This window comes from Thamnophis elegans, chromosome 4, assembly GCF_009769535.1.
Source record: "Thamnophis elegans isolate rThaEle1 chromosome 4, rThaEle1.pri, whole genome shotgun sequence".
In the NCBI taxonomy this organism is placed as follows: domain Eukaryota; kingdom Metazoa; phylum Chordata; class Lepidosauria; order Squamata; family Colubridae; genus Thamnophis; species Thamnophis elegans.
In genome coordinates, this window is record NC_045544.1 from 92,837,613 (window position 1) to 92,981,791 (window position 144,179).

The 144,179-nt window shown below is 38.9% G+C and overlaps 2 protein-coding genes across 6 annotated transcripts in view; both read right to left on the bottom strand.

Annotated features, from left to right (window-relative positions):
• Positions 1-542: 542 nt before the first annotated feature.
• On the bottom strand, positions 543-87,510 carry SYT14 (synaptotagmin 14). 4 transcript variants are annotated; one of them, XM_032216673.1, is made up of 9 exons: positions 87,338-87,510; positions 72,365-72,412; positions 55,609-55,773; positions 51,651-51,869; positions 18,388-18,656; positions 14,965-15,414; positions 6,465-6,654; positions 2,568-2,624; positions 543-1,271 (listed from the first exon to the last, which is right to left on the bottom strand). In XM_032216673.1, the coding sequence occupies exons 1-9, from the start codon at positions 87,348-87,350 to the stop codon at positions 958-960; spliced, it is 1,725 nt and encodes a 574-aa protein (XP_032072564.1). In that variant the 5' UTR covers positions 87,351-87,510; the 3' UTR covers positions 543-957. The 4 variants fall into 4 exon arrangements, with proteins under 4 accessions (XP_032072564.1, XP_032072562.1, XP_032072561.1 ...); XM_032216671.1 differs by lacking the exon at positions 2,568-2,624 and having other exon boundaries at positions 18,388-18,653; XM_032216670.1 differs by lacking the exon at positions 2,568-2,624.
• Positions 87,511-134,568: 47,058 nt separating this feature from the next.
• UTP25 (UTP25 small subunit processor component) overlaps positions 134,569-144,179 on the bottom strand; it is a 14,277-nt gene continuing 4,666 nt past the window's right edge. For both annotated transcript variants that reach the window (XM_032216715.1, XM_032216717.1), the window contains exons 4-12: positions 143,935-144,132; positions 142,665-142,753; positions 141,753-142,166; positions 141,251-141,470; positions 140,309-140,511; positions 139,351-139,533; positions 137,692-137,804; positions 136,725-136,970; positions 134,569-134,829 (exon numbers count right to left, since the gene is read on the bottom strand). In XM_032216715.1, the coding sequence (XP_032072606.1) occupies positions 134,583-134,829; positions 136,725-136,970; positions 137,692-137,804; positions 139,351-139,533; positions 140,309-140,511; positions 141,251-141,470; positions 141,753-142,166; positions 142,665-142,753; positions 143,935-144,132 (1,913 nt within the window). In that variant the 3' untranslated portion in view covers positions 134,569-134,582. The remainder of the gene's footprint in view (positions 134,830-136,724; positions 136,971-137,691; positions 137,805-139,350; positions 139,534-140,308; positions 140,512-141,250; positions 141,471-141,752; positions 142,167-142,664; positions 142,754-143,934; positions 144,133-144,179) is intronic.

The following is a 144,179-nucleotide window of genomic DNA, read 5'->3' on the forward strand; positions in this document are numbered from 1 at the left end:
GTTTCAAAGAAAAGAATTTTGCTTTTCAAAATCACATATCCAAAGCTCCCTTGTGCAAATCTTTGGATCCTGTGCTTTCAAGCTGGCAAATGAGGAATCAGAAAATTGAAAAGTGCTCAGTGCTTACACTGGGTCCTATTTCATTAAGATCCAAAGAAGGCACACAATGAATAATCCTGCATCATACATATGTTAAACTGAAGACACCATCCCAATAATTTTTAAGAGGTGAGATTTACAATCTGGTCAAATACGTTTTACAGCTTTTGAAATAATACAAAAGCCTATTTATCAAGAATGAAAGTTATGCATCTTTGCACCATAAATGCTAATTCTCTTTCAAAACAGTTTCAGCTCTCTGAGGGGGAAAATCATGTTTAAAACAGACGCCACAGAGAATCTCATAAGTAGTCAGCATCTAGCTTCTCTTGCATAGCAACTCTTCAGACGTACACTGTCAGAAATGTTAAATCACTAAGAATGGGGGGGGAAAACAACACTTCTAGTATAGCAAACCTACAATATTTCTCTCCTATTGTTGAGCTTTCTTCTCTGCCATTTAACCATTCTTCTCCCCCCATTCTGCTTCTTGATAGATCATCTACAACATGAAGCGTAACACTAGTAAAAGGAAGGGAGGGACAATAAGAGAATTTCATACAATAAAGGATTTACATAAAAGTTGCATGTTAACCAAAATAAGAATAGTTGAGAGAATCCTAAATGTTCCATGATAAAGACTTGTAGTTGCTGTCTTCTGTATCTGGCGCTTTAAAAAAATCAGTAATATTAAATGAAAATGTGAATGTTTATACTTCTTCACAGCATTTTGTGCATTTTTAAAAGAGGAATGTTAATTTGAAATACAAAAACTTGTAATTTCTGTAAGAGTCTTTTAGCTGTATGAAAACAACAATCTCATTGTACGGTGACATTCAGTGGAGCTTCAATTCTATATTAAGATTCTAATAAAGAGTGCCACCTACATATTTGTTGTCCTTTTGATTCTTTCATCTCAGTCCAGTGGTTCAGCTCCTCTTCACCAGAACTGTTCAAACCTAAAGAAATCCAGCCTATCATTTCCTTTCTCTTCATGCTGCGTTTGTTATACACAGATAATATAAGTGTAACTTCGGAAAGCTGAAAGAGTGCCACTTGAAAAATAAAGGTCTCCTTGTAGACTGGATTTGGCTGTCCTCTTCGGATGGATGTCTTGCATTTGGACATCTCTTGACCCATGGAATTCAGCAATGTCAGCTTAACAAATGTATCTACAAAATAGACAATTTGATACATGAGTTGTATTGGACAAAATATTTCACCTATCAAAATATATCAGACTATATTTAAGATTATGGTGTATACCTTATTGGAATTGAACAATTGACTAAACTTGATAATGTGACAGAGAAAAATATTTCATTCTGACTTTTACTTAATTGTACCTATTCTCTCATAATAAATTGATTTAGAGGTATACCTCATAATCCTACTATTATCCCTTGCTCATTTGCACCAAGCAGATACATATAGCATTAACACTTAGCAAGCTACAACTGGCACAGCACTGTAAAGCATATAAGAGTTTTTAGATCATATAAATAGGTGTATAATGACATGAAAAAAGAAATTACAGATAAAAGAATGGGATTGGAGTGCAGTGATAACATCACAGTGTTCATGATGAAATGTTTGCTTAAAAATCTCTCTGCATGGATGTGGTTTCTTGTCAAGATTTTTTATTGGACTTTGTACAATTAAAGTGCCAAAATATAAAATTATCCACATAAAAGTTTATATTTACTCATGTGAATAAAGCCATGCATGATTTTTGCATGCAGATATGTGGTGCAATACGTAATTAGTACATAATTCTTTTGTACTAATTCTAATGAATAGCATGTCATACCATACTATTCAAGTACAAAATCTTTGCAATGTTTTTGTACAGGGAGCAGTATAAAATAGATTTAATAAATATAATAGTTAAAATATTCAGAGTACAATAAAAAATCCTAGATGCACAGAGGATACATTCCATACCCGTAGAGGAAAAGGAAGAAACCCCCCTCTGTCTGAAGCTCCATATGCGCACTGGGGTTACTAGACTATGAATATGAATTCAGTGAAATAGCATTGATACTCAAAATTTTCATTGTTACTGTTGTGTGGAAACACTTTGCCTGAAAAAATACAGTCATAATTATTGAATTGTGTATGTACATTAGTATTTGTTTTTATTTAAAAAACAGAAAGATTTTCTGTTTTTGTTTATTTTGGTATAAGTATGAATTCGATTTTTTTAAAGAAGAAATTTGGATTGTTAAAAAAAAAGAAATGCAATAATGAAATTGAATGTCCAGACATTTATTCACATGTTTATTTTATAAATCTTTGAAATACCACCATCCATAGTCAGAGATCAGCTCTGCCTCCAATATAACAGTGAAATAACTACTGTACATCATCAGAAACCAACATGGTAGAAAGTGGTGGAGAGCTTTGAAGCTGGCAGATTTCTTTTGCATGAAAAAGACAACATCTAATTAGTCTCCACAGGAACTCACCTCGTATTATATAAACCTGTCCACCTATCAAGTGTTTTAGACAACAGAACAGTCCATCTGACAACAGGGGTGGGGTGGAAAGCAGTAAAAGAAATAATGACCAGATGTCAATAGTTGGGTGACACAGGATCAAAGGTTAAAGTTTAAGAGGAAACACTATTCACCAGAGTGAAAGAAAACAGCACCTTAACAAATCAATTTTAGAGAAAAGAATTGAGCAAAAGAATGGGTAGGTAGATTAATGAATGAATTTAGTTATGTTCACTGTGTAATCTTTAACAAAAAAAATTACACTGTTTCAAATAATGTAGTATCTTAATAGTAATTTCTGTTGGGTTTAAAACACAAGTGCATGGAGATTCATGCAAAAAATCAGGCTACCAACTAGAAATCAAATATGTTCTTTAGCAGACCTTCCTCTTTTTCATGCAAACTCCAGCTTTCTAAGTAAAGATCAATTAAACAAACTCAGACTAGAGAAGGTCAATAGAATTACAACAAAATAAATGATTGCTGAATGGCATTCTGTGTGTACTCTAAATAAAATAATGAAATCTGGTTAAATTAATTTTGCTGGCTACTTTACTCATTTAATGCTACTCTGCTGCATCTTTCATCTGAGAAAATCATTTAGGCTAGAATGCAAGTTTATTAGATCAAAGTTTTTTTTTAAAAAAATTCAAAGCTACATGGTTTCTTCAGTGCACATAAAAGCTTCCCATAAGTTCAAATTTCCAATTCAAATTGCAATATTGGGATAGCACTAAATAAACAATGATAATTAATAAACAGACAATGCCCTATGTGCCCAAGGTTCCCTAAACTATAGTGTGAGTCCACATGAAATGGAAAATAAACAAAATAAACATTTTTTCTTAGATCTATCAAGAATATCAAAATAGATTTTTATTGGTTTTGCAATAAAGGTCATTTACTTCTTTCATCTAAAAATGGTGTGGATATTCCCCAGCAATCTCTTTTCTCCGCCATGACAATTGCTTTCATCTTGTCTTCAACTCACATATGTGACAGCTTAAAGTCATCCTTTGCTAGTTTTGGCATTACACTAGTATTTTAAACAGCCAATTTTAGTACAGTCACAGTTTGATATACTTTACTAATCATTTTGTCAGTTGTGCTGTCAGATGACTTCAAGGAGTTCTATCAGCTCAGGAACTATTGGCCACTTAAGATGGGTACATGTACACTTTTGTAGGCCCTGGGCATTGTACTCCAGGGCCATACAGCTTTGAGTAGCAACAGGTGCTGTGTTGTTTTTTTAATGCCACTATGTTTTCCCTCTGTACATGCTCTACATATCTCTTTGATTCAGGGAAGTTGGAATGGCCTGAATAATAGTTGACCAGGAATGCCTCTATGATGAAGCATACAAAGAGATAATTAATTTTAATTTTAACTTCTGCTACAATTCCTCTCTCACTAAGACTGTCTATTGCTGTTTAGACTGCTTCTAAACACAGATTTTCAACATTTCCAGAAAGCAATAAATCTGTGATTGAAACAATCTGAGAAATATCTGACCAAAGGCGATTATGAACTTGTGAAGGGAAGTGCATGTGCGCGCGTGCACACACACACTCTGAACTGATTCAAATCTGGAACAGAGGCAAATGGCATGGGCAATAAGGCTACAGACTTATATCAGTTGAATTTTTTTGCTGGCTCAAGAAGAGAACGCTTTAAGTGAGCTGGGAAAATAGCTTTATAAATTGATTTGGTGTAATGAAGAACTGTGAAATGTAAGATCTTCCTATCCCCCCCCCCCCCCCGCCGGGCCCAGTAATTCGTAAATAGGTAGGCAGCCAGACAGGCATCACACCAACTAAGTAGCTGGTCTATATATAGACTAGTCTATTGGCTTTTATTATGTTCTTGAGTTGTTTTCTCATCTAAAATACATATTCTGAAAGTTTGCATCCAAAAAATGTGTCACACTTTGTATGTCTTCTAGACACCTATCTGCAATCTAACATGTAAGAGACATTTAGAAATTCTAAGGAAGTTTTGATTAGAAATAAGGAGTGTAAGAAACAGCAAGCATTTTCTATACATTTTGTACTTGGCAGACTCAACAAGATTTTTAAAAATGTACTACGTAACAACTATGGAGGAAATGAGATTTTCATTATGACCATAATGCTTCCATTAATATCCTGAATGGAAATTGATCTCTACTCTGCAATAATTTCTAAGTGGGGGAGCAGTAAACCATGAGTGCATATGAGGACTTCCTTATGCATGATAAGATTTGTGTTTTGATCATGGCTGGGAAATGAGATATTAATTGTGGTTGAGATGAAAATTGGAAACTTCTCCACATTTAACATTAAATGTAATGATGCAGCTAACCATATAATTTAAACAGTGATCAAAAATCAGAAATGATTAACAAATAACTAAAAATGTTGTTTTTAGGACAATAAAAGCATAACATCAGAAAGCTGGAAGTGGCACTTTTATACACTATTTAGCTGCTCTTCATACCAACCTGTGTGAGCATTATGGCAACCTTAAAGTACAACCATATCTTTTTTTTTTAATAAATAGCAGCTTGATGTCATGTTCGTATCATTTCATGCATATTTATTAGTATAATTTTCTCGGTCCTATAGCATAGATTAAAAATAAATTATTTAAATATTTGCTGTCAAAATGGATAAGCAATAGGTTTCAATATTATAAGGGCACATTTCTGCTCTTATAATATTTTGAAAATAGCATCATGTCAAGTCTTCCCTTTGGTCTCATTGTTTTACTGAGAAGGGATCTAGTCACCTGAAATATGCCTATCTGCAGGCATGATAAGAAGTGTGGTGTGCCTTTTCTCTGGCTGCCCACAGAAAACTTAACAGGGCTTCCAATCTATTAGTCTTCCTAAGGGCTATGAAGCTCTTCAACCAGGCTTTTGACTAGGGGAAGACAGGAGCCCAGCACATCTAAGACTATGAAGAGTTTATGTGATGTTGCAGTACCACAATTAGACTAATCATGTATATTATGGGATTTTGTTATTTATTTATATTTTTATTTACTATTATTGTAAGCACCTAGGATTATATTAAAAAAGATAGGAAGTCATATGTTTCCTAAATAAATAAATAAATATTGGTCTTGTTTAATTGTACTTTTTCAAATAGACTTTTGTAGATATACAGTAGCTAGACTTTTTTGTAGTTTTATAGACTTTTATAGGAACAGGATTTGGATCCAGATGTCAGACATATTTCTGATTCCTTTTTGCAGAATCTGGTCATTATAAATGTACAAAAAGTTAAATCAATTATGTCAATTGTAAATATATTTATATTTAGCTGTGGTCATTTTATCACATTCTTTAATTTTTTTCCTTGAAAATTATACACCACACAAATATACATGACAATTCATGCATATTTACTTGGAATGAAGAATAAATACTACTTTTAATCACCACAGAGAATATCAAGTGCATATTACCACATGCTGATATCAAATTCTCATAGATTTATAACATCTTATTTTAGTATTATTAACCACAGAGACGGCAACACATTTACATAAACATTTACCAACAGACAACTTTTAAAATACATTATAATTTTCTACAATGTCTTTGTTATATGATACATTAATAGTTTAGTAGTTAATCATTAAGATAAAGGCAATTTATCATCCAGTCAATCATAAAAAATTAAAAGGATCTTGTTGAATCGCAACCAATATTTAGAATTTTAGATTACCGCCATTTCCCCAATGAAAACATGAAACAGATTAGCTGATGATTATACTATTTCAGTTTGACTGGGTAAGGCTAAATGATAGGACTGAAGTCCCTACCAGTGAAATCCCCCCAAGTGCAGAAGTATTAAGATGAAATAATATATATATTCTACTCACTGGGTGGTCTGTTTGCTGCCAAGTTTTTGAAGTGGCTGCCTTTTATCACTTCTGCTGCTAGTCTTCCAGTTGTGGCATTATAAAGCAATCCGATGAGGATTTCGGGAGCTGAGCCATGTGCCAAAGATTGACAAGAGGAAATACTTTCGCTGCAGGATGCCTCTGACATGCTCATTTGGGACTCACAGCCCTAGAAGCAAAAGCAGCATTTGCAATCATTTTAAGTCATCACAATAGTGAGAAATCTGCTCCTAGTATTAATTTCAAGAATTTTTCATTCCTAATGGTGCATAACATAATGGAAATACATAAATAAATGAATGAATAGGGGGAATGCTATAAGCCATATTTATACCACTAAATGCAAACTAAATCTCCACTGCCTATCACACCTTATATGCCAAAGAAAGGTGTATCACAAAGACTTACAGAATTATTGGCAAATGCTAAGCACAGCTCTTTGAGTAGAAATGAGCTTATCTGCTTGTTTGTCTGTTTACTGGTGTTAAAGATATATAATCATAATAGATTCTGAGTGGTGGCATACAAATCCAGTATAGTAATCATATTAAAAATAAATAAAATATGTAAAATACATAAATGAAAATTTATATTCAGGTATCATCAACAGACTTTTCCTATAAGCATTTCCCTTTAGGGGAACCAAGATAACATCTTAAGTCACAAAGACACTTTATAAGAAAAAATAGGTCAGAAAGCAGGAATCCACAGCATCATGACATCGGATATCTGCTAATTTGTACACATACAACATACAGCATATGAAATTAAATAGTATAGTTTGTTAGGCATTTTTTTAACAAACAAGAGAAGCCCTGATTTTTGTTTGCTTGGTTTTTGTTTAATTAACAGCAATCAGACAAATATGCAAAATTCTAGCATTTTCTTTATCTTTCTGCTTATGCAAAAAAATAATAACAACAACCCATGTGTCTGCTACTGATGCTAAATAGCTGGCAAAGTCAAGTTGAGCTGAGTCAAATCTTTTTCAATCTTAATTCAGCTTCTAGTAACTAGGTTTTTAAACTCTCCCATATATACGCTGCAGTCACATGATCTTCATTTTCAATGTCTGTGACAGTTTCCCAATCACTCTCACAATCCTTGCTGCCCTGTTAGGAAGGGAAGGAGGAAGAGGAGAGGAGAGGAGGGGAGGGGAGGGAAGTGAAGGAGAAGGGAGGAAGGGACAGATAGAGAGAAAGGAATTCCCCTGGAACCCCTTGAACTATGTTACACCGCAAGCACTTTTCCGGACCCATGTGACACCTCTTGCACATCCCCATGCACCTTTGCTGACCTATGCCACTTCTGTGTGCCCTCCCCAATCTATGTGACACATCTCTAACATCTCTGGGGTCCTCTTGCACCCTTCTCAACCTGCACTGCACCTGCATGCCTTGCCCAATCCGCACATCATCTCTTGTGCGCACCCACACCTTCTTCTTTCACAGCAACTCTCTCTCACACACACGCATATCCTTTGCTCCTGCCCTATCTAATAGCAGCCACTTACCTGCCTGCTGGCCTTAGCCTTCCCCACTGGTTTTTTTCCTTAAAAACTTCTGGCAAGCAAAGTAAATAGGGAAGCTGGCAGGATTTCTAGGAAGGGAGGGAAGAAAAATAATGACAGAATATCAAGAAGGAAGGGAGGATGGAAGGGAGGGAGGGAGGATGAAAGGGAGGGTGGGAGGAAGGGAAGGAAGGAAGAAGGAAGGGAAAGGAAAGGAGGAAAATAAGCAAAGAAATCAGAGGAGAAAGAAAGGAGGGAGGGAAGGAGAAAGGAACTCGAGGAAGGAAGAAATGGAGAGAAGATAAAAAGGAGATAAGGATAGAAAGGAAGGAGGGAGATTTTTGAAGCTCCCTGCCAACTTCCCACAAGGATAGTCAATGGGAAAGCCAGCAGGAATTTGGAATTTGCCCCCACTCCCACTGCTTTTCCTCCCCTTCCTGCAGTCATTCTGTTTCTCTGTTTAGGTAAAGAAATGGCTTTGAAAAATATCCTAATGGGACAAAAGTTACCTAATCTAATTTACAACCCAGGGTTTTCCTGGTAGTCTCCAAAGCAAGTTCTAACCAGATCCAACACCATTTTGCTACCCTACCCTGCCACCCTCCCCCAAGATCAGTCATGTTTGCCAACGTGATGCCTCTGGTTATGAGACACAGTGCTTCTAGCTGTTGTTAAATTCATAAAAGAAATCTGACAGGACCATTAATGGGATGTCCCTCTGTACAGCTCCTTTATATCAACATCTGCCTGCCTTCTTGAAGTTCTGTTCCAAGTGATTTTAGCGGTGTTTGACTCAACAGTAAAGGCCCTTAAGACCATGCTATCTGTTTTTCTCAGCCTTCAAACCACAAGATTAAAGTGCACATGGCATAGGCATCTCTTTAGATATTCCCTTGACTATCAAGAAACAATGAAATTCTTATATACAAATCTCCCATACAAGACTACTTAAGGTAAAATCAATTTTTTAAAAGAAACCCATTCTTTAACTGAGTATAACCAGGAGACTGAAACATTTCAATATTATTATGTACAGACTTAATTTATTATTCCAGAGTTTATAAAGCTATATCAAATTTTCTTTCTGAAATCATAAGTGATATTGAAAATACATACATAGACAAATTATTCTACAGACAAAAGCATCACACAGTTCATAGATTGGTTTTATTCCCAAACTTAAACTATTAATGTATGTTGAAAATGAAATGACAAGCAGACTTGATATACTGTAGTAAATTAGTGTTCCAACTTTCTTAATAAACATTTGATGAGGTAGCAATAGGACCCTTGTGTTTCTTTTCTCATTTGATACTTGATCTACAATACCTTTATAAGATTTACAATAAAACTTACATAGTATATCATAGTGAGATAAACATTAAGAAGATAAATTATTTAATCTCTCTGGAATGTGATGTGACAAGGCAGTGAATTACTGCTTAACTATTTTTTATATATTGATGCCTGACAGGCAGATATATACCTATCATATGTTGCAATTTTCACTTTTAAGTCACAGATAACTTTCCAAATCAATGCCTTCCCTCCCATGAGACACAACTATCTGTATAGCACTATCTACATCAGGGCTGTCTAACTCAGGGCCCGCGGGCCAGATGCGTCCCGCGCTGGCCATGCCCACACCCACGTTAGCAAAGGGGGAAAAAGCCCCAATCCATCATGTGACGCTGCCTTGACAACATGAGTTTGACACCCCTGATCTACATCTATCTGCTGCATAGTGTTCTCATAAGCAGAAAAGCCTAATATGTCAACTAGGAGGAAAGTTCTCATAGAAGAAAATGGGTAGATCTCTAGATCAGTGTTTCTCATCCTTGGCAACTTTAAGATATTTAAGTATATTGACTGGGGAATTCTGGGAGTTGAAATCCACATATGTTGCCAAGGCTGAGAAACTTGATCTAAACAGCTCCCATGCTCTCTTCATATATAAAATGCTGAAGTTAGAAAATAGCCAGTGTGTCTCTCTAGGCTGGTCAGTGAGGAAGAAAGCAGGTCTACTGTTCCAAATACCTAACAGATGTGTTGTTTTGAGGGATCTTTCCTCAAAAGGAATACTGTGGGCAAGAAGGCTGGCACACTGTCTATTGCCAGTGGTTCTCAACCTCTGGCCCATGGAACCCTGGGAGGCTGCAATGTCATCACAGGGGGTCCACGAAGCCTTGAAGAAATGTTATGATTTAAATCTTAAGTCTTCGTAGTCCATGGCCACAAAAGGTATTTAAAGGGTGGAAAATGTTGAGAACCACTGATCTATGCTACAGCAGCACAAATGGTCTGACAATGCTTTGTTTTAAGGAAGGGTCCCTACATGCAGACTACTGAGAGATGGGATTATATGCAATGTGTCTAAGGAAGGAGGAAGTATATATTTCAGGGGGAAGTGTTTCATGTTCTGGCATTGCAGTTGCCTATTGTTTAAAGGAACACTGGAGCTTTTTCTAGGCTCTTTCTACTGCAATCCAAGATTTTAGGTGGCCTCAACGCACAGCTAGGTTATAGACTCTGAATATTCACATCAAAGTGATGGATAACTTAATTATCGTAATTCAACCTATGAAACAGAGTTCAGATCAGTTCAGCTAAGGACTTGAGATAGCTCTGTATTCCCAATTTAGAAGGGCAATGGAGGTACTAGAAATCCATTGTCCATTAGTCCTTGATAGAGCCAGTTTGGTGTAGTGATTAATACATCAGGCTAGAATGTGAAGTTAGTCCTGCCTTAGGCACAAGATCAACTAGGTAACCTTGGGCCAATCACTTTCTCTAAGCCTCAGGAAGCAGGCAATGGTAAATCATTTCTGAAAAAAACTTGACAAGAAAACTGCAGGAAATAATTCAGGCAGTCATCAAGAGTCAAAAACGGACTCAAAGGCACACACACACACACACACTCACTAAACAGGAGCAAAATCACTCTATCTGAACATATCAGGTGGAGACAAGCAGTCCTGAGATACTCAGGTTCTATGCCATGAAGAGCTCTATAGGTGACAACCAACACTTTAAATTGCACTTAGAAGCTGACTGGCAACCAATGTCATTTGTCAATGAGTTATGACATACAGATATAACAAGATGTGACTATTATGGATCATACTGCTATGTTTTGAACCAGCTACAACTTCTGGCTGGTCTTTAAGGGCCACCCCACACAGAACATTTTGTAATAGTCAAATTGCAAAGTGACCAGGTTGTAAGTGACAAATTATTTGAAGATTCAGTCATTCTTCTCAAATCCTCCTAATATAAGGTGACCAGACGTCCTGATTTCAGCGGGATGGTCACGCTTTATAACAATTGTCCCGGGCCATTTTAAAAAAGTCCCGATTTTCTGGCTTCATGTTGAAAGCCCAGTGGATTTGGTTAAGAAATCCTAACCGGGGCAAGACAAAAGACACCCTGTCTAATACCTCTCTCTGTCTCAGTACTTTCATTGAAGATATTAAAACATTAAAGCAACAAAACGGACCCCCCGCCCCTTTTACTCACGTTTATAAGAAAAAATGACCAAGTACCATAGTGCTCCAGGAAATGGCTAGAGAGGTTGCGAGTGTTACTTCCTGGATTTTCCAGAGGGGAGGGGCATGGAGGTTGGAGGTCTGCTCCAAAATGGTGGCAAAGTTTCTTTGAAAAATATTTCCCTGACTAATTTCACCATTTCAATTTGCTCAGTTCTTTGTATTAACATCTACATCATTCTGGGTTGACTTGTAGTGCAAGCCTGCTGGTAAGTGAGCTGGGTTTTTTTCTTTTATTTTTTAATGTATTTTAAAATAATATTTTATTTATTGTGCATAGGATTTTTTAAAATTCTGTGTGGATTCTTTTTTTAAATTGTCTTAGACTATTTAAAAAAAGATTCTATCCAAAATAAATTGAAGTGAAACCATGTTTAAAAATTCTATGCACAATACTTTGAAATATATTGTCCATAAAAAAATAGTTTGAAATGTTTTACTTCGATTTATTCTGTGTGGATTCTTTTTTTAAATTGTCTTAGGCTATTTAAAAAAAGATTCCATCCAAAATACAAAATACCAGCTGCAGTTATTCACTTAAGAACTGTGGCAAGAAAGGTGGTATAATGGGCTTAGTGACCAAAGTTACAATGGCATTGAAAAAAGTGACTGATGACAATTTTTTACACTTAGCAACCATTTTCACACTTGGCGACCATTGCAGCATCCTCATGGTCATGTGATCAAAATTTTGATGTTTGGCAACAGTTACAATTTATATTTGTAAATTGTAGTTATGTTGAAATAAAAAATACTATTTTTGCGTATGAACATTTTTGTTGCTCAGTATAAAATTTTTAATCAACCCCCCCCTCCCCCCCCGGTCAAAGGTATCCCTCTTTACCAATCTGAAAATCTGGTCACCTTATCCTAATATGTATGCCCAATGGCATGTATATTTTGTGCTAACACCCGCCCTGCATTTTGAACTTCTTAGCTGGGCTAATTCTACATGGTTTAGCATTTGTATAATTAATCTGGATTTACTTTAGGACCATTGAAAGTAAACTTCCTCATGGAGTTCTATGGGAACTGTGCAAGTGTATATAAGGATCTTTTTTTATGTCAGTTCAGCACTGTGAAAAAGAGTTCAAGAACCAGGTAATTCAGAGTGTGCCATATGCTTTCTATTCTAAATGTTAATAGCAAGAACATTAAGCTCACATATCTATTGATACGGGGAATTTAACACATAGTAGAAAACTAGGCTTCACTATTTCCATGCTAATGAAAAGCAGCAATATGTTTAGAAACAGCAGTTCCCAGTTTCATTTGATTCAACGGATGTATTTTTGCGACATAACATTTCATGACTAAAAATATTTGAATAGTCCATATGAAGTATTTAATGTTAGGCCTCAAAAGCAAGTCAGAGAGAAGTGAGCTCTAACAGAAATATTTAGTCTATTGCATGTTTTCAGATATTCATAAATAGATAGGTGGCCACAGATAGATCAATTTCTTTTTCCTTTGAGTAATAGTTCAGAAAATGAACTATTCACACTCAACTGCTGAGCACTCCACAATTAGGGTTATTTGGACCTATAGCCCTCTGGACAGATTCACTCATTGTTCTGCTCAAAAGTGCTGTCTAAATGAATATTGTAATCTTGTGTGCGGTCTTTAGGGGGAAATGGGTACCACCTCAGAGCAAGGGTTAGGGAACAAAGAGGGAGAAAGGAAAAATATCACTGTCTCCTTTAAAGGCTGCTAACGCCATTCCCCTCTACTATGAGATCAAACTCCTCTTCCTTGTCATTGCTCAATTGTTTCCTTATATCTCAATTCTTTGTCCATGGATGCCTTTGGGATCAAATGAAGCTGAGAAGAAAGATGGCAGACCTAAGACTGAATTGTAACAGGCTATCTCCATAGAATGTAGAAGACTTAGCCCTGCGGAAACTGGAACTTAATTAGAAAATAAATCACTAGAAGAGCTGAACTTAACCCTTTCCTATCAGCTCCATCTTTAATTATTGAGAATAACCTCCAGCCATCTTGTCGATAGATGCATGCATAGCCTTATGCATAGGCTTATAGAGTGCTGCTGGAGGCTGGGGGTGGGGGGCAAAAAAGGCCCATTTTTGCTCATTTCTGCCCTCCCCAGGAGCTCTCTGAAAACCTTCATAAGGGTACATACGGCCATTTTGGTGAAGGGGCCGGGCTTTGGGAGGCAAAAAATGCTGTATTCGATGTATAAGACGCAACAAGTTTTTCAGCCTCTTTTTTGAAGAAAAAAGGTTTGTCTTATACTGCGAAAAATATGGTATGTAGAAATAATAATTTCAAAATAATTCTAGGAATTATTTTTAGGAAGTTTAAAATTTAACCAAGTTCCTCTTTAAAAAAATATTTTCCTACTTTTTATGCCTTTCCCACTATTCCGACTATTTCCCATTATTAGTAACAATTTCTTTTCCTGCTGTCTCCAAATTATTAGTAGCCTTTGATTTCAGTGATAGTTTTTCACTTATTCAAATAAGCCATATACAATTACTTCTGGTAGCTTAAACATTCTGCCTAGTAATACATGTACTATTGTATGTTGTACATCTTTTGTTACATTTACAATAGTGGCCAATAAATATGTTGGATTTCAGCTAACACTTGCTTCTGCTTGAGATAGTAACCCTTGAATGAATTTTTCCTGAAAATATTCTCAATGATAGAAAGGAATAGAAGGCAATTTCTGTTCCCCAGCCTCACATTATTGTATTAAGTCATTCAATTTTTTAAAGTAGATTGCAGAGGCATGTGGGGATAAAGGAGAAGAAGCTGTCCTCATTTCCATTCTCTCAGTTAGAATCAACATCTGAATCAGAAATAGATTGTTATATATTATTATATTGTTATCAATATATTGTACAATATAATGAAAAAGAACTAAAACCAATCAACAGAAAGAACCAATCAGCAGAAACAAATGATTTAATCATAGCCATTACAGAAGCATCAAATTGCTTTAAAATGTCTGGGTAAATACCTATGTTTTAGCCAGGCACAAAAACAGCCATACGATTAGCATAAGGCATACTTCTAGCAAACAAATTTAGCATTTCTTGAGAGCAAGCATTACTCATAACTAGAACACAACTACTGTGCTTTGCACAGTAGTTGGATGAGGCAAGCTAGATGGGAAAAAAGAGACATCTTGTCTTATACTTGGGTCTCAAATCTTTTAAGGGCTTCCAAATCAAAATCTTGACACTGACTTGAAATGAATCTATGGCCTTTCAAAGATCACTGAATTCTCATGGCATCCAACCAGCATGATCAGTGTAACAGATAATAAAAGGTGGTTTTTAAGATACCTTTCCTTGTTCTTACAACTACCCTACGGCAACAGTTAGCTTCAAATTTCTAGCACTTTTCTTCAGAATCAATTGAATGACTGAACATTTATTCAATTTGATTTAATACTTACAGAAATGTTGTATGCTGGTTCTAGAGTCACCGGTACTGACATCTTTCCTTGAAGATTTAATTTGGTTAAGTAAAATATCTTTTCTCCTAAAATTCTTTCTCTTTTTACACGACGTATACTGTATAGTCTAAAGCGTACTGCATAATTCCCAATCATCTCAGACTCAATATGATTAAATTTAAATGTCTCGGTAAAAACAGGACAGGGACCACGCTGGATGCTGGTTTTTGCCCTCTGTTTCTTGATTGGAAGGAGAACTAGGTGTACTTGCCACAGACTTCCACTTGTCTTGCTATAATTTGGAATGTCTGTGACAGCTGTGACTGTTATCAAAAGCCTCTGTTCCTGTGAGTCATAGTCAAAAGTCACATCCAAGGTACCATATTTAGCTTCTGGTTCTGGATCAAAAGATTTAGGGAGCTGTGATGATGATCCTTGAACAGACAGATTCTAAGTGAGTGAGACAGAAAAAAGTAAGTTTACAGTCATGCACATGTGTTCAAATATTTATATTACTACTGATACATATGAATAAAAGTAATTTTATTCATATCTATATCTTCTGTATCTATATCTATATCTTTATTTATCAGCACAAATACAACACAAAATGTAACAAAGGCAACAGTAAAAATATTGGGTTTCTGTCTGGATGGTCTCTTGTGACGAGCCGATGGACAGAGAATGGAAGTGGTGAACTTCCATATTTGGGCATACCGGGGGTTGTAACTCTAAATAGATATCTATATCTATATCTATATCTATATCTATATCTATATCTATATCTATCTATCTATCTATACATACATACATACATATATATAATCTCATATATATATGAGATAAAAAATATCTTTCCTTGCATTATGGGAAGTTTTTGTTTATTTCACGTATAGAGTAATAAAACAATCTATTAAGGACAATATATGCACAGCAATAAAAATATACTTTTATAGATTGCAGGAAAAGTTAAATGGGACATTGGAAAAAGAATATCCAAAATTTTATTACATCTTAGAACAGAGATGTGTTTAAACCAAAGAGATGTATAAATAGATCATTTATTCATTTCTACTAGAAATGTGAAAAAACATTTTGAGATTGAAATGTTCCACTCCCCAAATATCCAAACTGTCCCATTATAGGAATGGCTCATTCTGACCATATTAGAACAGGTCTGATTCAAAATGAATCACTCTTACATCAATATAGAGCATTTCAAGAATTTTGATAGAATCAAAATGTACTTCCCTCCAACCTCAAAATTGGAATGATCTTTCCAAGGACAGAATAGAACAATTTGGGTTGTAACTCAATAACAACAAAAAATGTGCACATCTCTACTAATATATCTACATATTCAATTTATTTCACTGCCAATTGTTCACATGGGTTTTGATTTGTGGTGTGCATTCTAAGTTGTTTAACTGTTGCAAGATCAAAACTCCATATCATTTGTTTGATCCTAATAAAGATATGTACTAGGAGATGCAATTCTCTAAATTTCTAAATGCAATATAGCATTTTTATTTTGTATTTTAAAGTTAGAATGAGGGCTTCTTGATCTTTGGTTAACTTCTAGAATTTGGATTATCATTATTTATGAAATTAATAAATATTGCAATTTTTGTGTTGACATAAAGCCTTATCTAACAGTTCTAGTTGCTGGAAGACAGGAAGACTAGTTAAGAGCTGCTAGATGACATATTCACACAGCTATTCCACTGTTAGAAACATTCATGTTGATTCGCAAAGCAGTTTCAAAACATTTTTTCCTATGAAAATTCATTGATGCAAAATATCTCCTCAAAACTCTGTGCAGCCCTGATGATTACTGTGTTTTATAATCCATGGTTAGAGCAATCAATGTATTCTGATTCTGAATGACAATATTCTCCTACTATGGATGATTTTTTTCTCTCATGGAGCCACACAGTTATCAAAATTTCACATAACTGCAGCATTTGTGCAGAATTGTAGCTTTTCATTAAAATGCAATAAGAAATAACAAAACACACAGCTTTCAACAAAATTATACTGATTGCAATAACAACAAAATAAATATAAATATAAAACAGAAAATTGCATGACAAATTTTGGTCACACTGATTATTACATAGAAGCAAGGACCAAAAAAATAGAGAATTAAAAGAAAAATTAGATAAGATGATATTCACAATATAACTTTTATGTGAATAGCTTTTAAAAGCTAACGGTGTTGTAATCTGAATTATGTGTGTATGCAGCAGGCAGGCAGGTTTAAATCATGATTTTGCATGCATAAACAAAAGTGACAGATTTTGTATAATGTAAGGCCATTTTGATACAAATGTTGAGTCCTACAAATGCCTCTGGATAGTTGTATGAATGACAACTTGTCTAACTTTCCTTAATTCCTTGAGTCTCTTTACAAAATACACATTTTAAGGAAGGAAAGGAAAATAGGCCTAATTTTAAATGAAATATTGTGAAGTTCAGGAGTATGTATGTATGTATGTATGTATGTATGTATGTATGTATGTATGTATTATAATTTTGTCTGTTTCTCTTAAGGCTGAATTCCAAATCTCAGCCTGTGATGTAAAAGTAAAAGGTAATGTTTTATCTACTTCAACTTCAGTACTGGTGATTTTGTGGACATACCTACATAGATTTTGAAGCAACAACAAGGAAGTAGTTTGCTGCTGCCTTCTCACAGGATATTTTATAATTCCAGTTAAGTCTATAACCCTGGATTTTCAGGTCTCTTCTATCCAAGTCTTAACCAAGTCAGACCCTGCTTAGCTTTTTGAGAATAGCTCAAGTCGGCTGGTTTGGCATCCTACTGGGTCAAATATTATGCAAGAGGACAGAAATAAGCAACATTTCTGTAGTCAGGGGCAACAGTTAACACTTGTAAAGAAGACAAGAGTTAACACTTGTTTTAACAGGTATTAAGAAGACAGGGGTCCAAATACCATATAGTCAACAAGGCTTTGTTATATTATTTTTGTTGCAAATTGTGATAAATATAAAATTTGGTATAAAATTAAGAGCTTTTATGTGTTTCCTATTCCAAAATGGCAAGAAAATGCACCAGGAAAAGAGGTAGAATAGTTAGGGAGCATAAACTAGGGAAATGTAACTCTTAGCTCAGCAGTTCTACTTATCCTACTGTATAGCCTTCCAGGGCCTATACATTAATACTGTAATATGAAGACTCTAAGCATTGCTCTTACACTGGCCTTCCTTTTGTAAACAGAAAAGACCTTTGACATCAATGTTAACCTGAGAAAAAGTGTTTAATGAGAGTTTTTAAAATTGTGTCTCAGAAAGCACATACATAGGTCAATCAATGGATACCTGTCAATACATAATAGAAAAGAGCTTTAAAAATTCATGCTTCATTTTATGCTAAACAGTTTTGGGAACTTTTTTTTTTACCTCTGGGCTAAGGACAGCAGTACTATCACTAGGCACATCTTCTTCATATCCTTTGTTATGGAAACTTTCTATTTCATGCCCGTTACTTCCTTCACTTGGGCATTTATAAGAACATCTTGGACTGTTGCTGCACTGAGAGAATTCACATTTGCTCTCACCAAATTCAGAAGGTGTACAGGAAAGATGCGGAGAGCCACTATCATCCATATATGGTGGAGGCTGCAATTCATCAAGAGGAGGTGTTTGTCTCATTCTTTGAATACAGTCTGCTGTGAAGAAATGATAGCATAGACTTTCATTTTGTAAGTAATATGACTAGAGGGTAGGCATAGGATTTGTTCAGCTAGACCACATTCAAAGTGGGGTTCTGATTTAAAAAGAAACACATTGCACTTACTCCATGTAACCTGCTAAGGCCTGACAGATCCAGATAAGGGTTTGTTTCCCCAATCTTCCAAAATGGTCCCCCTTTGCTAATTTTCACTGCTGCTAATAGTTTTGTTCAACTATATTTTGACCTTGTACATGAAATAGAAACCATTATTACATTGTGATATATTTTAACTCTGCTTTGAATAACAAGTTTGCACCTATCAATATGCATAATGCTTCTTTGACTATTATCATTTAACCCATGTCCTGATCCTACATTCAGTCACAGTTTTGATTTTGCAAAATATACTAAGGATTTTTTTCTTTGTGTTACACTTGCCAAAACCCATAACCAAATTATCATAAATGATTTTATTTATGCTATTAATTAATTACTGAAATGTATGAACTGAAACATTTTTATCCAATTAAAACATAATTCTGCATAATAAAATACTTTAAAATTTATACTCATTGAATTGGTATTCCACCTTCTATCTCTATTTCAATAAAAGGGATGTATCTTTTAAAATAAACTGCATGATATATTACACACAAACATGCATATCTAAAAACAAGCATGTAATTTCTTTCAAAATCAATTTTTCTTCATATGCACATTAACAAAGATATAGTTAATTCTTCAATTTAACATTAAAGAAAACTCAAATAATCTTCCAGTAATTTATAGTTTGCAAATCAGTATGGGGTATCATAATATAGTTTAAAGCAGGAGAGACAGAAGATACTCTAAGAAGAAATAATCAAGAAGATCTATATGGAGAAAACTATTTAAGAATGCAGAACATTTATCATTTTCCTACCCATTTACAAGCAAACAAAAAATAAAAAAAATCATTAGCTAGGATTTTATTGGAGCAGGTGCCACAAAGCAAGTGTGCAAGTTTGCAATTTTGCAGCATACTTATACAGTTTTAGGCAAAGAAGATACACAGTTCTGATTATTATTAGGTTAATGCAAATACGCCAGTCCCTGCTTAACATCAGTTGGCAGGTAATACAAGTATCTTTTCATTATGTAAGTTCTTTACCTCTGGGTGTGATCTTTACTGTTCATTTATTAATGATGAACTTTCATGACCTTGGCACTTTCAGCTCTTTCTGTCTATTTGATTCAAGTTCTTGCAGTTTTAACTGTCATTCTAAAAGAGGGCTAAGCTTTTCAAAATGGCTTTAAGCTACTCCATCATTGGCACTTTACAAATATTAGACCTTTCTAAAATTTGCCTGTGATAATACTCCAGAAATCCATTCTCTGGAGGAAAAAAGAGTTGGAGAAACTATTAATGCTACTAGCAAATTTTGGTGGGTTGTGAACAAGTGTTTATTTATTTTATGAATCAGCTTATGTACAGCTGCCCATCTCACCAAAAAGTGATTCTGGGTGAGCACAACAATCAGATAAAAATATACATATAAAAACAACAGATACACAGTAAAAATGTACAAAATTAGATTAAAAATAAATGTATAGAAAATATTTTTCCTGCAGGAGAAAAATAATGATGTATAACTATTAGCATTAATGTTTAAACTGTAATCTCCATCCTCTCTTGAGTAAGTTAAAAATGTTCAGTTGTTCAATGTTTCTTTAATTTTGTTTTCCATATTAACTCCTTCCAAAAACAGAAGATTAATGTCAGTTATATTGTACGTCTCAGTGTCCCAAAGGTCTCTATCATCTCTTCCTATTTTTGTTCTAATATTCAATTTTTGCCAACTATTTGTTTTGTTTCATTAACATCTTTAAACTGTTTCCTCATGTTTTTAAGTCAAAACTTTTAGCTAAAGAATAGCTACACCAATCCTATTTTGCACATTAACTGGGAGGTGTTTTTTTTCTTATTCTTTAAATTAGTACATGAAGACATACATGTTATTTATTATCATCCTGATTCTATCAAGTTTCTTTAGCACTGTACAGATTGCAAGTAAATGCTTTGTAATCAGGCCTATTTTCATTCTCAGTGGTATATACTCTGATACCCCTGGTCTCCCTTTTTCTGCTAATCTTTTTATGCAGCATTCTTCATGTCTATTTTTAATCTAACCTAAGTTTCAAAAGTTTAAATCCTTCAGTGGCTTCTAGCAAATGTTAAAACAATTTAAATAAAACATAAAATGAAATACATGTTTAAAAATTAAACAAAATCCTTTATTCTGAAATATTAAATGCCCACAGAGGTTTCTACTATGCTACACCAGTGTACTAAGTGTAAATGGAATTTTAATTTTTTAATATTTTTGGAGTTCATCTCACCAAATAACCCTGCTCTGTATCATGCATACAGGATATCAATAATAAATATTTAATGAAAGACAACTTATAAAGTAAGAAAATCAATGTGTTGTGAGAAGTGAAAGCAGATAATATTGTGGTAGCTGTAACTTAATAAGAGTTACCAAAAATAATTTAAGAACTATCCAGCAATAAGTTCCACTGAGGGTCAACGTTGGCAAGCTATAGTACTACAAGCCATATTCCACCTCAAACCTGATTTTTTAAAATCTCTAAAGTTGTCTCAGCTGTGCGTGCTGAAATTTAATAAGGAAACACCAAACATGGATAATGTGGTTTTATGCAATTTTAATTATTTAGCTGTTAAAAAAAATAAGATAAATTTTAATATTCAACAAAATCCTTATAAGTGGTTAGGAAAAAAAATCAAGAAAATCCTGGCTACTGTACATAGTTGTGAGTAGTTTCACTTTTTTCCTGGAGAAACTCCAGACATGGATAGCATATCTTTAGTGAATCAATAAAATATATGCAAAGGCCTACTTAGAGGAATAAAAGTCAAAATGGGGATGAGTTTAGCTATTTTTTGTTTGGAAAAATCTGCTAAAATATAAAAAGAATAACAAATACCATGACAAATTCTTATTTGTTTAATCAAGGAAATTAAAATTCAGTTCTTTAAAAAGAACTTTACCCAAAGCTAGAAAATTAGTTATAAAAGGCCTGATATGAGTCCTTCGGGAGTGGGCGGCATACAAGACAAATAAATAAATAAATAAATAAATAAATAAATAAATAAGTTTTTACATCACTTATCAATTCTAAACTAGGAAGAAGAAGGAAAAGAGAAGTTGGCAGAATGAATGAAAAAGGAAGAGAGAATTAAGGAATGAGGGGTGCTTGGAGCTTTCTGAGCTTGGTGGTTTTCTTGCAGATGCATCATTACCAAATTAGGTAACATTATCAGTACTACATATTATCATATTTGCATTGAGTTTGGTAATGAAACATCTGCAAGAAAATTACCCAGACCAGAGATCACCAAGGTTCCACAGTTCAATCATGAGCTACAAATAGTCTATCAAAAGGAGCAAGGACAGTCATTACATTCACAGTAGTTTTGTTCAAACAGCAAAATAAATATTAAGTATTCTTCTTTTAATTTACTATGTAAACAGCATTCTTTAGCCTGACTATTTTTGCTTAAAATTCTCATAAATTAAAATCAGTATAGTCTATTTCCCATTCTTCAGTATTAAAAAATAGAATAAGTTAATAGACTTGTCTGCATTATGTATTTCAGTGCAATTCATACAAAAACTACCTCATTAGTGAAAATATTGAACTTGATAAGTGTGCATTATGTTTGATATGAACTAAAACAGTTTAATTTCCAGTTCATTTTCTTATCCCTAAACTTTCTGCATTAAATGTGAAAATATTAATTCTGCATCTAGATTTTAGCACACTCTTCCCCTACTTCACTCACAGATATTTACAAGCAGAATCAATTGGATCTTCATCACCAATGCAATTAATTAATATTGGTTAATTAGCAGCAAAGAAAATCAACAACACGGGGAAGAATGTAGCCTTAGCATATTAATCTACACTAAGGGTGTTATCAAAAACTTGCTCTTGTAAAATTTATTTTTTGTAAAATAATATATGGTATGTTGGTTTGTCCCTCAATACTCAATTAAACTTGCAAGAAACAATTTCATTGATAGAAAATATGTTTTGATGCCTAAATTGAAATTACTTTTTTACACAGCTTGTAAAACAAGCCATTTGAAGGTAGTTGATGAGTAGCTTAAGTGCTAAGAAATCTGATAGTTACAGCTGCAAAATGTGGGAATAATGATTCTGAAACAAACAAACAAAAATATTTTATTCCAGATCCATTTATAAGCTAAGTGATTTTATATTTTATTAAAATGTTCCAATGATCTCTTATGACCACTTTGATTTCTTCCATTATAATATATTGTTATATTTTGGAACTAATCTGGCAACAAAAAGACAAAAACAAATGGATTTTCTTTCCCTTAGTGCAAGCAAAGTAGTATATTAATCTGCTCTAACAAGTTTTAAAATATTTCCATTGCCAATTCTATGCAAATATCAAGAAAGACGCAAAAAAATTTAACCAAAAAGTATGAAACAATATTAGATAAGTATTTTATGGAGTGTCTCAAAGGCATAATGACTACTCACAATATTTTCTACTGAGTATTAAGGGGAACATTAAACTCCTCCTCTTTTCTTTATATAAATTATTCAAAACTTAGGAAGGAAAAAATGCTGTTGTGAAAGAACATGGTAGTATGAATGAAATGAATAAGAAAACTGCTAAAGGTATTATTGAATGCTGTCCTTAACAGATATATTAGATATAAGGAAGTATAAGAAGCTGGAAAGATACCAAGGCCTGAAAAAGAAACTAGAAAGGATGTGGAAAATAAAACAAAAACAAAAGCGGTCCCAGAAATCCTAACTTTCATGCTCACCAAAATAGCAGGACAATCTGTCTACTTTTTCATGCAGACAATGTTACCATTACATCACAGACCCCTATAAAACTTAAAAGAGCTGTAAGCAAAAAAAACCCAAAACCATCTGGTACCTAATTTCAAAAAAAATTCTAATTTTTGCCATGAGAACAAAATCTGGATAATAGAGAAGAATAGGTTCAACCAAGTCAGTATCTTCAAATGTCTTGGGGTAGTTTTCTACTTCAAATTATCAGTACACATGATTAAGCACATCTAGTACCAATGGCTATTAATAATGCATTTGTTTGTTTGTTTAAATTTATATAGTCTCTTGTTGCTAACACCAACTTCATTAAAGCAAAATATTTGGATCAAAACTGAGAAGGGGTTCAAATAGGAATTTATTCCAAGAAGAACAAACTGGAGCCAGTGCAAATGAAATGTTTAAGAACTATCTCTGTTGACCCTAACAGGAAAGCCAACATCCAGATTTGATTGGAGATAAGAATGCCTGTAATTCAAAAATGAGCTTGAAGTCTGATAAATTCAGTTCTTGCCAACAGGCCTGCCACTTATAAACTGGAAATTGGTGGAAGAACAGAATACCATGCTAAATTAAATACATTGTCCCAGAATAACAGAATTTGGTTTGTTATGGGTGTATGGGAGAACTATTTACATACTGTTACCTTCCCCCAAGTTGAGAAAAGCATTCTTTATACAGTAGTTAGATGCATCCTTTCCCCTGCATTGCTGCAAGGCAGGTATGCTAAAATTCCATTAACTGAGCATTTCTGCCCAAGTAGTGCTCTTGAGATAAAGTTATAATACAGAATAATAGACTTGGAAGGGGCCAAATCTTCTGATCCAATCCACTTCTCAGGCAGGAGACCTGATACCATTCCAGACAAATGGCTTCCAATCTTTCTTTAAAAACTTCCAGTAGAGAAGCAACCACAACTTCTGGAAGCAAGCTGTTCCACTGATTAATTGTTCTCACTGTCAATTTCCCCCCCCCCTTAATTCTAGGTTTGAATTTCTTCTTGATCAGTTTAATCTGTTACTTCTTGTCCTGCCCGCAGATGTTTTGGAGAATAGGTTGATTCCCTCTTCATTCAAAGTGTGTTCATCCCAAATTGGATAGCTAAAAGTCTGTAGAAATTCTCAATCATCCAGCTCAAGAGGCAACTGAACTTTCTTGTTTGTCTGTTTGTTTGTTTGTTTGTCTTTGAAGATGTTTCAATAACAAGAAAAAAAACAAGAAAGTCCAGTTGCCTCCTGAAAAAGTACTTTTGGGACAATCATGACCTGGATTACTGAGAATTTCTACAGACATATGGTTCAGTGATTCCCAGGTCACATCTGCCACATCCTTCAGATCTCTGGGATATAATCCACCTAGCTCTGGTGATTTGAACTCATCTAGAGTGGATAGATGTTATCTTACAGTCAGTTTGCTTAGTTCACCCCTGTTATGCAGGCAGGCTGGAAGACTGGACTAGCAACTTGTGAAATTCATTTTAGAAGATTTGATACCCTATATCAGTCACTCAATAGCTACATTTTATACCGCCTCCTTGAAATACTAAGCTGGTTACAATGATAAACTTTCCTTGCTTCCTATTTCATTATGCTGCACTTTATAGATTATAGTTACATATTTCAAAAAACATTATTTTTGGATTTTGGTCTATTTCATATTGGTCTTAGGTTCATTGTGCTTTAGAAGACTAAAGCTTTAACATAGCTTTAATATTATTCTTAATAACTCTGGAAAAAATATGCTGTAATATGCTATCACAATATTCTCTGTTGCTATGTGAGGTGTTTTTCAGATTAGGGTGGTAGCTTTGTATTTTCTATTTGTTGGTCTCTTATTTTGCTCTAGTCAAAAATAAGATTATTATGTCTATGGTTTCTATCAGTTCTACACATTTCACTTGTTTTAAAAATACAATTTACCTACAAACTTGCAAAACATGTAGAAAAGCATAGTTCTGGAAACATTCAAAAATAATTACATTTAAACTTTATGCACTCAAATTTATTTGAAACATAAAGGCCATGGTTTAACTACATAGAATACAGCACTTTGCTTGACTTATACTGAGAAATACATATTGTAACATCACTTTAGTTAATGTTACAATATTAAGAGGTGATCACAGCTGCAACAGAATTAGTTTCTATAGCAACCAAGAAGAAATAATGTGATGAAGTGCATTGTAATGTACAAAGATGGGTTCTTTACAAACAGGATTATTTTGATAAATTTTAGCTAGGATTTTTTTTCATTAAAATATTTCCTCTAAATGACTCTTCTATCTTTTAGATGTCCCAAAGATGCTTTTCCAAAAGGAAACTGGACTTTCTTGGTTTTTTCCCTTGGAAACCTTTCGCTTCTCATTCAAGAAGCTCCTTCAGTTCTTTTAGACCTTAAAATTTGGTTCAGCTTCCACACATAGTAACTTGCATTTTATTTTCTTTCAATTAAATTCAAGACATCATCATCTTCCCTAGTGAGGCACTATCTTGATGAGATTATGGGTTTGTGTTTTCTGAAGAAGATGAGAGCAAAGCCAGAGGTTCATACTGCACATGCCTCATCAGAGGAGCCAGACAAAGAATGTCTCTCCTGTAAAAAAATATATGGTGAGACACAATTTACAGAAACCTGCGACAGATCAGTCATTACTCTGGTCAACAAGGATCATGGTATGTGTTCAAGTTTCCAGTATGTCATATTTGGTGACAAAAAAGCTACAGGATTCAGGACTGTTGGTTGAGCAACATGGGACAGCAGCTGCAGAACTACTGGAAGAAAAGGCATTTACGTATCACAAATATATGAGACCAAAAACAAAGAAATAATTATCTGTTATAATAAATAAAGTCCAATAAGAGAATATTTGAAATGAGCGCACCAGTTCTGGAAAGAACAACATCTACAATTAAAAAACACACAGAAAAGAGACTAGTAGACTAGCTGATTTATAAGAAATAAAGAATTCACCAAAACAGAACAGAACAGAAAGAATCGAAAAGATCTACCCAGGGCAAAAAAGAAAAAAAATTAAAATGCCCTCTAACTAAAGAAGTAGAAGAATTGAAAGAGAATACCTTAGTATCTGGAACAGTGCAAAAACAATTGAATAAGGTTGATTACATTGAAGCTTGTTCCAAAAATCTCAGCTAGCACAAGCATTAAAATATGCCAATACGACCAATTCACCACAAGACGGAAACCAACTAATGCATAGCACAGCTGCAATTATAATTAAACACTTAGTTGAAAGAAGAAGAAGAAAAAAGAACAAAGAAGAAAAAAGGCAACTAGTACATCACCAAAGTGGAAGTTCAGTCTGAAAAATAAATTCATCAAGCTACGACTAGATCCAAGAAAACTAGAATAAATGAAAGAAAAGAAGCTGAAGAATCAAAGAATACCTGTTTTTAGGTGATATTTCTTTTTAGGTGAAAGAACGTAATAAGAGCAAAAATGGTGGAAAAAAGAGCAAGGGAAATCAAAACTTGGTACACCAGGTGAAGATAAATTATGTAGTCTTTGGTTGAAACACCAACTCATTACTAAGCTTAACAAATTTATTGCAAGAAAGTGAAATTGAAGATAGGTTAATATGTGGCAAAACCTACCTGATAATGAAACAAAAGAGGCAATATCAGGCAACTATAGACCAATTATCTACTTAGCAACAACTTTCAAATTACTAACTAGTGTGGTAGTCAATGCAGTTGAACATCACCTAGTTGAAAACAAACACTTCCCACCAGAGCAGAAAGAAAACTGTCCAATGAGGAGCAAAAGATCAGCTCCTAACTGACAACATGACTTTCGAAAATTACAAGAGAGGGAAGACCAATTTGAATGTAGCTCAGATTGATAGAGGCATTAACTCCCATAATATAATTGTATAATCAAGTGATTAGAAATAACAGGAGTTAGTAGAAACATTAGTATTACATCAGAAACATTGATATAAAGATAAATGTGTCAGTAGAAGACACAGTTGTTGGTCAATGGTGACAACATAGGAGAGGATAATATCAAGAGAAGAATCTTTTAATTACCACTACTGTTTGTCATTGCACTAATCCCTCTGTCATCAATACTGAAAAAGTCAGGCCATATATATAAAACATCAAAAACATCTGCCAACTATCTCACCTCCTTTACATGGACTATCTATCGTTGTATAGAAAAAGAACATCTGAAATAGAATTGCTCCTCAACACTGTTGAGATATATATATATCTATATAACCAAGATATTGCAAGGGAATTTGGATTGAACAAACATCAGGGGGAAAATAGTGAAAACAGAAGAAATCAAGATGCCCTGGAAATAACATCAAGAGACTGGATGAAGACAATCACTACAAATACCTCAGAATTCTTCAACTGACAATACACATTGAAATCTAACATTGAAAGAAAATGTTAGAAGTGAGTATACATCATGAGAATAAATATGCTAAATTCCAAAGTCAGTGGAGGAAATAACACCAAGACAAGTAACACCTGGTCAATTCCAGTAATTAGATATACACCTGGAATAGTGAACTGGATTGAGGCAGAACTAAAGTCCATGATAAGAGCAGAAAAATAATGACAATAAATCATATCTTTTATCCACATAGCAATGTTGATAGTCTCTACTTACTGAGGAAAATAAGTGGGTGTTCACCAATAATTAAAGAAGAAAAAAGGGCATTAGATGAATATGTGAAAGACAGTGAAGAAGATAAGCTGAAGCTAGTATACCCTGAGACATGGCAAGGTAAAATATTACCTGGCCAGAACATTTTTTAAAAGATAGCAGGCAAAATATGATGGCTAAAAGCAGGAAAATTGAAGAGACAGAGTGGCTAATTCTAGCTGCACAAGATCAAGCCTTAAGAACAAATGCATACAAAGCCAGAATTGAGAAGAGAGCAACAGACAGCAAATGCATCTCTGCAAAAGGCTGAAGGAACAGTGGACCACCAAGTTAGCTGCTGCAAGATTACATAGATGGCATGACAAAGTAGCAACAAGTTACATTGGAAGATCTGCAAGAAATATTGTTTGCCTATAATCAGAATAGAGCTGGAAGGGACCTTGGAGGTCTTCTAGTCCAGTGGTCCCCAACCCCCGGTCCGCGCAGCGGCCGGGGGCCATGATCGCTGCAGCGGCCGGGGGCCATATTTGCAACTTTGTAGTCCTCATGAACGCGCCCTTTCTCTGCCCCCCCCCCGCCGCCCCAGATGTGCGGGGCTGGGGGGGGCGAGGGGAGGCCCGATCTCCCCCCCGCCCTCTTGCTCTGCTCGCCCCGGGAGGGAGGGGGCGGCGGCGGCGGCCTCGGCCCGAACTTGGGATGCTGCTGGCGGAGGCTGCCTGGGAGACGAAACTTTGTCCGCGGACTCACCCGGCCCGCCTGCCCCGTGGAATGACGAGGGGGGGGCAGGAGGGGGCGGCGGCGCTGCATTTTCCTCCCAAGGAGAAACTAAGGTTGCGGGGGGGAGGGGCGTAGCGCGGCCGTTTCGGGGGAACTTGGGGAGCTTCGCCGTTCCGAGAGGCACTTCGCGCGCAGCCCCACCCAGGTGGGAGATGTTTTCCTCCGCCGAGGCGGGGAGGGGGGGCTTTACGTAAGACTCGCGGCGCAGCTCTGCCCCCCCTCCTGGAGTGTCACCTGCCTCCCGCCCCTCCCCCCCGCCGCTCCGCCGAAGCGCTTTTTGTGTCAGGCCGGCGGGGCTCTCGGGGGCCCTTCGGCCGCAGCCCGCCTTCTCCCCCTCTTCCCTTCATGGAGTGCGGCGCGGAGGCCCACCCCCTCGGAAGCAGCCGGCCTCCGCCGCACCAGCCGCCCGCCCGCCCGAAGTAGAACACAGGGCCATCTTTTTCCCCCGCCGAACTGCAGCGAGGAAAAAGGGCTGCCCGAGCGAGCGGATCGCGGGGTCGGTTCCCCCTCCCTTCCCCCGGCGGCCGAGGAGGAGGAGGCGGGGCGGCCTCGCGGGCTGTCGGCCTTGGCGTGAAGGAAGCCCCCCGCCCCGCCCTGCGGAACGCGCGCCCAGGATGGCCGCCTTCCCACCCGCCGGTCCGGAAGGCCGAGGGAGGCTCGTCTGACTGGTCCGCGGCGATAAAAAGGTTGGGGACCACTGTTCTAGTCCAACTCCCTGCTCAAGCATGAGTCCCTATATCATTTCAGATAGGTGGCTGTCCAGTCTTTTCTTAAAAACCTCCAGTGATGAAGCACCTACAATTTTTGACACAAACTGTTTAATTGTCCTCACTGTTAGGGGAGATTTCTCCTTAATTCCCAAGTTGCTTCTCTCCTTGGTTAGTTTCTATCCATTGTTTCTTGTTTTGCCTTCTGGTGCTTTGCAAAATAAATTGACCCCCTCTTCTTTGCAACAACCCCTCATATACTGAAACGCTGCTGTCATGTTATCCCTTGTCCTTTTTTCCATACTGCCCATACCAAATTTCTGCAACAGTTTTTCAAATATTTTTATCACCAGGCCCTTAATCATCTTAGTTGCTCTTCTTTGCACTTTTTCCAAAGTCTCGGCATCTTTTTGTAATGTATTACAAGGATTGTATTAGTTTTTTTGGCTGCCACCATAGACTGCTAACTCACATTTAAACAATTGTGCACTAAGTCTCCAGGGTCTCTCTTAGTTACTGTTTTTTGAGTCAGGTTTCACCTAATCTGTTCTTGTACGAAAACCTTTACCTTTCTGCATATTAAATTTCATGCTGTTGGATAGCCCCCCCCCCATGCAACCCTCCATATGTGCCACACCTGCTGCATATGCCCACAGGACCCATGTGCTACCCCCCTGCGCATGCATGGCAGAGACCCGAAAACCAGCTGGCCGCCGGGAGGTGCACACGCATGCATGGTGGAGCTGAGCTAGGGAGACGGCTTGCGTGCCTGCAGAGAGGGCTCTGCCTGCCACCTCTGGCACACCTGCCATAAATTCACCATCAGTTATATACTAATAAATTGGTTTGCTTCTAATATATACAGTATATTTTACTAGCAAGATTTTAAATTTATTTATGAATCTATTTATTTTTAAAACCAGTATATCTTTAGGCTCTTAAATGCCATTTAAACTGATACATCTTCTTGTTACCACAATTAATTACAAGCATATCTCTAAGCCTTTTATGAATTTTGCCCTTATAATGTGACCCATTACTGTGGCTCACTTTATCCCCTTGAGTTCTGAAGTATCTTTGGAGTTGCCATGGATACCAGTGACATGCTTTCTCCCAAACTGCTTTGTGTGTCTTATCAAACACTAGAAACTCACACAGGAGGAATCTGAGCCATCTATGGTTTTCTGCTCTCTTGATACCACTCCTTAAGTTTACTACCCCCTCTCAGAAACAAGCTGCATAATTCCTACTTATGTTCTAGATAAAATATGTCAGTAACTGTTTTTGTTTTAAAAAACAGAATAGGTTGCAGAGATAAAATTGATAACATCCCTCCCTAATGTGCCAATTCAATGAGAGATTGAGTTTTTACTTTCTGCTGTTTCTTTTGGTAGTAATTTGTGAATTTCAGAAATAACAATGAAGTCCTCAGGTAAAATATAAGCAGCGTTCAGGTTTAAGACTCAGTTTAGAGCATGGGTAATCCATCAGTCCTACTTATAAATATAACAGCATAGAACATTTTACATATTATTCAGTGGAACAAGCATAGCAATTATTCCATTTACAACTCTTATTTTCTTCAGGTGAAATGTAAGAGAACATAGATTGGGTTCTGGGGCATTGTGAAATATAGATATTGAACAGATTCAGATTCATCTTCAGCAAAGCCTGCACTTTCAGGCTATATTCTGGAAGCAAAAATCTTTTTCATCATTCTTTGTCTTCCAAACTTTCTTTTAAAAGCAGAGGTTTTACCCAATGTTATATTCATACCCTTTTAGAAATGTTGTTCTCTTTCTCTTAAGATACTTCTCAGTGGTATCTGAGTGGGACAATACAATTAAGGTAGTAGCCGAACCATGCAATTGAATTCCAATCACGCACTTGAACTCCTGATCTTCCTATACTGATTTGTAAATTGATCCTGAAACTACTTATTACATGCATCTTCTATAAAATATGGATAAGAAGAGGCAACTTTTATGTATTTATTTATACTTTATGTCACCTTTCAAAAGCAGATTATAAGTACATAAGATGATCTGAATTTATTGTAAATAAACAAAACAGGAATAGTTAACCTTCTAGATTAAATTGCAACAGAAGGTTTATTTTATGTAGCCATAGCATTTGTGAAGAAAGCACACACTTTGTCTCTTTCAGGGTTACATAAGTGGCAATCATATAATTTCAGATTCAACAGTTGATATATCTAAACAGAAGCATAAGATTGCACTATAACTAGCAATCCTCATTGTATAAGATTAATTCCCCAATACAAAAATGTGCGATATTTTAAGGCCTAAGGGATACACTTGGCATCTGAATCACAATGAAGAACAAAACAAAATCTATATTTAGTTTGATTGTATTTACATTTCATTAAAATTGAATTATATTGATGGTATTGGTTACCCCAGGGTATTTCATGAATCCAGAATTGTAAATATAATGGCCACTTTTTGATGAGTTTGGGAAATCATATTAAAGGGTCTATGAAGACCAAGGCAGGAACATCTACAAGAAGTTGATTTTATCAAAATACACAATATGCAACTGGCTAGCACAATAAAAATTCTATCTCTTACACATGTACATTATGATGCAACTACAAAAGGAGCAGAGTTTGCATTACCACATGTTCATATACATTTTTTTTTTCATTTGCACTATGGATATCCATACCCCAAGGCCTCAGAATGTGTAACTGTACAAATACAACTGTACTTGTATTAAATAACCAGATTAATCCATAAGTGGATACTGGCAGCCAGGTGCACAATGATTTGTCCACCATAATGAGGCATTGTGCTCACTACTGAAATCAAAGAGTTAATGGACTTTTCAGAGAATAAAGATGATGTCAAGACCATTTCAATTTCTGTTTGTTTTTATCTTAATCAGTTTTAGAGCATATCTAAATGCAATCAGCTTTTTGGAAGTTGTCATTGGCATCATCTGCATCCAGCTAATGAGTAAATGTATTTCCTGGATTCATAATGAATATATTGAATAATTATTATACTAGTGATTGGTAAAATGAAAATGTATTAGGACTATATGAAATTTGAATGCCACTGACATTACACTTAACACTGTATTAAAGTTGCTTAATATACAATTGCACCCTGTCAGCATTAGAACATGTACCTAAGATTCTTCTGCCAGCTCTGACTGGGGAAGTGAAAGATCAATTAAAGGTGAATTAAAGATAGAAAATCTCCAAAGCCAGGTGGTCTTGAAACCCAGAGCCACTCAATCTTGAAAAGGTTGAGCTGAAGATTGTTTTCTTCCATTCAGACACCCACAGCCTCTGGGCCAGTGGTGGGTTCCTACCGGTTCATATGAACAGGTAGTAGTTTGGTGGTGTGGGTCACTGGAACTGGCAGCAACCCAGGCCTGCCGCGCCCCCGAACCAGTTCTCCGGGTGGCGCCATAGACCCCGCCATTTTGCTTCTGCACAGCATTTTATTGCGCCCACGAGTGAACTGGCAGTAGTGAGTGCCGGAACCCACCCCTGCTCTGGGCACCAAGAAAGGATCTTGGTAACCCAAGACAATGATATATATAGTAGGATATCATCAGCATACTTATGACAATGCACTGCCAACAGATAACTTTCTTCAGAGGCTTCAGGTAGATGCAACTACTATAAGATTGTACCTCTCAATTCCCTGAGCCAGCTCAGAAGGATGATATGAGCAATGATATTAAATGCTGCTAACAGGTTGTTCATGCCATCTCAGTACTAGGGCCAGGCCGGAATCTTGACTGAAAGGAATCTAGATAATCCGCCTGTTCCAGGCCCTACTATAGATGTAAGATAACCTTCTCAACAACTTTTCATCCAGGAAAGAAGGGGTATAAAAATTAAGTCAGGGCTGAATTGACAGCTCTAGGGACCCTGTCCACTTTATCAGGGCCAACATTTTCAAATTCCTCTCAAATAGCAGGCAATTCACAGGACCTGTATAATCTGAGTCCAACTGCAAGCAAACCTGAGCAATTTCATCTGACAATGCTTAGAATCCTCGTGGTGACCCTGCAGTTGTTCTCATCACCCCTCCTTATCTTAATCTCTAGTTTTATTGGTTTGGGAAAACAGATCCAACTTCTCTTGTGTCCAGAGGCAAGAGACGATTATCCCTTCATCCTATTAGAACTACCAGACAGCAGATAATAGTCACTGGATACTCCGTATTCAAAATATTGGTAGTGTTCAGCTTTCTATTCTTTCAGATTTACATCTAACTAAATATATACTGTTATTAGCTCTATTTTTATCTGCCACTCATACAGTGTACTTAAAATTCTGAACATGTTTACATTATCCAAATAGCAGGCTAATGGATCTCCAAAGTAGGCAATCATGCATAATTCAAATCAGTATCCTAAGGCTTACAACTTCAAGCAAAAATTGCTTCTAAATTAGGTAGGGTGTGACTTTAACATTAAAAAGTGTAACTAATTTCATTCTTTATCTGACAAATTGATGCATTTTGTAAAGAGCTGATATTAATGTGCAGTATCCATATAATGGTGCGTTTGTAACTTTCCGTTAAAGTGATGAACTGCTACAAAATAAAGTAAACATGATGGCTGTAAAATGAATCAACAAACTTTAACTATTCAAAGTTTAAAATAACTTAGCAGGTAAAACAAAAAAGGAGATTTTAAGAAAACACTGTACAAATTCCTAGATTTCTGGATAGCCATAGAAAAAGCAGTACATTCAAAAGTGCTGCACAACAATATGTCATTCAAATAATTTGCAAAAGCCAGACTGATTTTTTTTAATTAACAGAGGAAGTGTTTGTATGTGTGTGTGCGTGTGTGCGTGGGGGGGGGGGAATCCAGATTGGAAGGCGTTACCATTGTCTTCCCTGTAGCAGACCTTATTTGGATGAAAAACTCCACTGATTAGAAAGGGGTAAAAGGGATAAGGCTCCATGCAAAATTGGATCTTCACTTGATTTAGTTTGAAATTTACCTAATATAGTAGATCTGTGAAGAAGCAGAATATGGTCAAATAGCAATGGGTAAATGGAATGATTTCTTCATGCATTATTATTATTATTATTATTATTGTTGTTGTTGTTGTACAATTGTATCACAGCGGCCAGTTGTTTCGCCGGATTTGGCATTGGTTACTAGTCGGGCCCCACCCAGGGGCCTAGGACGTCGTAACGTATTTTCGTAATATGCGTGCAGATCCAAGCAGTGCGGCTTTTTGCATTTGACTGATGGTGATTTTGTCAATTTTTAACTGTTTTAAATGTAATTCCAGTGCTTTTGGAATAGCACCCAGTGTGCCAATTACCACTGGAATTACCACTGCTGGTTTGTGCCATAGTCGTTGAATTTCGATTTTTAAGTCCTGGTATCTTGCGATTTTTTCATGTTCCTTCTCGGCGACCCTGCTATCACCTGGTATTGCGATGTCTATGATTGTGACCTTATTTTTCTCAACCAGTGTGATGTCTGGTGTATTATGCGCCAGTATTTTGTCGGTTTGTATACGGAAATCCCACAAGATCTTGACCATCTGATTTTCGGTGACTTTTTCAGGCTGATGTTCCCACCAGTTTGTTGCTGTTTTATATTATAATTTTTGCACAAATTCCAATGGATCATTTGTGCTACTGAATTGTGCCGCAATTTATAATCAGTCTGCGCAATTTTTTTACAGCAGCTGAGTATGTGATCAACAGTTTCATCAGCTTCTTTGCAAAGTCTGCATTTGGCATCATCAGAGGATTTTTCGATTTTGGCCTTAATGGCATTTGTGCGGATAGCTTGTTCTTGCGCAGCCAGGATTAGTGACTCTGTTTCTTTCTTTAATGTACCTGTTTTTAACCATAACCAAGTTTGTTCCCTGTCCACTTTATCTTTTATTTTTTTCAGAAATTGACCATGCAGTGCTTTGTTCTGCCAACTCTCCATTCTTGATTTTATCACATCTTTTCTGTATTCTTGTTTTGTCTGTTGGGCCTTCAGTAGATTTTTGTTCTTTACTTCGATTAATAGATGTTCTTGAGTGTCTTTTAAATAATCAGCCAGTGCATGTTTTTCTTCTTCAACTGTTTGCTTCACTTGTAATAATCCTCTGCCACCTGATTTTCGGGGCAGATATAGTCTATCAGTATCACCACGTGGGTGTAAACTGTAGTGCATTGTCATTAGTTTCCTGGTTTTTCGGTCCAAAAGGTCCAAATCAGCTTGTGTCCAGTTAACTATGCCAGCTGTGTATCTTATAACTGGTATTGCCCAGGTATTTATGGCCTTGATTGTATTTCCACCATTCAATTTAGATTTCAAAATTTTCCTAACTCTGTTGGTGTACTCTCGCCTGACAATAGTTTTTACTTCTCCATGCTTGATGTTATCCAACTGCAGAATGCCTAAGTATTTGTAGGCTTCATTTTCTTTGCATTTAATTAGTTGGCCATTGGGCATTTCAATTCCCTCAGATGCAGTGATTTTGCCCCTTTTTATGGATACAGTGGCGCATTTTTCCATGCCAAACTGCATTGAAATATCGGTGCTGAATACTCGGACTGTATTTGTCAATGATTGGATTTCTATTTCTGACTTTCCATAGAGTTTCAAATCATCCATATATAGTAAATGCGAAATTTTTTCAGCTTTTTTGGCTGTTTGGTAGCCTAATTTCATTTTTTTTAAGATTACTGATAGTGGGATCATTGCGATGATGAAGAGAAGAGGTGAAAGTGAATCACCCTGGAAAATTCCTCGCTTGATATTAACCATTCCGTAGCTCTCATTCCCTACTGCCAACTCAGTTCTCCATTGTTTCATTGCCTTTTCAGTAAAGGATGTAATATTTTTGCTAATTCCAGTTGTTTCTAAGCATTTTATGATCCAACTATGTGGCAGTGAGTCAAATGCCTTTTTGTAATCAATCCAGACCATATTCAAGTTCGTTTTTCTGTTCTTACAATTTTCTAATATCATTTTATCAATTAGAAGCTGATCTTTTGTGCCCCTGCTCCTTCTTTTGTTGCCTTTTTGCTCTACTGGCAAGATGTTGTTTGTTTCCAAATAATCCATCATGTTATCTGCAATAATGCCTGTGAGTAATTTGAAGTTATTATTATTATTATTATTATTATTATTATTATTATTATTATTATTATTTATCATATGGCACATACCTTCACATAGAACTTGATGAATACCAGATATAATGACTACCAATTTAATTACTTTAAAAAGAATTTTATAAATGATATTTAATACTGAAGGTAATCAGTATTATTTTTAGTTGCAGTGGAAATAAAATTTTTGAGTAAGTAATTTAATAGATTTAGTAGGACTTTGATTTGATTTAGCATACTTACCTATCATACTAATGGTCTAGGTATTAACAGATTCAAGCACTGGAGACTATATTAAGAACATAAACTAAAAAATCTAATAGTGAAAAGAACTATTATAAAGAAAATAATTACTTAATTACCTTGATACAAACGCAGAAAAGTCACATAGTAAATGCAAAACAGTAGATGGCTGCCTGAAAAATGAAAATAGAAAAGCAACAAAAGGAGAATACTTTTTATTAGGGCAAAGTATTGACCTTTTTGCTGTTTTCTAGCAAAAAATGACAAGGAAAGGTTATTGTATAAGCTGGATTCAGACTTACAAACATGTGATTCATTTGCTTAATGCAGTGTTTTTCAACCACTGTGCCGCGGCACACTAGTGTGCCGTGACATAGTGTAAGGTGTGCCGTGGGAAAAACACCCGCCTATAGTCAATATAGGCACAGAGTTAAAATTTTTTAACATTTTCTAATGGTGGTGTGCCTCGTGATTTTTTTCATGAAAAAAGTGTGCCTTTGCACAAAAAAGGTTGAAAAACACTGGCTTAATGACTATCTTGACCTTAATGATTGTCGTAAAAACTGTCATAAAATTGAGTTGGATCACATGGCGATTCAGCTTATAACCGCAACAACTTACAACCAAAATTCCAGGCTCAGTTGTGATTATAAGTTTGAGACTACCTGTATCTAAATCCTGTTGCTGTTTAAACAATACTTTTTGTGCACAGCAAGATGTTAGAAATGAATATAATTGTTTCAAACAGGATAAAAATTGTCAACTTTACGGATGTCACAAATAGACAATGTCTAGAGTACTTATTGGAAAATACAGAACCTGAAATAGACTATTATTTGAATGTTTTCAAAGTACCTGTACAGAAACTATTCAAAATGGAATACAAAGGAATGAGGTAAAAATTCAAGTATCTGCCTGAACAAAAAATATACATTTGTGGTAAATAATGAATGACAACAATTCTATTTACAGATCATGTAGATTTTTTCATACGCTGATCACCACTTCACTATACTGGGATTCTTTTAAAATTTCAGAAAACCCCAAACAATAATTAAGATACTGAAAAAGAAAAAAACATAGGAAAAAAAACCAGAGAGGAGCTGTACAGAAATTTAGATGAAATCCCCAATATAGTGCATAGGTGAAGGGGAGAAAATCTTTTTGGCTTCTTTTGACCCACATAATTTCTCACAAATTATGAGTTAGATCTGTAAAAAGCTAATTCACCATAATACAGTTGTATAGTGCTTGAAATTCCAAATGATTTTGTGAGTCTTCAAAATCATATGGACATTATAGTCCTCTTCTGTTTAAAACATATTTCATAACCTCAAACAGAGATGAATAGAAGTATTAACGTCAAACAAGTTGCTCACTTAATAGTAAAAAGAGAAGTGAAGAAAGAAAGATTGCAGACATAATACTTAATCTTTTACCACAGAATTCATGGAAGCTGACAGAAACTTTAATCTCCCCATAAAGGCATATATTATGATAAACTGCTTGACTGGAACACAATTCAACTTTAAACAATCTTCAAAATCTTCAGATCAATTACAATAAATAAGAGCTGTGCAAGTTACTCCGATGGAAAGTGACCTAGTGTAGTAGGAACATTCTAATGTTCTTAACTATAAATACATTACAAATACTGTGCCAGTCTTCTCCAAAAGCCTACAATCTATTGTTGCTTTTAATTAAGACAGCTTGTAGCTAGAAGACTTCAATGCTAAATTATTTGAAGGAAGGGGGGGCAGTTGGAAAGGAAAAAGACACTGGGTTATGATAAATGGTTATATTTGTTTTTTTTCTTTGCAAGTCTTTCTATTTTAAAATGTGAACTGTCATGAAAAATGTCTTAAAAGCATTTCAGATATCCCTTTGTTGTCTGCTCTTTCATTTCATTGTTATTCTCATCAATTCTTTTTAATCAGGCCTGCTTCTGCTCCATGTAATAATAATGACTGGCAAATCTGCGTTGAAAGACTGTTCCTAAAAATGAAAAGTAGTTATTTTATTAATGTACTTATTAATTATTATACATGTTTCTATATAGATTTTGTGTGAAAGTAAGGACATACAAATTATATACAAATTTATAATGCAGCCTGTCAAGAGTGATTTCATTTAAGGATTTGAATGCAAACTGAGCAAAACAAAGCAGAATACTATTTTAAACTCATTCATTTGAATTATATGCCAATAGACAAATTAGATGTAAAAATATACTTTTGTTAGTTGAATTTTTGGCTATATGTTCAAGAGCAAATCTAATCAAGATACAAACAATTATCTCAGAATACCGAAATGAGAGAGCTACCATGAGACTCAGCAATGCTGCAAACCCATTCTTCCTACATTTCCAGTTAAAAGACTGATCTGCTACCAAATCTTGCAGCTAAATTAGGAAAGGGTAGTGGAGTGGCCAATGTTCAGAGTATATGATAGCAAAGGCAGGCTACCCCATTCAGTCAAAACCTATAATACCCGTAAGCATGAGCTTACGATACTTAAGCATGAGTTTAAGACAAACACAGTATCTGGGTAAAATGCAAAGATCCAATAATATCAACCACTATTATCCAAATTTAGGCTTCAAGCACTGATGCAGAAGAGTGTATTGGTGAGTTTTATGGTCAAGTTCAATCTGAAATTTTACAACATGCAAACAAAATGTGCTATTTGTGATTGGAATTGGAATGCAAAATTGAAAATAGTTAAGGATAAAAATGTATGGCCTATAAAACAGAAACAAAACAAAACAATTTATCAGTTTCTGCGAATCCAATTATTTTTTCATCACTAACACAGTCTTTAAAAAACCAAAACAACACCTACAGTATATGCACAAATATCGCCAGATGGAATGCAGCTAGTCCTCGATTTGTGACTATTGAAAGTTATGCTGGACCTCCACAGTACTACTTATGACCCAGATTTGAAGTTCCAACAGCTACCCTCCCCCCTGTGGTCACATGATCATGTTTTGGGTGCTTGGCAACCAGTCCATATTTATGGCCATTTGCAGCATCTCACAGTCCCATGACTATAAGTTACAATGCTTTTTTGCCAGAATCCAGCATTGACTTCCAGTTTTTAGCAAAAAAATACCCAACGAGGATTTACCTAATGGCCTTGGTGTTCACCTATGGGTGTTAGTTTAAGATGCCACAAAAGTAGCCATAAAATCAAGCATGGTCAGTCACTTAACTGGCATAACTTACAACTTAATTCTGGGCAGTTATGGTTGAGGACTACCTTACACAGAAGTTAAATTGACTATGTTGTTGATAGAAGAAGAAGAAAAGCTGAGTCATAACAGCAAACTCATGGCCAGGGGATGACTATGGAATAAATTGTGAACTATTCATATAGAAGCTCTGAATCAAGCTAATGCAGAAAAATAAAGTCAACCAATTTCAGCTATGATCTTGAGCATTTTCAAGGAGAACATCATGAATTGTTTTCTGTCCTGAACCTCATTAATAATGTACCAGAAGAACTATGGAATGAAATCAAAGAAGTTGTTAAAGATGAATGTGAAACAAGACTGCCAAAGAACAAGAAACAGAAAAAAGCAAAGCTATGTCAAAACAATCAAAACTGCCAAGACAAGAAGCCAAAACCAAGAATTTCAGAGAACTGTTAGAAGAGAGAAGAAACAGTACTACAATGACATTTGTAAAAAACATTGAAGATGGAGACCGGCATGGATATAAGGAAAGTCTTTCAAAAGAACTCTGAACTCATAAGGAGATTTCACTCTCAAACAACTATGCTAGAAAAATCAATAGTCAAATGACTGATTCAATGAAAATCAAGCAGATGGAAGGTGCATACTGACATTCTGTACAGTAGATATCAATATCTAAGATACCTAGAAATATTTCTTAATTTTAAGAATCTCTTTGATTAGAAGATGAAACACTTTGGTCAAAAGACTTGGTAACCAAGTCAAAAGGCTACAGTTATTGAGAGAATGGAGGTGTGGTGGCTCAGCGGTTAAAGATGCTGAGCTTGTCATTTGGAAATCTGACAGCCTGGGTTCAAGACCCGAGCACTGCACGACTGAGTCAGCTGCCATTACTTTCCCCAGCTCCTGCCCATGTAGCAGTTTGAAAGCATATAAATGTGTGTAAATAGGTACTACTTCGGTGGGAAGGTAACAATATTCTGTGTACCTTGGCATATAGTCATGCTGGCCACATGACCATGGAAAAGGCTTTCAGACAATGCTGGCTCCTTCAGCTAAGTAATAGAGATGAGCACCAACCCCTAAAGTTGGTCACAACTGAATAGGAAAAACCTTTACCTTCATCAAAGGAATATTTATAGAAATATGGCTAGCAACAGATTAATGTAAAAGTTCTAACTGAACTATATCAGCAAATCTAGAAAAATGAAACAGTGGCTAGCATACCAATACCAAAGAAAGGAGACCTGACAGAGTGTACAAACTGTCATACAACTTCCTTAATTTCATATATCAGCAAAATAACATTCAACATCGTTTAATACAGTTTAGAGTCCTACGTGAAAAGGGACATTCCAAATGTTCAAGTGGACTTTAAATAAGACTGGGGAACAAGAGACAAAATTGCTATCACATGTTGGATCATTTAAATCAAACCCCTAAAGGAATCAATATACTTCATTGTTTATAGAAAAACCTTTTATTGTCTCTATCATGTCAAGCTATGGACTGTACTTAGAAAAATAGGCATCTCAAAGCAATTCAAAGGACAGATGAACTAGACTCATTATATTCTAGATACATGATGAAAATCTCTGGGAACTCTATAATGCTGGGAAAGGTGGAAGTAAAAGTAAAAAGAGAATGATTAGCAGCAAGGTGGATGTACCTATTTATCATTGGTAGATGAGAAGGCCAAAGTATATTTTGTGGTCACTGAGTTAACTTTGTCTGATAACATTTAAATGAAAGCGTGATATGTCATTAATTTTCTGTGTCTTCCATTAGCTTTCACACAAGTTCATAGATGAAGACCAATAATGGCAATATTTATATTTGCTGTTTATAATTATTTAGATCTAAGACATATACTCTATCTTCTGCATACAATTATAATACAAAGTTGTATCAGGGTAAAACCTCAACAGACTAGAGTAGCAGATTTTGAATACAATGCACAGTATTCTTATCAGGATATCATGCCAAAATAATGGACTTGTCCATTATTTGGAGAAGCACTTTCAACAATAGACTTTGTTTTCCCTCCAAAACGGATATGCTTCAGTCTATGTTTGATTTCCAAGTAGATGATACAGCAACAACAGCAATGTTTTTCCTCCAACTGGTTCCTATTCTGAACAATGCTTTGTTGCTGATAGACATTTGGGGAAACTTGTTCTTAAAGTCAATCTTGAGAATGAGTTCTATTGGAAGGCTACCTCTGTGACTGGAAAGAGGAAAGAAAAATGGGAAAAATTGGATTGAAGATGTACTGGAGTTTAAGCCACCTGTTTCCTAAGCAGTCCATTAAACCAAGGTTTGGCTCTATTTAAATACCAATTTAATTATCATACAAGGTCACATCTGGACTGCAAAATTCAAAATAGCTAAGTAAGAAACAAGTAGGTCCAAACTCTCTAACAGTCCATATTGTTGAAACTTATATGTGATTGCTCATCTGTCATGTTTTTTGTACAAACTGCTGTCCATTATACTGGGACAGAGATTCTGAAATGTCTTTCCAAACTACAATTCTCAGGGTTCTTTTTAACTGATTTTTTTTTGGGGGGGGGGGGTTACAATTGCTTGATCAGGCCTAATTTTTTAGGACAGGATTATTGAGTAAAATTCTGCATACAAATGAATATGATCCAGCCAACTTTCAGTGTGTAATGAGGGAACAATTGTGGAAGGGTACTTACAAGTCCATAATATCCATCTAACGTTATTAAAAACAAGGTGTTTTAACAATCTGAGTCAGAACCACTTAAAGTATTATAGATGGTGTAAGATTCTGGGTTTTTTGGTGCAACAAATAAGCTGGCAACTGCAGGCCTATGTGGGAAACTGGAGCAGCTCTGGATGTAGGCGTTAATTCCGTCAACTCCTTTTACAGAAAAGCCCATCTGAGACCTTTTCATTTGTTAGAATTCCTTGTAGCAGCATTCTATCTTCCAAGGCATAGCAAAGGCCCCTAAAATCAACTTCACCGAGTTAGAATTGTGCCCTTACTTTGCAGAAAATCGCTGAAGCTACTTTTAAAATGTCTTATTTTACACCCACATATATACAAATATCATTTATGCCTTGAAAAATATGTGAAGTTGAAATACAGCATTTTTATCTTGCATTGTAATGTGTATTTTTAGTATATACCGTATTTTTTGGAGTATAAGACGCACCAGAGTATAAGACACACCAAGGTTTTGAAGAGGCAATTTTTTTTTTAAGTAGGTATGTAGAGGGAGAGAGAGAGAAATACAGTAAGTAGGTAGGTAGGTAGGTAGGTAGGTAGGGAGGGAGGGAGGGAGAGGGAGAGGGAGAGGGAGAGGGGGAGAGAGGGAGAGAGGGAGAGAGAGAGAGAGAGAGAGAGAGAGAGAGAGAGAGAGAGAGAGAAGGTAGGTAGGTTGATGTTTCCAAGTTTATTTATCCATGTGCTGGAAAAGGAAATCTGATAACTTGCAGCATCTAAGACTTGTTTCTCCTGGCACAGCACTTGATCAATGTAATTCTCATCAATCACTCTAACTAAAGAGCTTTCCGAAAGAAAAAAAGTTTTTGCACTCTGCAAACCTCCCCAAAATGGCTCGTTTTTCGTGAAAACGGGCCTTTTCTTCATCTAAAAGGCATGAATAGCTTGGGGGGGGGGCTTGCAGAGTACTCCGGGGGGGGCAAAAAAGAGCAAAAATGACCCATTTTTCACGAAAATGGGCGTTTTTTGGCAAAAAAAATGGAGGCTAATAGAGTGCTGCTGGGAGCCGGGGGGGGCAAAAAACGGTCCGGTTTTTGCTCATTTCTGCCCTCCTCAGCACCCAGGAGCTCTCTGAAAACCTTCATAAGGCTATGCACTGCCATTTTGATGAAGGGGTGGGGCTTCAGGAGGCAAAAAAAATGCTGTATTCAATGTATAAGATGCACCCAGATTTTCAGCCTCTTTTTTGAGGAAAAAAGGTGCATCTTATACTCCGAAAAAGTCGGTAAGTGTTCCTAATGAAATTATACTAAGTGTGGTAACTTTGTTTTCATCAAAGAAAACTTTTTTCTTCATTTGTATGTGCCAATTGTTAAGGACTGTATAGTTATATAAAATCAGTTGCAGATGGAAGGTCCTCCATGCAAATTAATTTCTTAAAATTCAAACCAAGCAGATATCCTTACAAGAAGGCTGCAGTTTAGTGGTTGTGGTTTTTTGTTTTTAAAAGCAAATGCCAAGAGTGTCTGAATGAGGAATTCAGTCAGGTGAAGCCACTGTAGTTTAGAGAAAAATCTCATAAACTTTCTATAGTAATAATGTGATTAGATTACTCAGATTGCAAATATATGTATGTATGTATGTACGTATGTAATACATACATGTATTCAGTTATATATAGACATCCATTTTGTAGCAGAGAGACCTTACCTTTTCTCTTATCTGTTGGCTTCTTGACTGAACCAACAATATGGTCAAAGATTGATAGACATGGAATATGTTCTATAAGAAAGCCTGACAATATAATTCACAGATTACATTAAACAGAGAAATCTTCACGTCATATTGTGCTACAACTAAAAAACTGCACTGAAGCCTGTTATTATAGCAACTTTAAAAATATTTTATTAGCTATTGAGTGCCTTATGGTATAAAACATAGATATTAACTTTTCATTAATTGTTGCTGCATTGTATTGTATTGCATTGCATTGGATGTGTTGGAGAGCTGAAAGCATCGGTCAGAAGGGTCAGGATACAAAATGGACAATGGTATGCTATTCATACAGGCATCTTTCTAATTCTGGATTTTTTCTTCTTGTCTTTTGGGCAGTTTTGGGGAACTTGTTTTTTATCCTAAGTGTGGTAAGTCTCTCTTAGGCCTACTATTAAAGCCTTACGTAACTTTTTAAAGTTAGTCTTTAAACATTACCTCAACAACCAAGGTTAATCTGAAAATCCACCATTTTAATACTTTCAAACATTTCTCAATAACTTTTATTTGGAATTTTCCTTGAAGTGATATAAACTTCCTTTAATAAGAGTAACAGTACTTTTTAATCAGTATACTGATCATCATTTTGGAAAAGGATCCTTGAAATACATAGTGGATATACTTCCTAAAATATAAATATCCAAGATCCTTCATGATACAGTATATACATACAATAAAAACTAATGTAGTTTCTGTAAAATCCTAAACAATTTAAGAAACAAATTTGTTTTTCATGAAACACTATTCTTAAGAATAGGTAAATAAAAAAGTAGTTCACTATTTTATATCTATAGTTATAAAAGTTAGAAAGGACTCTGTTGTTAAACATTCATTTTATATCAATCTTTATTTTATTCAGTATATATGTCAACATAATACATATATATGGCCTAAAAGTTGTTTTATAGTCTTCATTTCTAATGTGAGAAAAGAATTTTTGAAGTTCAGCTCTGATCGTTCATGAGCAGGCTAGTGGTATTTTCATCTTGTTAATGATGTGCTGGTTACTGCTCTCTCTACCATTATGTCCTAGGATGGCCAGATATTTCTCCATTGCAAATCAGATGGATAACTGAATATTCTTCATTAATGTTTTCCTGCATTCAAAGTAAATTCATTTGAATATGTCATATTTTAACATGTACTTTCCCTGAAATAGTTAGAAATAAGACTAAATAGACTTTGAACATTTTAAGATAATGTATACTGATGCTTTTGATAACAAAATCAGTACTTATGAAATACCAACAGCCATATTGTGCTAAACATCTATTTCTATTATAAGATTTACTCACTTGAATTGTTAAACATTAAAACTGCAAATTCTTGGAAAACTATGGTTCCATTTTTATTTTCATAGGGGAAAAAAATCTAATTTTTGTTTCCATGAAAGAGGAATTGTGAACATACGGGATTTAACTTTCTGATGTTATATTGTGCATTTGCAAGGTGACCAAAGGTGTTTATATTCTAATTCAACACAAAAAAATAATAATAGATGCCTGCATACTTATACCATAAACTAAATAATTCCACATTCCAAAATAATCAATCACTTTGCTGGAAAATTATTACTATCTTCCCCTGTTTAAAAAACATCAAATATTGATGAACAGTGCATGTCCTGTAGGTCACAGGTCTCCAACCCTCAGGCTGTGGACCAGCACCACACTGTGGACTGCCAGGAATCAGGCCAAGCGAATGGAGTTCCATCCATATTTGCGTGGGATCCAGGCAACACACGGAACCAGTCCCTGGTGCCCAAGACGTTGAGGGGCCACTGCTGCAGATACTTTATCAAAACTAAGCTGAATCATGCAATCAGATATCAAAAAACATACAATATGGAAGTTAGTATTTCACATTGTTAAAATGTCGCTTTTGGTCTGCCACTTGAATGGCTGATAAAAGCAAATTGAATGTACAGTATTTTTGCTGTTTATAAACAAGAAAAAATAGAAACATGAAATATGCAGACAGTCTCTTAGGACTTTAGCACTATGGCTTGGCCTGTAAATGAAAAGCTGAAAATCTCAAATATTCTCTCCCTTAAACTCTATAGTATACACAATGGATGGCAATCTTTTAGCTTGCCTGGCCATATTGCATGAAGAAGAACTGTCTTGGGCAGCATATAAAACAGTGTTGGCAAACCTTTTTAGTATCAAGTGCCGAAACAGGAGCATATATGTGTGTGCCAGAAATCAGAAGAGCAGCTGCTCGGTATGCATGTGTGCGCTGGGAGATGATTTTCCAGTTTATGGCACACGCATGCACACCAGGCGGCTGCTCTTCCAGTTTCTGGAGCTCCCACATTTGTGAAGACCAGTTGGAACCCGGAAGAGCAACTGATGATTGCTTGTGTGCCTAGAGAGATGGCTCTGTGTGCCACTTTCGGCACAGGTGCCATAGGTTCGCCATATACATTCTGGCTCTCTTTTCCTATCTGCATGTAGCAGCTTGGTAGACATCTCCCTAACCTTCTTTTTACAATTGGCACTGTTATTCTGATGAGGGGAAAAATGAGATAATTTCTACAGAACCACTTCCTAACATTTTACTATAGATTCAAAGCTCCAGCCATTTCTTTTAGGGAGACACACTAATTCATAAAAGTGATAGAAAGAAAAAGAGATAACATTAAAAAAATCAAATTTTAGCTTCAAATTCTAACACAGAACAACATATTCTGATGGGGAGAAGGATATAGTAAAGGTAGATCAAGGGTTTTGATGAAATAGCTATTTTCAATTGAGGAAAACAAAGATGCAGCATTCCAGTTCGACCACAAGATGGTACTGGTCAGCTACAAACTGCTAATTTACTACACAGTTCAGGATATTATCTCCTCTCTCTTATCAAGAAAAACATTATTATGAGACACTAAAACTGAATTCATCCCAAGTACTATATACATTAATTTCTCCACAAGTTATACAGAGACATAAATACAAGAAACTAAAAGTTTTATCTAACATTTATAAAACAGCACAAATCAAAATAAATCAAACATTTACCTATTTCTATGTACAGAAAAAAATTAGGGCAAACTCCTCTGCTTGTTTTTACTGGTTACCTTAACCTAGTTTCTTAGGATAATTCTAGCTATATTCTCAGAGTTGTTCAGGAGATATTGTTTTCCCAACTCAGGAGCAGGAGCTCCTTGATCCAAACAAACAGAGGTTCCCAATTTATTCAAAAGATTTAAATCTCATATATTCAATAAAAAGGAAGGGATGAGGAAATCTGACTTTTGTGTACAGTGGTACTTTAAAGTTTGGGTACCTACTGTATTTCTAGCCACCTTGCTAGTTCTGCTAAAAAATTTGATTAGGAAATTGAGTAAATGCAGAACAAAAGTTTGATGTTATTGCTTTTAATATATGCTTTTTATTTTTAAAATAAAAGCTATTTATTTAATCATGTCACATCCATGAAGCTTCTACAGTTAACTGTGTGATATTAAGTTTCTGGAGATATGAGGTTCATTGCTGGGCATGGTACTATGTGTGACAGATATTGGTATGAGTAATAATTATGCAATTATATATTTTACTTCAAATCTATCATTTTGACCAGGTCAATAATGAAGAAGGATAACAATATATTAAAAATACAGAATACATAAAAGAAACATTTTTAAGAATAAAATATACAACAGTATTCACATGATAAAACTAATAAGCAGAAGCCAAATACAGCTCCTAAAATACCACATTCCACTGCTTAGGAATGACACATCGTAGTGTCTTAGATAACAAACAACAGATCTGATCCATCAACTTTCCAGATTCCCAAAATATAGTTTCACTGTGGAAACTATGATGGAAAAAAATAAAAAGAAAATAGCAGTTGAATTTTTGCACAGCCCAAGCAAAGTAACTGATCTAGAAAGAATATTAAGCTATTTGTCTCTTCCTCTCTTCCATACAGCTACAGTAGGATTTCCCTTACCAGCATTGTTAGTGATTCCTTACAGTTCACTTTTACCAACTTTCCAATTCATGCCTTCCAAAAATCACTCCTAGAAAAAGTACTGAGTTTCCATATTTCAGATTAAACTAGTTTTAGTAAAATAAACATATTTTGATTGTTTATATTAATAACATTTTTATTTTATTATGTGCACTACCTTCTGAAGAAGTCTACAACAATGAACAAAATAATACAATCGTTAATTTAAAAAACATGACAATGACTAAATCCTGTAAAAGACAGTAAGAATGCAAAAAATAATAATCAAGTTTATTTAAAAAAATCTGTCTAAAAGGCAATTTCCTCCTGGAGCAGCTATTATCTTACAAATATCTGACTGCTCCTTAAAAAAACTATAGGCTTGGTATCCTGCAACTGATTACTATATCCTAATAATGCAAAAGTAAAAATTTGTTCTGGCCTTCAGACTCTTAGCATGCTTGCCCAACACTATTCATACTTTCTATTTCATACCATACCATAAACAAGTAGCGCTTCACTCATAGCCTGAAGCTATGACATAATTTATTGCTAGGGAATAACCTAAGGGAATAGCCTAGGGAATAGGTTTCCTATTTCCTAATTTCCTAAGGGAAAAACATAGGGAATAACCCAAGGAATAAACAAAAACAAAAATAAAGGGAGCTACAATCTCTCACAAGAAGGTTCTGAGTCCAGGTTGATGCCCAAGAACTGGAGCTCAGCAAAAGACGTCCTATAGGGCGACTGAGTTTTTTAAAACTGAGCCTCTGAGGCAACCAAGAGGCGGAGCTACAATCAAATTTAAACTCAGTTCCTTGGGTAGCAAGCTGAAGTTAACCCATGCTTGGACACTCCAGGCAGCGCCTAAGAGAAACACTATATTCTAAGAAAAAATAATATTCTAGGTTTTCTAAGTATAGATCCAGATAACCCACTTCCTCCCGAACCTTTTGAAGTTCTACCACTTCTCAATAAAATTGTAGCCCCTCTCCCCCCTTAGGATGTAAACTGGAGTTTCTTCCAATCATAAATAATCCAGAAGTATATTAGGTCAGTGGTAATGAAAGCCACTGGGTGATATAAGAGGCTAGGATAGTTGCATCACCAGTTCCAGCTCCATTAGAGATCACTGATAAGCATGAGTAGTTTTGTCCCAGTATTATGCTCTAGACTAAAATTTAACTGATAATACAGTTAATTCATTTCCTCCAAAAGAGGAACAAAAGAAGGATGAAGATTGGCAAAACACTGTTCAGTACTACTGGGTCCAGGACAGAGGTGGGTTGCTCCCGGTTCGGGTGAACCGGTAGTAGCAGTGGCGGGAGGCTCCACCTACCTGGACGAATGCATGAACGAATCAGTAGTAAAAAAATTGGGAACCCACCACTGGTCCAGGCATGGCCTTTTAAGAAGGGGCAGACTATCACCTCCTTTGAAATAGATGAAAATACCATTCCAATAAGGAAGCATTTATTATTACTTGAATCCAACTGTGTTCTCAGGAGGCCTTGATCAGCCAGGAAGGAGATTGGTCTAATACACTGGTACCCAAAAGGTACACTGGTACCCAAAGATGCTGATCCATCTTTTCAAAAGCCACATAATCAAATTGAGCCCAGATAACCAGACAAGACTAAGGCCTGTTCATCTCCCTAGGATCAGAACTGCTGGAAGTCAGTTTTGAGTGGATTCTTAAAAAAATGTTTTCAATAGGTGCTTGGCATAGTTTTCACAGTGACCCCAGAAAGGTTTATCTAACCACTTTCTTATCCAGAAAGGACCAGATCACCTAAAAAAATGTCACCAGGCGACTTATCTGCAGGTTCAATGTCAAAGAAATAGGCATGTTTCACCACCCTTGTTACCACAAGTTAATCCTTAATAAAGGCTCTTACTTTATCTGGTCAGAATCATTCTTCATCTTCCACCAGAGGTAATATAGGCATCTCTTATGCTACTTCATCTCCCACAGTTCCTCTGAGAACCAGGAGTACATCTGGGCTTCAACCACATGGAGACTTTATTAGATCCAATCTAAGGCTGCTGTCCCTTGTTCATGCTAAGCAGTGATTAAGGCCTCAATTGAAGCATAAATCAGAGCTTCAGAAACTACCCCAAGTTTCCTTTGGAATTCTATCAGGTCTTTCAGGTAATTAGGATGGGCTAACTGAAGAGCTTGCCCCTTCCCTTGCAGGAGGGGCAGCTTGATAAGCTCCAAAGTTAGCAGGAATTGATTCATCGGTAATTTTAATTTTTATTTTACAATGAAGTTTGTATGCAACTTTCTATAGCACTTTATGTCATTTGCAATAACATCATTACACAAATTTGTCATTTCTATAATGAAAATTTGAATAAAAAATTGTCATTTGTGTAAATTATGAAACTGGCAAAAATTGGCATAATGTAAATTGAATCAATGCTCATACTGTTGTTCTCATGCAATTAACAGAAAAATTGTTATGATGAATGAACAGTCAGAATAACAGACATCCTTCCTTATCAACTGGTCTTTTAAATCAAGATTTTACATTTGTTGCTTGCTTTAAAGTTGACTTTACATACACTAAGAACTTAGAAAACAAACAACATATTTTTTACCCACAAATCCTAAACTCAGGTTGAAGGTTCATTCTCCGAGCTTGTGGGTTGGTTTCCAAATGTTTCATTACCAAGCTAGGTAACATCTTCAGCAAGGTTTAGGGAATGTCAGTGTCAGTATTCCTTCTGTCCTAAACTCTGCTGAAGACATTATCTAGTCTGATAATGAAACATTCAGAAACCCACCCACAAGCTCAGATAACGAATCTTCACCTTCATCCTATACCTGAGCTACAGATATTCCCCACTATTGCAAATCCTAAACTATTTAAAAAATACACTCATTTTTAGGTGTACTGTCATCTACAGTTTTTAATCTTACAAATTCAATATCTTTAAAATACATTTTAATAAATATGAAAAACAAGAACGATAGAAAATCATGTCATACCTTCATCTACAGAGGCTTCGCTACTATACCCATCATACTCTGCAGACAAAGGGCTATATTTTTGTCTGGTTTCCCAGCGATAATTTTTCTGTTGTCTACTGTTGCCTGCTGGTGGCCATGAACTCTGGGTTCTTGACAAGGCTTCATGGTATTTACCCAGTGCCTCATCTTCACTCTCCGATGATGAACCATGCTGGTCCTTATTTATATATAAATTATCTATTTTGGGAAAAGAGAAAAAAAATTAACAGATGGTACCATCCTAAAGTTATATTTAGTTTATCACTGAGAATCTTATATATCAAAATAACTCGACAATCAATGTAAATTTATTCATTTATTATTTCTATTAATGTTTCAGAAAGCACAAAACGTCTAGCGAAGAAATAATCAGGTTCTCAATAATTAAATCCCCCCATTTGTGTTTTCTTTTATTCCATCTAAGTATTTCACTGAATTTCTCGTTTTTCTTTCTAAAAATCTAGGTATCAGATTTATAAATAACATTGAAACAAGCTGTTTACATTATTCTGTTTGTTGGATACATATCTTTATTAAAAAAATGTTTTTCTTTTTGAGCAGAAAACCTCAGTAGGATCAGATTCTATTAATATTTGAAAAGAAGATCACAAGAAAATTGCAAGGTTGCAAGTTACATTGGGAAGTCAAAAAATATAGTGGAAGAAAACAATAGGAAATCATTCTATATTGTTGCTATGCAGATTAATGGATGAGTCCAAGAAGTCATCAGGAGTTGTGTCTAAAACAAGTCTTTTTCTTAACAAGCATTATGACATCATAATTTCTATGTTGGTGGTTCTCTTTTACTATTATTTCTGAAGATTCACACAAATGGTTTTTGAGTTACGACTATTCATTCAGCAATTGTTCAAACTTAATTGTTCAAACTGTAGTGGTTTAACTTCAGATACTTACACCCATCCCCAAAATCATGCTGTTGTAGCATCACTGTGGATATGTCATCAAAATTCAAGCCCTTGGTAGTCTCCTCACACTTATGACTGCACAGGTGTTTCAACTTCCCACACCCACCTACTTCACCCCATTTCTGGCCTTTTGCTCCCCTGCACTCCACTACTCCTGCTTCCCTGTGTTCCACTGCCTCAGTTAACCAAGCATATCCAGTCAGGCTCTTTATGAGGCAGCCCATTCCCATTATCATATATTGCAGTTTCTTCCTGAGATCGGGAAGAAGGCCTCACATAGCCAACACCTCATGAAGGGCCAGACCAGGCATGCTTTGTAAACTATGAAAAGTATTATTTTTATTAAATACAATGCATACAAAGACAAGAAAAACAGAGGAAAAGTGAGAAAATTTAATAACGTACTTAAGAAAATATAAATTTTCAGTACAGAAAAATGTTTTGAAACCTTAGAGATATATCAGTAAATTATGTAAATCAACATTCAGAAATTGTATACAATGTTAGCAAGAATAGAACACAATTTAGATAATCGTTTTTCATTGACTCTGATCCTCTGTTGTTACCTGAAAATCTCTCAAAACCTCTCATCATCAGATTAGGATGTATATTACTTTGGATTCGAACACAAAATGATATTTTTGGAATATTTTGGGAACATGAACGGTACCATTCCTTAAACAAAATGCATCTTCTTTTGGAGTGTTTACAGCATCTTTTTCTACAAAAACATTGCTCATTTTGAAGAGTGGCAGGAGACAGATATTACATGTGTGCTGCTGCATTACTCTGAAATACCTTTTTGCCTTCAAATCCAAATATTACATAGTCTTATTAGAGAGCCCTTCTGAGCCACAGAGATAAAATTTGGAAGTGGTGAAAGAAGAGACATTTTATGAATTGTACTTTCATTCATAAAAAGAGAGCTACAGCTCTAGAAATATATATATATATATATATATATATATATATATATATATATATATATATATATATATATATATATATATATATATATATATAATTGTTTTATAGATAAATTAATTCCATAAAACACCTAAGAAGAATGTAGTAAAAGATCCAGGAAAGGTTGAACATATAAAAAGTATGGCTATGATATGACACCTCACCTTTTTCTGGTGTCTTCTTACTACTCACTTCTTTTAAAAAACTTTCTGAGTACTTAGTCTTTTCCTGTTCACTTTTCTTTGCAAGTTCAGATGTTACCTTTTTTTCTTGCTTTGTCACAAGTGTCTTGTATTTCTTTCCTTTTACTTGATGAAAACGGTTTAGTTTTTCAGATCTTGAGTCTGACAGTTCTAGTGTTTGTTCCTCAGTTTTTTCCAAACACATGAATGAAATACTGTGTACTTCTTGAGTGTTTTTCAAGTCAAGTTCTGTTGGTTTTTGTTTTATTTTTTCAGACAAACTTTCATTAGATTGGTTTGATACAGTATGTGACTGTCTATCTGGTTCTTGATTAAGAAATTCTTCTGGCTTATAAGTACTGTAATTCTCTCTACTATTTTTTGATATATGTTTTTCTAAGTAATTAATTTTACATTGAGCATGTTTTACATGTGTGTCACAAATTTTTGTCTCATTAAAAAAAATCTTTGGTTCATGATCATTTTGCTGAGAATCTACTTTGCCTTTATTAGGACAAAACTCCCTACCATTATTTGTACATTTTTTTGAAGAAGTACTCTGTCTTTGTTTTTCTTCAGGTACACATTCTTCTGTCACAAAATTTTCTTTAATGTTATTTAGTGATGTTATTTTTTCATCTTTATCTAATAGAGGTTTATCTTCTTGCACTGTAGTTGTACTTTCTGTCCGAAAATTGCTGAACATGTTTGTTACCTGCTCTGTAACAGAGTCAGCTACTGTGTAGCTGACATCACCAACCACACCAGTAAAATCATCTACAGCATTACTTAATGTGTCAACCAGAGAAGACACAGAAGGAAGACTAAGATTTTGTTGCAAATGTTTGAAAAATGACATATTTCAATTCTATATTAATAAATTAATATTACAAGAAAATTACAATATTGTTAATGTCTCACTCTTGCAATTTATTTACCATTAATTAAAGGGCAATTAACATTAGTCTTCTGATTTTATTTTCTTAAATGTAATAAACAAGAACAAATATTTTCTTTATGAAGCCAGAATCATTCCTTTTCTAGGATTCTTATAATATTATAGTAAAATGTGAACTACTTATAATCAGATATTGAAAATATTTAAAATATTTAAAATATTGGATTTTATTTTACACCTGCAAAGGAAAATTTAAATAATATATCAAAATGAATATGTTTTGGGCTGGTACAAAACAATAATCAATAATATACATCCCCTGCCTTTTTCTAGTTTAAAGAATTTATATAGCCTAACATATTCCATTCCAGATTGTAAACATTATAGAGCATAGATGTGATCTAAAGAAATCTAAACAAAAAAGCCTAATTTAAATTAATGGATTTATCTAATTTCTGGTTGCACTCAATGTAAATAAAAGGCAAAACCAATCCACCCTATTCATCAATTAGATGTTTTATTACACTGCATCAACATCCAGGTTAGGGGTATGATGGTGCACTCAGTAGTCAGAAAGGCCAGTGTATCAGAATAGAAATAATTCAGTAACTAATCTTAGCTTCAGCTGGATAGTATAAGTATAATCTTTATCGTCACTGTACTTAAATACAACGAAAATGGTCTCTTCCACCTCTAGCTTTTTATATTGAGGAATCTCATATATGTTGTAAAATACATTTGTTTTGCTATATATTAGCATGATGATATAGTTTATTAATTGTATATAGGAAAATGTTTTTCCCAATGTTTTAAAAGCTTCAACTAAATAAAATAGATTCCCTAAATAAATAATTATGACCAATCACTACAGATACATGAATTAAAATATTTATGAATTTACCAGATATGTAAATAGAAGTTACCTATGTCCTTCAAAATCATATGTTGAAGAATTTTATACTTACGCAGTTTGTCCTGTGAATTTTTTCTGCTAGTGTAATGGGAATTGAGGTCTGGGAGGCCTCCAATATTTTCAAAACACATCTTCTTGTTAATATACAGAAAAAGAATCAACAGCAAGATGATAAGTACCCCAACTGCTGATAGAAATCCAACTGCCTCAGGAGATACTAGAAGAAACAAAACCATAATCAGAGTGCAAGAATAACACCATTTATAATAATCAGATTATCACTTCTCACCCTAAATTATATGCAAGTAGTCCTCAACTTATGATCATACTTGAACCCACAATTTTAGTCCTAAGTCATGATGGTCATGAAGAGAGTCACCATGTGGACATGCTCAATTTTACAATATTTTGCAATAATTATTAAATGAACACCATGATTAAGTGAATCTATTGATCAGGCTTAAGGTTGACTCAGGCTTCCATCCTTCTGAGATGGGTAAAATGAGGACCCAGATTTTAGGGGGCAATATGCTGACTCTGTAAACCACTTAGAGAGGGCTGTAAAAGCACTTTAAAGCGGTATATAAGAGAAAGTAGATGAACTTTTTGCTGGTCAGCTAACTAAGTTATGTAGGAAGCACACCACAATAGTAATGGGAGATTTTAACTACCCTGACATCAACTGGGAAACAAACTCTGCACCAAGTGGAAGATCCAACAGGTTCCTAACAAACCTAGCAGACAACTTTGTCTCCCAAAAAGTAGAGAAGGGAACAAGGGGATCAGCCATATTGGCTGTAATTCTCACTAACGAAGAGGAAATGATAGAAGATGTTGAAGCCATAGGAACCCTGGGGGCAAGTGACCATGCAATATTGGAATTCAACATTATGCAAACACAAGTAGTAGAACAAAGTCAAACTAGAGTCTTGGACTTTAAGAGAACTAATTTCAATAAACTTAGAGAGAGCTTGGGAAAATTCCATGGATGAGAATCCTCAAGGGGAAAACATCTCAAGAAGCTTGGGAAATTTTGAAAAATGAGATTACAAAAGCCCAGTCTAGCACAATACCAATGAAGAAGAAAAATAACAGCTCCCAAAAGAAACCAGCATGGCTCCATAAAGAACTCTCTGACAAATTGAAAGACAAAAAAGGGAAGTATAAAAAGTGGAAAGAGGGGGATATAACTAAGGCAGAATATCAGCAAATAGCCCGAGCCTGTAAAGATGAAGTGAGGAAAGCTAAGGCTCACAATGAAGAAAGGCTTGCCACAAAAGTAAAAATTAACAAAAAACTACAGATCTATCAGCCTGACCTCAATACCAGGAAAGATTCTGGAAAAAATAATCAAGCAACGAATTAGCGAACACCTAGAAGCAAACAAAGTAATAGCCAAAAGCCAACATGGGTTTCTCAAAAACAGATCATGCCAGACTAATCTTATTGCATTCTTTGATAATGTGACAAAATTAGTGGACCAGAGGAATGCCATCGATATAGTTTATTTGGACTTTAGTAAGGCATTTGATAAGGTAGACCATAACCTACTACTAGATAAAGTAGAAGAATGTGCGTTAGACAGCATCACCACCAGATTGATTCGTAACTGGCTGACCAACCGCACTCAACATGTAGTCCACAATGGAACTACATCTACATGGAGGGAAGTATGCAGTGGAGTACCCCAAGGCTCTGTTTTAGACCCAATACTCTTCAAAATCTTCATCAATGATTTGGATGAGGGAATAAATGGGGAACTCATCAAATTTGCAGATGACACCAAGCTGGCAGGAATAGCCAACACTCCAGAAGACAGGCTTAAGATACAGAAGGATCTTGACAAACTTGAACATTGGGCACTATCTAATAAAATGAAATTTGATGGTGAAAAGAATAAGGTTCTACATTTAGGCAACAAAAACAAAATGCACAGGTACAATATAGGTGGTATCTTGCTCAGTTGTAGTAACTGTGAAAGGGATCTTGGAGTCCTAGTGGACAACCATTTAAATATGAGCCAGCAGTGTGCAGCAGCTGCCAAAAAAGCCAACACAGTTCTAGGTTGCATAAATAGAGGGATAGAATCAAGATCATATGAAGTGTTAATACCACTTTATAATGCCTTGGTAAGGCCATACTTGGAATACTGCATTCAGTTCTGGTCGCCACGATGTAGAAAAGACGTGGAGACTCTGGAAAGAGTGCAGAGAAGAGAAACAAAGATGATTAGGGGACTGGAGACTAAAACATATGAAGAACGGTTGCAGGAACTGGGTATGTTTAGTTTAAGAGAAAGAAGGACTAGGCGAGACATGATAGCAGTGTTCCAATATCTCAGGGGTTGCCACAAAGAAGAGGGAGTCCAACTATTTTCCAAGGCACCTGAGGGTAGAACAAGAAGCAATGGGTGGAAATTTATCAAGGAGAGAAGCAACTTAGAACTGAGGTTAAATTTCCTGACAGTTAGAACAATTAATCAGTGGAACAGCTTGCCTCCAGAAGTTGCGAATGCCCCAACACTGCAAGTCTTTAAGAAGATGTTTGATAGCCATCTGTCTGAAACGGTAGAGGGTTTCCTGCCTAGGCAGTGGGTTGGACTAGAAGACCTCCAAGGTCCCTTCCAACTCTGCTATTGTATTGTATTGTGTTGTGTTGTAAGTACTACTTCTATTATGGGGCAGTTTTCCCAGAAATCAGAAATAAATGCCAGTTTCCAGCAAAATTGTCATGCAGGTAGTCCTCAATTACATTCAATGGCTGTTTAAATTACAGTGGTGCTAAATGAAGGAACTTACAATCATTACTTGAAATTATGGTCACTGCAGTGCCCCTGCAGCCACATGATTATGATCTGGGTTGTGCACTTACAATAGGTTGCTAATATCTCTGTGAAATGTGATTAGCATTTGCAAATTTTCCCTTCTGGCTTCTTCAGAAAGTCAGCTGAGAAGCCAGCAGGGAAGGTTTCAAGTTGCTTTGTTTTTACAGCACAGTGCATCAGCTCCCTTCCCCACTGTGGGCTAGAAAATCCAGAGAGGATAAGGCAATTGCTATGTTGTTCCAGAAAAATGAAACTCTCCTAGTATCATTTATCCAGTGCATCACACCAGCTCCCTACCCTGAACTAGAAAGAAAGAATGAGAGGAAAGTACTTGGCTAGAGAAAGTTAACTCGAATCACTGTGTTCCAAAGCTTCCTTTCTCCAGCCCAGCACATCGGTTCTGTGCCTACAAGGGAGCTGCCTATTCTCTTTCAAAAGGCAGCTCTTTTGCTCCATTTTTTAAGCAATTTTTAGTAATTGAGCAAAGCGATCACATGGATGCTTCACTTCATGACTTCAATGACCTACAACTGTAATGGGCAGGCTCCATTACAGTACCAAGTCTAGGATTACTTAATTGTGATCATATGATACTTGAAGCAGCCATAAATATGGGCCAGTTGCTAACAGCTCAACATGTGATTATGTGATAGAAGAGGGCACCCAAATATTGGAACTTTGAATCCAGTGTCATTAAGGCTTTGGATTCTGAGTCTGACAATGATATGGAGCTAGCTCTTGAGATATTTATGAAAGATGAGCAGTTGATGCCAGTTGAACAGCCAATTGACCAGGGTTCTGAGGCCAACACACCAGGCTGTTCTGAGGAGCTTGGAGTTAGGGCTGATATCAGAAACAATCCTCAGTTACTCCAACTCTTTGTGCCTTGCCTCATTTTGCCTCACCTCATTTCTTTGCCTTGTGCTTTTGGGAACTGACCAGTCACAACCTCTTCTATGCCTGATGATCAAATGATTCCAGAACCATTTGACCCCTCTTGTGCTGACTCCCTGGAACTTGAAATTCTTTATTTATCCAAGTTGCTAGACTGGTGGGAATTTGGTTACAAGCATGATTTTTTGTTACATTATAACTAAAAGTCTGCAATTGCCTCTTGTGTGTCTGTGCTTGGCCTGTGACAGGACATCTGTGTCATAAGTAGCTTTTTCAGAGTGCATTGTAACTTCAATTTGGTAGCTAAGTCATACATTGACGACTAGATGTAGGATCTACTGTATAATTTTAAAACTTAGATCCAACTTCACTACCAATCAGTGACAAATTGCTGACTCTTATTTTAGAATGACATCAATGATTTCTATATATAAATTCTATCACTGAAGGCAAATTGTCTCTTCCAATGATCCCAAAGAGTAGCTGTAGTCAAACTTTTTGCATCATGACAGGTCTTCAAACTAATTGCCTGTATTTCTATGTGGTTTCCGCAGTTCTCAGTGCTGTACAGCACCAGAGAAACAGCAAGTAGCAATCTTAGGACCATCAAAACTAATAAGACAGTATGTGAAGTTGTATGTGGAGCTGTTCAGGAAGGAGGGAAATGTTTGCTAACCTTTGCTCAAAGCAGTGGTTAGAGTGCAGTACTGCAGGCTACTTCTGCTGACTGCCAACTGACTGCAATTTGGCAGTTCAAATCCCACCAGGCTCAAGGTTGATTCAGCCTTCCATCTTTCCAAGGTGGGTAAAATGATAACCAGATTGTTGGGGGCAATATGCTGAATCTATAAACTGTTTAGATAGGGTTGTAAGACACTGTAAAGCAGTATATGTCTACGTGATATTGCTATTTAGTTCCTATACAAGTAGTCCTTGCTTACCAATGGCAATTAGGACTGCATCACAAAGTGCCCTATGACCACACTGAATTACAATGGCAGTTGTAGCATTCCTGTGGTCATCATTAGGCAGGTCCTGTGTGGTCATTAGGAAAAATGGCACATGATTGCAGCCAAGGTTGCAATCACATAAACACAAGGCAGCTGCCAAGCATTTTAAACCTGATCGTGTGGCTGCAGGGATATTGCAACAGCTGCAACCACAAAGACCAGTCATAAGTCTCCTCAATCAGTGATTTCACTAATTTGTTAAAAATGACTAACTGTATAATGTCTCCCAATCTGACAGAAAAGGCTTCTGAAGCCACAGGATTCCTGGACTGTGGAAATATTTTTTTGGGAAAAATTCAACTTTTTTTTTTTTAAAAAAAATATGTTTTATGTGATCAGAAATCCAAGATTTACTCAATGGCCTGTTATTGCCCATTGTATATACAGATGATAGCAGTAGTTAAGAATTATTTGAAGCATTTAAAACTGAGGTGTCAACTTTTTGTTGTCATTTGAAAAACAAAGCTGAATTTTGATTCATTTACTTAGCTACAATTAAATATAATTAACATAATTACTCTCCAAACAAAAAAATCATCTTCTTTCATATTCCAAGTTATAATTTGATAAAAACATTTGAGATTTCTGAGATCCACACTCAAAATTCTTGTAGCTATATGTAATACTGGATCCTTAAGTTATGGATCTCTGCCCTACCGACGTAGGAATGCATTTTTCCATTTGACATTTTCTTTCATATTTATGAAGGAACTTTGCTTCATATTCTTTTTCTATTAGACAGGCAGTGACAAATTATAAATGGCAGGACTTTTCATTATTATTTGTAATATTATTGTTTTTCCCCACAATAGTTAAAGTGATCTGAATACATTACACAGTTTGTAACATATTTTTTTTTTAAATGAATACAACCATTTTTAAGTTTGATTTAACTGGAAATCAAGTGAATTTATCTTAAAACCATTAAGAGCACAAATATGATTTCACTCCTTTCATTTTTGTTAGAAGCTTGACTCCAGTTTAACCATAATCAATTATTTTTCCACTAACAGATATATAAATGAGGTTAGGAGGGTTTAAACTTAAAGGTTTAAATCTAATCCTTTTCTCATGAGAAACTGACACTGATAATCTTACTTCGAAAGTGGCAGGAAAACAACAAAAAAACTACTAATATCCTGGATCAGCAAACGATTAAACTATCTTTCAAAATAGTCACTATTGCAGATTGTGCTCCTATTAGTAACATATAGGAGTCCTGTTCATCACAATCAGGGATTAAATCAGCATTGATATTATACAAATCATATTTAATGCAATCAGAATATTAATTACAAAGCTGTAATCAAATATATTTACCTGTCCTTTGAATAAACCCCTTATCTAATGCTATTTAATGGGGCTAAGGGAATATAGGAAAGATGATGCAACTTTAAGCATCATCTAGACTAGTTTAATTACAAATGTATAATTTTGGAAGTTATCTATCTTGTATCAATTTGCACACTTGGATCATCTTTAAGGAGTATAAACAACCTTTATATAAAATACATGACTTTATATTAATACATTTAATAAATCTACAATTGAGTTGAAAAATGGCATCAAGCAGCATTTCTATTTCAAATAAAGAATGAGGTACAGTACAGTATATTATGCTATATACTATCTCAATACAGTGTTAAGTATTTAAGTTGACGCAAATGAAACAGAAACAGTATTAATTCATTACAAAAAGAAATATCAACTTAAATGCCAGGAATTGATCCTAATTATATATATGACATCTACAGTGACATTCTAAATAATTATTCAAAATTGCATCTTGAAAGCTATTAAAATTTTAAATGAATGATACATTTTCTAACTATTATCAATCCTTTAAACATCTTTATCAAGCCTGAATAGTTTCATTTAATGTTGTTAATACATATAGAACTACAAATACTTACTTTAAAATTTACTAAATTTTACTATATATTTTTTCATTTGCAAATTAAAAAAACAGAAAACATATTTCTTTACCACAAAATAAGTATTTCTTTCGCACTTAAAATTTCAACTGTACTTCAATACAGACATATAAATATTATTTAGCAAGATAAAATAGATATAATTACATCTGTAATGTTTTCTTAACTTACATAAAGTGTTGACTCACAATTTCCAATGGCATATGGCCTTGTATATTTATCTCACTGCATGTCATTGATAGCTTAATTATTAATGATGTCAGTGAAATGTTATCTACCTTGTGTACAAATGAAACCAATATGGGCTTTATCTGAAACCCATCATAGCCAATTAATATACTTATGCTTTCAAAGTAAATTCAATTTGAAGTTAAAAATAACTAATAAAATCATTAAAGAAGAAATCTAGCGATTGCCAAGTGTAAGTGCAAGCACTATTTATAGCAGGAGCAAAGCTGAAAGTTGGTACATTTTTTCTTGCCGTGCAATCAACAAGCTGAGGGAATCACAATTCTAGAAAGAAGTGGTGGTTATCTGTGTCTTGATATGTAAGTGATTAATCTGTTCTTGGGCTAACTACTAACATTCATTGCAACTTGCTATTGAATTGAGGCATTAGGCTAGGTTGAAAATCTGAGATGATAGGTCACAACAGGCAGTCCTGAAAGGAAAGCCTCCATAATGGCCCAAGGGTCATGAAAACTGGTACGGAAGCAAAATGTCACTATTTCTCTGGAAATAATGTAAGCACTATTATGTCCTCCTCCATCACCTGCAACTAAAGAAGCCCTTATTAAAAAGTGGTAGCATGCCCATCCATAGATGACAGGGTTCTCACAATGTTAAGAAAATAGCATTAGCCCAAAATCTATTTCTCGCAGGTCATGATGAGCATTGAGATACTAAATATCAATGAACCACTGCAGAGATTTCAGAATATAAGATGAGATATTCTTTTCTTGTCCCTCTAGATTTATAATCTCTCAACTCTGGCAATATACATAGATGATAATAGTAAGAACAGCATAATTAAAAACTAAGCGAAATAAAACCAAAAAAGTATCAAATTCAAATATACAAAAATGCAAATTACTGACATTAAAATGAAAACAGTTCTAACAGTAAATACCAAATAAATAACCACTTTGGAATAAAAGCAATAGAAAAACTAGAGCTTAGAAAACCTAACACATATATATATAATTAAATCAAGTAAAAATCAAATGATATATAATAGTGTTTACTACTGCTTTATTTATTTATGCTAAAACAATTATGAAAATAGTCAAAGAGATTCCCAATATGTCTTATTTAAAAATCTAAAGTGCATTTGTATTGTGAAAAGGCATGTTTTTCTATGGTAAATGTTTTTTAGACATTTCAGGAATCAGCCATTAGATGGCATTAGTAGTCAACTAGTGATTCAAAGGGCTTCAACCTACACTTTAAATTTTTTTTCCAGTTCCTCTAAATAACTGGAACATTCCTCTTAATATTGGGCAAAATGAAGTAAAAAATAAGAAACATTATTTTGGGAAAGGAAAGATTTATTTATTTGCTTAGATCCCACTAAGCAATCAATAAGTCTTAATGTTGCAGGATTCAATCTGGGCCAGTCACCAGGACCAGAGGTTTTGACTTCTGAGCTTTTGGACTCATGCTGGAGACCATCCTCAAAGAACTTCTCTCTAGCTAGTCCAAAAGCTCAGATGTCAAAACCTCTGGTCCCGGTGACGGACCGAGATTGGATCATGCAACATTATCCTGAGACACATATATTCACCTTCATTTGTGAGTCCTGATGTTTGCTATCCTACATAAATTTATCTGGAAGTATGTTCCACAAAATTCAATAGTATTTATTCTGATTAGATCTATTTGTTTGCAGTGTTTAATTTTGAATGGATTATGACTATATAATCCTGCATTATAAACTTAAATAATAATACAATTGAACATTACCTATTATCCTTGTCGTTCAGCACTAATCCACACCGGCCTCTTACTATGCTAATATTTAGCTTTATAATATTTGCTACAAAGTAACATTTTTTATTAAAAAAGAAAAAAATTTCATTAGGAATCAACAAATTAATACATAATAATATAAACTTAAATTTCATTTATATAATATACACCATTAACACCAATGCTTATCAAGGTGTTCAAAATAAAAATAAAATTATGTAATGCAATGAAATAAAATGTTGGAAAGAAATAGTTATTGCCATTTAATCACACACCTCTAAATAATAGTTACATCTGCATTAAACCATATTATGTTTGTTAAAATATGTTTAAACCAGAGGTGGGTTGCTGCCAGTCAGCCAAACCTGTAGTAGCAGTGATGGGAGGCTCCACCCACCAAGCACAGAAGCGTCACGTGTGTGCGGGAGCGCATGTGGGAGCGCGGCCGAACCAGTAGTGAAAAAATTAGCAACCCCACCTCTGGTTTAAGATTACATACAACCCTACTAACAATACAATACAGTTTATATATTACAGAACACTGAAGGGTGGGGGAGGTTCTATATAGTTGAGACCTATACTACTGAAGGAATGTCTGTTCCTAAGAAACATATGGGATGATTGAAAATCATAATTATTGCACCAATAATATTAGTTGATCCACAAGTCATATGATTTTTAAAAAAACAACCACCATATTTTCCACTGATTTTATAAAGTCCCATCCAGGCCGTTGGATTTTTTTCCATTACTGAATTTTTTGACAGTATATTAGTGAAATTGTAATATTCAATACCTTGCAACATTTTACTCTGAAATATTCGGAAACAGTAAATATTTAGATTTTTTTGCAATTGTGTCTGTGTCCTAGTAGAACAACATTATTCAATAAAACAAGAATTATTCTTGTCCTTTCAAACTTTTTGAATAGATTTGAACTGGCAAAGGATAAGAGAAAAAGAGAAAATTTTGTTCTACAAGTGGAAATCTATCCAGGTAATTTGGAATCTATCCATATTTATAAAACTACCTACTTTATAATAATCAAGTACAGGTATAATGTCTAACTTTAATCCATAACTAATTTCAAAAGAAATATTCAGGCTTATCTAAGAAATATTAATTATATTTCTTATATAGCCATAAACTTCACTGCATAATTTAATGGCTTTGCTGGGGGAGGGATCTTTTAAGATGTTACCTATATCAAAGTTGCTTGTCATGTTCTCTACCATCGTTCATACTCTCATGTGCTCTATTTATAATCAGCAGAAATTCTACAAAGTAGATGAAAAGGGGGAGGAAAAATAAATTATTTCTTTGCTTCCAGTTCATACATTTTAATGATTATGTCCACAAACAATCCCATTATGTATTATGAACTTTGATTCTGTTGGCAAGGTATGATTAATTCAAAAAAATCTATAATAAACATGCTTATTTTAGCATATGATACAATAGTGGAATAGGGATGTGATGGCTCAGCAGTTAAACACGCTGAACTTGTCAGCGGAAAAGCTGAAACCTTGGTTTGAGACCCAAGCACTGCACAATGGGGTGAGCTCCCATTCCTTGCCCCAGATCCTGCCCACCTAGCGGTTTGAAAGCATGCAAATGTGAATAGATAAATAGGTACCACTTTGGTGGGAAGGTAACAGGATACCAGCTGCCTTGGTATATTGTCATGCTGGCCACATGACCATAGGAATGTTTTCAGATAGCCCTAAAGTGATTCCATTATTATATCCTTGACAAATCAAATCTATCCTCTTCCTAATATTAATGAACGTGAAGGATCAACAAAACATACAATGTTTCTAGTATTGTAAAGTAGGCCTAGTAATCTTGTTTGTTTCCCTAAATTAAAACGGAAATTTTAGACTAAAAATAAAATATGACTATGGACTGGGGATGAATAACTGACTGATTATATTTCTCTACTGTTAAATGTACCAAAGTTTATGGTATTTTATTACTTACCACTAAAGCATTTATAGTACAAATAATTAAACAACAATCACCAATAAAATTTGAACATTAAGAGATAAAATGCTAATAAACCATTATTATAGTAGCATCAACAAGGATGACAAAGTTAGTCACCGTATGCTCTTGCATAAAATCTGAATGACAGTATGAAAGAGTTGACAGTGTGCATTAATCAACAGTCAGGAACAGAAAGGAATTTATTCCTTATTTTCTTTGTTGTAAATTTATCAGGTATCTTTATATATGATAAAGTTAAATTTGTTATAGCCATCCAAAGTATGACATAGAATCCATTATACTGAAAAACCTGGGATTTATTAACATATTTTGAATATATTTCTACTTACTTTCATTTATATTTGAAAAGGGAAGAATAACTTCAACCAAAGCTGGGTTTGGACTATACCACATGATCTAGATCCACATAACTAAATGATTAATTCTATTAATCAAACAAAGCTTAATGGGGCTTGTGCTTTTGGAACTGAATATCACAACAGATTGATGGTGGTTTAGAAGAAAAGGAGGGAAAATTGCCACTGAACAAACTAGTTCTTCTTTTCCTGTAAAATATTTTTACAAAGAAATCATTTTAATTTATCAAAGGTATACTATTTTTTATCTACAGAACAGCACACATTGAGAAAGAGGGCTCTGGTGTTATATGTGATAATTAAACAATTTAAAAAGCATGAAAATAATTAAAAAACAGCTACAAAATAAATACAAACAGCAGCCTTGATGATTAATTAGTAAATTAGTAGAGCCAAGTAAGGGGGCCCTTAATACATTCTGAGCCACAGGTCTGGGTACATAGCCATGTTTTTAAAGCTTTGCAAAAAGTCAACAAGGTTAGGGCCATTTTAATCTCCAAGGGGAGAATATTCTACAAAGAAAAGGCTACAGCTGAAAAAGCCTGTCTTCTAATTCCCTCCAGTTGACACTCTTTGCCTGACAGGGTCTAGAACATGCCCAATATGTTGGGTCAGGTTGGATGGGTAGAAACTCTTGAAAAAAGGCAGTCCCTCAAGTAAATCAGTCCCGAGCCATATTGTTCTGACCTAGGCTTCCTGAGAAAGCATAAATCACAATCTTAGTCCCAAAAAACCTATTTTATTTAAAATTATAATCATTCACAGCCTTTGTTTCCCAAACAGTCTGTAAAGAGGACCCAGATTGTTGGGGGCAATATGCTGACTCTCTGTAAACCGCTTAGAGAGGGCTGAAAGCCCTATGAAGCGGTATATAAGTCTACTGCTATTGCTATTGCTATTGTAAAGAGTCTGACAGGTGTCTGCTCGAGTTGCCAAAGTCTTTCAGGGTAATGTTGATAAGCACCCACATTTATCTCCCTTGAAACTCTGTCAGAGACCTAATTGCCAATTAGTTCTGCAAGGCCAAACAAGCATAGAATCAAACAGGATTTATTAGAGCTTGAACTGACTAGATGAACTAATTGCTTCCTGCAAAGGCTCACGTCCATTTGCTCCTCTTTTATGTCTTATGGGAGGAGCCAATCATCTCCAAGCCTTACTCCCAAGTCATCCTTTTTGTCTTAACTATTCTTGCCTTCTGGCAGCTCTGCACATGCGCACACTAGACACAGGCTCACACTGCTCTTCTGCCTCGCTGATGTCAGGTTCCGGAGACTCCAGAGGCAGCACATAACTAACAGATGGCCCTGGCCCCCTGTCTGCCTCTGATGCAGAGCCCTCATCCAAGCCTTCCCCAGACTCCAAGACTGGCCCAGATTCCTCCCCAACGTCCTCACTTTCTGACTCTGCTGCCAACTCCATAGGCCGCCGGCAGACTACAAGACTTATAGGGCTTTAAAGATAACAGTATCTTGAATTGCATACCGGCAGCCAGTGCATCTCACAAAGTAATAGTATCACATAGGCAGTGTAGCTGGCACCATCTATTATTCATAAATTATTCATAAAGACACATTTTTCACCAATTGACGTTTCTGAATGCTTTTCAATGGTAGCCCTATAGAACATAAGCAGGAATTTAAAAGGGCATGGTGATGATGGTGTGCAGGGCCTCCTGGTCCAAGAATGGGCACAAACTGACACACTAACTCAGTGATGGGCAACCTTTTTGGCGTGGTGTGTCAAAAATCGGCAAAAAATCGAGCATAACTCGCGTTGTGTGTCACTTCGACAAAAACATAATTTTGCACAATTTATAGTTTAAACTACAAAAATATATAATTGCAATATAATTGTATTTAATAAACCAAAAACAAATTATTTAACATAGCTGCTTAGTAACTTCTTTGTTCATCAGTCGATTTCGTATGTTGCCCTTGATATTATTATCAGTATCACTTACCAACGGTCCTGCTTAGCAACCAAAATGTTGGCTCAGAAACTCTGGTATTGAAGCGTGCAAGTCTTAAAGCTGTCAAGTTACAAGAACCTTGCACCCCTAACCCTTTAGGAAAAAAAACCCAGGGGTCTTCAAACCTGACAGCTTTAAGCCTTGTGGACTTCAACTCTTCAACTAAAAGAGAGACTGATAAATATTAAAAAAAATAAAACCAAAAAGCAGCTACTGCAGTGGCTTAGAATTTTACTCAATTACTGTTGAGCCCATGGAAAGTTCTGCAGCCCCAGGAGCAAAGGAAGGGGGACGGAGAGAGAGAGATTGGCTGTTTGGGGTGCTTGAAACCACCTGGCCCTCCCCAAAGGAAACCCTCATTTGCAGGATGAGCCTCGACTGGCTCTGCCCAGCGGGGTTACCCCAAGCGCCATTGGGCAGCGAGGGATGCTTATCCTTTTTCCTTCGGCTGCTTCAGCTGGGACTTCAGACACCCCAAGGGAGGGACTTTATCGGGCCTCCCCCTCCCCACCCTTTGAATGAAGGTGTGATATGGCTCCTCCATCCCTGCTCTTTAACCCAGCCAGAATTACAGGAGGGCTGCCCCCGTTCTGCTTTCCGGGGTGGATCTTAGCTGAGGGACACCAAGACCCCAGAATGGGCGGGGGGTGGGGGAAGAGCTTCTTGACGGAGGCCACGATCGACTTTTGGAAGTTGTGTTTTCGTAAAATAAGATTAACCTTTGGATGTGTTTGTTCCGCTCGGCCAGCGGCGTTTTCTCCCACTTAATCCCGGCGGATCCTGATATCTGAGCTGGAAAACTGCAACCCCCCGGAAATGATGACGCCCCGCTGAGTAGCTGGGACTTGCAGAAAAAGGCTGCAGAGAGAGAAGCGTTCGATCCGTAATCCGTCTGTGGGGGGCGCTGGGGACAGGCCGGGCCCCTTCTTCCCACCTCTATCCCCCCACACTCTTGAGGGACAAGCCCTTTCCCCTGTCCCAATGGTGGAATTTGAGGCTACCTCTGCTTTCCCTCTCCCTCCCTCAGTTGTGCAGCAACGGCAGCGGCAGCTCTCAGCCTGGGCGGCAGTGTCACGCAGGCTGTGGAAGGAGGAGGAGGAGGAGGAGGGAACCAACCAAAGAGAGGCTTTTACCGAGTCTGCGCCCCACAGCCAGGACCGTCCTGGCGCCTCAAGCCGCGTTTCTTCCTGCAAAGCCCTTCTGGCGTCAAGCGGAACTCTCGGGTTGCCCGAAGGGCTTTGCAGGAAGAAACGCGGCTTGAGGCACAAGGACGATCCTGGCTGTGGGGCGCAGACCCGGTAAAAGCCTCTCTTTGGTTGGTTCCCTCCTCCTCCTCCTCCTCCTTCCACAGCCTGTGTGACGCTGCCGCCCAGGCTGAGAGCTGCCGCTGAAACAAGTTTGGGGAGCATGTGCGTGTCACCCGAAATGGCTACGCGTGTCAGCACTGACACGCGTGTCATAGGTTCGCCATCACTGCACTAACTGAAGGTGTGCAAAGGCTCTCATAGCCACAGCTGCCCCATGCTCTTCCAGTAAGAGCTATGAGTTTAGGAAGACTCCCAGACAGTGGGGATATTGCCACCACATCCAGAACTAGAGATGGAAGAACATTGTCTGTGGAAAGTCCAAATACCCACTTCACTCCAGCTAGGATTGAGTTGGAGCCCATTTTGCCCCATCCAGACCTGAATAGCCTCCAGACACTGGGTAGGACGTCCACAGCTTCAGACAAAGGGCCTGAAGTAGATATAATGCTGGATACCATTCATATATTGATATCTCACCCCAAACCTCACAAGGACTCACACAGTGGCCTCATGTATATGTTAAATAGGAAAGGAGACAGAACTAAGTCCTGAAGCACCCCACAAAGTAGGAGGCCCATATAACTTCCTGCCTATCGAACTGACTGAAACCAATCCCAGGAGAAGGAGAACTAGTACAATACTCACCCACAACTCTTAGAGCCAGCCCAGAAGAATACCATGATCAATGTATCGAATGCTGCTGAGAGGTCAAGAAGAGCCAGGATGGATGTACTATCATCCTAGTAGTACTATCATCCTGCTCCCACCAGAGGTCATCCATGGCTATAATCAATGTCGTTTCAGTCCCAAACCTTGGCCTAAACCCCAGATAATCTGTTTGATACAAGGTCCTCTGCAACTGCCACACAAGTACTCTGTCCACAATATTCTCTAAGAAGAGAAGATTTGAAACTGGGTGAAAACTGTACAGCTTGACTGGGTCGAGCAATGGTCGTTTGAGGAGGGGGCACATCACCACCTCTTTAAGAATTGGTGGGATTACTTTTTCAAGGAAGAATTAACTACCACCCAGACCCACTTCATCACCTCGTGTACAACTTTAATAAATCAAGAAGGCATGGATCTAATACACAAGTATCTGAATTAGGAGCTGATAACACCTTCTCCATGTCTTCATGTTCTTGGAGTTACATGCCTGAATATGTTTTTTCCCTCCCTACATTATTTTCATTTGAAATTAGGGAAGAATTTGTCTGAGATATTTTCTCGAATTAGTTTCTGGAAAAGGATTAAAACATAACTTCTTCTTGCCTTGATAGTAGCAATTCCTTCTCTCCTTCAAAGCCATTTCCTATGTCCTATTCCATATACCCTCTTCTTGTAACATGGTGTGCAGATGGAGCTGGATCCTTTAAAATTGAGGCTTGGGCTCAGAGCCATCATCATCCTGATTTAGTTTAGTTTAGTTTATTATTTATAGGCCGCCCTTTTCCCTGAGGGGGGATTTGATTTATCTGTCTACCTTCTCAGTTATAGACAACTACTATTGCTGAACCAATTGAAAGAAAGCTCAGATTTTAGAATGTAGCTTTCCTTAACCTATCACTCATTGTCTTGATTTAATTCCCAAAGGGATTTTCTCTGATATTGTTTTGGTGGATCAATTGCTTGTACATTGAGGGTGGCAACTAATTATTTGTTTTACATTAAATTTACTGTATATGCCACCCATCTCGCTATCAGTGGTGGGTTGCCATTTTTTTTAACTACCAGTTCTCTCGTGCACATGCGCAGAAGCATCTGGGTGGGTGGGTGGAGCCTCCAGCCACCGCCATTACCGGTTCGCCCAATTCGGGCCGAACCAAGAGCAACCCATCTCTGCTTGCTATCCAGAACTATTCTAGGCAGCTTACAAATTATACCTTCTCTTCATCTCATGTTGACGCCACTCTGCCAGTATGGCAGAGCCCTTTGTAGACAGAAAGTTGGGAAGCTCACTAGTTAGTAACAGAAAATGAATACTGGACTCTCCAAGATGTAGATAATCTGCTAAAGTTTATCCCTCCCCATCCCTTGAGCATTCAAGGACAGCAATTGAAAACAAAACAAATCAACAACTTAAAGGAACACTCAAAATATCAAACCAAGGAAGTGAATGGATTTGACAGCAACAATTTGAGGTTTGTTCTACTCTCACACTAGCAGACTAAATAAGACTTGGAGCCCTAGCTCTGAGCATATAAACAACTCATTCACTACAATAGTTTCCGGGCACTTCCTTTATTTTGATTTCCAGCAAAAGGAGATCAGCCTTTATAGTCAGCAGGCAATGAGCCTGCAGGGATTCATGTTATCCTTTTGTAGTTTACTAACAAGGTGGCCAATGTTTTCCCTTTACTATGAAGTATTATTAGTAATTATAATGGCTAAAATGAAAACTGGATTAAAAGTAGGTTTCAATTCTTGAAAATATGAATACCTGATTTAATAACTATCAATTTACATAATAGCCAGTTCTTACATGAATTACGTGCAATGAGGCAGAATTTTAAGAAATATTTAAAATTATATTTACCTTTTCTAATGCAAATTAGTTCATGTACACCACAAGTTCTTTCTCCACCTGTTGAAAAAACATTGAGAAATAGAAGTACTATTTAAAATAGATTATAATATTTATACTCTTATTGAAGTCTATACTCAGACATCAAAAATAACTTTATAATTTTTAAAAATAATTTAGAAAACTCAAAAATTCAAATTATAGTAGTTATTGGTTCCATATATGAATACATTTTCCATGAATTTCAATTTCAATTTCATATTAAACCAACCTGTTTCTTAAACAAGCATTATGCAGCTTAAGCAAACATTTACAGTATAGACAATATTTTGCTGTGCAAGAAAAAGTTCCTAGCTAATCAAAAGTTGTTCCATGTAGGTTATACTTCAGTCAAAAACAAAACAAAACAAAAAAACCAAATCTCCAAGGATCTGCTAATGCTACTCTTATTTTGATATAAATATTATTTTAACTTGACATGTCACATTTCCTCCTCTAATTGATTAGATGTGCACAGAAAACAAGAGAAGATGGATATAGAGTATGGAGAAAGAAATAGAAGCAGGACTATCATTGGTATTGATGCCATTTGAATCATTTGATTTTTGAAATACTAGCATATCAAATTTAAGCAATATTTTCACATTTCTGCTTTAATATAGGAATCATACAATTATTAATAAAATTAGCTAGTTAACAATAAACAAGTATTAATAAAAAGATAAACCCATTATCTTTAAGCTGCTTAAACTGTAGAGGAAGTGCCAGCAAACATTCTATGAGAATTAGCAATAGCAATAGCAGTTAGACTTATATACTGCTTCATAGGGCTTTCAGCCCTCTCTAAGCGGTTTACAGAGTCAGCATATTGCCCTCAACAACAATCCGGGTCCTCATTTTACCCACCTCGGAAGGATGGAAGGCTGAGTCAATCCTGAGCCGGTGAGATTTGAACAGCCAAACTGCAGAACTGCAGTCAGCTGAAGTAGCTTGCAGTGCTGCATTTAACCACTGCGCCACCTCGGCTCACCTCTAATTATGGATTAGAGGTTCCCAAATACCACATGCTTAGTATCTCAGTAATTTTTTTCATGCCACTCCTAGAACCCTTGCTTAACAACCACCACAAAACACGTAATAGAATCACATGGTTACGTAATGATTCACTATACAAACATCAAGACTTACAACTGAAATTGCAGGCTCGATTACGGTTGTAAATTGAGTACTGCCTATATACTAAAAGGCTTGTTCAGGCTATAATAATAAGAAATTAAAATTAGCAATCTGGATAGTCTGTAAATTTAGAATAGCATTATAAAATACAAATACTATACAAACATATACTGTACATATAAGCACATATATTATATACACACATATACTCAAGCTACACATACACACACACATGCATTTTCATAAATAAAACAATAAAATTATCCAGAAGAGATTTAAGAATTATAAACTTCTAATTACAAACTCCTGTCAAACCTGAGAAAAATGTAGTACAATAGTTGACATAGCAACTATGTGAAGTGTACAATAGTTCACTTCAAAGTCAGAATTTAATGCTGAACCTGAGCCACTTCTGGCGATCCATACTCCAGTGGGTGCAATTGTGCTTAATTATTCTTTGCCTGATTTTTCAAGTCGCCATGCAAAACCTGGTCATCTTGTATGTTATTTCAGGGCTGATGTCAGAAAGTAGAAATTGCTGGTTCTGTTGATTGTTTTATCTTTTTTGCTAGTCAGAAGTAAGGTAATGAGAGCACTTCAAAGTTTTTTGTTTGTTTGTTTTTTGTTTGTTTTTTTAAGCAAAACTTTTATTTTCCATTTTCATAACATATAATCACATGTATACTATTACATAGCCAATATCATATTGTACTAATTATTAATTACATCAGTTCGTCTTGCCATCAACTCCCGGAAAAAAAAAAAGAAAAAAAGAAAATGAAAACCAATTATTGGTTCCTCTGCTCTCCATACACCCTATTTATGCCTTATCCATCCCTTTCTTCTGCTTGTCTCCTCCCCCTCCCTACTTCCTTTCTTCCCTCCATCATCCTTTTCTACTCTACTTCCCCTTCCTTTCTCCTTCTCCTCTCTCCTCTTTCCACTCCTCCTTATTCTCCTCATCTTCCCCCCTTGCCCTCTCTCCTATCCTTCTCTTCCTATCTTTCTTCTCTACTCTACTTCCCACTCTTCCTCTCATTCACTTGGTGTATTTCAGCTTGTGAGCAAATTCCATTCTATGTTGATGGTATTTATACTTCCATTTAAATATACATAATATATCTTAAAGAGAAAATAAGAGAGAACAATATACATGTACAATCATATTATTTTAAAATCTCCCGTCCTAGAATGACTGAGATAAATGGCCTGCCGGAGAGAGCGGAGGCCACGGGACAGGAAATGGGGTCCACGGGTACGGGAGTGGGCCGGAACATTACGGTCATGACAGGGAGGGGCAGGTACAACGGGAACTTCAGGGCTAGCCATTACCGGGGAAGGAGGGTCCGCTACGTCACAGCGATCCCTCCTCCCAGCCCTGTTAGCTCCACTCCAGGACCAGATGGCGAGAGTGGTCAGGGCCCTGGTCTCAGGCTGTTGTTGCTAAATGCCAGGTCTGTGGTTCACAAGGCTCCCCTCGCCCGGGACCTAATATTAGACGAGGGGGCAGACCTGGCATGTATTACTGAAACTTGGCTGGGCCCGGAGGGAGGAGTCCCCCTCACTGAAATGTGCCCAGAAGGGTTTCAGGTGCTCCATCAGCCGCAACCCCCCGAAGGGGTGGGGGAGTGGCTGTCATCATCCAAGGGTCATTAGTTCCTCGTAGGATCCCTGCTCCGGAGCTTGTCGGGAGTGAGTCCTTGTTCGTGAAGTTGGACCTTGAGGGTCAAGTGGGCTTGTTGTTAACGTACCTTCCTCCCAACAGTGTTGCAACAGCCCTCCCCTCGCTCGAGTCAGTAGCCGAGCTGGCAGTAGAGTTCCCCAGGCTTATATGGTGCTGGGGGATTTCAACCTGCCTTCGGTCGGTGAACACTCAGATGGGGCGCAAAAGTTCATGGCTTCCATGACTCAAGTAATCCAGGGCCCGACTCACTCAGCAGGTCAAACACTTGACCTCGTATTCCTCTCGGAGCAGTGGAGACGTGATCTAGATTTGAGGGGCATTAAGATCTTGCCCTTGTCATGGTCTGATCACTTCCTACTGAGGCTTGACTTTTGGAAACCAATCCCCCGCTGTAGGGAGGAGGAACCGATTAGGTGGTTCCGCCCCAGGCACCTGATGGACCCTATGGGATTTCAGACGGCGCTTGGAGAAATACCTGATGCTCTCGTCCACAGTCCAGTAGAGTCCTTAGTCGCTGCTTGGAATACAGTGGCGGCGGGGGCTCTAAACCGGATTGCACCTTTACAGCCTCTCCGAGGTAATGGATCCAGGAGGGCTCCTTGGTTCTCCGAGGAACTCCAGGAGATGAAGTGCAAAAGAGACGCCTACAGCGCTGCTGGAGGCCAGTAACTCTGAATCAGACTGAGCACTGATGAGAGCCTACATCAGGACCTATCTCGTGGCAATACGGGCGGCGAAATGTGCGCATTTTGCCGCTCTTATTGCATCCGCTGAAACGCGCCCAGCTGCCTTGTTCAGAATAGCCCGCTCCCTCTTGAAAGGGAGGGATGTGGACGACCCTTTACAAGGTAGAGCTGAGGAATTTGTTCAGTTTCTAACGGATAAAGTCGCTTGGATTCGGACAGATCTGGACTCCAATTGCACGGTACCAGCCGAGGTACCGGGGGAAGGTCTTGAGCGGATTTCCTGGAGCGAGTTTCAACCTGTTGCTCCTGAGGAAGTGGACAAGGCCATGGGAGCGGTGAGTGCCTCCACCTGTATACTGGACCCGTGCCCCTCCTGGCTGGTCTCGACCAGCAGGGGGGTGACACGTGGCTGGATCCAGACGATAGTTAACACCTCTCTCCGGGAGGGATCCTTCCCGCACCTCTTAAAGGATGCGGTGGTGAGACCCCTCCTGAAGAAGCCTTCTCTGGATCCAGCCATTTTGAGTAACTATCGTCCAGTCTCCAACCTCCCCTTTGTAGGGAAGGTTGTTGAGAAAGTGGTGGCCTTTCAACTCCGGCGGTCCTTGGATGAAACCGATTATCTGGATTCCTTTCAGTTGTGCTTCAGGCCTGGCTACAGCACGGAAACTGCTTTGGTTGCACTGATCGATGATCTCTGGCGAGCCAGGGATAGGGGTCACTCCTCTATCCTTGTGCTTCTTGACCTCTCAGCGGCCTTCGATACCATCGACCATGGTATCCTTCTGCGACAGTTGCGAGAGGTGGGAGTGGGAGGCACCGTTCTTCGGTGGTTGTCCTCCTACCTCTCGGACAGGTCACAGTCGGTGTTGGTCAGAAGGCAGAGATCGACCCCTAGGCCCCTCAATTATGGGGTGCCACAGGGTTTGGGCCTGTCCCCCTTCCTATTTAACATCTACATGAATCCGGGTGAGATCATACGCCGGCACGGGATTAAATATCATCAATATGCGGACGATACACAATTGTATCTGTCCGCCCCGTGCCAATTCAGTGAAGCGGTAGAAGTGATGTGCCAGTGCCTGGAGGCTGTCAGGGTCTGGATGGGAGCGAACAAGCTTGCACTCAATCCCGACAAGACTGAGTGGCTATTGATGCTCCCTCCCAAGGATGGTCCAGCTATTCCATCTCTTAGCCTGGGGGGTGAAATTATACACCCCTCAGAGAGGGTTTGCAATTTGGGAGTCCTCCTGGATCCGCAGCTGACACTAGAACATCATCTGTCGGCTGTGACCTGGGGGGCCTTTGCCCAGGTTCGCCTGGTGCACCAATTGCAATCCTATCTGGTCCGGGAGGCCCTTCGGATAGTCACTCACACCCTCGTCACCTCAAGACTGGATTACTGTAATGGGCTCTACATGGGGCTGCCCCTGAAGAGTGTTCGAAGACTTCAGCTTTTCCAGAATGCAGCCGCGCGAGCAATTGTGGGTGCACCTAGGTACACCCACGTTACACCTATCCTCCGCGAGCTGCACTGGCTTCCCATTGGTCTCCGGACACGCTTCAAGGTGCTAGTCATTACTTTTAAAGCCCTACATGGTATCGGACCTGGCTACCTGAGAGACCACCTCCTGCCAGTTACCTCCCAGAGACCTATTAGATCGCACAGACTAGGCCTCCTCCAGATTCCATCTGCCGGCCAATGTTGGCTGGCGACTCCCTGGGGGAGGGCCTTCTCTGTGGCTGCTCCGGCCCTATGGAATGATCTCCCCGTTGAGATCCGGACCCTCACTACCCTTCCGGCCTTCCGCAAAGCGACCAAGACCTGGCTGTTGAATTATCCAGCCCCATCTTATGTTATGAATGTTGTTGAATTTTTAACTGTTGTTTTTTATTTTTTATATCCCCCCTTTCCCTTCTTATTTGTAAGCCGCCCTGAGTCTTCTGAGAGTGGGCAGCATACAAGTTAATTAAAATCTAAAAATCTAAAATCTAAATCTAACACCCCGCCTAATATACTTCCTCCCACCCTCCCCCCCAGCCCCCCCGCAACCTTCCCTCCCCTGACTTCCCAGAACCAATACACGGTATAAATCTTTAACAAAAACAGTTTAAAATATATTTGAAAAAAGAATAAGAAATTAATAACATCTTTAAATTGAACTTAGCTTCTTCTTGCTAGGCTAACACTAAACAATTTATATCCTTCGTAATCTTAATCATACACTATATGGAATTTCTTAGTCCCATATTTATTTTGAGTATAATCAATCCATTTTTTCCAGTCTCGTTTATATCTCTCGTTTGAGTAGTCCTTAAGATATGCAGATATTTTAGCCATCTCGGCTAAGTTTGTGACTTTCAATGTCCATTCTTGGATAGTAGGCAAATCTTCCTTCTTCCAGTATTGTGCCACCAACAATCTAGCTGCAGTTATCAAGTGCAAAATCAAATTAATCTCTACAGTTGTACAGTCAGTAATTATACCTAACAAAAATAACTGAGGGGTAAACTTTATCCTTTTTTTAAGAACATTTTGCATAATCCACCATATTTTTATCCAGAATGCCTTAACCTTTTTGCAAGTCCACCATATATGAAAATATGTAGCGTCCCTAGAGTCACATCTCCAACACTTAGATTGTAAATTCGGATACATAGAAGCCAACTTTTTAGGATCTAAATGCCATCTATAAAACAGCTTGTAAAAGGTTTCTCTCAAGTTTTGGGCTTGTGTAAATTGTATGTTTCTTACCCAAATCCTTTCCCATGTATCCAGCATTATTGGTTCTTCAATATTTTGAGCCCACTTTATCATACAATCTTTAACTAATTCTGTTTCAGAGTCCATCTATATTAATACATTATATAGTCTTTTTATATGCATTAAACTTTGATCTCTTATTTGTTTAAGTAAATTATCCTCGACTTACATAAAACCAATTTTTTGATCTGTTTTCTACCTGGCCTGTAGCTGTCCATACTGGAACCATGTTTGGATTACCTTTTCCTCTTTTAATTCATCCAAGGATTTTAATTGTAATACACCTCTTTCTAGGGTAAGAAGATGTCTGTAAGTAATTATATCCTGATTTTGTACTATGTTCATATTTTCTATTGCATGTCTAGGAATTGCCCACATGGGTATTTTATCATTTAATTTGTAAAGATTTTTTTCCAGACCCGCAGTAGAGCATTCCTTAAAATATGACTTTTAAAATTCTTGTCCACTTTTTTGTTATATAGCAAGTAAGCATGCCAGCCATATATCAAATCATGCCCCTCGATATTAAGTATTCTATCATTTGTTAAATTAATCCAACCACTAATTACAGATAAAGCTACTGCATCAAAGTATAATTTTAAATTGGGTAATTTCAAACCTCCTCTCTCACGCACATCTTGCATTATTTTTAGTTTTACTCCCGGCTTCTTCCCTGCCCATACAAATTTATTAATATCCTTCTGCCATTCTAGCAGGTTCACATCTTTTTTAAGTATTGGAAACATTTGGAAAAGAAATAAGAATTAAGGTAAAATATTCATTTTCACTGCTGCTATTCTTCCCAGCAAAGATAACTGTAATTTCTCCCATTTTTTCATCTCTGTCTGTATACTGTGCCAAAGTGTTCATAATTATACTTGTAAAGCTTCCCATTTGAGATTGAGATATGAACTCCTAGATATTTGACCTTTTAAACTATTTCACATCCTGTCATTCCTACTAGGTCTTCCTTTTGTTTAGTATTCATATATGTAACTAATATCTTTGTTTTGCCTAAATTTATTTTGAATCCTGACACTTGACCATATTGATTATTCATGTTCATTAAGACCTTACTAGATTTCTGCGGTTGGGTTAATATTATAACCAAATCATCCGCAAAAGCACGTACTCTATATTCTTGCTGCCTAATCTTAATTCCCTGCAAGCCCTCCGAGCCCCGTATTTTATTCAACATTATTTCCAAAGTTATTTCCAAAGTTATGATAAACAATAAAGGGGACAAGGGACAACCCTGTCTTGTACCTTTTTCAATTTGAAAAGAGTCTGTTAAACTTCCATTAACTATAACTTGAGCTGTTTGTTGTTGATATATTGCTTTGGTTGATTGTAAGAAATGTTCTATTTGTACTTTTTGCAGTATTTTCAACAGGAATTGCCAATTGACTCAATCAAAGGCTTTCTCAGCGTCTAAAAATATGAGCGCAGCAGGCTCTCAGGCTGGGGGGTCAAATTATACGCCCCTCAGACAGGGTTCGCAACTTGGGAGTCCTCCTGGACCCACAGCTGACCTTCGAACATCATTTGTCAGCTGTGACCAGGGGGGCATTTGCCCAGGTTCGCCTGGTACACCAGTTGCGTCCCTACCTGAACCGGGAGGCCCTCACAACAGTCACTCGTGCCCTTGTGACCTCTAGGCTGGAATACTGCAATGTGCTCTACATGGGGCTGCCCTTGAAGAGCATTCGGCGACTTCAGCTAGTCCAGAATGCGGCCGCGTGAGCGATTGTGGGTGCACCTCGCTTCACCCACGTTACACCTATCCTCCGCGAGCTGCACTGGCTGCCTGTCGATCTCCGGGTGCGCTTCAAGGTGCTACTTATCACCTATAAAGCCCTTCATGGTAGTGGGCCTGGGTATTTGAGAGACCGCCTACTGCCAATTACCTCCACTAGACCAATACGATCGCATCGATTAGGCCTCCTCCGAATTCCATCTACTAGCCAGTGCAAACTGGCAACTACTCGGAGGAGAGCCTTCTCGGTGGCTGCTCCGACCCTCTGGAACTAACTCCCCGTGGAGATTCGGACCCTCACCACCCTCCAATCCTTCCGCGCCGCTTTGAAGATCTGGCTGTCCCGGCTGGCCTAGGGTTAAGATTCCAACCCCACCCGAATTGTGTGACTGTTGTGCTCTCTTTTAATATGTTGTATTGTTTCCATATTGGAATACTGTTTGTCTTTCCCCCCCTCCCTTTTTGAATTGTGAGCCGCCCTGAGTCCCCCCAGGGAAAAGGGCAGCATACAAATAAAGGAAATTCAATTCAATTTGGTTATTCTTTCCCAAATATTCTAGTGTATTAACAATTAATCTTACATTACTTCTCATTTGTCTCCCTTGAATAAAACCTGTTTGATCATTATGAATCAATTGTTGAATAACCAGCATTAACCTATTTCCTAGTATTTTAGTAAAGATTTTATAATCTACATTAAGTAATGATATAGGTCTATAATTTTTTGGTTGGGTAATATCTTGATCTTCTTTGGGTATCAGGGATATAAAAGCTGTCTTCCAAGATGGGGGTACCTTGCCTTCCATTTGAATCTTATTAAATAAATCCTTAAGAGGTTCTACCATTTCTATTTGTAGATTTTTATAATAAGCCGCTGTCAAGCCATCTGTACCCGGTGCCTTCCCTGCCTTTAACTGTTTGATTACCTGTAGAATTTCCCCCGAAGTTACTGGTTGATTCAATCTCTCCCTCTGCTCACCTTTAACTATGGGTATTTTTTCTTTATCCAGGTATCTCTCTATATCTAGACCTTGAATTTTATCGCCCTTGTACAGTGCTATAAAGAATTCATGAAAGACCTTTTGAATCTCATCCTGTTGGTACACTTCTTTCCCTCTGTAGTGTAATTTCGCTACGTTATGAGGTTTTTGTTTTTTCCTAATCAGATATGCTAACCACCTACCAGATTTATTTGCATTACAGAAAGTGTTATGTTTTGCATATAAGAGACTGGTAACTACCTGGTCTGAAATCAGCATATTAAATTGGTCTTTTAATAAGGTAATTGCTTCTTTAGTCTTTTTATCTCCTGCTTTTAAAATTAACTCTTGCTCTTTCTTCCTAATTTCATCTTCCAGTTCAGTTCAGTTCGCTTTTCCCCGTTTGCGACTATGTAGTCTATTCAGATTTATCAAAGCTCCCCTCATATACGCTTTACTTGCATCCCATACTATTTCCATGGATGTATCCTTATTCATATTAAATACAAAGTATTCTATTAACAATTTTTTACATTCATTAATATATTTCTCATATCTAAATAAATTTTCATTCAATCTCCAAGACCTTCTTGCTTGCGTCACACCTCCCAACTCCACCCAAACCAGATTATGATCTGATAAAACTCTGGCACATATCTTTCTCTTCTTTACCCTAGAAAGCAAATCATTGGTAGTTAGTATGAAGTCAATTCTAGAAAAGGATTGGTGTCTATCAGAAAAGAAGGTAAAATCATGTTCTTCTGCATTTCTTTCTCGCCAAATATCTCTCAGTTCAAAATCATCCATCATATCAAAAAAGGATTTAGGAAGTTTCACTCACATTTGAGTATTTGGCCAGGAAGCCTTCTTATCTTTCTTGGTATCCATAACACCATTCCAGTCACCCAATAGTATGCAGGACCTATAATCCCACTGTACTAATTTAGCATGGAGCTTTTTATAAAATCCATCTTGTTGTTGGTTGGGAGCATATATTCCAAGTAGTAATGTCTTTTTCTCTTCTAGTACCAAATCTATTTCAATGTATCTTCCTTGGGGGTCTGCTTCAATTAATTTCATATCCTTCCTTAAGTAGATAACTATACCATTTTTCTTCTCTGAAGCAGAAGCTATAAAGTGTTGTCCAAGTCTTGTATTAATCAAGTATTTTTGATCAGTTGATCTAATGTGAGTTTCTTGCAAACAAATTATATCATTCTTGAACTGTTTATGATAGTGATTTATTTTCTTCCTTTTCTGTTGGGAATTTAATCCATTAACGTTCCACGTTAGGAACTTAGTTGTCGTCTTTGGCTCCCTGAAGCTTTTTTAGAACCATCTGGACATCCTGGAATTTAATCTTTGGTCTGGCTCCTCCCACTGCTTCTGAACTGGTACCTGTAGCATCTTGACCGGTAACAGGTATTTGTTGTGATTGTTGCTTCTTTAATTCTTGGTCCATTTTTCTGGTAATCACACAGGTTTGTCTTTGTTCTTGTACTTCTGAGAGAGAAAGTTGATCAGACCTTGTTGATACTTGTGTAGTTTGCTGTCTATCTTGTCCTTCTTGTTCTCTTTCTCTCGGTCCAGGCGGGGCGGAATGTCCAGCCTTCAATATATTATTGTAAAAGTCTCGGGCCTTCCATACTGAATTAAGACGGTATCTTTGCCCCTGATAAATGAGTGCTAGACTGACTGATGCATCCCATCTAAACTGTAGCTAACGATTTTTAAGCTCTTCAAAGTTTTATATAACACTGGCAATAGAGAAGAATAAGCTGAATAGCTTCTACTTATCCTGAATCACAAGACCATACTCATAATGACTATGGGAACTTTTTGTACCTTATAGCGAGTGCTGAATGGACTGTTTATCTGCAGGACTGTTTCTCTCCAATTACTATAACTAGTAGAGTATACCTCAGGCCATATATCATTATGGTATCTTATGGGACCTGAAAGATGTCTTTTTTTTCTATGTTTGCTTCTGTCCTGTAGGATATTATTCCTTTGTTCTAAATCTGTTGTTTATTATATATTATGTTACATTATATTATGTTGTCATTTTAAAAAGTCCTTAAAATATTGCTTTTTTGCTCTGTGACCTTGCACTAATACTGAGATTTCCCAATAGAGTAATGTATATTGAATTGGTTCTTAATTGGTTCAATAGATAAATAAGATCCATTTATTGGAAGAAACTTAGATTACATTCTAATATATAAATAAAAATAGCATTTAATGTTTTAAACATCTTATTATTTTCTCAGCAAGTAATATAATGAAAATCTTAGCATAGTAGCACCTTGCTGATTTTGTCTGGGCTAAGTAGAATCAGGGCCAGCTGGTAGTCAAATGAGAGATCATTAGAGAAATCATGGCCATAGGCTATATTGCCAAGTCAAAGAATATTCAAAAAGAATGCAATGACAAATTATTTCCATACTGTTGCCGAGAAAACAGCAAGAATATCCCTACATAGATAGTAGCAATTAAGTTCAACTAGAGACATCTTAATATAATAGAATTTAATATAATGGAATTTAATAATCACAACAGTAAATGCACAAAGGTAATAGATATGACAATCAGGACCAAATAATAAAAATGCAAAACCTGAAAAATAATCACCTATAACCCTACCATGGCGCTAAGCATGACATTAGAGGTTTAATTACTGTGATGTTACTCGCATCAGTCACTTGTGCCCTTGTGACCTCAAGACTGGACTACTGCAATGCGCTCTACATGGGGCAGCCCTTGAAGAGCATTCGGAGACTTCAGCTTGTTCAGAATGCAGCCGCACGAGCGATTGTGGGTGCACCCTGGTACACCCACATTACACCTATCCTCCGCGAGCTGCACTGGCTGCCTATTGGTCTTCGGATACGCTTCAAGGTGCTAGTTGTCACTTATAAAGCCCTTCATGGTATTGGACCTGGGTACTTGAGAGACCGCCTGCTGCCAATTACCTCCAATAGACCTATCAGATCCCACAGATTAGGCCTCCTCCGAATTCCATCTACTGGCCAATGCCGTCTGGCTACCACCCGGAGGAGGGCCTTCTCTGTGGCTGCTCCGGCCCTCTGGAACAAGCTCCCTGTGGAGATTCGGACTATCACCACCCTTCAGGCTTTCCGCAAAGCCCTTAAAACCTGGCTGTTCCGACAGGCCTGGGGCTGATGAGTTCCCCGCCCCCGCTCAAATTGTGTGGTTGTTGATCATTTTTTAAATTGTTGTAGTTGTTTGTCCATTGTCTTTCCTCCTGTTTGTATTCCCCCCCCCTTACTTTGGTTTGTGAGCCACCCTGAGTCCCTCTGGGAATAGGGCGGCATAGAAGTGCAATCAAATCAAATCAAATCAAATACTGTGATGGGAAAAGGAAATGCAGTTTTATGTAACTTTTTTTAACTAAGCTATAAGGGGTACTAAATTAACTAAATTAAATTAAACTCTGCCCCAAGCATTCTCGTGCTGTCTTTTAAAGACCAAAATCGATAAACACTGCTGCCCACTTCAACCAGGAGGTACATGCAGTGTACTAACATTATATCAATACATAAAATACTTCCATAAAAGATAAATTGAGGAAAATAATGCAGATAGTAGTAACTGTTATTTAAATTGATCAAGAGTTATTATTTTTAAGGCTACCTAATGTAAATAGTTGTTATATAATTCCAAAGAACTAATCTTTTTTTATAAATCAGAGAGCCAAGTAGTATAATAAATGTTTATATATGGTAGCTGAGCAAATTGGATAAATAAACATATTCCAATTTGTTAACAGACCAAAGGTGTAGGGAGCTGCCACAAAGTGGGGGTACATCCAAAGTACCTGAAGGCAGGGCAAGAAGCAATGGATGTAAACTAATCAAGGAGAATAGCAACCTAGAACTAAGGAGAAATCTCCCGAAAGAACAAATAATCAGTTGAATAAAACTGATGGGTGCTCCAAAAGTTGAGGGTGCTCCAACACTGAAAATTTTTAAGGAGAGATGGGACAATAATTTGTCTGAAATGGTATAGGATTTCCTATCTGAGCTGGGAGTTGGACTAGAAGACTTTCAAGGTCCCTTCCAACTCTGCTATTCTGTTATTCAAAGAAATTAAAGAAGCTAAATAAAATATCATGCTATTATATGGATATTGAAAATCTCTGATATAGAGTCTAGTGTGTACGGATAATGAACACACTAATATTTACAGGCTTGTTTCTGTTGCATTTTGATGGGAATAAAGACAATTAGGTATATCAACCATAGATATTTGACGGCTGCCACTATACTAGATGGAATACTGTATCAATAGTACCAAACCACATTTTTAAAGAATAAAAACAAGACACCCAAAACACCCCAGAAATTTTTCAGATAAATTCAGCTCTGGGACTGGGTTTTCTGAAGGACCTCTTATCTCCAGTCAACTCTGCCTGTCCAATTCAGCCCAGCAAGCTAGATGTGCTCAGGTCTCATAATTAAAAAATGTCATTTGCCAGGACACAGGAGTGGCATTCAGTCTGTTGCAATTCCTGCCCTCTCAATGAGCTCCTCTCAGAAATTCACTTGTCTCCTCCCCCTTACACTGTTTAATAAAATCAGTAAAGACCAAGACGTAGGACACAGTGACTGTGTCATTTGGGATTGGACAGCCTATTAAACATAATTAACTAAATTAAAATAAAATTTAAAAAATCAAATTCAAATAAGATGTTAGAAGTGCAAATGTTGCATTTTTCTTGAAGATACTGATGACATTTTCAACTTATCAGTAGTTTTCATTTCTGTTTTCAGGCTTCTTAAGGCATCAACCAATTAAATATTCAAATGCTGCACAGGTTCAAAAGTATATTTCAAAAATTGGATAATAAATTTAATAGCCTATGGAAAAGCAGATGATGCTTGATTTCCTTGTAAACATTCAAAGCGATTCCTTTGAATCACTTGTCAAAAATTTTCACTCATAGAAATGCTTTTACTGAAAAGTTTTTATTCATGTTTTCAGTTTTTTCTCAATCCTCCTCAAATTCATATAGACTAGAAAGAGAAACAGATCATGAAAACTTAGTCACATTTCTGGGAGACAGGCATAAATAAATGAATGGGGAGAAAGGGGGGATTGAATATTGTTTTTTTCCCCGAGCACATAGACAAACACAGAACCTTCTTGAATCCTCATTTACCTTAGACTTTTAAAACAGCAAAATAAGGATGTATGATAAGGGTGAAGGAAGGGAGAGAAGAAAGAGAAAGAGGAAGAGAGAAGGAAGGAAAGAAAGAGGGAAGAAAGAAAGAAAGAAAGAAAGAAAGAAAGAAAGAAAGAAAGAAAGAAAGAGAATCTTCTTTACCCAGTTATTTTCTGTGCACCTTTAGTCAAAAAAATGCCTTGAGATCTCTGCTGCCTGTGGCTTAAAGCTGAAGGGTTATTATAACTCGCGAAGAAAACGCGAAAGAACGGATAGTGATCGTTGGCCACTACTATCGCAGAGATTCATCTTATCGGTTGCTTTTTTTTTTTAAATCACTTCTGAAAATAGGCACTTATTTCGCCAGACCCATAGATAAAATTCCGCCTCGACTCAAACAAAATAATTTGCACCCTTGTATACAATTACATCGGGATGTTGGGGGGGGGGAGAGAGGGGGCGAAGCGATTCTCGCTTTCTGCAATTATGACAGTTGCAGCGCCGGACTTATGGGGGGGGGGATAGCAAAGCGCCCCCTTACAGCCCCCACTGCTCCCCAACGATTCCGAAGCTCTCTGCTTAAGAGCCCAAGAACACAAACCAACCGCGCCCTTTTTGTTTTTATTTCTTGTCTCCCTCCCCCTCTCCCCCTGAGGGAGCGCCCCTCCGCTCGGGGTCGCCCCTCCCCGCGCCCGCTGCCCAGGTGAAGAGGGGGTTATTCGAGAGGAGAGGAGCCCGTTATTGGCCTACTTACCATCAATCGCCATGATCTTCCAGGTGGGCCGTACCAAGTGGAACGCACGTAGGAGGCGCACACTGTCAAGCACAGGCTGGAAGAAGCGGCGGCGGCGGCGGCGGGAGAGAAAGCTTCGAAAGGTGGGGGCAAGAGGCAGCACGGGACGGGAGGCAGCAAAGTGGAAGAGAAGCGCGCGCGCGGTTGGGGGAGGTGTAAAACTGAGTGGCGCGTGCCGGAGCTATGAAGCTGCGCGTGACTCCTCCTCCCGTCGCTGCCTCCCTTTTTTTTTCTCTTCGCTCCGCGCGCCCAGTTTCGAAAGTATCGCCGCTCTCTCCGCTTTCTTGTTTTTCTGCCCGCGCGCAGAGGGGCTTTTAGTGCGGCCTCCCGAACTAACGGTCCTCATCGGCGCAGCCTCTGCCGCGCCAAAACTCTTCCTTGCCCTCGCCATTCTCCTTCAGTCAAGCGGCTCGGTGCCTGGGATGCTGCAGCCGCTCCGCGCGAGCCAAACTCTGCCTTCCAGCCTTGCATCTGATGTGCTTTGCCTCAGATTTCTCGGGCGTAGTGCTCGTCCTCTACGCCTCCCACGTTTCAGGAAAGAGGCAACAGGCAGATACCGATAACATCGAAGAAAGCGATGGTCGAATCACTTGATTTTGGGGGGGAAATGCTTGCATACACTTAAAAATAAAGAGTATATAGATTTTATAAAACTATTATTTACATAATTGTAAGAGTTAGAATTATGAGCATGCCGTCTCCCTCAGCCCTTAACTCAATCACGATTTTAAAACGTGTAAAACACCTGCTGGCTGTATACCCATAGGATGGAATAGAGTTGAGCACATTTTAAATGCTATATGGTGTAATTTTTTTCAATTCCAGTAGCCTATATGGAACTTTCCAATTTATAGTTGGGAAGGCTAGGACATGTGAGGACTTTACAGAATAAAATTTAACAAAGGATTGAGGATCTAAAGATAGAAAAATGAAATGTATTTCTTTAAAATACACTTACAAAGCAAGGTATACATTTAGGATTTGTTAACATTTAAGATATAATGACTGTTACAACTGCAGTTTCTTAAAATTATAAGTGTAATAGTCTAAATTAGGATCCAACGACAGCTAACAACATTCTTTGCAATAATCTGAGTTTAAGGACACAATGAGTAGTAGATAGATATTATGCAACATCTTATTTTTTGCCCAAAGTTATAGCTAACATTAAGTCCAAATCTTTGCCCACCTTCTAAACAAATGTTGAAACTGTCATCAGAAACTGTTGAATCAGAATTAAAATACTCCCATATTAGCTTTTGTCTTGGATACACAGGGATTTTTATTTTTATTTTTGGTAGTGGCCAATATTTATTAAGCCCTTCAGCTGCTTCTGAGTCTTTGTGACTTCACAGATATCCTTTCTCCAGGACTATCAGTAACTTTATTTAATATTTTTATAGTATATAAAAATTAATATTATATAGTATTTGTGAGTTTATCTTCGTTGATAGAATCCAGCCAACTTGTTTTCTTGACAGCCTCTTTTTCAATTGCTTTTTATTTTTTTCAAACATTGGAGCCTTTTCCAATGATTCTTGCTTTTATATTATGTGTTCAAAATATATAACCTTTAGTTTCACTAGAGTATTTGTGTTTCTGTTCAGTTTTCTGATATGACTGAAAGATGTGTTCTACATGTCCAGACTATTTTCTCCAACATCATTATTCAAAGTTTTTTTTTTCTGATAATCTGATTTCACAACCATTTATTATAGCTTAGAAAACCAGTCATGGTGAAATATAACTTAGTTGTCAAGATGATGGCTCTAATTTAATATTTTGTGATGTTTTGTCATAGCTTTTCTCCCAAGTTGCAAGTGTTTACGTGAACTTTTCAGCCTAACAAGATAAAGTCTATTGTTTGTTTAGCTCCATGTTAAATTTATATTTTACCAACAAAGAAACAAAATACCAACAACAACATTTTTAGCTCCATGTCTATTTGCTTTGGGCTGGCATTGTATGTTGACATAATCTTTTTTGGGGGGAAAATATATCGAATCGCAGATTGGCTTTTACATACTTTTCCTGCATTTTTAACAAAAGATTCCATAAGTATTTCTTACCCTGAGCCTTCGAATTGAATCAAAGGAATATCTGAAGTTGTTTCTCCAAGCAATTTTATAATGTGTATAAATTAAATAAAGTGACCCTAATTCTTCCACAGGTAAGTAAGGTAACTAGTATAGCCATGTTTTTAAAGGCTATTTACAATTTGTTGTGGACTACATAGTCAAAACCAATAAAGAAAATGGAATTTTTAGAACTCTGTTGCCTTCTTCATTATCCAACAAAGTGTACCCATTGTGGAAAGGAAAGGCAACCCTTCTAGTGTTCTGCCACAGAATTAAGTAGATATTCATAACTAGGCCAGGATTACGTTTGCACCATAAATGCTTGAATGGTAGAAACTTTCAGATGGTTCAAAATGCCAACACATTGGTAGAGGTTAGTTATAAGATCAGCTGAATGCTTTGTTTAAACAGTTTTCAGTAGCTAATTATTTGTTTGGGGGAACCATAGACATGTTGGTTATAAATAAAAAGCTTTAGATGCTTTAGAACCCCAACTTAGAATAGTTTTCAGTAAGGGAATGTAATTATTGATTTGAGAGAGGGGGGATTCTGTCTAATGAAAAAAAATGAGGGATGACATGATAGTGTTCCAATATCTATGGGGCTGCCACAACAAATAGAGGCCAACTAATTCTCCAAAGCACCTGAAGGCAGGACAAGAAGCAATGGATGGACACTAATCAAGAAGAGAACCAACCTAGAACTAAGATTTTTTTTAACAGAACAATTGCCTCCAGAAGTTATGAGTACTCCAACACTGGAGATTTTTAAGAAGATTAGGCAATCATTTGTCTGAAATGGTATAGGGTTTCTTGTCTGAGCAGAGGGTTGGAATAGAAGACCTCCAAGGCACCTTTCAACTCTGTTATTCTGTTAAATGATCCTCAAATATCAATACTCCCTTTGGAATCTGTGTTGTAAAAACAATTAGTAGATTGGATTAAACCAGCCATATCCTGGCTGTCTTTAGATCTCTGAATAGGAAATTAATTGTGATTTGTGAAGTGTTTATAGCTAGCCTAGCCACTATCTGCTTGAGAGGAAACAATAATGGCTAATGTTCACTACATGGGAAAAAATCTACCTGAGAAACAGGAAGCCTAGAACCCTGATGGAATATAGAGATCTATTGGTGTATTAATGTAGTGAACGTCTTATGTCTGATGTATATATTTATTTATTTCATTTCATTTCATTTTACTTATATTTGAAAATAAACTGTATCCCAGAAATACTAATACAAGTATCTTTAACTTACAATAATTTGTTCAGCAACTGTTCAAAATCATGATGGCCCTGAATGGTACTTAGGATAGGTCTTTTTAGTTCCAGCTGTCACAGTGTCCCCGCAGTCACAAGATAAAAATGATCATGATCACTTGAATAAATAAATAAATAAATGAATAAATAAATTCTGCCAGCTTCCCACAAGCAAAGTCAATGGAGAAGCCAGAAAAAATAACATTTGCATGAAGTCCTCACTTATACAGTCCTCCTTTAATGACAGAAACTATGACTACTGAAATTGCCATCATTAAGTGATGCAGTCATATGCTGTACTTTACTACAGCATTGCTTAACTATGGCACTTGCCATCCCAATTGCCATTGTAGCCCAAGGACTACCTGTAACTTCCAATGATCCTCTTAAAAAAACCTAAGATTTGTACAGGTGTGGATATATTGAAGATTTTTCATAATTGCAATCAAAGTACAGTGCTGTACTTTACAATAACAAGAATAAAATGCGAGATAAATACCTTGGAGTGCTATAAAAAGTAAAATATATATCAAGTAAAAATTCACTGTAGTCAGAGGTAGAATGTAATACAGACAGAAAGAAACACATAGACCAATTGACAATGTGTATATATTTTCTTTTTGTTTATATTATGTAATGCCAAAGAAGACACAACATATTTTAAGAGGAATATTCTTTGGAGTTATAAAAATAACAGGAGTAGCCAAAGCAACCATAATATAATTAGAATAAACTAAAACTAAAGTATATATTCTTAAAGTCAACATTAAGAAATTAAGAGCACAATATATTGATGGGATATGATGAGCTCAACAAGCTCAGAACAAAGTGTATAAGTTTCCTGTCCTTTTTGATAGCATGTAAATAATTCCTGGCCCATTGAAATAAATACAGTATGTATTTTAAATTGTATTGATGAAAATACTTCTACCAGGGAAATATGTCAAGCGAGTTAAAGATATGAAAGATAATTTGCATTTAGAGGATAGACATGCTCATTCCATTAGAATGGGCAGAATAGGCATACCATGGGTCTCATTGGTAAGCAGAATCACCAGGGAGTCGCAGGAAGCATGCCTCCCTTGTCATGGTGTCTGTCTTAGGAACAACCTCCCACCTGAAATACAAATGGCCCTGATCATATTGGTCTTTTAGAAAGCTGTCTAATCCAGGATGTTGATGGAGCACTGATATGGGTGTGGTTTGGTTTAATAATAAATGTAGTTTTTGGAGCCATCAACCCAATATCTTTTAAACTGGATTTATACACTTTAGTTATGTTTTATTACTGTTTGCTGCCTAGAATGTCTTGGATAAATGGTTGGTTATATGCATTCGTTGAATAAGTAAATATCTATTGGACTTTGTGTCATATCATGAACTTTAATCACATCACTGGACATTAATATATTTATTTACCGAATTAAAAATCAGTCAAATGGTACTTTGTTTGCCTGGAATGTCTAACATGACAGTGCATGAAGCAAAGATTTCTGAAGAGAATGTCTCAAAAAGAGAGGACTCAGAAAGCAAAGCTTAATAACAGAAGGAAGTGAATGTTGCAGGACCTGAGACAGCTCCATGTGAATGTTTTAAACAAGTTGGACTGTTAGGCAAAGTTTGTATAGCAAAGCTGTATTTCATAGCTGTGATAGTATAAAAGAAAAATCAAATTTATATTATAGAAAAACCTGAAGTAATAGTAAAAAAAAGTGTATTTTTGAATTCTCAAGAATTATTTAAATTATTTAAATAAGAGGGAATTGAGTGGCCAGAACAGAAACTATGGAGTCTGCATTAAATCAAACAGCACTTCCAAAACACTTAGTTGCTACTCCCAATCCCTGACAAAGCAGCTGGAATTCAGCCTGTGATCTTCATTTTTCTTGATATCAAAGACAGTCTCAGGAAAACCATGATAGTGGACAAATAGCCCTCTTCATTGAAACCACTCAAATTCAAATTTAATGAATTTATATGCCGCCCAATCCTGAAGGACTCCGGCCGGCTTACAAAATACAACTCTAAAAAAGATAAAAATTAAAAATAGGGAAGAGAAACAGATTAAAAAAGAAACACGTCATGCACTCAATCTAGCCGGGGCTGGACCTCATTCATGAGGTCAACAGCCCCAGGCCTGCCGGAATAGCCAGGTTTTAGTAGCCTTTCAGAAGGCCGAGAGAGTGGGAAGGGTCCGGATCTCTGGGGGTAGGTCGTTCCATAGGGTCGGAGCAGCTACAGAGAAGGCCCTCCCCCGAGGAGTCGCCAGCTGGCATTGTCCGGTCAACATTACTCGGAGAAGGCCCATCCTGTGAGATCTTATCGGCCGTTGTGAGGTATGTGGCAGAAGACGGTCTCGCAGATATCTGGGTCCTAGGCCATGTAGGGCTTTAAAGGTGATAACCAGCACCTTGAAGCGCGTTGGGAGACCAATAGGGAGCCAGTGCAGCTCGTGGAGGATAGGTGTAACATGGGTGTATCACTATGAATTTGTGGGGGGGGGGGGGAACTTCACAAAAATCAATTCATTCCAAAAAAGAGAGAGAGAAAAGTAAAATGAATAAACAGCTAACAACCCCAGCTGCATGTAAAATATTTTTTATTTACAATTATTTATTACCCAGCTTCTAGAAAACTGAATAGGCAACTTTCAAATAAAACATAAACTGTTAAAAAGCAAGGTCTTTGTGTTGTAGAAAGGTAGGAGTGGAAGGAAGGCATTTGGATTTCTGGGGAAAATGTCATCTGCAAAACAAAATTCTGAGCAGATGCTATGAGGCAAAACACTTTGTCTGCAAAGATGACACCACCCCCACCACCCCATGGCAAGCTATGATAAATCATCGTCTAGCTGCTAAATAAGACAAAGGGGTTCTGGGGTTTGTAAGAAAGTGACTACAGTTCTGACATAAAATCCTGACAATCTACTGCATGACTCCAATCCTGGTTTCTCTGAGACCACCCACTCCAAAATGTGCCCTTTTGGCCCTTTTGGTAAAAGTACCCTTTTGATAAGAACTTAGAAATTCCTCTGAGAGTTCTACCAATAGGAACCCTATATCTGGGCATTCTCAATAGTGGTGCTCCTCCTGTGAAACAACTTGCCCTTATAGATAAGAACTATCTTCTTAAGGAAGTATGGTTTCAAAAAAGAGAGCATTTGGAAGGTGTTACATTTCAGTATCTATCCCATTACTCAGTTCTGTTGTAATTGCTTATCATCACCGTTGATTAACACAATTAATCTTGCTTTGTATGCTGCTGAACTGGTAGTAGACACTTTACTAATCATTATAACCACTGAATTCATCTTGTTATTATTTTGGTTTCACAGAATATTTAGACTTCTTAGGACTGCTGTTACAAAGAACAGACAGTCTTACATTTTTTTTTTTACAATATAAAATCCAACTGATATTCAGCACTTTATCTTTTGGCAAAATTGCGCAATTTTTATGGATGTGGTGTGCATGGTGTAACTGTGGATGCTTGTGCCCCTTAATTTTAATTATTTACTGTATCTTTGTGTTTTTAACTGCCTATAGTGTGGCGTGTTTGAATGGGTGACTGTGTATGCATGAGAAGGCTGGGAGTACAGCCCGGTGCCTCCTCCACTGAGTTCTTTTGCAGAAGTGGTAGGGGGCCCAGGCCTACCTCCCGCCCTAGAATGACTGGTATAGATGGCCTGCCGGAGAGTGCGGAGGCTACGGGAGGGGAAATGGGGTCTATGGGTGCGGGGGTGGGCCGGAGTATTATGGTCATGACGGGGAGGGGCAGGTACGGCGGGAACTTCAGGGCTAGCCATTACCGGGGAAGGAGGATTCGCTACGTCATAGCGATCCCTCCTTCCGGCCCTGTTAGTTCCACTCCAGGACCAGATGGCGAGAGTTGTCAGGGCCCTGGTCTCAGGCTGTTGTTGCTAAATGCCAGGTCTGTGGTTCACAAAGCTCCCCTCGTCCAGGACCTAATATTAGATGGGGGGGCAGACTGGGCATGTATTACTGAAACCTGGCTGGGCCCAGAGGGAGGAGTCCCCCTCACTGAAATGTGCCCAGAAGAGTTTCAGGTGCTCCATCAGCCGCGACCCCAGGGAAGGGGTGGGGGAGTGGCCATCATCATCTGAAGGTCATTAGTTCCTCGTAGGATCCCTGCTCTGGAGCTTGTTGGGTGTGAATCCCTGTTGGTGAAGATGGACCTTGAGGGTCAAGTGGGCTTGTTGTTAACATACCTACCTCCCAACATCGTTGCAACAGCCCTCCCCATGTTCCTCGAGTCAGTAGCCGAGCTGGCGGTAGAGTTCCCCAGGCTTAACAAGCTTGCGCTCAATCCAGACAAGACCGAGTGGCTGTTGTGTTTTCCTCCCAAAAATTTGGCTAGTACTCCATCACTCAGGCTGGGGGGTGAAATTTTACGCCCCTCAGACAGGGTTCGCAATTTGGGAGTCCTCTTGGACCCACAGCTGACCTTAGAACATCAATTGTCGGCTGTGACCAGGGGGGCATTTGCCCAGGTTCGCCTGGTGCACCAATTGCGTCCCTACCTGAACCGGGAGGCTCTCGCAACAGTCACTCATGCCCTTGTGACCTCAAGACTGGACTACTGCAATGCGCTCTACATGGAGCAGCCCTTGAAGAGCATTCGGAGACTTCAGCTCATCCAGAATGCAGCCGCGCGAGCGATTGTGGGTGCACCTCGGTACACCCACGTTACACCTATCCTCCACGAGCTGCACTGGTTACCGATTGGTCTCTGGATACGCTTCAAGATGCTAGTCGTCACTTATAAAGCCCTTCATGGTATTGGACCTGGGTACTTGAGAGACCGCCTGCTGCCAATTACTTCCCAAAAACCCATTAGATCACACAGGGTAGACCTCCTCCGGGTTCCGTCTACCAGCCAATGCCGTCTGGCTACTACCCGGGGGAGGGCCTTCTCTGTGGCAGCTCCGGCCCTTTGGAACGAACTCCCCGCAGAGATTTGGACCCTCACTTCTCTCCAGGCCTTCCGAAAAGCTGTTAAAACCTGGCTGTGTCGGCAGGCCTGGGGTCGATGAGTTCCCTTCCCCTCTCGAATCGTGTGGCTGTTGGTTGTTTTTTAAATGCCCTGTACTTTTGTAGTTTTTGTGTTTTTTCCCTTCCCCTCCTTTGGGTTTGTGTGCCGCCCTGAGTCCCGTAGGAAATAGGGCGGCATATAAATAAAATGAAACTCAAACTCAAACTTATGGTGCTGGGGGATTTCAACCTGCCTTCGCTTGGTGAACACTCTGACGGGGCGCAGGAGTTCATGGCTTCCATGACAGCCATGGACTTGACCCAAGTAATTCGGGGTCCGACTCACTCAGCGGGTCACAGCTTGACCTCGTATTCCTCTCGGAGCAGTGGAGATGTGATCTAGATTTGAAGGGCATTAAGATCTTGCCCTTGTAATGGTCTGATCACTTCCTATTGAGGCTTGACTTTTGGAAGCCAATCCCCCGCTGTAGGGAGGGGGAACCGATTAGGTGGTTCCGCCCCAGACGCCTGATGGACCCTATGGGATTTCAGACGGCGCTTGTAGAAATACCTGTCGCACTCATCCACAGTCCGGTAGAGTCCTTAGTTGCTGCTTGGAACACAGCGGCGGCGGGGGCTCTAGACCGGATTACGCCTTTACGGCCTCTCCGAGGCAGTGGATCCAGGAGGTCTCCTTGGTTTACCAAGGAACTCCGGGAGATGAAGCGCCAAAGGAGACGCCTAGATCGCCGCTGGAGGGCTAGTAACTCTGAATCTGACTGAGCACTGATGAGAGCCTACATCAGGACCTATCTCGTGGCAATACGGGCAGCAAAATGTGCGCATTTTTCCGCTCTTATTGCATCTGCTGAATTGCGCCCAGCCGCCTTATTTAGAATAGCCCGCTCCCTCTTGAAAGGGAGGGATGCGGACGACCCTTTACAGGGTAGAGCTGAGGAATTTGTTCAGTTTCTAATGGATAAAGTTGCTCGGATTCGGACGGATCTGGACTCCAATTGCACGGTACCAGCCGAGGTACCGGGGAAAGGTCATGAGCGGATTTTATGGAGTGAGTTTCAACTTGTCGCTCCTGAGGAAGTGGACAAGGCCATGGGAGCGGTGAGTGCCTCCACCTGTATACTGGACCCGTGCCCCTCCTGGCTGGTTTCGACCAGCAGGGAGGTGACACGTGGCTGGCTCCAGACGATAGTTAACACCTCTCTTTGGGAGGGATCCTTCCCGCACCTCCTAAAGGATGCGGTGGTGAGACCCCTCCTGAAGAAACCTTCTCTGGACCCAGCCATTTTGAGTAACTATCGTCCAGTCTCCAACCTCCCCTTCGTAGGGAAGGTTGTTGAGAAAGTGGTGGCCTTTCAACTCCGACGGACCTTGGATGAAACCGATTATCTGGATTCCTTTCAGTCGGGCTTCACGCCTGGCTACAGCACGGAAACTGCTTTGGTCGCACTGATCGATGATCTCTGGCAAGCCAGGGATAGGGGTCACTCCTCTATCCTTGTGCTTCTTACTTCTCAGCGGCCTTCGATACCATCGACCATGGTATCCTTCTGCGACAGTTGCGAGAGGTGGGAGTGGGAGACACCGTTCATCGGTGGTTCTCCTCCTATCTTTTGGACAGGTCACAGTCGGTGTTGGTCGGAGGGCAGAGATCGACCCCTAGACCCCTCAATTATGGGGTGCCGCAGAGTTCAGTCCTGTCCCCCCTCCTATTTAACATCTACATGAAGCCACTGGGTGAGATCATACACCGGCACGGGATTAAATACCACCAATACGCGGACGATACGCAATTGTATCTGTCCGCCCCATGCCAACTCAGTGAAGTGGTAGAAGTGATGTGCCAGTGCTTGGAGGCTGTTAGGGTCTGGATGGGAACGAACAAGCTTGAACTCAATCCCGACAAGACCGAGTGGCTATTGATGCTCCCTCCCAAGGATGGTCCAGCTATTCCATCTCTTAGTCTGGGGGGTGAAATTATATGCCCCTCAGAGAGGGTTCACAATTTGGGAGGTCTCCTGGATCCGCAGCTAATGTTAGAACATCACTTGTCGGCTGTGACCAGGGGGGCCTTTGCCCAGGTTCGCCTGGTGCACCAATTGCGACCCTATCTGGACCGGGAGGCCCTTCGGATGGTCACTCACGCCCTCGTCACCTCAAGACTGGATTACTGTAACGCGCTCTACCTGGGGCTGCCCTTGAAGAGTGTTCAAAGACTCCAGTTAGTCCAGAACGCAGCCGCGTGAGCGATAGTGGGTGTACCTAGGTACACCTATCGTCCGCGAGCTGCACTGGCTTCCCATTGGTCTCCGGACACGCTTCAAGGTGCTAGTCGTTACTTTTAAAGCCCTACATGGTATCGGACCTGGCTGAGAGATCGCCTCCTGCCAATTACCTCCCAGAGGCCTATAAGATCGCACAGATTAGGCCTGCTCCGGATTCCATCTGCCGGTCAATGTCGGCTGGCGACTCCCCTGGGGAGGCCCTTCTCTGTAGCTGCTCCGGCCTTATGGAACGATCTCCTTGTGGAGATCTGGACCCTTACTACCCTTCTGGCCTTCCGCAAAGCGACCAAGACCTGGCTGTTCCGGCAGGCCTGGGCCTGTTGATTTTGTCTAGCCCCATCCTAAGTTGTGAATGTTGTGGATCTTTTAATGTTGTCTTGTTTTTGTATGTCCTTCCCTTTCCCTTTTTTACTTGTAAGCTGCCCTGAGTCTCTTTGAGAGTGGGCGGCATACTAACTAACTAACTAACTAACTAACTAACTAACTAACTAACTAACTAACTAACTAACTAAATAAATAAATAAATAAATAAATAAATAAATAAATAAAAAAATAGATTACTTGTAAGTAAGAATGGAGACAGAAACAAACTGGAATATTTTAACATTAGTGAACTCACAAATATTTATATATAGTTATATTGCACTAGTTTTTTAAAAAAAATATCAATTTGGGTGTTTTGGGGGAAATAACAATAATTCTTTTCAATAAAACCTTGCTGAAGTTGTATTGAATTATACAATAACTATTGTTTCACCCAGTTTAAAATGAACATGTTATTAAACATTGATAATTAATCATTCGCATGGACATTCCATATAGGCAGCTGCACGTTAATTATAATGTCATAAATCTACTTTAACTTTATTAAGCATATCCATGTGTTGTAATTATTTCAGTTATCATAAAGCAATGTGCAAAAATCATGTACAATACATAAACTTCTATAATGCAGTTTCATAAGTTTAAGCAGTGAAAAGCTAAGTGAAACGCAGAAAGGAGAGGTTACTGTTTCAAATAACAAACACATTGTAATAGATTAACAATGGACTATTATTATATGAATATTATTTCTACTGAGTATTATCCTTCTCCTTGGGGAGAAATGTATAAAGCAAGTTAGAAACAATTTTTATTATTTGTTTATGTATTTGTTTATTTATTTATAAAATTTATAAGCTTCCCATCTTACCTCAAGACAAACTGAGCGGCCCACAATAATAAAAATTAAGAACTATATAGACTAAAAACATAAAAAATTAGTATAAAATCCAGAACTTCATGGCCCAATTAAAAGGTGGGATGGCAGGAGCAGAATGGTGGGGAACGTGGGTTTCATTGTTTATCGATCAACCACTTTCACTATGATACTTCCCCATTGGAGTCTCAAGCTACCTGACAGAGCCTGGCCTTAGGCTCTTCTGGAGGATCAGGAGGATCAGGACTGCTCACACACCAGGGGGCAAGGTGTTCTACAAGGCAGGTGCAATTACAGAAAAGGCCTCCTCCTTGATCCCACCAGCCAGAATAAATGGGCTGATAGGGCCCACAGTGTGCCTCCTCTGCTAGCATGGGTGGGGCAGACCAATCTCAGTGGGATGAGACTGTTCCTCAAGTAGCCTGGACCTATGTCATGAAGGGCTTTAAATGTGATTACCGACACCTTCAATTGCACCCAAAAACAGACCAACAGCCAATGCAGCTCACAGAGCATGGGTGTTACATTCTTGAGGCCCCAAGAACTTCCTGCACCACCACACTCTGCACCAGTTGTAGTTTCTGAATGCTCTTTAAGGGTAACCCCATGTAGAGTGAATTGCAGTAGTCCAACCACGAAATGATTAGGGCTTGAATAACTGAGCACAGGGACTCACGATCCAGGAAAGGCCACAACTGGCACACAACCTGAAGTTGTGCAAAGGCTTTCCTAGTCACAACTGCCACCTGCTCTTTGAACAGGAGTTGCAAATCCAGGAGAACCCCCAAATTGCAGACCAGATCCATCTGAGTTAGTGCAACCCCAACGAACATTACAGATGACAAAGTCCGGGATCTGGGGTGATCCAAGCCTTGCCAGGGTTCAGTCAAAGCCTGTTGTCCCTCATCCAGGGCCCCACAACCTCCAGGCACTGTGAGAGGGCAGCCCCAGCATCACTTGGATCATCAGTGGTGCTTACAGAACTAAATACCATTAGCATACTGATGATACATCAACCCACTGTGATGGATAATCTCACCCAGCAGCTTCATGTAGAGGTTGAAAAGGACTGGAGAGAGTACTGAGCCCTGTGGCATGCCACAAGATAGCAGCTGGAGGGGGGGTAGACTTCTCACTCCCTATTAACCCCAATTGTGACTCACTTTGGAGAAAGGAGCTAAACCAGCACAAAAATGTGCCACCCAGTCGCATAGCCCAGAGATGCTATGCATTTGATCCCATATGATCAATTCTAAAAGAACAATAATAGTTACATTTCTATGTCAGTTATCCATCTAAATTTATGAAAAGTATGCTGTAGTGACAAATAATCTTGAGGAATACAACTTTTTCAGAATAGAGAGTTAGCTGTCTTTTCATCTACAAATATCTGCATTCTTTGCACTAATAAAGTATATAAAAATACAGAAAGCTGTCCATACAGCAATTTTCTTGTCCATATAATTTGACCTTCTCCAACCTGGCCTAACTTTAACTGCTACATTTTAGTTTTTATCTGTTGGAAGATGACAGTAGCCTAATTAATGTACAGTATAGTAATTCTAGATACCCAGACAGAAATTATTTCTGTCAATTACATTTGAGCTTTTTCGCCCATTACTATAGAATCATTTGAAATGTATGTTTTGTTAAAGGCAGTGGTATTACAGGTGCAGAGCTGTCATACAGCAATACATTCTAACCTTAACCATTTTCATAAACATTGCAATCTGAATTTTGTTTATCAAGAAATACATTATAACAGATTACACAAACCCTGTACATGAAGAAGTTCTGGTAGTTTGCTTTGCACTTTCTTTATCTGCTGACACATACCTCCCAGCGCCCAGTAAGATCCCATAGATTGGGCCTCCTTCGGGTGCCGTTGGCTATACAATGTCGGCTAGCGGGACCTCGGAGGAGAGCCTTCTCGGTGGCTGCTCCGACTCTTTGGAACCAGCTCCCCCCAGAAATCCAGACCATACCCACTCATGGCCTTCAGGAAAGCCGTAAAAACTTGGCTGTTCCGGCAGGCCTGGGACTGTTGACCTCACTATTGAGGTCCTAGAATGAATTTATGATGGATGATTGTTGTTTTAAATTGTATTGTTTTTATGTTTTTTATATTCTGTTTGTAAGCCGCCCGGAGTCCTTTGGGATTGGGCGGCATATAAAAGTTATTTATAAATAAATAAATAAATAAATAAATAAATCTACTACAGCTGAAATCAACCTGAAACAACCAGCCAGATATGAGACTAGTTCTCTTGAATTTGCATTCCCTCTTCTGCTTCTTTTTTTCCTGGATTTTGAAACTATGGTCTTATCTATAGGTTGATAAAGTATACATAATGATAGCTGAATTATAATATTTCAATTAAAAAGAGTAACATTTTTAAGAACAGGAACAAAATTGTATGGAATCTTATGGTGGAGAGATACTTCATCCATTTCTTGTTCATGTCTATTTAATTTGGGGAAATTGAAAATAATTCCAAAAATGTTTTTCCTAAATAACACTGCAAGGCAGAGCTGAGGACTACGTCCAATTCCTCACGGATAAAGTTGCTCGGCTTCGGGCGGACCTGGACTCCAATTCTGCAGAACCAGCTGAGGCACTAAGGGATAATCTGGTAGGACATCACTGGATTGATTTTCAGGCTGTTACCCCTGAGGACGTGGACAAGGCCATGAGAGCTGTAAGTGCCTCCACATGTGTACTGGACCCGTGCCCCTCCTGGCTGGTTGTTAACAGCAGGGAGGTGACACGGTGCTGGATCCAGGCGGTTGTTGCCGCCTCCCTTCGGGAGGGGGTCTTTCCCCCCACATTAAAGGCGGCGGTGGTGAGACCCCTCCTGAAGAAGCCATCTTTGGGTCCGGCCGTCCTAAACAACTATCGTCCAGTCTCCAACCTCCCCTTTGTTGGGAAGGTTGTCGAGAAGGTGGTGGCCTTTCAGCTCCAGCGGTCCTTGGAAGAAACCAATTATCTAGATCCCTTCCAGTCCGGTTTCAGGCCTGGCTACAGCACAGAAACCGCTTTGGTCGCATTGACCGATGATCTCTGGAGAGCCAGAGATGGAGGTCATGCCTCCATCCTAGTACTCCTTGACCTCTCTGCGGCTTTCGATACCATCGACCATGGTATCCTTCTGCGACGTCTGCGGGAGGTGGGGGTGGGAGGCACTGTCTTACGGTGGTTCTCCTCTTACCTCTTGGACAGGTCGCAGTCGGTGTTGGTCGGAGGGCAGAGATCGACCCCTAGGCCCCTAACATATGGGGTGCCGCAGGGTTCGGTCCTGTCCCCCCTCCTCTTTAACATTTACATGAAACCGCTGGGTGAGATCATTCGACGGCACGGGATAAAATACCACCAGTATGCAGACGATACACAGCTGTATCTGTCCGCCCCGTGCCAACTCAATGAAGCGATTGACGTGATGTGCCAGGGCCTCGAGGCTGTTACGGACTGGATGGGGGTTAACAAGCTTGTACTCAATCCAGATAAGACCGAGTGGCTGCTGTGCTTCCCTTCTACTAATTGGCCAAGTGTTCCATCTCTCAGGCTGGGGGGTCAAACAGTATGCCCCTCAGACAGGGTCCGCAACTTGGGAGTCCTTCTGGACCCACAGCTGACTTTTGAACATCATTTGTCAGCTGTGACCAGGGGGGCATTTGCCCAGGTTCGCCTGGTGCACCAGTTGCGCCCCTACCTGAACCGGGAGGCTCTCACAACAGTCACTCGTGCCCTTGTGACCTCCAGACTGGAGTACTGCAACGTGCTCTACATGGGGCTGCCCTTGAAGAGTATTCGGCGACTTCAGCTTGTCCAGAATGCAGCCGGGCGAGCGATTGTGGGTGCGCCTCGGTTCACCCACGTAACATCTATTCTCCGCGAGCTACACTGGCTGCCTGTTGATCTCCGGGTACGCTTCAAGGTGCTAGTTGTCACCTACAAAGCCCTTCATGGTATTGGACCTGAATACTTGAGAGACCGCCTACTGCCAATTACCTCCACTAGACCAATTAGATCCCACAGACTAGGCCTCCCCCGAATTCCATCAGCTGGCCAGTGTCGACTGGCGACTACCCGGAGGAGAGCCTTCTCTGTGGCTGCTCCGACCCTCTGGAACGAACTCCCCGTGGAGATTCGTACCCTCTCCAGCCTCCAGGCCTTCCGCATAGCCCTTAAAACCTGGCTGTTCCGACAGGCCTGGGGCTAAAGACTCGTTGCCCCACTCGAATGGTATGACTGTTGTGCTTTTAACTGTGTATGGTTTTATGTTTTTTTGTTATTTGTTTGTATTTCCCCTCCCTTGAGTTGTGAGCCGCCCTGAGTCCCCTCAGGGAAAAGGGCGGCATATAAATAAATTAAAACTAAACTAAAACTAAACTAAACTAAACTAAACACACAATTTCTGATCTTCCAAATAATTGTAGCTTAATACTAAGCAGTATAATGCTAGTCTTGTAGGCTTATTAAGTGAGCAGGGGCTATTACATCATTAACAGAGTGCATTCAAACTTAATGTATAACAAGCTTTTTTTGAGGTTTAAAGAAAGATGTAGAAATGATAAGTTCCCCAAAGACTTTATGCTGATTACCCTGTATTATTAAATTGGTTAGCTCATTAATTCATCACTTTTATGCAAATTATTTTCTTCAAACTCAATTAGATTAATACTGGAGTTATACTCTAAAGTGGGAATTGAAAAAATATCATAAAAAGTAATAGCAAACTACTTGTATATTGTTACGCAAATAGGCTAAATAGTCTTCCAAATCCAAATTCAGTTTAAGGGAGACTTTACATTTATGTTAGCATACGACATGGGGACATTTTTTAAAATTGCAACTAAGGTTTCTAGAGCCATTCTCTTTCTGTTATCATGAGCATCTCTGTAAATTATTTAAACCAGTAGTTTGAATGTAAAGATAGTCTTAAGCAGTTTCACTGAGAATTTGTGAAATGGATTGTGATAAAAATTTGTGTTTAAAATCTGGTTTAAAAACCTCTCCAAAATCTTGCTCAGAAATCATTAGTCTAGTAGTATGTGAAAACAAAAAAATACACATTACAATTTATTGTAAAACTGGATTCACAGATATTTCTTGAAAGAAGCATTTTTCTAATAATTCTTCTGAAAACCTGTTACTGAAGAGCTTGACACTAAAAAAAAGTTTAACATTTAAGAATGTATGATATATCTTGTAAGTATAAGTATAATCTTTATTGTCATTGTACTTAAATACAATGAAATTGGTTTTAACCTCACTGGTGCAAAATTATAACAGAAACAAAAAAAGAAAGAAAAAGAAAAAAACTAGCGTGTGCATAGAATGATTGTGGTTGTATTTAAAAGTCTCACAGCCCAAGAATAGAAACTATCTTTAAACCTATTTGTTCGGAATGTTTGTTGTAAGGAATGTTTTCATTCCATAAGTTGCCTAGAAACTGCTATATTATTTATAACATATATTTTTTCCTCTTGTGCACTATATTTATTTTCTGGAAGATGATTGTGGTAACATTGACAGCTTGGCTCATAAATAGGTGTTGTTTTGGTCCCCCCCCCCCCCGAAAGTAATTATTGTTTTCAACCTTTGAAAATTCTTCTGTTAAGGAGTTTGTTCTTTTTAAAAGATTTTCCTTTACACTTAAATATTCTCCTTTTGATAACCAAAAATTTAAAAAATAGCTGAACTCAAAATTTTCTAATCTTTACAATATAAAATGTGTTTGTTTGTGGGTGAGTGGGTGAATGTATTCACACACTTCTCCAGTTTTTATACTTTACCCAGAGAATTTCTCATGGCATTTGAGTGCCATGCAGTAGCTGTGGGAGGAAACATATTATTGTAGCTCTATGGGGGAAGGATTGTGGTGCCTAAAAGTAAAGATTGCTTGTGGGGCTCCATTTCCATCTCACTAGAACTCTTTATTTAAGCATAGAGAGGAAAAAGTATTTAAAAATGTATTTAAAAAGTAAGAGGATTTTTATCTTTACATCCCACTGAGCATGTAAAGAAAAGTAGACTTGTTTAATCAGCAGGCAAAGAAAAACATTATTTTTAATCAACAAAAATACACCCAATTTTTTTTCTGACTTTAAACTGATGGTTCCAGGACAGCAATGGAATAATTATTAAATCTGCAAAAATTCTAACAAAGTAATCCTAAACAATGTAAGTTACCAAAACATATATAATCATTTTCCTTCTTTAATATCCTTTTTTCATTTTATTCCAAACATTCCTTTGTTGTTAGGAGTCCATTTTTAAATTTAAAATAAAAACATATAATCTGAGACCACAAGGTTGCATGTGGCATAGCCACTAGATCCTTCTCAAAAATTACCAGTGAATTTTAATATATAATGAAGTTAAAAGAAAGAATTGTTCAGTTTGTTCACAGCAATGTCATTAACTAAATGTATTGAATTATATTTAAATATGAGTTAGTTTTTGAATTAAATGTAGCTCAGTTTTGACCTGGCCTCAGAGCTACTCTTAAAACTATCCTTGAAAAGTTCTAATGTCTGCTGAATTTATCAAGTGTCTTATCTTGCAATGGAAAAATCTAAATAATGCAGTTTCAATCTTGTATTCCTATTCATGTTTTTATGTTAACTATTAATTCTACAGAAATAATTTTTTCATGATATTTCCTAACCTCTAACATTTTATTTCTTTCCTATGTTGAAGATCATCCAAAAGCTGTTACTAGATTTTCTCTGAAGTGATTATATTCAATTTTATCTTACTTTTCACACCACTATGACCATCCCGGTTTTGTTTATAGATTTTATTTCCAAAGTTCTCCTTATTTTATTAATTTTGTCCATCCCATCAACTTTTCAATATACCCCATAGACTTACGGTCTCTTTTAGTATAGAATACATTCATTTTTCTCATTTTAACTCTGAGATTTCTGGCATTTGGATATAATGACATGTGCACTGCAGTCCAGATGCAGTTTTTGTTTTTGTACAACATAGAAAATCTAAACCGTCATTAGAAAGATTGATAATTTTACCCAGAACATTTGTGTTCTTTACAGTATATACATTTGTGTCTGTGCTCCTCTGTTTTATATGTGTATGTTGTTTGAGTGTGTCTGTGCGTATGTACTAAACAATTCCAATTAGTCAAACAAGTCATTCTGTCGTTAATATTTGGGAACAATATTAATTGTTTCTGACAATATTAAAGGAGGCTTTTCATCATTATTAATTTTGCTCTTTGTATTAACTTACCAATACATGAGATGGTTGACTCAATCATTATCATAACATGGACTGAAATACTGAACCTGCTAGCCTTCTCATTGGCTTTAGTCTGATTTAAATACCAGCCAATTTATATGCCTTGTCAAAAACACATGAAAAGCAGAAAAACTCTCTGACCCATACAATGATTTGAAAGCAAGGGCTCTATCTGTCAGTTATTCAGGCTGACTCTCACACTGCCATGTGTATACATCTTTTCCCAAGCCTAATTTTAGGACAACCGTATCTAGACCTGCAGTATATCTGCTAGTTCAATTCTAACCATAACTTGAATCTCTAGATACCACACATACGTTTATAGTGAGAGTAGTGAGAATATGGCTCTGGCTCAGTATTTCTGCTTCTTCTATTTCAAATACAGATTTTACCTGAAATGCAGAATAATTGCAGAATAGCCTTTTTTGTTTGAGAAGCATGCTTAAAATTCTAAGAGATGATCACTGACTCACAAATCGAATTCCAATGGCCACTCTATCAATAGCAAAATCACCGTACTAACACACCAGCTTCATTTTTGCTGTAAAAAAACAAATTCTGGAAGAGAGGTATAGATTACAAGTAGAATCAGTTTGACATTTGCACCAGGTTTAATTAAAAGAATATGTACAAGGGTTAATTAAAAGAATAAAAGCTGTTAAAGTAATTGTTATATTAAAAGGCCAATGGAACAGTCGTTTCTTCTCTTAGGTACATGTTCTACTTCACAATAATTTTTCTTAGTTTATGGGAAAGGAAAGTTCTAATTTACTGATGTAATAAATCAGTAGGACTCAGAATTTTCTTTGGAAGACAAAAATGCTATTTTGTTGGATGAAGCTAATACAATACAGAAAATTCTGGACAGAAAGCCTCACATAAACACTTCACCTAAATTACGTTATCCCATAGCAACGTAATGACTTCTGGAGGCAAGTTGAATTGTGCCAAAATAAAAAGTACCTCAAGGTAGACATATATTTTTTAAAAACAATAAATTCTGAATGTTATATAATGCCTTTTTCCTCAGGTACATTATAAATACACCATATAACAAAAGAAAAAAGGAGGGAGAGAGGAGAAAGAGAAGAGAGAATTTAATATATGTGAATATAAATATCAGTCTTTGCAAGCCACAATAGTCAATTAAATGAATACAATATCTTGTAGGAAAAATATAATTCAGCTTTTGGATTAATATCAAAGAGTGTCCATATCTTATTGGATATTTTTCTGGTGTCATTTAAAAAGCTCTTTCAAGTTAGTTGGGCTATGGCTGAAAATATTAAAGAGAAGGAGAGCAAGAAAAGAAAGAAAAGGAATGCCTTATTAAAATTAATGTGATTCATAAAGCAGCAGCACTTTTGCTTAGCTCCTGTAAAGGCTGAAATATTGAGCTGGTTTAATGTACAGCAGGGGGATGCTGCACGTACATAGAGCAGGTAAAGTATTGTTGTGCTGCCTTCTCTTTGTACATTTCATGCTGCATATAATGCTATCCTGGAAATATCCAAGGAGACTAATATTATAATTAATCCTCCCTGGATAGTTAAGACCCCAAATAAAGGAGATATGGTCCTAACTGAAAACAACAAGCCGGGTCTCAGGAAGAGGCAAACACAGAAGATAGCAAGCCCCTCCCTGGCTGGGGAAAAAAATAGGAGGGGTTTGGGAGTGGCCAGTTGTCAAAGACAACTGTTCGTATACAGCAAGGAATTCAGATTTCTTGGCTAAACCCAGGTTTATTGGGACTAATTATGTTTGATTTTTTTGTTTGTTTATAGAATAGAATAGAATAGAATAGAATAGAATAGAATTCTTTATTGGCCAAGTGTGATTGGACACATAAGGACTTTTTCTTTGGTGCGTATACTCTCAGTGTACATAAAAAGACAAGATACATTCGTCAATAATCATAAGAGGCAACACTTAATGATGGTCATAGGGTACAAATAAACAATTAGGAAACATACTGTATATACTCGAGTATAAGCCTAGTTTTTCAGCCCACTTTTTGGGCTGAAAAAAGCCGCCTTGGCTTATACTCGAGTCAGTGAAAAATTTGCCCGAAATGGAGGAGAAAAAGGGGCGGGGCCATGCCGCTGGGTGACACTCATGAATGGCCCAGTGCCCCTGTGAGTTTCCCCTCCCTCTGTGTCAGTTTGCCGCGCAGCGCGCACCGCACCATCCCCCCTCCTCACGTTCTAATGTAATGCAGGGCTGTCTTACGATTCCCCTTCCTCCCCCTCCTTCCGCTCTGCAACGATGTCCCACCTCCTCCTTGTTATGGCAAGCAGCCACATAGCGATGTCCCACCTCCTCTGGTACAGTGATCCAATGATAGGAATCACTGTGCCGTGTGTCATAGGAGGCGGGACATCGTTCCCGCGGCTGCACGGGACATCATCATCACAGCGGGACCATCAGCATCATGAGGTGAGTGAAGTATTTCATTGAATACACGCTAGTTTACTGTTTTTCTTTGAAATAAATATTCAAAAACATTATTGGTATCTATTTTATTTTTGAAATTTACCGGTAGCTGCTGCATTTCCCACCCTAGGCTTATACTCGAGTCAATAACTTTTCCAGTTTTTTTTGTGGTAAAATTAGGTGCCTCGGCTTATATTCGGGTCGGCCTATACTCGAGTATATACGGTAATAAAAGACTGTTACTGCCCTGTTATAAAAAGGGGGATTGTTTTACCCATGAGTAAACATCACTACTTGCGAACACTGGGTCAGAACAAAAACTAGCAAAAAATAAATTTGAATTTCTTTTCCATAGGTTCTACATTCTATTAAAATGCAAGGTATTCTAATGTGATTGTTTATTATTACATAATCACTTCTAACATACTATATTTTTCCAAATTTACTCTTATTTTTCCTATCTGATTTACACCATTTCTCTTGATATTGATATAGCTTGATATCCATCATCATATTTAATCCATCCATCAAAATATTTAACTAATATTTTCAAATGTAATATAACTGAAATTAAAAACTTATTGTACCATTACTTGTTCATATGAGTACATAATAGCTTGTTTTCAAGATACAGATGGTTCTCAACTTACAGTAGTTCATTTAGTGACCATTCAAAGTTACAACAGAACTGAAAAAAGTGACATAACCATTTTTTACAACTGTTGCAGCATTCCCATGGTCACATGTACAAAATTCAGACAATTACAACTGATTCATATTTATGGCTTAACAATTTTATTTGACACATATTTATGGCTTAACAATTGTTAACAACTTAACAATTGCAGTGATTCACTTAACTATGGCAAGAAAGTTTGTAAAATGGGCCAAAATTCACTTAACAATTGTCTCGCTTAGCAATAGAAATTTTGGGCTCAATTGTGGTTGTAAGTCAAGGACTATCTGTATATTAGGATCACTTAAGTCTAAGCCAAGAGAAGTTTATTTTTTTCCACCTAGAGATACTTACTGTTATATTTTCCAACCCAGTAAAATTTTTAATATAAATCCTCATTATTGTTTGTCAAATAAATTCCTAAGTGCTTAGGAAATAATTCCTTAATGGTGCCATTGTAAATCAATGAGAGAACAATCCTTAATAATTCTATTTATTTTTACTTAACCAAGACTACGTACTTAGGAAATAAATTCCTAAATACTTAGTCTTTTTTTTAAATAACAAAAGATAGAATTATTAAAGATTGTTCTATCATTGATGTATGATGGTACCATTAATAAGACCTCTGAGAAGACTCAGTGCCTCTCAATTTAACCATTGTTAATGTTCCTTAGATAAGGATAAAACTGAAATTATAAAGGAATGAACAATAATACCTTCCTAAATTCCATGGAAACAGAGCAAGTTATAATAAGTATTCAAACTACTGTGCATTTCCTCATTTTATTTAACAGCCGAAGGAATTTATTCATTTCACTGCATTACACTTTTTTTGGATCTTTCACAGTTAGTGGTATATTTTTAAAAAGTTAGGGCTTCACATAACTTATTTATAGCTGGCCTATTTTGAAAGCTTTTGGCAATAATGTCAACTCAAAGAGTCTCCTAAAGGGGAATTCAGCATTGTTGTTTCCTTAGGTATGATTTTTTAAAAATCTCATGGCTTTTACAAAGTACTGGCATTAATTTAGTTATCTGTGAAAAAATAATGAACTCTCTCAACAGCATCCAATGCTAATATCTGTAACACAGTGCAGTGTCATCAAAGGAGCGTATCAAAGGCATATATAATCACACATGGTACAAAGAAACTAATAAAAAGTCACAGCATTCTACAAATAAACCAATAGAAATTTACAGCATTCTACAAACTAACAAATAGAAAGTTACAGCATGGCATGGGGTGGGGAGAGGGGGGAGAAGGGGCAGGTGTGGGTGTAGCTTGCCCACATAGTTCATGTTACATGAGCTTGCATAGTGAGTCCTGACAGTTAGGCCGGAAAGTTCCTGGTACGATGTTTCTCCATCCCTGTGTGTGTGTGTTCCAGGCAGCCGAAACTGCCCTGCACACACACACGGTGATGGATTCCAACATCTCCTCTGTTTTTGTTTTAAAAGGCAGCGTCTCCCTCTTCGTCACTGGGCATGCGAAAGGGATCTTTTCCCATGAAAGGGGTTGACTGTTCATGTGACTCCATGTGGTTGACAATGTAATTTTCCGTCTGTGGAGCCAACCTAATAAGTATATTTTTACACATAGCTAATAAAGAGGGTACACATTGAATACAGCAACACAACAGTACCAGCAAAGCAACAAGGGTTATAATGGTCTTGGCAACATTTTCCCATCCAGCTAAAATTAGGTAGCCAAGAGGTCAGCCAATCTCACCAAGAGTCCGAGGCCTTATAAGTTTGTCTAACTGCTTTAACGATATCATGTAATTTTTCCACACTGGTTTCAATTTCTCCGGACTGGTTCAAATAATGACAACAGGTAGCATTCAACCAAATGCATAGGCCTCCTTCCTTGCTTAACAAGTAATCCAAAGCTAATCTATGTTGAGTTAAAATTCCGGCTAAAGAGTTGACTTCCACCTGCAGGGCTTGTAGCCCAAATATCGTGGTGTTAGCTAGAGTTTCCATTTGAGCAGATAAAATACGCAGTTGTTTAACGTTCCATGCAACACCCAAAAGTGGTAGGGCTATAGCGGCAAACCTTTCACCCTCTGTCAGATAGGTATTGTCAGGATCATAACCTAAAGCTGGATCGATTGCTTTCTTCTGTCTAGCCCATCCAAATTGTTTCTCCCAGGCACTATCGGGTTGAGACATGGGATGTGCTGATATTCCGGCAGGTACCAGAGTTCCAATAGTGCAAGTACCATTCCATACAGGGGGCAATACTTTCCCGGCCCAGTGACCACAAAGCCAATATAGGCCAGGTGGTAACCCATACAAAAAATACCCATTATGGCCCAGATTTGTTCCTGTATTCTGTTAAGGCAACCATCCCTCTTTTGTTAGAGAACAAGTCTATAATTATACTATCTTCTTTTCTACACTTGAAGTGCTCAGGCAATGATAAATTGGAACAATCGTAGCCAGTTTCCCCAATTTTAAAGGTAGCATTGCAGTGGGGATAATCCCCAACAGAAAAGCGGGTCAAAGGGATTTGCTTGTTGATACCCTCAATAGTTACTGCTTGGTAGCCTTCATGCGAAACATTCCACCATGTAATACAAATGGGGGCAAGATGGGGCAAAATATACTGGGCAGAATTGTAGAGAATATGTGCATGATCACTTGTGGTATCATATAGCACAGTAACATTCCAGCCTGTGAGGTTTAAGGTTCTAGTGACTAGAATGGGCCAGACCTGTGCATTAGAGGAAGGGCCGTGCGTACAAACCCAGCAATCAGACAGATTATTAATACGGGTAAGGTTATGTATAAGAAGATGAAACTCATTTACATGCCAGTCCACCGTACGTTTGGGCCAACGATGTGGGGTGGGGGCATCCTCTGCCCCAGCAGGAACTGCCCCACATTCCCCAGCCCAAATAAGCAAAAACAAAATGACCATCAATAAAGCAAATATAACCATGTGATATGAAAACGCTCTGCAGTCCACGGGCTTGGAAACTTCTTCCCACCATGATCGATAGTAGGGGGACTTGCGACAAAACACGGGGCAGCCAGTCAGGGGAGTGTAGGGTGGAGGGTGCTCTGCCCTGTTTTTTAACTTCCTTATTATATTCTGAAGTCCAAATAACGTTTTGGGATGGAGTTAAAATCATGATAAACAGTGTCTGCCAGTCCTCTAAAACTAGCCAATAGGCATTTCCCAAGTTGCCAATCATGCCCCTTGTATAAGAGGACGTAATACCGTACATGGCAGCAGCCTCTTTGATGTCCTTCAGGGCTTTATAAGGAATGGGAGTGTGGGTCGGAATCAGGGCTCCTTGTGGGTTAGCAGGGTCAGGTCGCATTTCCATTGGGAAACAAGTGGGGTTATCTTCCAGGCTCATTTCCCCTTTAGCAACTGCGTCCCGGAGGGAAGCCTCAATTGCACCAGGTTGCGGGGGGGTTATGCCCATCGGCTCCTCCGGTGAGGGCAGTGTGGGTGCAGAGGCTACCAAAACGGTAGTATCTTCTAATGAGGACAATTTGGGATTCGTTTGATATGGCGGCGGCGGGCCTGGTTCCCCCGTTATGGCTTCCTCATGAATTTGCAAACATTCCATAACAAGCCGCCATGTGGCGAGGAGTTTCGCCGGAGCCCTTGGGGACTCGTGCAAATAAATGCCTAATTTAATCCATATGGACGTCCGAATTGAACCCTTTTCCAGATAAGCCGGGCAGTGTTCATAAATATATTTGAGCAAAGCAATCAACTCAGTTTTAGTGGGTATAGGCAAATTTCTTCCATTAGTTTTAAGTATAATAATTGAGGACTTGGCTAATTCTCTAAGTTCGTGGAGGTGCGCAACCTGAGGCTTAGAAAATCCTGTCCCCATACTCACGAATAATTGAGGGTGCTTCGTCCGTGGACGACCGGCCCTGGTTTGCAGAGACTTCTTCCAGTCGAGTGAATAAGGGGGTGCCAAGAGACGTGTTCGATCCACAAATCACGTCGGGGTCACCAGTTGCGGCATATCAAAAGGCATATATAATCACACATGGTACAAATAAACCAATAGAAAGTTACAGCATTCTACAAACTAACAAATAGAAAGTTACAGCATGGCATGGGGTGGGGACAGGTGGAGAAGGGGCAGGTGTGGGCGTAGCTTGCCCTCATAGTTCATGTTACATGAGCTTGCATAGTGAGTCCTGACCATTAGGCCGGAAAGTTCCTGGTACAATGTTTCTCCATCCCTGTGTGTGTATTCCAGGCAGCCGAAACTGCCCTGCACACATACCCGGTGATGGATTCCAACAAGACAGTATACAATTGCTGAATGGTAACTTTCTCATATTGTTGCTTCGCACACAGTCTTAGCACAAAATCAGAACTGGTAACTTTATTCAGGCATATATCCAATTCATTTTGTCAAATTGCGCATGTGCGGGTTTGGAATGGTGACCGGGCTTTTTCGCTCTCTGTAATCTGGCGAAAAAGTACTGAGAAGCCTTCCAAACAGTCCGCAAAGCTTTCGGAAAGAGCCTCTGGGTGAGTTTAAGACCTCTAGAACTGAAGGACCGGAAGGAATTTTGGAAAACATCGCTCCCGAAGGCTTGCTTTTAGCCTTCACAGCGCTTAGCAGCCTGAACCATCCAGCTGCGTGAGGGCAGCGACGGCGGCGACGCACGGACGGTCGGCGTCTTTTTAACATCTTGGATACCTGGGTGCCCCTGGGTGCCCCGGTGGTCGCCTGCCCGACCTGGTGAGCCCTGGTCCTGGAAGCTGCCCTAGAGCAGCAGAACGGTGGCAGCGGGAATTGGATGAAAAATGGCTGCCTGAGCTTTTTCGCTCTCACGATTGGAACTCCCCCGCTGTTCTTTTTAGATTTAAACAGTGTGGGGCTTGGAGAGGAACCCTGGATTTTCATCTACAGCCTAGAAAAAAGGAGCGGTGAGCTTGGGGATTTATAATTGGCTGTTACCATCTTCTATTACTACCACCATCTTCCATTGCCTTAAAGAGGAGGGGAAATTATCGTGGCTTGGGTGAGCGAATTAAGCGGCGATTTAGCCACCACCATCATAGCTCGCCTGAATGCCCGCCCCTCCCCTATCTTGTGCTGTGGTGCCTACCTCTCTCGCCGTTGTAGCCTCCCCTTTTATCCTCCCGTGTGTCGGACAATTTCTTTCCCTGCCTGCCCCTGCTGCTGCGGAGCCTCCCTGCCTGTTTCCCTGTTTTTTTTCATTCATCACGAGCTTTTTACTGCCTGGCCTGCGACCATTGGCATTGGCCTGGAACAACCGCCCTTCTCCACCACTTGCTACCACTGCTGCCCTGGAACATCTAATGTGAGCAGCGACCACCTGTTTAACATTTGACACCTTATGGTGTACATACTTATGGTGCATTCGGTTTGGGGAAAGGAGTGATAGAGGATGGCAGCTTCAGGGACAGGGACTTGGCGTTTTAAAAACTGGGCACCAAGCTGGCACCCTCCCCTTCCCCCTTTCAACTGGTTCCAGTCATTTGTAGACTTTAGACATCTAGACTTTGGCCCTCCCAGGACTTTAGGAGAGGGGGAGGATAAGATATCCCCCCGCATATCATCCTTACATCTCCTATGGACCGTTATTGATGATTATCCTACGCTTTATCTTGACTTGGAGGGTGTGAGACTGCAAAGCTGGTGCTTGTTAATATCTGGGGCTTGCGCTTTGCCCCCCCTCCATCTACAACCATTCTGCATAATACGGACCTTGGACTTTGGCCTTGGATCTCTCTGGAACTTGGAGGAAGGGAGGTTGGCTCTTCCGGAACTCATAATTTGAACTCTGTGCTTGCGCAATTTTAATCGCGTATGTTGAGTGTATGGGATTGAATGTGTTAGTATGAAAGACCCACTTTTAGTATTATTACTGCTGTATTTGTTTTGTGTTTTAACTATATTGTGGGGACTGTTTGTGTGAGTGTCTGAGTATGTCTGATTCGGAGGACCTGGCGGGGCATGCGGGGGTCATTGGGGTGGTTGGGGGAATTACACCCATGGGAGAGAGTCGGAGCATTGCGGTCATAACAGGGAGAGGCAGATACGGCGGGGACTTTAGGGCTGGCCATTACCGGGGAAGGAGGGTTCGCTATATCGCAGAGATCCCTCCTTCCGGCCCTATGAGTCCCACTCCAAGGTCAGATGGCGTGAGCAATCAGGACCCTGGTCTCAGGCTGCTGTCGCTAAATGCCAGGTCTGTTATTCATAAGGCTCCCCTCGTCCGGGACTTGATTGTAGACGAGGGGGCAGACCTGGCATGTATTACTGAGACATGGCTGGGCACGGAGGGAGGAGTCCCCCTCGTAGAGATGTGCCCAGACGGATTTCAGGTGCTTCATCAGCCGAGAGCCCAGGGAAGGGGTGGCGGTGTGGCTATTGTAGTCCGGGAGTCTTTTGCACCTCGTAGGATCCCTGCTCCGGAGCTTGCCGGGTGTGAGTCCTTGCTAGTGAAGTTGGACCTCAAGGGTCAAGTGGGTCTGCTGCTAACGTACCTGCCTCCCAACTGCGTTGCAGCAGCCCTCCCCTCGCTCCTCGAGTCAGTAGCCGAGCTAGCAATTGAGTTCCCTAGGCTAATGGTTCTGGGGGACTTCAATTTGCCTTCGCTCGGTGAACACTCTGATGGAGCGCAGGAGTTCATGGCTTCCATGACAGCCATGGGCTTGACCCAGGTAATCCAAGGCCCTATCCACTCAGCGGGGCACACACTCGACCTCGTATTCCTCTCGGAGCAGTGGAGTTATGATCTTGGTCTGAGGGGAAATGAGACCATTCCCCTGTCATGGTCAGACCACTACCTACTGAGGCTAGACTTCCGGAGGCCAAACCCCCACCGTAGGGAGGAGGAACCGACCAGGTGGTTCCGCCCCAGGCGACTTATGGACCCTGTTAGGTTCCAGACGGAGCTTGGGGTTATTCCAGATGCTCTCGCCCACAGTTTGGCGGAGACTCTTGCTGCGGCCTGGCACTCGGCAGCATCAGGGTCTCTACTTGCGCTACTACGGCCCCTCCGGGTCAGCGGCTCATGGAGGCCTCCTTGGTTCACCGAGGAGCTCCGGGAGATAAAGCGCCGGAGGAGACGCCTAGAGCACCTGTGGAGGTCCGATAGGTCCGAGTCGAACCGAGCACTGTTGACAGCCTGCACCAAGGAGTACATTCGGGCATTAAGAACAGCCAAAAGATCACATATTGCCTCCTTGGTAGCGTCCGCCGAGTCCCGCCCAGCCGCCCTGTTTAGGATAACCCGCTCCCTCCTAAATAGGAGGGAGATGGGGAACCCCCTACAGGGTAAGGCTGAGGAGTATGTTCAGTTCTTGGCGGACAAAGTTGCTCGGTTTCGGTCGGACCTGGACTCCACTCTTGCAGATCCAGCCGAGACACAAGGGAATGACTTGGCAGACCATCTCTGGGTTGAGTTTCAGGATGTTGCCTCCGGGGATGTGGACAAGGCTATGCGAGCTGTGAGCGCCTCCACCTGTATACTGGACCCGTGTCCCTCTTGGCTGATTCCCAACAGCAGAGAGGTGACACGAGGCTGGATCCAGGCGGTTGTTACCGCCTCTCTTCGGGAGGGGCACTTCCCCACCGCGCTTAAGGCGGCGGTGGTGAGGCCCCTCCTGAAGAAACTGTCTTTGGATCCAGCAGTTCTTAATAACTACCGTCCAGTCTCCAACCTCCCCTTTGTGGGGAAGGTTGTTGAGAAGGTGGTGGCCTTCCAGCTTCAGCGTACCTTGGAGGAAGCTAACTATCTTGACCCCTTCCAGTCTGGCTTCAGGCCCAGTTACAGCACAGAAACCGCTTTGGTCGCATTGACCGATGATCTCTGGAGAGCCAGAGATGGAGGCCATGCGTCCATCCTGGTTCTCCTTGACCTCTCAGCGGCTTTCGATACCATCGACCATGGTATCCTTCTGCGACGACTGCGGGAGGTGGGGGTGGGCGGCACTGTTCTACGGTGGTTCTCCTCCTACCTCTCGGACAGGTCGCAGTCGGTGTTGGTGGGGGGGGAGAGATCGTCCCCGAGGCCCCTAACCTATGGGGTGCCGCAGGGCTCGGTCTTGTCCCCCCTGCTATTCAACATATACATGAAACCGCTGGGCGAGATCATTCGGAGGCACGGGATTAAGTACCACCAATATGTGGACGATACACAGTTGTATCTGTCCGCCCCGTGCCAACTCAATGAAGCGGTGGACGTGATGAACCGGGGCCTTGAGGCTGTTAAAGACTGGATGAGAGCTAACAAACTGGTGCTCAACCCGGAAAAGACCGAGTGGCTGTTGTGTTTTCCTCCCAAAAATTCGGCTAATGTTCCATCAATCAGGCTGGGGGGGCAAAATTTATACCCCTCAGACAGGGTCCGCAACTTGGGAGTCCTCCTGGACCCACAGCTGAGTTTGACCATCATTTGTCAGCTGTGACCAGGGGGGCATTTGCCCAGGTTCGCCTGGTGCGCCAGTTGCGGCCCTACCTGAACCGGGAGGCCCTCACAACAGTCACTCGAGCCCTTGTGATCTCTAGGCTGGAATACTGCAATGTGCTCTACATGGGGCTGCCCTTGAAGAGCATCCGGCGACTTCAGCTAGTCCAGAATGCGGCCGCGCGAGTGATCGTGGGCGCACCACGGTTCGCCCACATAACACCGATCCTCCGTGAGCTGCGCTGGCTACCTGTTGATCGTCGGGTGCACTTCAAGGTCCTACTTACCACCTATAAAGCGCTCCATGGTAGTGGATCTGGCTATTTGAGAGACCGTCTTCTGCCAATTACCTCCCTGCGTCCCATCAGATCGCACAGGGTAGGCCTCCTCCGAATTCCATCCGCCAGTCAGTGCCGACTGGCGACTACGCGGAGGAGAGCCTTCTCAGTTGCAGCTCCGACGCTATGGAACAATCTCCCCGTGGAGATCCGCACCCTCACCACCGTCCAGGCCTTCCGCACGGCCCTCAGATCTGGCTATCCCGTCAGGCCTGGGGATAGGATTTACTCTCTCCCCGCCCGAATGTTGAGTGAATGTTGTGTTTTATGGTTATTTTTTTTACTCACATTTTTCCTTTATGTCTCGTCTTGCACTCCCTTCCCTCATTATTGTAAGCCGCCCTGAGTCGGAAAAGGGCGGCCTATAAGTGTTCAATAAATACTAAATACTAAATACTAAAACCTTATGAAATGGCACTTTGAGGTTTCATATTTGGTTTTGAAATCTCATTATTCCTCTAATTAAGTTTAACAAGGTGCTACTAATTAAGTTGTGCCAGCACTATGGAAGAGCTGATTATAGATTGCATTTGGCTTTGTTATCCAAAACTGCTGAAGCTGAGCCCACATTAATTAGAATTGCAAAGTCAGCTGAAAGAAGGAATATCTGGAAGTATTTGAGGTCATGTAAAAATAAACCAAGGAAACACTGAATTTTGGTCTAAAAAGCTAATATTGTCAATTGTATTATCATTTGACTGGTTGATATTCATATTTTTTTTCCAGCTGAGGCAGATCACAATTCACATATCCTAGTCTAGATTCCAAACGTTTAATTCCAGCAGTGATTGAAAATATAGGCTTAAAAACAGTGACAAAAATGAGCCAAGCCTTCCTTCCAATTATGCCTTTAGAACCTGACATTGAGTCACTAGTTTAATCATTTAAAAGCAGATCTTCATGTATAACAAGAAACAATCAACTAATGAGGACAACATGCTAAGTTGACTCTAGCAAATTCAGATGTCTAATTTATCCCCACATTTAACTATCAGCACCATCACAGGAGCATCACAATCACATATCACATCAGCACCATCACACATACCAGAATCTCTTCCTCTAATTCAGGGGCGTTAAACTGGCAGCCCATGGGCTGTGAGCACATGCAGGCCACACCCACCCTGGCTCCACAAAGCCCAAAAAACATCACAATACAAACTCAATACACAATTGAGTTTGACACCCGTGCTCTAATGTGACGCATACTATAATCTGCTAACAACATCCCTTTTCACAAGCCTTGTGAAAAATAAGTAATGAACACAAGTTTCCCATTAGGTCTCAAAACAAGGGCAAAGCATCTTAGCCTCCCAGGACATCTTAATTACAGAATTCAAAGCAGCTGTTTTGGAACAAAAAATAACCTTATCTGCATAATTAAGAAACTACTAAATTTGTATATATCCAATTGTTTTAGCCCTTTCAAAAAGTTTCAACAAACAGAACTAGTTTTAACACAATTGCTAATTGATTTAGTGCTGGTAATCTACCTCACATGTAACATATGACTGACATATATCACCAAGACCTGCTGAAGAAGGGTGCAGGAGAGTTGTCCTTTTAAAAATGGCACTTACCAAAACCCCAGGGCAAGGGAGCTGGGTCTGGTAGCTGTCAGGGGCATATTGGTCCACCAGATGCATGGTTATGAGAACCTGTTCCTGAAGTTAGCTCATAACAGCAGTTGGATTGTTGCTGCTGAAACAGTCTCCCTGCTTTGTAGCATCTCGGGGTTGGCTGTGGAGTTCCCCAGACTTCTGGTCCTGGTGTATTTCAACTTGCTGTCCTAGAATGGGACTCTGAAACAGCTTAGGACTTCATGGCCTCCATGATAGCCATAGGCCTCACCCACATCATCCATAGCTTGACTCAGGACAGTGGTCACATAGTGGACATGGTTTTCTTGTCGAAGCAGTTTTCTTGTCTTTTCAGAGGCCCCACTTTTATTGGCCCCTCTGTCATGGTAAGATCATGCTCTGATGCCTTGAGATTATCTTCTGCTAACTCCCTCCACAGAGAGGCTGGAACCATTCAAATCATACCTGGGGACTGATAGACCTAATTGGGTTTCAAATAGAGTTGAAGGAAAAATAGGATGATCTGCTATATGGTCCTAAAGAGCTGCTAGTGGCTGCCTGGAATATGAGGGCAGATAGAGCCTTGGACAGGATCACACCCATATGGTCTCTCTTGGCCCATTGTTTCCATTACTCCCCATGGTTCACTGAAAAGGATCAAGAGATGCTTAGAAAAATCCTGGAGGAAAACAAATCTGACCTATCATGAGCTAGAGCCACTAGCAAGGCCTACATTGCAGATATAAGAGTGGCACCAATAATTTTCTACGGTCATTGTGTCTGCAGAATACTGACTGGTGACCCTATTTAAGGTTACACAGACTCTCTGGGAACCTGGAGGCCTAGGGCTGACAAAGGAATTTTCTATGCATCCGGAAGATAAATTAGCTGGATTTATTCCCAGTTGGGATGCAAAGCAGGATGAAAGTCCTGTGGAGATATCTGGGGAATGGATTTACCAATTAATCTGGGAACAATTTAACTCTGTTGATCATGAGAAAGTGAACAAGTCAAGAACCTTGCTGAAGAAAGTCAATCAAGGAATACTCTTGAAAACAACAATGGTAAAAGGCAGAAAAGAAACAATTGAAAACCGATTTGTTAATTGGGAGAACAAGCCAATACATGGATAATACTTGAAGGATATACAAGGAGAAGCTGATAAAACCTCACATGGAGGGATTCGCCAGAAGCACCACGACAGGAATGGTTGGGAAATAGCGGAGCTCTGATGGCTCCACGAAACCCAACCGGACACCCGCTGCCAGGGACCTTCAGGTCTGAACCTGTTCTGAAGGAACAGGAGAAAAAGGGGGACTGGCAGTTCCTTGAAAGGTCCAAGATAAAGTTCTTCAAACTGACAGTAGAAGCGACAGCAGCCTTAATGGCCACTTTAAAGTTGGAGCAACCAGACCAAGCTATTTGAGTAGGAGAGGTGCTAGAATAAAGTGTTGGACTTGGGTGAAAGAGTGATCAACCCAAGGTAAAGAAACTTTAAATTCGGATTAGAAAGAGACCCGGAGCAGAATTTAGCGGCTATTTGGCAGATGGGAGATTTAAATAGAGGAAAAGAAAAAAGGGCGGTGACAAAATGGAAAGTTCTAGAAGACTTTTATTCCCAATAATTTGGACCTGGAACATCAAAAGTAATAAAAGAATTCGGGGAGAAATTTCCCTTCTTTCTTTGCTACCTTTTTCTATTTTTTACGGAATAAATACGGATTTTGACAGCTTTTGACAACTAGAACACATTGCCTACAGCGGAGAGGGGTGAGAAGAGGATACTACAAGACCAAACAGAAATTGACAGGAGAAAATACATCTGTAACTTGACCTTGACTGTAGCAAAAAAAGATACTTTGAAGCTGTGAGAACTAACAAGGAGGATTTGTTTTTGAAACAGTGTTGTAGGTTGGACTTAATGTTTTGGTGGAAGATAAAAAGCAAATAAAAAAGTTGGAATGGACTTAGAAATTGGAAATAAGAAAAAGAAAATAGAACTTTAAACTTTAAGTGATAGAACAGAGAAAGTTTTTAAAAATTGTTAAATTAATTAAACAGACAATATGGAATTTTGGATGTATAATGAAATACTTGATATGTTAAAAAAATGCATGTGAAACACTAAATGGGAAAAAACAGTGGTAACTCAGAGGGAACTTAGAACAAGAAGGAGAAAATAAGAAAGAAAAGGGACTGTATGAAGAACAGGAAGGTATCATAGAAGAAAAAAGATTGAAAAAGAAAAATACTTAGATGATTATATGGGGATTTACAATTATATACCCAAAGGAGACAAGGGGGAAGTGGTCACAAAAACAGGAAATTGCAAAGGTGGGATTAATGAGGAAACATGGGGGGGAATTGGGGAGAGATACTGAAACAACAAAATTAAAAAAAGAGAAAAAAAATGGAAAAAAAATACAGGAATTTTAAGATCAAGAAAAAGAAAAAGCTAGGCAAATGGGTGAAGAGAATATAAGAGAAATGAAATTCCTAAGAGACTAAGTCGAATGGTGGGAAGGAGAAAAGAAAGAAAAGGATTTACTAGTAGAACAGAATGAAATTTAGTAAATATAGCCAATGGTATATATTTAATACAATGTGAGGTTTATAGATTAAAATTATTGCCTGTAGATAACTAATTAATATGAAATGTTACTCCATAAAATTAATATATATGGATATATGTTGTTAATAGTAAAACAAAATAATAGATGGAAATGATATGTTAAATTTGATTAATTTTGAGAGGCAAACAATGACATTGTAAAAATTAAGTAGGAGAATATGGAGTAAAAAATAAGATGACTGAAATGTAAAATGAAAATATGATGTAAAATGTATTATACATAATAGAAGATGTAAGGGGGGAGAAGGAACCAGGACAACACTTTGTTTATAAAGAAGTTAAAATATGTAACAAAAAATAAAAAACTTTGTTGAAAAAAAACCCTCACATGGAGTTGGTTATGATCAGGAGTATTAAAGAAAGAAACAAGGCTTTATTTCAGGGGTGTCAAACTCATGTCATCACATCATCGTCATGTAATGTACCAGGACTTTTTTCCTCTTCACTAAACCAGAGGTGGGCATGGCCAGCAAGTGACACATCTGGCCTGCGGCCCGTGAGTTTGACACTCCTGCTTTATTGTAGCACTCAAAGACAAGCCAATTAATTCAACATGTAACAAACAATAACAAATGTTGCTTTTGTAGAAAAAAGATGAAATAACTAACCATTTGATTAATGGCTGCAGTAAATCTTCACAAATTGACTATAAGCAGCGTCATGGCCAAATTATCAAAACTGGAAACTTTGCCAGAATTTTGGATTTGAATGTAATAAAAACTACTGGTACAATTAAGTTGAGAAGGTTTTGGAAAATGAGCAAGTTAAGATCTTATGGGACTTATTGTTCATAACATGCCTGATATGAGAGTTATTGGAAAGAAGGCAGTCTGATTAATTGATGCAGTTATTCCAAGTGTTCCAGAATTGAGAAATTATTATTTTTTAAAATGGAGTATTACAGCTTTATCCAACCTTTCCGGCTTTGCAGAATTGGGGAGGGGGGAATGACTCCATGCGAGTGGCAGGCAAGCACACGTACCTCCATTTGCTTGCCCAAATGGAGCTGCATGTGCATTCTTGCCAAGTTCTGAATGGGCCACAGCCTGGTACTGGGTTGGAGCCTTGGGATTAGGGACCCCTGAAATATTGGGAGTCACAGATCAAAGTTGAACACTTATGGGAAAAGAAATTTGTTGTTATATCAATTGTGATTGGAGCCTTTGGAGTGATAACTAAAGGACTTTCTTGATATCTGAAGATGCTAAATTTATCAGATCCGAACATCTTAATTTTACAAAAATAACCCACCCTGATTGAAACTACCTATATTCTTAGAGGCTTCCTTAATAATGCTTATGTCCTTGGTTAAAACTTGAATTATTACATTTCTACCAGAGTTAGACTGTGAATCTAACTGCAGATTACCCACACATAATAATTCCTGCTCATCAACTACTTTCCGATTGCTAACTGATATAATAGTCGATGCAGTCCAACAGCATCTAGTTAAAAACAAGCTTTTTCCACCTGAGCAGAAAGGAAACTGTCCCAACCAATTCCGGGAACAAAGATTGGCTCTTAACGGACAAGATGACTTTGAAAAACTGCAGAAGGAAGACGAGATCATCAAACAACAACATCTATCTATCGCAGGTGCTTGGGAATGAATTACTAGGCAGATGAAAATGCAAAATCCAGTCTAAACATCTGGCTGGAGGTACAACCAACCATAATAAATACATACATGTGAAAAGTATCCACAGTCACCAAGCTCTGTGGCTATTTTTAGGATCATTTCTTCCCCTAAAAACTGTAGCCAAACAAAACAAAACAAAAAAGGTTAGCTTTTCATCATCTGTTAACCTGTCTTTGATTAATTGATCCATTCATTTTGAAGCCAAACAAAAGCATCTGGAATCTTTCCTTTTTTGGCAGCCAAGCAACTGAGCAGCTGGCAAGGACCAGAGACAAAACCTTCTTGATGAATTTGCTGCCTCTCCCAGGAAAACAGAGAAGCATAACAGATTCAAAGCAAAATAGGTCAGATTTATTTCTGGAACTCTTCCACCAGATACGGAAAATGACTGATTGGTCAGTGATAATGGCAGACAACTCATTGCCCTAAAGATTGTAAGATAAGAAATGTTTTTATGCATTTTCTCTACTGGCCCATTTTGTGGCAAATCCGTGCTCTTCCTCTGGTGAGTGTAGAGATGCTTGATAAATGTTTGCAGATAGCATAAGAATAATGGTCTATTTTATTAATTACATTGGTTGATTTAGTCATGAGATTTATATTCCACCTTTTTTCCTCTTAAAATCATGTCAGGCAGCTAATAGCTATTAAAAATGGAAGCAATATTCTTACAATATTACCCATCATGCTTCTACCTTTTGGAGTCAATAACATTAGGCAAAGCATAGAAAAGAAAATAGTAAGCCAAATAAATTAAAGATGAGTTAAAAAAAAAAACCAGAATGTTTTTCCTTACTTAATTTCAACAAACATTTCAAAGAACAATCAAGAAGAAAAAACAACATACTTTGTAAACCTTATGTTTGCATAACCATACAGCCTGCAGCCTCCAGGGCAAACCATGATGATGCTAATTACATAAGTGCAGAATGTCATTATATAAATGCTGCCAATGTTAGCGTTTCCAAATAGTGGTGGGATTCAAAAAAATTTACTAATGGTTCTGTGGGCATGGCTTGGTGGGTGTGGCATGGCTTGGTGGGCATGGCAGGGGAAGGATACTGTAAAATCTCCATTCTCTCCCCATTCCAGGTGAAGGTTACTGCAAAATCCCCATTTCCTCCCCGTCAGCTGGGACTCAGGAGGCAGAGAATAGATGAGGGTGGGGCCAGTCAGAGGTGATATTTGCTGGTTCTCTGAACCACTTAAAATTTCTGCTACTGGTTCTTCAGAACTGGTCAAAACCTGCTGAATACCACCTGTGGTTCCAAGTAATAGATCCATAGCAAGCAAAACTCCGAGGCAGATGAATTCCTCTTTTCCTCTGAGTAGCTTTATTGGAGATTTCATATTGTCCACAGATCTGGTAAAAACCGACTCTGGAGGTTCCTGTGTTTTTCACCTAATTAAGAGAGAATGTTTTCCTTCAACCTCAAACAATTAGTCACAAGGACCAATCAAGATGCTATCTGGTTGCCTGGTGACCTCACTCTTCCTTTTACGAGCCAGGTATGAGAATGTCTTTGGTTCCCAAGTATTTTATTTTGGCTACAAAACCTCAGCTCTCTCTAATCTCTCTCCCTCCCTATCCCTCAGCTCCAGTGCAGCAACCCGGAAGCTCCAAGTCAGGTCAGCTTCAGAGTTGACAGCCAATACATCCTTGCAATCCGATATTCAGAAATTACAGGTAGTCCTCGATTTATGATCGAGGGACAAGAATTTTGTGGTTGTTAAGTGAATTGTGCCCAATTTTATCACCTTTTTTGCCATGGTTGCTAAATGAGTCACTGTAGTTGTTCAGTGGATTATGTGATTAAGCTAATCCATCTTCCCCTTTTCTTTGTTGGAACCAGAACTGGGAAAGTCACAAAAGGGTGATCATATGACCCCAGGATGATGCACCTGTTGGAAATACATGTTGGTTGTCAAGTGCCTGAATTTTGATCATGTATCTGTGGAAATGCTGTGATGGTTGTGGGTAGTAAGTAGTTATAAGTCATTTTTTTCAGTATCATTGTTAACTTCAAATGGTAGCTAAATAAATGGTGGACTACCTGTATGGTATGCATACATTAGTTTATTTATTGCCAGTTGGTTTTTTAATTTCATATTTCTCTCTTTTTTGAGGATGGAATAATTACATTTGATCACAACTTACTTGGTCTTCTCTTCCTCTTGACCATTTACTCTTTCTGGATATATTTGTTCTGCAATTTGATCCTCATTCATTCTGTGTACTCCTTGTCTATTGTACTCGTTTTTGTATTTCATGCATATATATTCAGCATCCATTCATTCTTAATCCTAATTCTCACTATTTGTCACACATATTTCTTAAGTAACTCCTCCCTGCTGCATCTAACTTGCTTAATTTCTTGGGAAAATACCCAACTCTTACTTCAGTGTAACAAAGTTGGTAATAATACACTCTTTTATTTAGCCATTTGTACTTCTCATAACAGACCACATACTGTCCCCTTTCTTTCTCTGAGCAATTGCACCATCTTAAAATGCCTCTAGCTATTTTCTCATCTTTAATCAGCATTCTACTAAATTATATACATTAATTCATCCATTTGTTCTAATTTTTTAATTTTTTATATGACCTGCAGTTAATTCACTGTATCTCTATTGCCAAACACAATTACTGGCTTTTGATATATTCATTTTCAGACCCACATACCTCATTGCATCATACTCTCTAACATTTCCTGGAGATCATTTAGTTTCTCAGCCAACAGATGGCATCACCTGCATACAAAATGCAGACGCATTTATATCACTAATGTCACTGCAAGAATCCCATATGCTATATATTTATCCATAAATACCTTAAACAAGCAAAGGGGCTTCATAAACCTTCGGTTTATTTCTGGCTCACTCCTGGGCTATTCACTACATTACATTTGACCATATTTTTCCCCCACAAGTCTTGTACTTCCAATGCATATAGCTCATACTGCATTTCAACATTCAATTCCATGTTTTTGCAAAACATTCCATAATTCAATAGGATGGAGATGTTTAACAAGTGAAATTTATATTTCTACTATATGACATTTTTTTCCTTACCAGAAGTGGATTAATCAAAAACACATTATATTGCAGCTAACAGTATAGAATACTTCCTGTCACTACTACATATATACTACAGATCTGGCTCTAACATCATTCAATGAACAGTTCCTGAAACCAGAATCTTTGCAGGGATTTTATCTACTTCAGGTAACCTTATAAATGTATTGTCTATGGATTTTGATTGCTTTTTTCATGGTGAACATAGTAAGAGAGAAAACTCAAGTGGGACATGTAGTATTCACTCAGATCTGAATGACATGCTGTTAAGTAGCTCTCTTCCCTACTCTTAAGTTACTGTTATAATTAATGTGAGTTAAGATTTGATAACCTTAAAGAAAGTTGGTCTCCCTCCTGTGCATTTCTTTCAATATGGTAACATCCCTTGTAGTTCACAGGAAAATAATTTCCTAATTTTTTTAAAATCTCGGCAATATTCCTTGCGATTATGCAGTAAAGATAAAGAATAAATATCATGATTTAGATTGGATAACCAGGCATCTGGAGTAAAATTTATGATGCTATGGCACATGAATCAAATAAAAATATTATAAAATGCAAAACAATAAGAAGACAAAATGTCCATCTGCTAACAAGCTTAAGAAGAAAGCAATAGCAAAAGATGAAAATTTGTTTATCTTAATGCTGATTTCCAGAGAAAATTTTTAAAAAGTGACAACGATTTATATTTAAAGAAGCAGTGCAAAGAAATTTTGAGATCGCCATTGAATGGGAAGGACAAGATATTTATTTAGAAATCAAGGATGGGAAGAAAAAAGAAAGTAAAGCAAAGACTTAATGGAAAAAATATAAAATGATGGTACAAATATATGGAATAATTGCACAGGTAATACTTGAGTTACAACTCAGCTGGGACCAGAATTTCTGTCGCTAAGTGATACCACCATAAAGCAGTGTCATGTTATCAACAACAGTCCCAGCAGTCCTGGTTGCCCTCATAACTCTGCAACTGTGCAGATCATTAAATGGGAAGAGGCAGGAGTCCCAGGCAAGTAGGCCAGTGGGTGATAGCTATGGGAGGAGGACAGGCACTAGGGTACATGAATGGGTTGCAAGTGGCACTCATAATTTGATCATGTGACCACAGGGGAGTAGCAACAACCAACTTTTCAGGTCTATTCTTTTAAGCAGCATAACGTTGAATGGTCACTGAACAAATGCATGTAATCCTAGGGCCATGATGGCAAACCTGTAACATGTATGCCACAGATGGCACGCAGCACCCTCTGTGGGCACACGAGCTGTCAGCCCAGTTCAACTCTGCTGTGCATGTGCGTGCAGCTTTTGCTGGCCAGCTGGTTGTCAGGTCTTTGCTGTGCATGCGCAGGGGGTGGGGTGCATGCACACTCATTGCATTTTGGGGCTTCATGCACGTGCACGCTTTGGGCACTTGGTCTGGTAAAGGTTAGCCATCACTGCCCTAGGGTTACCTCCACCAAATATAAATCCTTAAACAAATGGCACATATAAAGCCTTGCTTATCGGAGTTGTCATATACATTCTGGTTTATTGCAACAAAAAAGGCTGCAGTAGTTGATGAAATGCCAGATGCTTAAAGCCTTGGAAGATAACGCAGATGGTTACCAGTGGTTTGAAAGCAGTTATGGAAAACACAGCAGTATTAAGAAAACTCCAGACTAACGTACTTCAGACTTCCAAACAATTGCACTTATCCCATGCTAGAAAAATAACGCTCACGATTTCATAGAATCATAGGGTTGAAAGCAGTAATAGTATTCTATTTTCTTCACTACCGTAGCGGGAGCATGCACATCTGGGCATGTGCAGAAGGTCCTTGATGATGTTTGGGTGGGTGGGCGGAGCCTTGCACTACCGGCAAACTGGCAGCACACCAACTCCCTCAAGGGTCTTCTTTTGCATTGTGACCAGACCTTCCCACAATATTGCAAATCTTCCCTCACCAATGTCAGCTATTCTGGATTTTATACTTACTAATAAAGGCATGGAAGGTGTAGAACTTGACCGTTATCATAGTAGGATTCACCATAATGCAGGCAAGGGTAATTGAATAAAGACTACTGTTATATATTTTAAGAGAGCTGACATCAAGAAGTTTAAGAGGAAAAAAAGGAAGATTTCTATGGAATATGCCAGAAAGTAACAAAAAAAAATCTTGAGGAGCAAAAAGGAAGTCAAAGAAATGGTTGGTCCACTAATGGGAGAATGTGGCAAGGTGGTGACCTCCAGCAGGAGGAACCAGAATTGCTCACTTCCTTTTTTGCAGTTGTAGATTTAATTTAAAAAAAATAGTCCAACCTGTCAAAAATAGCACTGTGGGAGAAGAGGAATTCAGGTTAAGACAAGTAAGGAGTTGGTTAGAGAATTCCTAGCTGCTCTGAATTACTTCAAATCTCCTGGACTGGATGGGTGAAATTCAACAGGTTCTGGAGAACCAGTAGTGGAAATTTTGAGTAGTTTGGAGAACTGGCAAATACCACCTCTGGCTGGCCCCAGAGTGAGGAGAAAATAGAGATTTTGCAGTATCATTCCCCTGGAGTGGAGTGGAAATGTAGATTCTCCTGTGCACCGCTTGGAGAGTCCAAGCAGTGGGTTAATTCTGTCTGGTTGCCCTGGAAACTGAGGAAGACTTTTCCTTGGCCACGCCTCCAGGCGTGACCTATCCCCAGAAATTTTCCTCAATTTCCTCCTGTTAGGGCCCCCTCTGCTGCTGAGGCCAGGGATGCTGCAAGGCGCGAACGGGCGCTTGACAAACAATTCAAAAAAGCCCGTTGCCTGGCGGCTAAGGAAGTTCCCTCCAGGGATTCCTTTGTCTTGCCACTCCCAAAAAGGGATTTGACAGCACTTATGGCAGAGGAAGTCGATTCTCAAAACCTGTCCCCGGACCGGTCTTTCTCTGAGCCTCCTTCCCCGGCCCCCTCTTGGTTCCCTGATCAGGACCCGGCCCCGGAAGCTCCGAAGGTCGCTGGATGATCTGCCATCCCAGAGGGAGGGGCCCGCTGATCTGGACCCAGACTCGGATCAAGAACCCGAGCTCTCTCCCCGTATGCAGTGGTGGAGCATGCCATCGCAAGAGGCATTGCAGACACCATGCGGGTGCATGATAAGCAAGTAGCCCATCCCCTCTGATCAGGGTGCCCCCCCCGGCCAAGCGGGTGCGTCACCCATCCTTGGAGTCCTCCGTTGTTAGCCTTGGAGGCTCCGGATCCAATAGAACAGGGTTTGTCCGAGGATGAGGATCTCTCCCCGGACGCTCCTTCCTTTTCTGGCCTTTTCAAACCTAGTTAGTTTAAATCAGTTCTCCGTAAGGTGAAGGCCACCACCATGGTAGGCATTAAGCCCAAACCAGCTCAACCCCAGGCTGATTCGGGTCCGATCAACCCGAATGCAGTCATGTTTGACGCACCCACTCCCCAACAGGAGTTGGTTCCGGTTCCAGGCTTGTTCCTGGACTTCATCCAACGTCAGTGGGTCCAACTGGCCACCTTGTCTCGCCTAGCAGAGTGGACAAGAAGCTTTACACCTTGGAGCCTGTCCTGGAAGATCTCCTGGCCCTACCGGTCGTAGACCCGCCTATTACGGCCCTTACGTCTAGTGCCTCCTTGCTTGCGGACTTGTCTGAAGGCCTTAAGGTGGAGGATAAGAAGGCCGAAAAGGTCTGCCACAAAACACAGCTGGCGGCGGCCTGGGCCATTAGGGCCTCTTCCTCCGCCTCTTTCTTTAGTAGGGCCGCCGTAATTTGGTCGCGTGACATCTTGAATAAGATTCCCACAGGGGACGCTCGGCTCCATCAGGACGTGACCAAACTTATTGCGGCGTCGCAATATGCAGCGGACGCCGCCCTCAACACCACCAAATTTGCCTCTAGGGCTCTAGCTGCGAATGTCACGTCCCACCGTCTGCTCTGGCTCCGACATTGGCAAGCAGACCAGAAGCATAAATGGAAGTTGACTTCTGCCCCCTTCAAGGGGTCTAAATTGTTCAGAGAGGTCTTGGACCCCTTTCTCATTGAGTCGAAAGACAAAAGTCCTCCCTTCTACTTCTAAAAAGCAGGACCGCAACTCTACGCCATATGCGAGGAGGCAGTCCTTTCGGCCCTTGGAACTATCTACCTCCACTTCCTTCTACCCCTCCCTAGTAGATCGGCAGAGCAGCAGGGAGAAAGGACTCAGAATAGGTCTTCCTTTCCTGACAGAGGCAGACAGCAGTTTGGTTTCCGCAAATTTAATCGCGGAGGGGCCTCCAACAGGCCCTTCCGGAAATCAAAGTGACTTCCCGAGCATGTCGCCCATTGGGGGCCGACTTCAACTGTTCGCCTCCCACTGGGCTCAGACTGCTCACGATGCTTGGGTTCTGCAAATAGTTCGGGAGGGTCTGTCCCTGGAATTCCTATCTCCCCCTCCCAGGAACTTTATCAGGTGCCCTACCCCCTCATGGCCCATCAAGAGGGAGCAGATGAATCAGGAGGTTCTCCACCTCCTGGAGATCAATGCCATCGAGCAGGTACCCCCAGACCAAGAGGGGAGCGGATTTTACTCTGCGCATGTGCGAGTTTCCAAATGGCTGCCGGCGTTTTTGCTCCAGCTGGCAGGTGGAACGAAACACAAGAAATAACACGGTTCCTCAGCAGTTTTCGGCAAGCAGGTAGAGAATGATCCAGGGGACCCGGCCGGACAACCAGTTGGGGGGTCCCCGCTTTTGGCTGGCTCCCAGCCTGCACAGTCGCCTTGGAGGTCTTTTTCTACCTGGTGGCGAAGATGACGGTGTCGCGTTGACGGTGCCGCGCCCGGCAGCCTCTCATAGCGTTGGCGTTTTCAGGTTGTACTTTGGAAAATTTGTGGACTTGAGAGACGCAGGAGAACCTTCGGACTTGGGAGACGTGGCAGAACTTTTAGACCGCATTGACTTCATCGTGCTAGTGAGGGGGTGGTTGGCCCGGATGGCGCCGAAGATCGGGCGGCTGGCTTGTTGCCACCGCCACGGCCCTCCTGGGCCCTTTCCCCCCACCCTCAGCGTATTTCGACCTGCAGCGGTCCTGGCGGTTTCTATTGCAGTCTATTACGATCGGGAGAGCCCTTGGAGCCTGCGGAGTTAGACCAGCTTGTCCTTTGTCTTCAAGGAGTGGGGTGGCTGATTTACGTGGCGCTGGACAGAAGTGGGCAGCTGTTTTTGCCTGTCATTGTTGCTGCCCCTTCGGGCGCCCCCCCCTCCATTCGACCGGACTTTTCTCTGCGGTGTGGCCTCTCCTTGCCCTTTTCTGTGGCTGGGGGGACCTCCCCTCCTTACCATTTTTACTAGCTGGCTCTCCCTGCTTATGCTTATGGACCTGGACCCTTGGACTCCCAGCTTTACGACCTTACCTCCTTGCCACGACCATTGCCGCCCACCGCTACCCCAGGAAGCCCATCTTAGCCACCTGGACTTTCACTTTTCTTTTGCCACGCTATCTGGGAAAGAAGACATACTACTCCCTTTACATCCCGCTGTCTTTGACTTGACTCTTGTGTTTCCGCCCTACGAACTCACGGACTCACTTGCACAACACCACCATCAACTTTAATATCTGCGCAATCCTCCCTCTTTTCGTATGTGGTATGTATGTCTATGTCTGTGAGTGAATGATCCCACCTTCTTTTAAACTAGTGTAATTCTATCTTTTTTATTGTATTGCTGTACTTTTAACTAGAGTGGGGTATGTATGTGGGGAATGTCTGCTCAGTCCGTATGAGGTGATTGAGAGCGCGGCCCGGAGCCCCCTCCACTGAGTGCAGAAGCAGAAGCCTCTCGTCCCAGAATGAATGATATGAAGGGCCTGCCGGGGAGAACGGAGGCTATGGGAGGGGAAGTGGGGTCCACGGGTGCGGGGATAGGCCGGCGCGTTCAGGTCATTGTTGGGAGAGGCAGGTTTGACGGGATCTATAGGGCTAGCCATTACCGGGGAAGGAGGGTTGCTACGTCACAGCGATCCCTCCTTCCGGCCCTATTAGCTCCACTCCAGGACCAGATGGCGAGAGTTGTCAAGGCCCTGGTCTCAGGCTGCTGTTGCTAAATGTCAGGTCTGTGGTTCAAAAAGCTCCCCTCGTCCGGGACCTAATATTAGATGAGGGGGCAGACCTGGCATGTATTACTGAGACCTGGCTGGGCCATGAGGGAGGAGTCCCCCTTACTGAAATGTGCCCAGAAGGGTTTCAGGTGCTACATCAGCCGTGACACCAGGGAAGGAGTGGGGGAGTGACAGTCATCATCCGAGAGTCCCTAGTTCCTCATAGGATCCCTGCTCCAGAGATTGTCGGGCGTGAGTCCCTTCTGGTGAAGTTGGACCTTGGGGGTCAAATGGGTTTGTTGCTAACGTACCTACCTCCCAACAGCATTGCAACAGCCCTGCCTGTGCTCCTCGAGTCTGTAGCCGAGCGGGCGGTTGAGTTCCCCAGGCTTGTAGTGCTGGGGGATTTCAACCTGCCGTCGCTCGGTGAACGCTCTGATGGATCACAGGAGTTCATGGCTTCCATGACAGCCATGGACTTGACCCAGGTAATTCAGGGTCCGACCCATTCGGCGGGGCACACGCTCGACCTCGTATTTCTCTCGGAGCAGTGGAAACGTGATCTAGATTTGAAGGGCATTAAGATCTTGCCCTTGTCATGGTCAGATCACTTCCTACTGAGGCTCGACTTTCGGAAACCAATCCCCCACTGTAGGGAGGGGGAACCGATTAGGTGGTTCCGCCCCAGGCGCCTGATGGACTCTATGGGATTTCAGACGGCACTTGGGGAGATACCTGACTCACTGGCATGTAATACAATTCCTCCTCTTTTGATGGGTCTGTTTCTTTTGAACAAATTCTATCATAGTCATTCAAACTAGCAATTCTTAAACTTATATTTAAGAATCACCTATCTCCCTTGCAGAAGGACCCTGGGCAGTATGCAATAAAATATTAAAAGCATAAAAATAGTAAATAAAATTTAAAAGAAGGAAGGAATGTTAAAATTGGTTAAAATATGATAAGAGGCCTTCAGGGCACTAACTAGCCCCATGGCAGCATGTTCTTCTACATACCCCAAGCAAGGCCACAGAACCATGTTTTTTCAACTTTCCTGATTATCCTACAGTTGAAATTCTAAAAATGGTATTATGAATTTGGCATTATTTCTACATGAAGAAACTGACACTTTAATAACATTTTTTCCATATGTTCTTTAAAAACAAAAGAAACTTGTTCATAATTTCCCCTTTCATCAGCTATTTTAAACAAATGCAGCCTGATTATTAAATAGATTAGAAATCCATTTGAATTGGGTTGTTTGTTTTATTCTGTTCCTCCAGTGACAAAAAGGTGCACATTCTTGGACGACTGAAGCATTTGGGCTGCCCGCTCAACACCCACCACGGCAGCCAACTTTTGGGCATCATATTTGGAGTAAAATGCAGTACAAGTCAAGGTAGCTTCTCCCTCCATGCCTGCTAATTTTACCATATTGCAGATCTCACTATAGAAATGTGGATAGGTTGGCAGTTCATAAAAAATAAGGTTCCTGATGCCTCTAATGGAATACCTGAATAAAAAAACAACATAATTAATACATGATTGCTCAAAAATATAAGCAGGACTTTTTTTATAGAATTTAAAATAACTGCATCTTAAATTAAAAAGATCAGAGGTCACAATGCCAGAGCCAGCAATTTCAATAAACACAAACTCTCCCTTCCCTCCTCATTCCTAGCTAACATTTTGTTACAATCCATTTTAGCATTAAGAAAGTTAAAGCTACAACACTGAAAAATAAAACTACACTCTAAATATTGGCAGGATGGAACAGCCTGACCCCTGAAGACTGTGTAACTCTTGTCTTCTTCTCCAGATGAATCCCGCTGCCAAAATAGACTAAAACATTGTCAATTTTTGGCTACGTATTTCTTCATCTTTTTTCAAATAAAAGCTAAATAACTACAGTAAGTCTCCACTAGGCTTCACTTTACCACTTTGCTATTAGCTTCCGCAAACATATTCAAAATAGTGAAATTTGCTGCTGCTTTCTGCAGACACGAAGCTACCGTTTTCTATAGTTCTGATAGCTATTGTTACCCCAACAGGTTTTGGGCCCATATGGTCATCAGTGGTGGGTTCTGGCCTGGTGTGCCCCACAAGAACGTGTGCAGCACGCGATGCCTCCATGAGCCTCCAGCTGCTTGGCGCAGCATCACGCAGGCGCCATGCACTCCGTGCGCGGAAGCACCAAAAAGTTCAAATACAGGTAAGGAGCGTGGGCAGGCAGGTGGGCCCTCCGGAGCATCATACTGGAATGGTACCCGGTGCCCAAGGCGTACCGCCTGCAACCTGCCACTGGTCCTCATTTTGCCATGTAATTTATTCCATGCCAGAACTTAGGTCTATATACTGTGAGTAACATGGGCTTATATCAACATTGGTTTCTTCTCTTCCATCCAAATCTATTGATATGCATAGCATCCTCAACATTTCCTCAATTACCCATCCTCTGAGATCCAGCAAGAGAGTCATCGCTGGGTCCCATCCATAAGAGTGTGCCATCTAGCAGGACATAGGAGGAGGTACGTTTCTGCCCTAGAGCCCACTTTTTAGAATAGCTCCCTCTCCCCATTGGTCACAAAGCGTTAAAAACTTTTACTATTAAGTCTGGGGTTCTAATAGTGTGGATGAGCCTGCTGTCTGGTTATACTGATTTTGCAGTGTTTTATTACTCTCAGCTGTGGTGTTATATTATTTATTTTTTAATTATTGCTTATGTTTTTATTTTGTTTTATTAGCTGCCTAGAAACACGTGAATGAGATAGGTGATCATAGAAATATATTAAACAAATAAATAAACTAAAGCTTGCTATGCTCTGTGGTCAAACAGTAAGGTTTCATTTTCATTTAGGAAAGAAAACAATTCTCAACTTATCATCCATGTTTGCTACTAGAGAATTTAGGACTGAGAAATCCCCAGGATTTAATTAGTCTCAGTCATGCTGTCCACGTGCTCTGTCATTTTCAGCAGACTGGTTCAGAAAGTGACAAATACGTAATATGTCACACCAATACTATAATCACAGAATAATCACTTATCATCTTTATTATTCACAAACATCCTCAGGAAGCTGACATTCATCTAATTTACAATGTTGGTTCAAGACATAAAAATGAATCACACAGTGTATTTTTATCATTGGGCAATAATTTCTAGGCTATATTTTATTTAGCACTGAAAAGAAAAAAAAGGAAGATTTATATCTAAGAAATATTAGCTTTTAATACATTAAGAATGGAAACTGACTGTAGAGCCTTTGGGAAGTTGTCTGTTCTTTATAAAATGCCATATAAATAAGATAGCAAGAAATAATGTGACAATTAATTTAAAGCAAGTGTAGCTACAATTTTCTACTTTTCTCTTTTTTCTGAAAGAATGGACACTATGTCATTGCAACTCACCTTTTATAAAAATGGAATCGCTCTGTGATAATTAGAAATTGTTTTTCTCCACTTAGGAATAAATGTCTTGCCCTACAAATGCCTGATTTACTGGAGTATTCACAAATGTGCGCAAAATTGAGTTCTTCCTTCTTGAAATAATTCCGGAGCCGCACATAATCAAAATAGGATGGAACGTAGATGAGTGTGTGGGTCATGATTGCATCCCGGTACTCAGGTAACACTTTGTCAATGAAAAAGTTAAACCTGAACAAGAAATACAAATGATAAGCCGTTTGGTTTCAAAATTTAACTTCCCAAATGCTAATTCATGTGTAATTTTCAGAATTCTCAACTAAAGTTACCAAAGCAAATCTCAATTTAACTGGAGAACATCAGACTGGAGAAAAAGCAGAACAAATATGGAACAAATGCCAAATATTTAAATTTCCACCTATTGTTATACATCAGGCCTCTAACTTTTCCTCAAATGCAGTGCCATATATTTTGTCAGCCAGGAAATTTAATCAGGAAATTTAAACTTCAAGAGCTAACTAAGCAGAAACCAAATACTCTGAGGGAATTCTGTTCAGGTTTCCTCCCATTCCCCAAATTCCATCAGTTGGCATTCATTGTCCACTGTGCAAGCTCCATTCTCATAAGTTACTGAAAGCAAAGGGATCCCACTTTAGAATTTTTTAGATATATTTTTTTTACTGCTGCAAAATTAAAAACTCTTCCTATCCCCACCTGCTAACACCCTCACTCTTCAATATGTGAATGGCCTATTTTTTGTGTTAGAAATTGTTCTTCCTGCACAGGACAATTTATTATTATGTAGCCCAGAAGCATTCACTGCAAGCAATCCAGACCTTTATATTATACAACATAACAATTATATTTTAAAGCAACAATATTTTCTTGCAGAAGACACTCCAGCAAATGTGTAGCTGGTATCCACTGCTCAGAGCATTAAAGAAGTACATACCTCGCGTCTATTACAGTAACAGAGCTGTCAGCTTCTAGCTTCCGAAAAACATGAGGAAGTTGTACTACTACATGACTAATTGACCCTGTCAATGGTACAGTCCTTACAGCTACCTGCAAGACACAATTGAAACTGTGAGATAAAAGTAACATTAGAGTGGGGTGTTACATCCAAATATTTGGTCAAGAAAATAAGAAATGGTTTGATAGAAACTGGCATCTATCAATGACTTGTTAGACTCTTAGAAGCAAGCCAGCAAGACATGGTAAGGGTGAGAGCCAATTATCTGGTATTAAGATTTACTACTGCTTATGAACATGGGAGTATTTAATGAACTGCCATGAATATTAATTATAATTATATAATTATATAATTATATTTATAATTCTCTGAGAATTTGTCAAATCTCTTTACAACCTTTTCAAGCAGAATTTATAATGGTGAAGTATAGCATTCAAAAAACAGATCAATAATTATCTACTAGGTGGGGACTATAGGGAACTGATGTCATTCAAATCTGAAGACCACGAGGTAGGAAATACTGCTTTATATACTCCTTAATAGTAGGCATGGCTTCAGATTTCATTACTTCCCCCTCCTAAGATAAGAGGAAAGAGATTTTCTTTGCAAACTTTTCTATTTTGCTTGTAGTACTAAACTACTTGAAATATTATAGTAGTTAATGTTTTTTACATCCCTATTTAGCAGCTATTTTTCCACTGCGAGAAGATGCCAAAACAAATAAATTATATTGCTCAACATGTAAGTGGAATTTATTGTTCTCATGTGTGGTGACAGCAATCAATTTAGTTGGTGTTAAGAGAGTTCTGATCAAATCAGGAAGAAATGATCTACTGTATATCATCAATCAGCACAGTGGCGTGTGTTGAACATCAGACGTAGGGAGTAACTAAGAAACTGGGCTATCACATTCTTGTGTGTGATCTGACTGAATGTACATGAGTTACCATTATGGGATAGAGAAATTCAATAGCAGGGCTCTTCCTGGTCTCCCACAGCGAGCTGCAGCAACGTCTCATGAACTGTTTTTCTCTCCAGAGATACTTTTGTTCTCTCTATTTGCCAAAGTTAGGTTGAAAAGTGTAAATACGATTGTCCTTGTAGAATAATTATTTGATCTCAAGGGCACACTACTTGTGATCCTTATTTTACACAAAGATTTGTTTTATACAAAAGAGTTGGGATGTTGAACCAGAATATTTGTGCTAAGAGAGGATACATAAAATCTACGTACAACATATCTTTTATAGATAGTATATCATAAATATCACAAAATTCAGATCAGTTTAACAACACAAGATAAAAGTAGCAATTAACAGACAGTTCAGATTATTTGGGAACATTAAACCACATGAATACAATGCACACACGTCTCTGCAGTTTTCTTGGCAAGTTTTCAGAAGTGATTTGCCATTTTTTTTTCCCTAGGTTGTCCCTATGGTGGGACTAGAATTCATAGACATCCTTTTCTAGCCTGGTGCCTTTTATTCACTACACCAAACAAAGTTTCAGAAAGTTTTATACTGATCTGAACATTTCTTATTACTACTTCCACTTTTAAAATAATTAATGGTTATGAGAGCCCAACATACACTCTTCCAAACACTCCAATGGCTACTGTTGTCTCGATGAACTAACCTGCCCTCTGTAATTGAAGCAATGCTTATTGAAGATAGAACTGATCTGAGGATGATGGAGAGCACTGAAGAGAAGGGTCTGTCGATAATACTTGGACAAGTTATTCAGACTGAACATTCGTACTCGTGAAAAATCCACCCCATGCGATTCCAAAGGTAATAGATTCATGTGGTTAATCAAGTGCTGCAAGCAGAATAATGGTTAAAACATAGTAAGAACGTATCATTATATTTCAGTGTACAGAAAAAGGAAAACAAAACTTCTCCCACAGTCTATATATTGCATGAAAGAGAAAAACAATATGAATAGTTATTTGGCACATTAAATAGATAAGCACAACAATTGCTTTGATGGTTTAGATTTCACCTATTACTGCAGAAAGTTTTGTTTTCTCAGACATCAATCAACACTGAAGACAGCATCTACAAGATTAAAGACATCTATTTCTACAAACTATGCTAGTGTCTATGTCCACAGTAGTGTTTCTCAACCTTGGCAATTTTTAAGACATGTGGATTTCAACTTCCATAATTCCGCAGACAGCTAGAAACACTAGCCTACAGAAACATGATTTATGGTAATGCAGTTTTTTGGAAAGCATAACAAAAAATATTTTAACTGGTGCTATTGATTTTCAACCAATCAACAAAAAAAACCTAGAATAAATAGAGTAAAAAGCTTTTTCCATTTTTTCTGTTTCCTATAATTTTCAATTGTATTGTGCAGACCTCCTTTCAGTCCCCCATGAAAGCACTCCCCATAAATTTCTAGCACAGAAATGTTCAGCAATGCTCATCATTAAGAATATATACCTTTTCAGAAAAAACATTAAGGAACATTTCATTCAAATGAAAAACAGTTAAAAGATATAAAATCTAGCCTCCATGTGAAGCATTTCACATCTGGTTGTTATAGTTACACAGCATATTATGGTTTTAAAAAAGTAAAAAGGAATTACCAAAACATGTTCCCAGTTTTGCATCAGGTAAATGTCAGCTTCATCAATTATAAGAATTTCTATTGAGGAGAGGAAATCATAGTCTCGCTTGTTCTCCCCTTCAGCTCCTATCACAGTTCTCAAGCCAAGGGGAGATGCAATGATAATGTCCGAGGAGTAAAATGGGGCATATAACCGAATGCTCTTCTGAAGAACCGCAACACCTGTGCAGATGCAATACATACATATCAGCCAGTCTCTGATTATATATTTAACCATAAGATTCTTGTTTACAATATCACATAAGAGCCAAGGGAAATTTCTGCATTTTGTGATGGGCAAAAGGGACTCCAAGAAGCTAGTATAGGAACAGGCAATCTGAGGCCCTCGGAACATTCTGGAACAATTCCCATCTACTCTGGTCAGAATGGCCTAATGAACTGTGGAAATTGTGTAAAATATCTGGAGGGTAGCTGGTTGTGAATCCAACCCTCAAGAAGCTATTGATTTATCCAATTAATGCCCCGTTAGGAATTTTACAATGGATGAGACATCTTTAAGGCAAAATGTTAAAAGAACACAAAACTGGATTCACAAAGATTACTCCCTCAGAAAAATCCAACAAAAGAAAAAAAACAAAAACTGGGTGTAGGCAAACATTATCTTAAACCATAATAAAAGAAGCTGGTGCATGCCAGTCATTCCTACTGTGAGAGTAGATTAACTCAGTTATTTGAACTTGAGATCAGAGACCAGATTTCTAAAATCTTGTTCAAAATTACCTATGAATCCTGGCTTATTTATTATTTATTAACATTTTACCCAGCTTTCATTTTAACTGTAACTTCTATTACTGTACCCAACAAACAGAATACAAAGTAGAAGCAATCTGTACCAGCAGAGTACAAACTATAACATTGCAATCACAGCAGTATCAAAAGATATAAAAATATTAGACGTTACCTATCCTGAAATGGTCATCAATGTTTCCAGCAAAGGTGGCTTCATAATCTTCAGGCCTTTTCAGATTTGGCGGTTTCTCTTTTGGGTCTGAACCAAATTCCCCTTTAAATCGTTTTTTATTACTTACATCAATTTTATTTTGACTTGCCGATTCAAGGAGGGCAATTAAAATATGGACAACACGTAAAGCAGATTCTCGGAAGGGGACCACCATCAAGACCTTGTCAGGAAAATGCAAATTCAATTATTCTATTATTTAAATGCATGACATTTTTCTTAACTTTGGGAGTGGGGGCAGTTAGGGGAAACTGTATAAATTCTTATCTATCACTTTCATTTTTGAAAAGTGCTATATTCTTATTTAGTGTGATCTGCAAGGACACTGCAAGTCTATTTAGTTGTCTGTACTTTCAGCTATCTGCAATGGAGACTCTCATTTTAAGATATTGATAAAGATATGGTTTCCAGGCAATGAACATATATTAAGGTTTTTTTTTTTCACCTTTGGTCTAGTGAGACCTTGATCCCTGAAAGCATCCTCCTCATCCATTCCAGCTTCTTGATCCCGTCGCTTGGCATTGTTGCCAAGCACCTGTGCATTAGCCTTCAAGACATGGTTCAAGGCATGGAGGCAATAGACATGCCGCAATTCTTCCCCATTTTTTAAAGTAGTCCTTCCAGGGTAAAACAAATCCTTGTATGAATTCATAATGCAGAAAAGTTCTTGCTGCAATGGGCTAAATAGTCTGTCTTTTGATTTTGTCTGAGCAGATAGCAATTGTCTGTTCACTTTTGGCCAAGTTGACTTTAATGGCTTGCAAAGATGAAGATGTTCCAGATCAACTTCTTTACTTGGATTAATCACTCCAAATTTCTCCAACTTGGAAGAAAAAACTAATTGACCCAGTACTGGCCACTGACAGAAAAAAAGAAGAAGAAAAAATAAGGCAACAGAACTTCAGCTTAGCCTCTCCTGAATGATGAAACACTAAACTGTATATACAAAAGCACCCTATTCAGGGTATCCACAGGGACTGGTCCAAGACATCAAGGGTGTCAGCATAGCATCTACAACCAAGCATCCAAAGCCCCACAACATATGTAAAAAGGGTGTTGTTTTTGACCCCGTCCCTGTAAGACACTCCTGAACCCATTCATCTCCTTGCAATCACGTCAAAAAATAAGAGCACACACTCTGAGCCCCACAGCTGCAAAAAATATTCAAAATAAGATGCCACGTTATAACCATGTGGAAGAACAGGGACATTCACAAATAATAAGGACATTAATCATATCAGTTGTATTTAATACATTCTTCCCTCTATCCTGTCCCATCTATTTTTCTGGAACCAGCTTTAGCAGCCACTCAAATAACAAGATCACCTGATTTTGAGAAGGCTCAAGGATACATTACCTCAACTTGGCTGGTCAATTTTGTACACACAGCACTTTTATCTATTTCTTCTTCTTCCAGCTCTTTATCCATGTGGCATTTAAATGGATCTGTGTCAAGAAATAAAATACGTTTCTGAATGACTGTTTCAGAAACTGAAATTAGGATTTAGTTTGTAAGCACTCAAAGGAAAGTAACAAGTGAAAAAGATGATTAGAGGATTCTATCAATTATTCCAAACTATCAAATAGAAAATACAGTATATAGCTCAGGGTTTCATTATCCAACTTGATAACCCCATCAGTGCGAGTGTGTGGTAAGACACACAAACACCACACACAATTGGCAGGGCGAACTACTGTTTATAAACAGGGAGCAATCCCTGAGCTTGAAGAAGTATTGGGTGAGATCCCTTGAACAGAAATCCTCAAATTAAAGGTTAACACAAGAAAGTTGGGAATTTCTCAAAATAAGATACCGAAGAAGAATTTTACACCATTCCAAAGAGGAAAACAAACGGATAAATAGCAGTTTAGCAAACTGTATATATGAGATTGAGCGTTAAAAGGGATATGTAAAAAAAAAAAAAACAGAAGATGGGAATAATGATCAAGTAGGTGATTGTGGGTAGAACCACCAACTGAAGGGAGGGGACCCACCAAGCTGGATAAAGATACTTAACAGCTTCCTTCAGAGGAGGAAAGGTCTGACAAAAAAACCCCTCTGATTTATAACTGCCATTTCTCAAGGGTAGGCAGAAAGTCTGGCAAGATTCTTGTAATATAGATCAACAATAAAATCCTTGTTTGGGCCTATCCATGAGTTGCTTGTGCTTAACAGTGTCTCAGTAAATAGCTAATAAAAGAGAGAATATTGGAAAGGCTAACATACAAAGGGAGTTTAGGCTCTCAAGTGGAGCTAAAAGCAACAAAAAGAGTTATTGACTATATCAATAGTAAAAGAAAGAAGAGGTGGACTCACTGCTAGAAGATAATACAACTTTGACAGGTGTTGCTGCAGTCTCTCCCAAAAGGGGAATTGTATTAAAATAGAAATGAGGAGACAAACTGACAAAAAACACTAACCCAAGGTAAATGAACAGATTGCTAAGAGACTGTCCAGCTCCAAATAACAAGTTTAAGTCTCAAAGATCAGACCACTCAGTAAATGTTTAAGCTCCAATTCATAAATTGCAGAATCCTGGTTTAAGAAGTACACAAGTTAATTTACAAATGGTCTTCCTTCAATTTGTATTTTTTTAAAAGAAAATCAAAGACAACTATGATGTTACCATCTGTTACTTTTGCAGGTGTTCTTTCTTTGAGATCTGTAGTGACATCAGCACATTCTTCATCTATAACATTGGTTTCTAGATTAAACTCAAGTTCAAGTTGGACATCTGTACACTCTTCAGTAGCTTCACATTGTAAATCCTGAAGAGCATCCGAACCTGTAGGCTCCTCTTCACTATTTTCCACTAGGGATGTTTCTTTATTTAGAACAAACAAAAAGAAAAAGAGAAACAGGTTGCATTTG

Bases quoted from the DNA above. Each gene is read 5' to 3' on its own strand.
- SYT14 (XM_032216672.1), bottom strand. From the start codon at position 54,604: ATGTCATTTTTCAAACATTTGCAACAAAATCTTAGTCTTCCTTCTGTG. The intron at 6,655-14,964 runs GTAAGTATTAAA...TTTTGCTTCTAG, and splicing joins AACCAGCATACAACATTTCT to GGCTGTGAGTCCCAAATGAG. The intron at 1,272-6,464 runs GTGAGTAGAATA...TCTATTTTGTAG, and splicing joins GGCAGCAAACAGACCACCCA to ATACATTTGTTAAGCTGACA.